This window comes from Leuciscus leuciscus, assembly GCF_965113295.1.
Source record: "Leuciscus leuciscus genome assembly, chromosome: 22".
In the NCBI taxonomy this organism is placed as follows: Eukaryota; Metazoa; Chordata; class Actinopteri; order Cypriniformes; family Leuciscidae; genus Leuciscus; species Leuciscus leuciscus.
The window spans coordinates 17,599,206-17,742,451 of record NC_138746.1 but is presented as its reverse complement, the minus strand read 5'-3'; the positions used below and the strand labels follow the sequence as shown (position 1 = coordinate 17,742,451).

Sequence of the window (143,246 nt, the reverse complement as noted above, 5' to 3'; positions counted from 1 at the left end):
AGCACCTTTGAGGAAGCCACTGGTGCCCTCTGTAGTGACTGGATGGGTGTGGGTGTTTCTAAAGCGGCCTTTTTCAGATGGTGAGTCAAATATTCGGGGATCCTGAGTTTTCCTCTTTTTTGGGACCCTATGGGCACAGGTGCTCCCTTTGGGCACGCAGCAGGCACAGGTGCTCCCTTTGGAGATGCAGCAGGCACAGGTGCTCCCTTTGGAGATGCAGCAGGCACAGGTGCTCGCTTTGGGGACACAACAGGCACAGGTGCTGAGTGCTGAGCTTTCTCCAATGTATCACCGAAGACCAGGGATGAGGTGAGGTCCTCTTTTTTAGCACTGGGAGAGTTCTGCTGCCTCCACTGCTTTGTGGTCTTCAGTTCTCCCTTCTCAGATGCTTCACTGAAGACCAGGGATGAGGTGAGGTCCTCTTTTTTAGCACTGGGAGAGTTCCGCTGCCTCCACTGCTTTGTGGTCTTCAGTTCTCCCTTCTCAGATGCTTCACTGAAGACCAGGGATGAGGTGAGGTCCTCTTTTTTAGCACTGGGAGAGTTCCGCTGCCTCCACTGCTTTGTGGTCTTCAGTTCTCCCTTCTCAGATGCTTCACTGAAGACCAGGGATGAGGTGAGGTCCTCTTTTTTAGCACTGGGAGAGTTCCGCTGCCTCCACTGCTTTGTGGTCTTCAGTTCTCCCTTCTCAGATGCTTCACTGAAGACCAGGGATGAGGTGAGGTCCTCTTTTTTAGCACTGGGAGAGTTCCGCTGCCTCCACTGCTTCGTGGTCTTCAGTTCTCCCTTCTCAGATGCTTCACTGAAGACCAGGGATGAGATGAGGTCCTCTTTTTTAGCACTGGGAGAGTTCTGCTGCCTCCACTGCTTCGTGGTCTTCAGTTTTCCCTCCTCATATTTCCGATCTGAGAAGCCTGAGTGCTGGGAATGAGCCTTCTCAGATGCATCACTGAAGACCAGGGATGTGGGGCATGATGTTTCTCCTTCCTCCACTGTTTCCCACCACTGGTCTGAGATGAGGTCCTCATAGTCAGGATACTCAGATATGGGGTCTGAAACTTCCATTATCGCCCACCACCGCCCCGCAGCAAGGGCCGTATTGAGCTCATCTGACAATTCAGTTGATGAGGACTGCTCTGCACTCTCAAAAATGATGGGCATGGTTGACATACTCGAAAATGAACTAGAAGTGAACAATACTTCTTGCAATTTATATCTGTGAAACACTATGAAAGAAAGAGAAACAGAAGAGATTATTTGAATAATCAATTTTGTATCAATTTCCCTACTAATATGCACAACTCAGATGCACATAATGTAAATGTATATAGTAATTTCACAATCGCCGACTCGCTACAAGAAGAATAAATCCGCTGCACTATTTATACTCACGATCATTATGACGTAACAGTCGACAGTTGACGTCACAGTCGGCCAATTGACGTCACAGTCGGCCACCCGAGTTGACGTCACAGTTGGCCACCCGAGTTGACGTAACAGTCGGCCACACGAGTGACGTCACAGTCGACCACACGAGTTTGTGAGGGATGGAAGACCTAGGCTGTTTCGCTGTATTAAAAGTGAACATGCAATACAAACAAAGACTGACTTAGCTTTTTTAATTCATGATTGTTCATACAAAAACTAGCACTGTTTATTATTTATTTTTAGCATTTGCAGCTGGTGCATAAACGGGAGCAAGTGAAGCTGAGATGCATTTTGTTATTAAGCAAACAGACCACTTTTTTATTTTTATTTTATTTTTTACAGATATTACAATAAAAGCACATTTCTGAAACAGAATATAATTCACAAAAAAAGTTCCTGTAGGCTATCCTTGTTTTTTTCTATGTATGACAATTATTTTAAAAAAGCAACAGATAGGACGAGAAAGAGTGCTGTCCCGAACATCAGCAGGACGTTTTTTTTTTATATATTAAGTCGTAAATATTACATGACTTACATTTTGCTCTATATATCGGCAACGAAAATAGTTCCAAATAAATCTATAAATCGTTGCTCATCTTTGAGAAACAGTTTCCCTGACTGAAAACGTTCCATACGTTTAGCGGCTTTAGATGCTCTCTGAAGCGCAGACAGAGGAGCGAAACATAACGATATCTCTTGTCAAAAAAAAAACTGCTTCTTTCAGCAGGTTATTTTCGCTATGTAATATGTATTGATTGAAAAAATGGAGAATAATAAAATTCGGATTTCAAACGCAACGCCGAGTTTATGAAACTCAAATTAAGATTATATTTACAGTGAATTTAGAGAATCAGTAGACTATGGGCTGCCGGTGGTGCTTGAGACTATATTTCAAGAGTTCAGATGCAAAAAGCCTCTAAGTGCCATCTGAAATTTTCTTCTAGAATGATCATTTTTATCAAGCTCGTATATTTAAGTTCAGTAATTTCACTTAAATGGCAATGAAAATGAATTGTCATTTAAGTGAAATTACTGAACTTAAATATACGAGATTGATAAAAATGATCATTCTAGAAGAACATTTCAGATGGCACTTAGAGGCTTTTGCATCTGAACTCTTCATTTGTCATTCTGTGTTTCTGTGAAAAAATACTAACAATAATGAAGCTAAGAATAGGATACGTATACGGGGGAAAGAGGTTGCTAATGCAATGCTAAATAAGATATTATGTAGCCTACAATAACAATTTTATAGAAAGAAATAACATTACGATGTCTAGAAATCAATTTCAATAGTAACGTTACATTGGGTTTAATTTGTCTTTTGATGAGATCTACAAATATATATTGTTAGAACCAAGAATTTCCATGGGAATATATCCATATTAGCCTAATGTGCTAATTAATGTGTGTTGTCATTGACAAATAAATAAATATACAGTTTACATATCTATATATAGAAAGAAAAATATTTCCAAAACAATACACACACACACACTGAAAAAAAGGTTTTCATTCATCCAATAAAAAAAAATGTAGGGTTCACATCTATATTTTACACTGTTAGAAATTACCAGCATTTCACAATAATTAACAGTATTATTTTACAGTAACTTGTTGTAATTAAGTTTCCCTGTAATATCCCAACGAATACCTGTCAAAACTACAGTATCCTTGGATTTTACAGCATTTAACTCTTATTTTACAGTAAAATATTGCAATCTAAAACCTGCTGTTATATCACAACAAGGTCTGTAATATCACAGCAACACAGTGAAAAAAAAAAAAAAAAAGGATTTCACAGCATTAAACAGTATTATTACAGTGAAATATTGTATTGAAATATGTATTGAAGATTTGGTTACTAAATACCATGAGTTAAAACCAACAAAATATCAAAGTATAATGGTTATAATTTAATGTTGTGTGGACTTTAGCATTATGATGTTTATTAGGCGTTGGGTTTTGGTTACCTTACCTCATGACTAAATGTTGGTGTTTGATGTCAATAAGAAATGTACTGTATACCTGTACTAACAATGTTGTTCTTTTTTTGGAGATAAATGCCGATATGCAATTTTATGCTTATTACCCTATAAAAAAAGTTATTATTTATCAGTGGAGAAGTTAGCAATTTCATTTCGTTTTTTTTTTAAAGTTGCTAAACAACGACTGATTCAATCAATAGTCGAGTCGTGCAATCCATTACTAACAAACTAAATATTGTATGCATTTACTGAATGAAGATTAGACAAATTAAACACCTGATTTCTCTACTGCAAATGTTATAAAGAATAATCTTGCATCGCCTATTCCACAGAAATAAGTTTGCGGTGTTTTATGTGCATGCGCAAATGTGTTTGTTATCGTGGGTGTAATAGCCTTTTATTACCCTATTTAATACCTACACTCCGGATTTTACGCGAGACATTTAGTTGAGGAACTGCGCTCCCGGTGTGTGTGTGTGTGTGTGTGTGTGTGTGTGTGTGTGTGTGTGTGTGTGTGTGTGTGTGTGTGTGTGTGTGTGTGTGTGTGTGTGTGTGTGTGTGTGTGTGTGTGTGTGTGTGTGTGTGTGTGTGTGTGTGTGTGTGTGTGTGTGTGTGTGTGTGTGTGTGTGTGTGTGTGTGTGTGTGTGTGTGTGTGTGTGTGTGTGTGTGTGTGAGTGTGTGTGTGTGTGTGACACCAGAAGCTGCTGTGTGCTCTTCCTAATTAAGTATTATTCCAAGTATAATTTCTACAAACTGAGCTCATAACTCATAGGACTAATTAATAACAAGTGTATTTTTTTTTAAAAACATACCTAATGTAACTTTTCGTATGCAAAAAAAAAATCTTTTTTTCGTTCATGGAGATAGCATGGACAATGTGCCATGTTTTAGTGGAAGATTGCTGCCATCTACTGGAAAGCAAACACATTTAAAATTAAAATAACATGACATTTCAAGGACAGCCACTAGATGGCTGCAGCGCATCACTCACTGGCTCGTTTGCCATTTCCATTGTTTCCATCATATTGTAGGTATTCATCTTTTCACAAGTTTTCATTTAGATTTGTGTTTAGACATTATAAAATCATTATTATAACAATAAAAAAATCTTTAGTCAAAGTATCTGAAGTATCATTGTTTTTTACAATACAGTCAAACCTGAACATGGTGTTGTGTGTGTGTAGGCCTATATGTGTGTGTTTTTGTATTCGTTCTGCATTGTGGATGTTTTATGGTGTAACCCCTTCATTTCTGTGTCTGCTCCGCATTGTAGCTGATTTATTTTTGGGACAAAATATGTAACAGAGAGCAATAGTACATCTTAAAAAATAGAGTTCATGACAAATGAAAACAACGTAAAGAAAGTATTTTAGTTGTTATAGAAAATACTACCAGAGCTTTGATGGACAAACATTATATGCATAAAACAGTGGGAATAAATAATACCTTGAAAGAAATTAGCAAATCTCAGAGAAACATCAAACAATTAAGCATGTAACAATAATAACTTAAAAAGTGCTGTCTTATAATTTACAGTGTTAAAAGGCTTGGTTTTAAATTGTATTACATATGATAAAATCTGTTAAATGTAATTTGTAGATTAATGTATTCGGTTAATTACTTAAAGCATCATGATCCAGTTAATTTTGAATTATTTGTTTAACACTTATTTTAATTTGAACCACTGCAGAAACTCTCCTCAGATCACAATTCATGAATTGCTATTCTTGTATTACAGGCCTTAAATTGAAATATGAATAGGAACTGTACTGTTAACATTATAGGCTAGAATACACTAAATTACTGGTTATAAAAAAAAATGTTGTTAATAGTTTACTTTGGATTAGAAATGCAATCCAACTGTTACTCTCAAACCCTGATAATTTTGTGAGGTATTCAGTATCCTACAAGTTCAACTGATTCAATTATCTTTTTTTATCTCATTCTATTTGTGTGAACTGAGTACTCAACGCTTACAGTCATACTGTTACATTTCTATCTATTTTCACAATTATTTATTCAGGTGTCTCTCTCTCTCTCTCTCTCTCTCTCTCACACACACACACACACACACACACACACACACACACACACACACACACACACACACACACACACACACACACACACACACACACACACACACACAGAGAGAGAGAGAGAGAGAGAGAGAGACAAAGGTTAGACATGTTATCATGGTCATGTATATTATGTTATTTTTGATGCTCATACAGTAATTATAGCCTAGAGTAAAAAAAAAACATTTAGCCTACATTTTAAGTTTAGAGATACTGAACTATTTTCATTTATCGAAGGGACATATAGGACCTCACCTACAGTACAAAAAAAAAAAAAAATCATACGTTGCTCTAGAGTCTATAAAAATAATACATAAAACACCAAACTCCATGTCAGCATATTGTAGCCTATGGCTTGCGATCTCTCAAGTGTCGTACATTAGAAGCGAAGCATCGCAGCAGCACTAATTGTGTTCCCAGCAACATATTTCTGCATCAAATGTCAGCGAGTGGTGCAAAAGCTTATTAAAGTGGGATTTGAGTGTGCCGTACGGACTCTTATTCTGGCTGTACTGAAGACGAAGCGGCTTGACCAATCAGATGAAAGGGCCGTTTCAGCTCCGCCCACATGTGCGAACGAAATATCAAAGCCATAAACCAATTTGTAAACAACAAACGAAAAATTTGAAATCGAGCCGAAATCTATTAAACTAAAACTAAACTAAACTAAGTTATTAAACTAAACGAATAAACGATCCGTCTTTTCATTTCTCGTTATTCCATTCCAAATGAAATGATCAGATGATACACGGACCATTAAGAATATATTAAAGGTCCCGTTTTATGCCCCTTTTCACAAGATGTAAAATAAGTCTCTGATGTCCCCAGAGTGTGTATGTGAAGTTTGAGCTCAAAATACCCAACAGATCATTTTTTACAGCATGTTTAAATTGACATTTTTTGGGGCTCAGAAAAACGAGCTGTTTCAGTGTGTGCCCTTTAAATGCAAATGAGCTGCTGCTGGACGACACAGGGGGCGGAGCTTCATGAGCTCGCGCTCAGTCTGTCAGGAAAAATTCATCTCACGGAATGATGATAATATCAGAAACTCTCAGTAACGGCGTTCATTTCGAGTCGGACAATAATGCCTACAGAGTCAGAGTGCTGTATAGAGATGAAACAGGTATGGTTTAGTAGTTTAATTACGGTTATTATAACGTATTTGTCATCTGCTTGTAGGCTATGTATCCATTATTTATTAATAGCCTACAAGTCTGCTGTCTGAATGATGATCAAACATGTACTGATGAGTTTAATAAAGTTTATTGTACATCACACAAAAGATAAAGCGTCAGTTTTACTTCAGAAAATCACGGTAAGAGCTGAGTAAACACAGTAGCCTAAGTTATAAGAAGTGCGCAAGTAGCCAGTAGAGTTGAGGGAGCATTCCTATGGGCGGAGGTTAGTCAAGAAACGGTTCTAGTGACATCATTAAAGAAGGAAGTAGAGGGATGTAGTCCAATCGAGCCGTTTTTTGTAGTCAACTTCTGTTAAATAAAATATCTCGCTTGGCATTGAACTTTGAGCTTTATAATTTTACAGATATTATTTATGCTCTAACAGCAACATTACACACTAACTAAAGTTTGAAACATGGGATCACGCAGAACGGGACCTTTAAACCAAAAACTTTCAAAGGATGTTAATTAAAACAACCACAGAAGGCAACAAGTTGATCAATTCTGTAGAATTTAAATTTTACTTTACCGAATTATCCATTTGTTTTCTGACAGGGAACACATGGAACGAATCACCGCTCCACATTTTGATTGACAGCCGTCACAACCTTCTAGTGACCGTGTTTACTCCTTTCTTTTCAACCATTGGATAGGATTTAGAAAACGGCTGTTGTATTTGTACTTCTGATGAAGCGCTGTTAAATGTAGGGGGAAAACTACGCCGCAAAAAGAATAAATAAAATGCTTTCTTAAAAAGGCAAAATAACGCATGCACGTTTTGTATATGATAATTAAAAACCAACAGACTGATGAAAATGCGGGACATTTTCTCAATATACGACATGCGGGACAAGGGGTGGAAATGCTGTGCGGTGCAACGCAAAGCGGGACGCGTGGTCATGCACCAGAAACGTTCAAATACGTCTAAAATATTACAATATTTTTCGGTCTTAAGCCCTGGTTCAAATGTTTACCTCATTGCCTTGCCTTGAATAAGACATTTCTCCTAAACAATATTAAGCGTAAAAAATTACGCTGATTAACTGCAGGTTTACTTACCATATGCAGTGAAAAACGATTTAACAAGGCGTAATTTACTGTAAAACTGATTCTGGTGTCTTATTTTGCATTGCATGTTGTTTAGTTAATGTTTAGTGCATGATTTCAGTGGTATGTCTTCTACTCTGATGGGTTTAGGGTTTGTGTGTGGGATTCTGTCTACTGTATGTGTTTATTAGCTCATGGAAAGATATTACTCAGTATGTCATCTTCAATATAAAGTAGAGATCTGTCTTCGGGATCTCTGGAATGTTTTATTTAAATGTTTTGTTTTATGTTTAGTTTAAGGTTTATTTAAGGTTTATTTATAAAAAGGAGCAAGGAAAGTCTTGAGCTGAGACTCAGGGTGAGGGTACAGCGTCATTGCAGGGAGTCTTCAGGATCCTCTGAACCCGCTTTGTGCTTCTTGTGTTGAAAGAGAGATAAAGTAGACAAAAACAGGAGAAATTATACACAGTAGCAGTATATAACACAGTTGTTGTATTTAATATGATTCCCCATTTAGCCTATATGATTTATGTTTTGAAACTGCTTGCCTTTTTTAAACTTGAAGAAGGAGATCTTGTACTTCTAAAAGACAATCAGAGCCCTCGTAACAAGTGGCCTATGGCTCTTGTGTCCCAAGTATTTAAAGCACTGATGGGAGAGTACGCAAGGTTCAGTTGAAAGTTACAAAAAATGGATCTGGAAAGGAAGTAAAGTATCTCAGACCAATTACAGAGGTTGTTCTTCTGTTCCCTAAGGAAAATTAAGACTTAAATGAGACATCCTTAGGATGTCTGGCGGGGAGTGTTCTGCTTCTAGTTTAAATGTCACTCAACAATGTATTGTTTTGTATAGTTGTTTTAGTTATGGCGCCCCCTGTGGGAAATATAAGTGATTCAACTATTGAATGAGCTTGACCAGCAAAGTTAATCACAATTATTCACAACATCTACTTATTTTTCAAAAAATCTAACAATATAGGCTGAATGTGTTGTGGCATTTCACTGAATGACATGCGTTTGTTACTCAGGTACACCCAAAAAGGGTCAAATTTGACAAGCTATAATAAATGATCTGGGGGTATTTTGAGCTGAAATGTCACAGACACATTCTGGGGACACCATAGATTTATATAACATCTTGTGAAAAGGGGCATAATATGTCACCTTTAAAGTAGACTTTACTTTTGTAAATTATATTTGATGCTGTAGACTTGGAATTAAGCCTTTTCCCCGTTATTATTTGATTCACGGGACTGGACACCAGTTATCTTGGCAAGAAAAATCTTTATTCTTATATGTCAGGAGAGAAACTCTGAGAAGATGTTATATTCATGCCAGGTCTATGCGTTTCCGTGTTTCTCTGCCGTAGTACAGTAAGATTGAGCTTAAATAAAAAATATTGCAAGAATTAGATGCTTTGTTTCCAGACAAGACTTAGAGAAACTTGTGCATGCTTTCATCACCAGCAGGGTGGATTATTGTAATGGACTCCTCACTGGCCTTCCCAAAAAGGCCATAAGACAGTTGCAGCTCATACAGAACGCTGCCGCTAGTATTCTGAGCAGAACCAGGAAATATGAACATATCACACCAGTCCTCAGGTCTTTACACTGGCTCCCAGTTAGATTTAGGATTGATTTTAAAGTATTATTACTGGTATATAAATCATTCAATGGCCTAGGACCTCAATATATTACTGATTTGCTCACTGAATATAAACCCAACAGATCACTCAGATCATATCAGCTAGAAATATACCAAGGGTTCACTCTAAACATGGCGAGTCTGCTTTTAGCTATTATGCCAGCCGCAGCTGGAACCAGCTTCCAGAAGAGATCAGATGTGCTCCTACAGTGGTCACATTCAAATCCAGACTCAAAACACTTCTGTTTAGCTATGCATTTACTGAATGAGCACTGTGCCGCTGTTCGTCCGACTGTTTGTTTTGCTTTCAAAAGTAAGCTCAATGATCAAACTATAGGCAAGGTGACAGAGAGGGTTTTAATTATGGTCAGCAGGGCATTTAGCCCGTAACTGTAAATGCCCACTCAGAAGGTGTAAAAGAAAGTGATAATGTGAAAGTGACGTGTATTAATGTGGGTTTGAAAGTAGAACAGTATTTAAATGATGATATTAAAGTTTTCGTCTGAGAAAGAATGTGAACGTGCGAGTAAATGAGGGAGAAAAGAAAGTTAAAGGAAAGTTGATAGATGGAAGTCGTAAGAAGATTGAAGGTTAAAAGAAGGTTGAAAGATTTAAGTCTTAAGGGAATCCTTTTGAAGGAAAGATCTATAATAATATTCTTTATTACTTCAAAGTACTGCATTTTATTTTATTTTTCTAAACTGTTTTAATTATTCTTATTTCTTTTTATTATTTTAATTTCTTCTATGTAAAGCACTTTGAGTTGCCATTGTGTATGAAATGTGCTATATAAATAAACTTGCCTTGCCTATCTTACCTTGTGAGTATCCTGGCAAGAGTATTGTCTAGAGAAAGTTCTGATTCTGTATTTGCTGTTGGTTTATCGTCTAGTTATCTGTCAAGTCTTAGTTTAGTTTAGTCACTCCTTGTCCTGTCCATGTTTTGCCCCCTTGTGGGATTTGTTTTCCCTGTTTTTTGTCCATAAATAAACTGTGTGTCAAGCATCATGTCTGCGCTTGGGTTCATCCTCAAATTCATGACAGAAACAAGGGTGTGATCATCAGATTTAAAGTTGGAGTAATTTGTGCTGTTTTCCAGTTAGTAGGAAAGATAGAAAGTCTGATACAAAAATACAAAACTACAGTTGTTTAATCATGTATAAATTTTCACAGGCGTCGCGTCGTCTCTTCCCAGGCGTCGCGTCGTCTCTTCCCAGGCGTCGCGTCTTCTCTTCCCAGGCGTCGCGTCGTCTCTTCCCAGGCGTCGCGTCGTCTCTTCCCAGGCGTCGCGTCTTCTCTTCCCAGGTGTCGCATCTTCTCTTCCCAGGCGTCGCGTCTTCTCTTCCCAGGCGTCGCGTCGTCTCTTCCCAGGCGTCGCGTCGTCTCTTCCCAGGCGTCGAGTCGTCTCTTCCCAGGTGTCGCGTCGTCTCTTCCCGGGCGTCGCGTCGTCTCTTCCCAGGCGTCGAGTCGTCTCTTCACAGGCGTCGCGTCGTCTCTTCAACTGTAGAATAAAAGGTAAGTATTATGTGAATGCTTGGCTAAAGAGATGTGTCTTTAATCTAGTTTTAAACTGGGACAGCGAGTCTGAGCCTCGAACAATATCAGGAAGGCCATTCCAGAGTTTAGGAGCTAAATGTGAAAATGGAGCTGCGTGTTTTGCCAATTCTTGTTGGATCCTTAATTAATTGATACAGTCCGAGTTTCATTACAATAGCTTTTAAAGATTTTGATGAGCTATCATTCCAGTCAAGGTTGATATCGCCCAGAATTACAAGCTCCTTTGATGTAACAGATTTAATTATGTCAGAAAGGTGAGATAGATAAGAACTTTCACTGACATTAGGGGATTTGTAGGTGACAATAATGGTAATTGCATGTTGAGGTGTAAAATGTACGATCAGTTTTAAGGTTTCAGTTTCGGTTTCAAACTTTGATATTAAAGTTTCTCCGCCGCCGGTCTTGCTAATGCGGTCTTTACGATACAATTCATAAAAGAATCTGGAATATTAGGAGTTAACCATGATTCAGAGATTGCCATTACATGTGCTTTCGACTGCGCAAGCAAGATTTTAAATTCGTCTAGTTTGGGAACAAGGCTTCGGGTGTTTAAATGGCAAATCTTAAAGCCTCTGGTGCTACCGAGTTGACTTAAATTAGTTGGACTTTTTCTTGGATGAGGTCTTCTTCTTTGTACTTTAACTGTTTTGACTAAAGGACTAGAAGAAGATACTTCAGAGGGTAAGATCGGAAAAAATGGGGGAGTAAAGATAATCGGGGTTGGAAGTCTAGAATGGGGAAAATATTTGCGAGTTATCGGTAAAAACATACGCTGTGTTGCGGTACAGCGGTAAGAAATCTGGTATAGTTTGCAAATGCATATAGTCCCCACAAATGCAATATGCCTAAAGTTGTCAAAAAAGTATTTGAGTCAGGCCCGGGATTTAGCTCAACATTTCCAATAAACAGGAGAATAGTTATTAAAAGTCTTGATGCACTTAAAACGTATTTAGACTTATTTTAATTTTCATCAGAGTCATTTGCTTTAACATCAGTTACCCACCGGTGAAAAATAATAGTTCGGATGGAGAAAGACAATGGCTGATGAGAAGCTGGTTGGCCAGAGTTTTTAAACACAAACCTCTTGTCAGAGCATTGTAGGTTGCTAACCGGCGAACTAGTCCGTGGTGCAGAAAACTCCGCTGACGGCCGGGTACGTGGTAGTCGGACACACCCGCGCAGAGCAGCCGCCTGTGAGCTGTGATTTCCTATCCAATACAAAGAAAGATGATATGAACAAGTCACTCATGAATGATTTTTTAGAGCTAGAACAGAATTGAAATCTGCTTGGTTCACTGATTCTGTTATTCTCCTGTTTACTACAGTGAAGCCGCTTTAAAACAATCTGTATAGTATCAAGCGCTATATAAATGAAGGTGACTTGACTATAACAAGAACATTACAATGAACACACATTTGAAAATCTCACTACAAATAATCCAGAATTTAAGACAAAAGATAATAATCCTTCTCTGCCTGTTACACTTCCTCACACCTGAAACTGATGGGAGTGAATCTCCTGAACTTCTCCAATCTACTGTAGACCATTACTAATCCATTGATGTTGTAACATCTGCTCTAACGTCGGGCGTTTAGATGGATCCCGCGCTAGACACTGGCTAATCAGATCCCTGCATTCTGTACAATAAGGAGAGAGCTGGTTAGTCATGACCATGTGACCTGGCATTTTTGAAAACAGCATCTAAAACATGATTAATATACTGTAAAATGTTCCTTATCGTTAGTTTAAAAGTGAAGTATGTCGTTTCTGCGACACTAGTGGCAGCGAGTGGAATAAATGACAAAATAAAGCATATTTTCAAAAATATATATATTTTTTACATATATTACATATTTTCTTGCAAAGGCCCCTTCTTCCGTGCATCGCGTCTTCCCCGACTCAAACATCACAAACGCAGCTCTTACTGGTTCATGTGAAGGCATGTTTCAGGTCCAACATATTAGTAATAATTTCAGCTGTGTTGCGCTTGTCTTTATGAAAATGTGCCTTTCCGCATCACAATGCTCTGTTCACTTTGACGTGTTCATGAGCTGTTTAATCTTTGAAAGAATAAATGCAGTGAATTTTGGCTTTCACTTCTGTCACTAAAGCGGCATTTCTTTTCCCACGGCTCTCGCGCCAAACTCTCGCTATACGTTGAGCTATATATAAAACATCTTACATACTTCACCTTTAACTGTTTCTGTACAAAGCCTTTGCTTTATGTGTGTGTTTATCTATGTTATCAATATTATTCACTCACCTTTGGATAATTCGGGGTTCTTAAATGTAACTTTGGCTCGTGTGATTTCCGTTCTATCGTGAAAAGGAGAACATCCGTTCACCATCTGGTACAGCAACACTCCTAGAGACCAGACATTTGCAGGGACGGCGTGGAAGCGAGGCTCTGTCAAGACTTCAGGTGGGCAGTAATCCGTAACTCCTGGAAGAAAGACATTTGCACATTGTTGAGCTTTTTTTTTTAAAGCATCAAATAATTAGTAAGTCACTACATTCAGGTTTCCACACTCCCAGAATGCTCACCAATGTATATTTTGCTGTTGTAGCCATCGCTACTAAACAGCTGACCGCAGCCAAAGTCTATCAGCTTGAGCTGTAGCGGGGCTGTCTTCAACAGGAAATTCTGCGCATGAATGTCATTATGGAAAACGCCACGATGGATGCAGTGTTGCACTGCCAGCACAGCCTGTCTCATGATGACCCATGCTGTTGCTTCAGACAAATGATGAAAACGAGTGATGAGGTCCAGCAAGTTCTCGTAGGGTTTGGGATACTCCATAACCAGAGTGAAACCTCTAGGATCTTCAAACCACTCGTATAGCTGTATGACGAAGGGGCTTATGGGTTCTTGCCTCATCATCATCAGCAGCGCCACTTCTGTAACGAGAGGTTTGGGATTCCCAGGCTAGAGAGAAGTAGCAGATGGAAGGTTAGCTGGGTAAAAATCTGAAGAAAACAAATTTTATCTGACCCATAGAAGCCTATGGATGAGTGAGCCAGCTCTCAGATTTCATCACAAATATCTTAATTTGTGTTCCGAAGATGAACGAAAGTCTTACGGGGTTGGAACAACATGAGGGTGAGTGATTACTGACAGAATTTTCATTTTTGGGTGAACTAACCCTTTAATATGTAGTGGAAAAAACACCCAATCTGGCAACACCAGCCACCAGTGTCTACTGACTCTCTTGTTCGATCTCGTTCATCAAAATGAACAAATCTTTTTTCGAGTCATTTCATTCATTTAATGGGCTTTAAATGTTATACTATTAACTGGCAAATTCCCAGAACACATCCACCTACGCAATCTTGATCATATTCTGAATTAAGAAATCATTATAATGCAGTCAAAAATCGTTTACAGGGAACATAAATAATTACTTTACCTTCCGAGTCTTTCGTTCATTTGTCACGTGACAAACGCAATGAATGGATCGTTCATGAACGACTCATCACTTACGTTACAAATCAAAACGAAAAGCAGCAAGGAGGCGTCGTATGATCATTTAAACAAGTTTTATGACAAGGTCGGTGAGGATGGGAAAAATCTGACGCATAGCTTCAGTGTTAAAACTGATAAAATAATTGTCTGTGGTTCTATATGGGCAGTGGCAATCATTTTGAAAAATTATATCTCGCAGCAACATGGAAAAAAAGAACTATGAACTAGTTCATTTTTGGAACTGTGAACTCAGAGTAAAATTTTGAGTATGAACTATGAACTGAACTAGTTCATTTTAAAATTGTGAACTGAACTTTGAACTAGTTCATGTAGAAAGTGAACTTTCCCAACACTGCCTACAGGTGTATTAACTACAGTAATCTGCACTTAAACAACTCAATACACATTCAGATTTTGGCCAACTTACAATATTAAGATAACGATCGTTGTCTATCTTGCGTATCCGCTTGATGGCAACCTGCAAAACAAAAACCCAGTTTCAGTAACATTAACAGTATTCAAGCGCCTGACCTTGCACTAAGTATTAAACCATCTGTACATTGTTTTAAATGTGTTTTGCAAGAGCAAAATGTTTGTACAATTAAGTAAGATTGACCTTTTTGCCATCAAATCTGCGTGTTCCCAGGAACACCTTGCCAAATCCTCCGGATCCAATCATCTCTCCCACGTTATAGAGAGACTCAAAGAACTCTGAAAAACAAACAGAAAAATATGAGACAATTATTAGCTTGCTAGATCCATTGTTTGTTTTGTTTGTTTTAAATATCAGTGCTGGTCGAGAAAATAATATTATAATGGGGGAAATAATTTTAATATTCTCTAAAAACAAGCCTTACTTTGAGTGGAAAACAAGATAATACTGTTTAAAATAATAGAAGAATAAGAAATAATGATATGAAAAGAATTGAAAAGAAAAAACAATTGAAAACAACTATTAGACACACACATGTCAAATTAAGCAATGATATAATGACATAACTTACATTTTACTGTTAAATTCTTATCTGTAATGTTACAAATCTAAAGTAATGGGATTTTTCACACTATCCCCCTGACTTCTGCTTAATGCCTGCATAAATGTCCCAACATCTTATTTCAATTCACAATATTAATAATTATAGTCATTTTATTTCACAATTATCTCGATTACGAGGGCAGAGCCTGGTGATTCCGTGTCAACGATAAAGTTATTTTTCTTATTTTATCTGATCTTTTATTAAAAAGAAAACATACATTCCCAGGCTTCATTTGACCAACTCTGGCACATGTGTCTCAGTTCTGGTAATGGCAAAGATCATATGGGCCATATCTTAAAATATATTTATATTATATTAAGCATTGACTTTTATTAAATGCATAGCAATGTCTTATTTATGACATAACCGACTCTGTAATGCTCGGCACGACAGCCATTTTGACGATTTTGCGTGTATTTGACAATTCAAGAGAAATAAGTGGTGAAATATAATTATTTTCTGGATCGTATGCTGTCTGAGAAGTGGCTTTCTGTGCGTGTGTTTCTGGTGTGTGTCAGACAGCGCAAGTGCCATCGAGTTCGTGCCTTATTGAGAGCGTTTAGCTAACATTCCCATTAAATGAAGAAAACTTTATTTCTAAATGTTCCCTAAACATTCAAAACGTCCAGTTTTTTCAACGTTTCAAAAATGTTTTTTCTTGGTTAAAGGAACATTCTATTTTATAATTTTGCAATATGGGAACGTTACTTTTGAACATGCTCGGTATGTTCTGAAAATTTTAGATGAACGTCCAATTAAAACATTTCTAAAAAAAAATAGGTTTCACTTTATTTTGATGGTCCCTTTAACACATTCTGTTGACTATAAGTGACACTGCACCTACAAGTCTACTAACTCTCATTAGAGTATTAGTAGAGTATTAGTAGACTGGTAGGGTTAGGGTGAGAATAAGTTGACATGTAGTTGTAAAGTTACTTATAGTCAGTAGAGTGTTTGTTGGAGGAGCATCACAATAAAGAGTTTGCAGATATTAAGCAGAGAGTCTACTAATGCTCTAATGAGAGTTAGTTGACATGTAGTTGCAAAGTTACTTATAGTCGACAGAATGTTCAAAAGGGACCATCAAAATAAAGTATTACCGTTACTTTAGTTGGTTTAACTTTCTATTTTCAATGACAAATCAGCCATTGAAAATAGAAATAGAAACTAAGCCATTACTTCTTTATTAAAAGCCTATTCTGACCTCTATCATCTGGGTTCTGCTTCGCCCTCGTCCCGTGAGCCAGGTGCGGATCCTGATCACGGTCACGGTCATCCACCGTCCTCTTAGAGAAAGCAGCTCTCCTGGATCTGGAGCGGTCTGAGGATGGAAAATTTCACACATTGAATAACAATAGCTTTAAAAGCATGTCAGTGGGCAGTAGCATACATTATTTGTCAAGCAGATAACAGATTCTTAAACATGAGAATGAGGATAAATGTTGAAATGAATGATCCACACTACAAAATGGAAATGCAGAATGTTTCTGCTTATTGTTGACAATACACAATCACATGTTCCAAACAGGAATGGCCTTAAATAAGAAATCTTTCAAGGATTATTTTGCATAGAAGTTACATTTCAATCAAACACAAGTGCAATCTTTTTGTGTCCAGAGGCAAATGAGCAATTTATATATTAGCATTAAAGATTGGTTTCAGCAACTCGTTTCTTTCTTGAATTAATCAATGTTTTGGCACTAATTAAATTTCAATAGTTCACTCATAAAGACAGTCATTTGTCGCCACCTACTGGCTTAATGATACAAGTTGCGCAAACACAGACAAGCGGAGTGATACAAACAGTGAAAAGGCTGATACTGGTGAAATATTCCAACACATTCGAGGACCATACAAATATATATATATATATATATATATATATATATATATTTATACATTTTAGAAATATATATTTATACTAAATATACCATCTGAAGTCTCTGTTGGCTCGACAGGAACTGGACCCGGCAGCGGAGGACACAGAAACCCTTCGAGGTTGTCGGACCTGGACAAACCCTGTTGGTTTGGGCTCTCCAATCCATAGACGCTGTTCGAGCCTCGGCTGCTCAGACTCAACGAATCTCTACATCTCCTCTCGACATGGACCTCAGAGAGGAATGAACCTGAGGATGACGAGAATGACTGGTGAAATACTCCAACACATTCGAGGACCATACAAATATATATATATATATATATTTTTTTACATTTTAGAAATATATATTTATACTAAATATACCATCTGAAGTCTCTGTTGGCTCGACAGGAACTGGACCCGGCAGCGGAGGACACAGAAACCCTTCGAGGTTGTCGGACCTGGACAAACCCTGTTGGTTTGGGCTCTCCAATCCATAGACGCTGTTCGAGCCTCGGCTGCTCAGACTCAACGAATCTCTACATCTCCTCTCGACATGGACCTCAGAGAGGAATGAACCTGAGGATGACGAGAATGACTGGTGAAATACTCCAACACATTCGAGGAGCATACAAATATATATATATATATATACATTTTAAAAATATATATTTATACTAAAGAATTTTGCTTATAGTTTCCTATATTGCTTATAGTTATTATGGTGTGGGGTTGTTTTACAGGGGTTGGGCTTGGCCCCTTAGTTCCAGTGGAAGGAACTCCTAATACTTCAGTATAAGAAAACATTTTGGACAATAAGTGTCAAACAATGAAGATAAATCTTTCTCATGCTATTTGTATATTATTATGAGATTTTTTTTTCATAATTTTTGTTATGTCACACCATAAGACACATTTACAGTACAGTTCAGTAAAAATGTAACAAAAAGAAAAACAGAAAAAATTCTCAACCATCAGACTTCACTACATAAATATATGGGTTTTTAAAATGGTGTTTAACAAAACAAACAAACAAAACATTTAAATGCATATTTGAGGAGCCAACAAGAGTAGAGAAGGAAAAATGAAGACTAACACCAGAAACATCAGGCTGAAATGGCCATGAATTATGCCTACTGTAAACATACAAATATAACTACATTTAAAAATAAACTATAGCACAGAAATACATAAAATAAAAATAAAATATCCATTTAAAGAATCTTAAAAGACTTCAGTCTTTTGATTTCTGATCTTCTGGAATTTCAAAGTTACTTTACGTGATGTCAGAGTATGAGAATTATAGCCTAGTAGAAAAGTAGAAAATAACAGATGGCAGAAATTTCATGAAACAAAGGTAATAATGACTCACTGTCATCCAGATCACAACTGGAGGCATCTGGCACAGGAGGCAGCTCAGGATCCACAGGATTTCTGTCCGGCGTTTGCTTCATCTTGGAGGGACCTGGCATAAAAGAAGATGTGTTTTTATCTCAAAATATTCTTAAAGAACAGTGGAGTATATTGCAATTATCAGATTTACCAATTGTTATAATTTCCATTTATGCTGGTCAATTATGAACAATAGGTAAAATTGAACTGCTAGCAAAAATTGAAGCGAATTTGGTGGGGCAGAGGGGCCGCTGCTGCAAATATGTGGGTGGCTCGTCCCCTAACAGATCTCACTCCAAACTCTTGATACAATTTGAGAGCTCTGTATAAACCTCTAATAAACTACTCAATAATGAGTGTGTGATGTGAACGAGTGTGAACTCTATGACTGAAATGAGCACAGCATGATCACAAATCAATCGCGCTGCCTTATGAGTCTCAGAAATCAGAGCTTTATCAATAACAGCCGATCAAATAAAATACTTGAAAATACTACATACTGCACATTTTCTACTTTTCTTTTGACAAGAGCCTAATCTCAACTATAAGCTACTGAATCACACACATTCACACTACTTGAAGAGTCTATTTAAACTTTTTAAACCACTATATGATACACAAATGAGTGTGAACTATAGGCTATGAATGAAACCAACCAGCCGCACTGCCGTCTCTCTGTGCGTCTCTCAGAAATCGCTTGTCAAGAGCCTAATCTCAACTATAAGCTACTGAATCACACACATTCACACTACTTGATGTGTCTATTTAAATGTTTTAAACCTTGTACTATACAGTATGATAGTATATGTTTGATGTCGCAGTCTCTCCCAGAGCTGGAAAACGTTACGGCCTATTCGTTATAATTTGTTTTTTTTTTATTTAACATGTATTATTGTTTTAAGTGGAAGATATTTTATATTTTGTTATAATTACAATAAAAATGTTATCATGTTATAATTAATTTTTTTTTTTACAAATTATACAAGGCATATTTGTTAAAACTATGACAGGAACCCAAACACATCCATGCCCAGGGCACAACCATGACATAATCCGTTCCTACACTACATAAACACTATATGAAAATAAGTGTCTAACAATGAAAATAAATATCTCTCATGCTATTTGTATTAGGAGTATTATTTTTCTTAGTTTTTTTTATGTCACACCATAATACACATTTACAGTACAGTTCAGTAAAAATGTAACAAAAAGAAAAACAGAAAGAATTCTCAACCATCAGACTTCACTACATAAATATATGGGTTTTTAAAATGGTGTTTAACAAAACAAACAAACAAAACATTTAAATGCATATTTGAGGAGCCAACAGGAGTAGAGCAGGAAAAATGAAGACTAACACCAGAAACATCAGGCTGAAATGGCCATGAATCAGGGTGGTAATAACTGGAGACTCACCATCTGTGCCGGCTAGCGACTCTACGCTGGATGTGTATGGATGAACCTGTGATTCCTGCTCAGCCTCAAGAGGAAACACTTCGGTTTTCAGGGTTTGGAAGGAACGTTTCGCAGCCTTACATCCTCTCCAGAGGAAGTTCTTCCCTTTTCTCTTTTTTTCTGCAAACAACAAATATTGATTAGAAACATCTGTTTTATTAGCACAGATTACAGCTCAATGATTCACTAGTTCATGTTCCAAGAACACTAGAGAAATGGGCTCGTTGCAAATGGCCACCATGTTGGATTTCTGATCTAGCGAGTTTGTGCAGATGCAAAAAATCTGCGAACTTGCCCTTAAAAATGTTGAAGTACAGCTTAATTTTGTCTATTTACTGAACATGACTTTAAAGTCCTGACTTGTATTATCGCTATTTCCATATGGACATTTCTTTGTTGTGTCACAGTCACTTCTGGCAGATTAAAGGATATTTTATGATTGTAACCTTAAAGTGGCTTTGAAACTATATGTATTGTGAAAAGTACTAGATCTATGGTATTACTATGGTAAAACTGTATCCATGTTGTTAATATTTTTGTTCAAACCATGGTTCAACTTATAGTTTTATATTGCAGTAAACCTAAAGTAAAAGTATGGTAATCATAACTTACTATAGTTTAGTATAATTTACCCATGGTTAAATTTGTAGATACGGTTTTATTACAACAATCATAGATAAACCATAATTGTTGTAGTAAAACCATGGTTCATTGTGTTAGTTTCTATGGTTTTACAGCAAATACTGTGGTAAAAAGATGGTTAACCAGCGCCGCTGGTCGTATGCTGCTGGGACAATATAACAATGATGTTTTCTAGAGCACCATCTTCTCTATTTTGTAAAAAACATTCTTCATCTCTAGCAAAGTTTCAAATATGTGACCCTGGATCACAAAACCAGTCTTAAGTAGCACGGGTATATTTGTGGCAATAGCCAACAAAACATTGTATGGGTCAAAATTATCGATTTTTCTTTTATGCCAAAAATCATCAGGATATTAAGTAAAGATCATGATCCATGAAGATATTTTGTAAATTTCCCACCTTAAATATATAAAAAATGTATTTTTGTGAGTGGATGCAGCACAATCGCCTATAGAAATGGACAACTTTAAAGGCGATTTTCTCAATATTTCGATTTTTCTGCACCCTCAGTTTCCAGATTTTCAAATAGTTGTATCTAGGCCAAATATTGTCATATCCTAACAAACCTAATATCAATGGAAATATTATGTATTCAGCTTTCAGATGATGTATAAATCTCAATTAAAAAAAAATTACACATAAGTCTGATTTTGTGGTCCAGGGTCACATATAAGCATCCTGTGCACCGAGAGCCCATTACAAGCCCAGTAATGCTGATATGCTGTGCTACATACAAGTCCTACCATTTGAGTCATTCCACGAAACCGGTATGATTTGAGTCCCTCTGACCTTTTTAAGTGTATTTTACCTATTGGGTCACCAAAATATATTCTTAAAAGCTTTTTGTATCAATTGAAATGTCTCCTTTAATAAAGTTTAAAAATAATGAAAAAAATGTAAAAGACAAATTACTAGCTTGCTGGATCCAGTGCTGGTCGAGAAAATAATATTATAATGGGGGGAAATAATATTAATATTCTCTAAAAACAAGCCTTATTTTGAGTGGAAACCAAGATAATACTGTTGAAAATAATGTTGGAGAAATAATGATTTACCATGATTTGGCTTGACGCCGGAGTGATCTGGAGCGGGTGATGATGGTTCAGGCATAAAAGGCTCCACAACAGTCACAGCACTACCGGAACAGCAGCTGAAAAGACCCTTCGCAGCCTTCCAGATCCTCAGGCAAAGACGTTCTGGAGCTTTTTCTGAAATGAAGAAAAAACTAATGAAAACAACTATTAGACCCATCTCTGACATCAAATTAAGCAATGACATAATGATATAACTTACATTGTACTATTCAAATCTTAATAGTAAAATGCTCCTCCCAACAGACATTCAGTTGTCTACAAGTAAAATTGCACCTACATGTCTACTAACTCTCATTAGAGTATTACAGGGTACCTGCACAATTTTTAAAGTAAAATTTAAGGCTTTTTAAGACCTTTTTAAGACCTGAAGAAATCAAAATGAATACCGTACATTAGGGGTGCGCAATATTGACAAAAATATGTCTCGATATTTTCAACGTTTTGTCGATAATAATTAGATGATATCTTAAAATTATTTAATGATTTACTGTATAGTTTTTTAATGTTTTAATTAAAGAATACTTTAAATATGAAACTAAAACCACCAGTAGGTGGCGGCAAGTCACTGTCTTAATAAGCGAGTTGTTGGAGTCATTTATTCAACCGATTTGTTCAAACCATAGATATTATATAGAGACTAGATGCCCTATTGGCCGCTGGGCACTGAGAAATGCGGCCGCCATCTTAAACCGGTCGTGTTCCTAGTTTCGTTGTGTGGCAGCAGTGAAGATGCTAGAGCACTGTGGAGTATTTTCCTGTTCTAATCGACGGACCATCGCAAATAGGGCCCGGGGGATTACTTTTAACATTACCGTACTATTGGTTGTATTTTGTGAATAGAATATTACCAGATAATTGAGAAGGAGCAAGGATCTTTGATATTACTGTACTGATATCGTAGCCAGCTAACGTTAGCTAGGCAATGTTTACTGCACCAGCTGGTGTTCACCTGACATGGAGAGGTGGGGTAAAGTAATAATTACAAGAGCTTCTCGGTTATTTTAGTCCCGTCCGAATGTGCCATCTCAGTAATCATTTCGGTCAATGTCAGTAAAGATTACGGCGACTTTTACCTTCTGTAAAAAGCTCCAGGAAAATTACCTCATGTAACGTTAACGTTTATAAACGTGCGAATAGACCCTCTGTAAATCAAGTAATTTCGTGTTTAAAAGTAGTTTCCTGTGGTTTTTCAAGTATTGAGACGCTTGAAAAGGCATTCAGTTGCGTGTTTTCTCCCTCCCTCAACTCAAGTGTTTTCCACATACCATTCAGATCAGAAAGAAGTTCGAAAGCACTTGTAAGGAGAGAGTCTACTGATGCTCTAATGAGAGTTAGTCGACATGTAGTTACAAAGTTACGTATAGTCGACAGAATGTTCAAAAGGGACCATCAAAATAAAGTGTTATCGTTACTTTAGTTGGTTTAGTTGACAAATCAGCCATTGAAAATAGAAATAGAAACTAAGCCATTACATCTTTATTAAAAGCCTATTCTGACCTCTGCGAGAGTGGTTAGATGAAGTGGACGGACGTCCAACATCTGGGTTCTGCTTCGCCCTCGCCCCGTGAGCCTGACCTGTGGACACAGAAACAGAAAACTCAGAAGACAGAGAAGGTAAATATCCAGGACGATCTTGGCTCTGTATCTGGATCGGGTCTGGCAGCGGCAGAGGTGGACAGTAACAAAGTACATTTATTTGAGTACTGTACTTAAGTACACTTTTTGAGTATCTGTACTTTACTTGAGTACTATTTTTTCTGGAAACATTTTACTTTAACTTCACTACATTTGAAAGACAAGTATCATACTTTTTACTCCACTAACGTTACATTTCTGTCAAGGTCCTTGAGTAGAAAGTAGTTGGATTCTGACATCAATCTGACTTTCATTTTCAATGTTGGGTTTGGTCTTTTAAATGCTCATTTTGTCATTGTTTTGGAGCACACTAGCTTATAACAGTGGCTGACATATTCATCCTAAAAGCCAAAAATCTTTAAATAGGGCACTATTTGAGGGAACAGCCCGAAACTATTGTGGACGTTATTGAGAGCACTTATTCAATCTCACATTCAATCCCACTACAGGAACTGTGTTCTAGAAATAAATTATATATTGATATGAGGGTGGGTAGGTAGGCAGGCATAGATTCAGAGGCATAAGGTACTGTAAGTATTACAAACAATAATAAAACAATGCATTGACATTTACTTTTTACTTTTGATACTTAAGTACTTTTAAAAACAAGTACTTCTGTACTTTTACTCAAGTAAAAATCAGACTTTTCAACTTTTACTTGTAACTGAGTAATATTTGACCAGAAGTATCTGTAACTTACTTTCACTCAAGTAAGGAAATTGTGTAACTTACTTTGTCCATCTCTAGGCAGCGGATCCTGATCACGGTCATCAGAATCGGGCCTCCAAACCTCCTGACCAGCCGTCTGACCGAAAGCAGCTCTCCTGGATCTGGAGTGCTCTTAGGATGGAATATTTCACATATCACATAACGTTAGTTTAATCATAATAATCAGTAATCAATGTCTGTGGTCAATTACAGATTTTTACTTCAGTTAAGTTACTCAAATTCAATTCAAGTTTATTTCACATGCAATGAATCAAATAAATGGGATCAAATGGGATCAGTCAGTCATTGTACAACACACCATAACAAATAAATACAAAATTAAAGCACTCACTTCCTCTTTCGCCCATCATGTAATTACGACGAGCCATCGCCAACCTCCTCCAAACTGCAATAAAATCGGTACAAACAAAATACAAGACAATACAATACAATACAATACAATAGAAATCTCCTCAGAAATAACGTTACTCCCCTGAAAAAAAAAATCAAACAAAAGTATTATCAGAAATTATATGAATTATATAATATAATTAAATTATATATCCTTTTTTCAAAAAGGATATATCCTCCGATGTCCTTCAAGTATATAAGTCTCCTCTCAGAAATCCAGAAAAGCTTCAAAGTATCAAGTTTCGGCCAGAAAATTCTCCGCAAAAGTCAGTCTGTTAATTCGCCTCGTCTCTCAACCAACAGACAGCGGTCGATCGTTGAGCAGAGAGATACATGCAGATCGCAGAATTCATAAAACGCGTCGCCATAGCAACTAACATTCGAATCATAACATGCACGCACGCCCAGACAGCGACCGGTTCGAGTGTAAATATATATGCAGTCAGAATTCATAACCTACATAGCAACTAAAATTCGAATCACGCATGCACGCGCACATCGACTCTGATTTATTAAATAATTGCAACCTTAATGTTGACGTTTTCTTTAATATGATTTTCATTCTTTCAGACCAGTTTTATTATTAAAACCCGTGGAAAATGCGCGCAAAAAGGCACAAGAGAGAATAAATCGGACATCATATAAATTAATAATTAAATTGGCCCTTTTCCGCATATATCAAGGCCAATCAGCTTTCAATATCACTAATACACCATCCAACCGGTTAGTAGTAGTGGTGAAGAAATCCAAATTATTTTTGAATTCTCTATTAAAATTGTTCACAATTGCTACCCAGTTGAGTTAACTATAAACGTGCTAAATTTGCTCTGCAAGTGAACGTCGTCTTTTGGTGCCATCTTATATATTTTTTTTTAATAATATTTATTATCAATGTCAGTGGTCTGGTCACTTCAAATTGTTACGTTGGTTTCACTTTGTTTTGGTCCATTTAAAAAACAGCCTAAGCGAATGTTATTTTTGTTTATTTTTCTGATTCATCACATTACAATAAAATCAACTTTAGATGGGAAAATGATTCTCATCTGTTTCATTTCATTAGCCTCCTGACTTGCTTAAAAAACAAACAAAAAAAAAACAGAACCATTAAAGCTATTTTTGTGACAGTAACGTCATATAATATATAATATTATAATATTGAAAGTTTTGATTTTAGAAATATATCTTATTACGTATGGTATACATAACATATTGTGCTTTTTATTTATTTATTTATTTAAATTACAAACATTTTAAGTAGCCTACAATGCAACAAAAAACAAAATGAATACAAGGCACTGTAAATACAATTCAAAATGTATAAACCAAAGAATAACAACAACAACTAAAGTATAAATGTACATAATAATAATAAAACAAAAAATAAATAATAAATACAGAAATTAAAGTTTATAATATCAGGGCAGTTATATGTATTTGAAAAGCTTTAAAATTTGTATTGTTTTTATAAGCTTTTTGTTTTGTGATCTCATGTTTAAAAGATATTCTAAGTATATTGTGAGATCAGTGTTATAAAAGGTAATATAGGAGGGTTTCTTTTGAGTTATTTTTGTCTTATGGATATAAAACTTCGCCAAAATAATTAAAAGATTAATGATATAATTTTGTTTTTCAGAAAAAGAATTCACAAATCTAATGACTAGGCAATTTTAAATATTAATGTTACACATATTAATTGCATTGGCTGGTCCAGCAACCAATCGCATTGCATCTCGCGTATCTGCTTTACTTTTCGAAATGGATGATCCCCATGGAAGGAGAACCTGGATTTGTAAAGTTGGGACGGTTGTTTTATTCTCAACGATATGAAAAGTGTTGCCACTCCCATTTATTGCACGACCCGTTAATATGCAGGCAAACGCGGTTGCCTACTATATCAGTCGAGCCAATAGTGCGGCAAGATACTGAAATAGGATTATTATTAACCAATCAGATGTAGCTTATTTAAAACAGATGTTACACGTATGATTCAGCGTTCGGACACGAGCAGCAGCAAATTGACCATCGCCAAGGACATTATTTCTGTGATTGTAAGTATTCATTTAATTAGAATATGATATCTATATAAAATGTTTGTTTTGTACGCTGTGTTGTTAAGCGTCTCGTTAGTGTCGTTTTAACCCTTGTATGGTGTTCGGGTCTGTAGGACCCGGTTTCATTTTTTATCAAGAGAAAAATTATACGATTAATTATTTTTTCAAACTCAGACTCATTGGCCTTGGCTCATTTTCTGTGAAGAATATATATCTGAACACATTTTCAATGACCACACCACACACACACACACACACACACACACACACACACACACACACACACACAGGCTGTCCGGCTAGACCCGGGGCTAATACAAGTGTGGAAATTGTAGGTCCTGTGTACCTTTACTCTGTCCTCCTCCTGTCAGAGCATATTGTTATTGTGTGTGTGTGTGTGTGTGTGTGTGTGTGTGTGTGTGTGTGTGTGTGTGTGTGTGTTCTTGTATATGGTTTATGAGGACACAAATGTGTATAATGACATGGGTATTACAACGTAAACATGGTTTATGAGGACATATGTGTCCTTCTAAACCAAACGGCTTAAAAAACATACTAAATCTGTGATTGGTAGGTTTAGGGGTTAGTGTAGGGGGATAGATTATACAGTTTGTACATTAGAAAAACCTTTACGCCTATGGAGAGTCCTCATAAACCACATATCTGACTGAGTGAGTTGTGTGTGTGTGTGTGTGTGTGTGTGAGATTGTAAGTGTGAGTGCAAGAGTGAGTTCTGTGTTTCTTAAAGGGATACTCCACCGAAAAATGAAAATTCTGTCATCATATACTCACCCTCATGTTGTTTCAAACCTGTATGAATTTCTTTCTTTTGCTGAACAGAAAGGAAGATATCTAGAAGAATGTGAGTAAACAGACAGTTTTAGATACCATTGACTTACATAGTAGGAAAAAATATATACTATGGAAGTCAATGGTATCTAAAACTGTCTGGTTACTGACATTCTTCTAGATATCTTCCTTTCTGTTCAGCAAAAGAAAGAAATTCATACAGGTTTGAAACAACATGAGGGTGAGTATATGATGACAGAATTTTAATTTTTCGGTGGAGTAGGCCTATCCCTTTAAAGGGTCAGTAAGAAGCCAATATTCTAACCGGAGAGCTAAGAGCTCAAGTTAGAACTGCATGTAATAGAAACAAAATTATAAGTATAACTATCAAACATAGTATTTTGGTTATTTAACTTTAAAATATATATTTTATTGGATATATTTTATTGTATTTTGGTTATTCAGGGTGGCCGCGGGTCCTTAAAAAGTCTTAAATAAAATGTTCCTAATAAAAGGCCTTAAAAAGTATTAAAATGTCTTAAATTCATATTCGATAGGTCTTAAATATTTCTGGTCACATTACCGCTAAAATTTCTCCAGTCTGACGGACCTAATGTCCGTCAAATAACCAGTGAAGTATCGAATCGCGAGAATGATTCAGATTTTATTACTTAAACAGCTATTGATAATGATAACAGGCTTTTTCTGGTAACGCTGTTGAGGCTCGCTCTGCTTGTCTCTGTGATAGATTTTATAGTAAGAAATCAAAACAAATGAGCATAACGGCACACATAAAAAAACTCACAGAAGAAACATACTGAGGTAAAAATTCTAAATGTTGATTTTTTTTTTTTTTTATAACATGTGATATAGTTAAGTAACATAACATGACGGGAGCTATTTTGCTGAATATTCTCACGATTGCAAATGTTACATTGATTTTAGTTCAATAAACAAGTAGTTAATATTAAATTATTTCAATTACTTAGGTTAAATATTACATATACGTATGCAATATAATGTGTATTTCCATCACAGGTTTGGTCTTAAATTTAATTCAAAGTGGCATTAAAAAGGTCTTAAAAAGTCTTAAATTTAACTTGTTTATATCTGTAGACACCCTGTATTAACTGGCCGGAATTTTGAAGTCGGTAGCGGAGTCCTGCCTTCAATTCAGCGTTTCTAAAGAATCACTGGTATGTGTTAATCATTTTTATAATCGACTGTATGTTATTTGTCATATATGATGTAAATTGTGCTCTTCCCAAACTGATGGCCTGATCTAATTCACCAGTGCTGCCGATTTCGCACACTTTTGGGTGCTTTTGTCAATGCTGTTGTTAACTAGCGGTGTCCTGCCTATTCAATCCAGCGTTTCTAAAGAGTCACTGGTGTGTATTAACGACACACTGACGGGAATATTGTTCTTTGTGTTGTTCACTGTATCGCTTGTTTATACAAAGGGTTTGTTACCGCCGGCGCTCTCTGGAAGACTACATTACCCATCACTGCCTAGAACTACAGCAAACTACGGCAACTCAAATAGCTCAAAATACACACCACGTTTAGTTTTTTTCTTTTTTTCCGTGGTGACTCTCCCTCTATTCCAAATGGCATAATGTTATGTATTTTATATATTGTGAATACATTTATTATAAAGTCATTCATTAATAAATGATTTAAGTAATAATTGATGTGCTATATTATACATTTTTGAAGTAGAAATCTGTCTTGAAAGTTCAAAACACTGATAATTACAATAACTAGGTTTCCTGAAATAAATATTGTTTAAATATTGCTTAGGTACAAAGACTTGGACTTGGCCTTTAGGGACTTGTGAACATGTCTGGTATTTATCATTTTTATAATCAACTGTATGTTTTGTCATATCAAATGAGATGTTTGCTCATTATGTATTTACAGTAACGTTAGTTGAGGAGTTCAGAGAGATGGCCTGCCGACTGCACCTTTTCTAAAGGATGAGGTAAACCATTTAATAGCAACTGTCAATATTAATAATTATTCTAATTATTATTTCTAAATATCTTCAAATGCATCATATTTTTGCCAGCGATGAAGATCTTTATTAGTTGAACATCTTCGTATGCTATCTGTGAATGAATGATTCCACAGGACGATATATTCGATTTCATTTCACTCAGGTAATACATTTTACAACCAAACAGATTATTACGCTACGATAGCACTACTAGAAAGTATGACATTACCCGTTTTTTGGACATATACATTAATTTATACATTAAATAAGCTACCATTGTTCACAGTTTATGAACACCCGCCATCCCGCGGTAGTTTGTGTGTATTGTTGCGCAGTGGTGTGCGAACTCGACTTGAAAACGAATGCCTTTGCCTGCCGTAGACACAGTTAACCAGTTTAAACATGCTTGCAGAAATATACATTTGATTATATTTTGGAGAACAGACAGAAGAAGATCCGTCGATGTACTTTTGTTTGTTTTTTTGTGTTCAGATGTTCAGTAGCAGTCATGAGCGCGAGCACATGTGGAGAGTTTTAACTCTTTCTTCTCTGTGTCAATTACATGCCTTTGAATGCAACACTCTGCAGATTCACTTTATTTCTACATGTCTAATAATCCAAATGTAGTTGTATAAGTTACTATTATACAAACCAAAGGACAGGCAATGATTTTCGGGCTACAGATATATGACGACGTCAGATGCAAAAGCCTCTAAGTACCATCTGAAATTTTCTACTAAAAGAGCATTTTTATCAAGCTTCTATGTTTATGTTCAGTTATTTCACTTAAATGGCAATGAAAAGTACCTATTAATTGTCATTAAAGTGAAATTACTGAACTTAAATATACAAGCTCGATAAAAATGCTTGTTTTAGAAGAAAGTTTCAGATGGCACTCAGAGGCTTTTGCATCTGAAGTCTTCATATATATATATATATATATGATTATTACTTTTACTTTTGAGTAAATATTTTCTATAAGTACTTGTACTTTTACTTGAGTACAGTTTTTGGATACCACCTCTGGTTAATTGATGCACATGATGTTGTATAACGTTAATGGTCGCCGAATAAAATGGCGTTAACTGTTATCTACATCACAAGAGAAATGGACGAAGCAGTCATATAAAAAAGTTATTCAGTAAATCGCTTTGGACAAAAGCGTCTGCTTTGGCCTGTTAAATAACATATAGATAATAGATGGACAATAACAAATGTCACCCATAACATCTATAACTAATGGTTGCCCTTTTCATTTTTCTTTCCTCATAGGTTCAAATACTAATAGCTGGACTGAAGTGGCACTACACCATGCCTAACAACAAAGGTATAATTTAGATTAAAGTCAAATATTGAAAGCAACACATTGACCGTAAGAGAGAATAAAATAATAAATTACCCTTGTGTAATACCTATACTGTCATATTATTATTTCAATGAACAGATAAGAGCAATTCATTTGTGTTTTATTGTATATCTGCATTAGGGGTGTCCCCGACTATGGATTTTCATAGTCGAATCAGAATCGTCAAGTCTTGCCTATAGTCGACTAATAGTCGAATCATGTGTGTGGGGGCGGGGCTTTAACATTTCAAAGCCGCGATGTACAGAAAATCACACAAAGATATAGAAGAAAATGTATAAAAACATTTTGGATCAATAAAACTAAGAAATAACATTAATAACTCCAGAAAGTCCACACTGCAGACAGGATTTGCATTTCACATGCAAAAAAAAAATATTTAATCGGCTAAATTACCTGTGCGAGCAGGCTCTAAGTACAGCACAACATCGATGCACCGAAAAAATAAACAATTAATTAAATATGAACAGAAAATACCTTTCTAATAAATAAAAATACAAAACGAAATAAATCAGAATCAAGTCACAAGATGAGCAAATGTGTGCAAAATGCCTAAAGTGCAGGGAAACATAATATTCAAAACACAAGCCACAGATAGTTAGATTAGATAACCCTGACAGATCAATAAATACAATTAAAATAAAGAAATTATGAAAATAACGATAGTAGCCAGAATTTTCAACTTTGTCTTTTTAACTGCAGAAACAACAATAAATGCTAAACTGGAGTCGCAGTCTTTTTAGCTAAAAATGTTCACAGCATCCAAAAATCTAATTAGATCCGGCTGAAAAGTTTTGAAATCACTTGTACCTGATCGAGAGAACAAATCCAGTCTTTCACTCTGTCTGTGTCTGTTGGAGTCGTTTGTGCGCGCGGATAAAATACATTCTAAAACACTTAACGTGAAAAACGTTTAACGACTCAATCTCCTAAAATAGTTAAATTAAGGAAAACCATGATCGCACTTCTGCCGGCCAACGTTAACAAGTTGATTTTCCACGGGACATTCTAAAATGCTTAACGTGAAAAAAGCTTTTAAAACACTTAAAAGGCACTTTAACGTGGCTTAATGTACACAGTACACACTTTATGTGCAGAGAAGCAGATGAACCCAGAATAGGTTCCTCCTATATTTTTTATTTAACTATTTTAGGAGATTGAGTCGTTAAACGTTTTTCACGTTAAGTGTTTTAGAATGTATTTTATCCGCGCGCACAAAAGACTCCAGCGGATACAGACAGAGTGAAAGACTGGTTTTCCTGATGCTAAATCCAGCCTTGGAGAATATCCTTTCCGATGGTGTACATGATCCACACTTTAGATTTTCTTATCCCAGACATTGTTAAAGATTTAAATCCTTGCCGCCAAGACGCTCCTCTGTCGGTCACGGATTGAAAGTGAAACTTAAATCTGTCACGGGGTGTTTGGATTTATTCAGGCACGTTAAAAAATATTTAGAAAGCTTCTTTCTTTGCGCATTTTTATATACAGCATTATCATAATAGGCTGAATGTTAACATATTGACAGAAAACCGGTAGTTCTATGTGAAATCAGACATTGAGCGCCCTCATATAGCCAAAGTGGCATGATCCTCGTTTCATAACACCTCTGCGAAGATTCGACCGTGAGATCGGTAGTCGAATCAGGCTCCTCCAATCGAAGCATCGAATCTTCGACTATTCGGGGTCACCCCTAATCTGCATATCATTTTTTTTCTGTTTTGTTTGGATAGAAAGAAATCAATGGGCGACACAAGTACTTGTGTGTGTTAAAATATGTGTACTGACACTGACAAAACAATGTTTTGATTGTGATTGCTGTATACTATTAACAGGTCCAGTGATTTGGATCATGGGCAGCAGTTACATTCGTCGTGGGGAAGAGAGGGCCAGAGAGACCATAGGGGCCAAGGTTCACTAGTTTGGCTGGGGTGGACTTCGATGGCACGGACTCCTTCCTTTCTTCTACCGGTCCCTTAGAGGAAGAGCAGCCCCGGATGTCCTGCTGATTCACTGCGGCGGGAACGACTTGCAGTAAAAAAAAAATTTTTACACGTTGTAAACCATTGTTACACGTTACATGTAGTTCATACAAAAAGAATTCTACAGTAAAAACTGCTTAAAATGTGGATTTCGTTGGAGTTGTGCCTCTACAATGATGGGATAATGTCCACTTTAACGCACCCTCCGAGACTGCCGTGAAAGAGCACCGCGAATTGTGCAGAAAATGCAATAGGCGGCTCTTTGTGCATTGTGTAATGTCAAGTTCAAAAATTCATTCAAAATAATTCTACAGTAAAAACTGCTTAAAATTTGGATTTCGTTAGAGTAGCAGCTCTACTATAATGGGATTCCTTTTTTTTCTTTTTCCTTTTTTCTGCACCCGATGGATAGACTCGTTTCATTTTTGCGGTAAAATTTCCAAGACAACGATTTTACACGGTCGGTTGACTGTTAAACCGCGGCACCGGCGAGTACCATCTGTAGTTAGGGGGCCCGCTAGTGGCGGCGGGGCCCTAAGCAGCCGCTTAGTTCGCTTATAGGGAGAGCCGGCTCTGAGTGTGAGCGATACACACAGAAAGTGCTGTAAACATTATTTGAACAGGAAGATGTGCACTAAAAACACCATACTATTGGGGATGGAAAAGTATTAATTTGTTCATCCTCCTTCTCACAAGAGCCCCTGATACTTTTTCAGTTTCTCGCCTTGCCAAATGATGAAGGCGTATCTTGCAGTACATGGAGGCTGCCATCTTAACCAAGGTGTGAACATGATTGTCCTCAACACTGGTCTCAAACATGTGGTCGTGCAACTCTGAAAAAATATTCTTGTCAGCAGAACCTGAACCTGAATTAAAATGGCAGCTGTCACTCCTTTTCCTTGAGGAAGCTTTCCTCCACTAGTATTCAGTAGTCTTTGAAAGCACCTTTCAGAGGCTTTACACACCTCCACAATGCTTGTTGGTGGATTCTGTAAGCCTCCCCTGTTCTTCAGGGCAATGAAAGCATGCATACTGGATCAGAACTCAGTGCAACAGAACAGGGCGTGCACAAGGATATCTCCTTCATTGGGAGCATATACAGGTTGAACAGGAGTGGCGCAAGAATTGAGCCTTGAGGGACTCCGCATGTCATGGATGTCCACTCAGACTTATGGTCTCCTATACTAACATAATAACCTCTCCCATCTAAGTATGACCTGAACCATTTTAGGAGTATCCCAGAAAGCCCCACCCAGTTTTCCAGCCTGTCAAGAAGTATGTTATGATCGACATTGTCAAATGCAGCACTGAGGTCGAGTAGTACCAGCACTGATAATTTTCCTGAATCAGTATTTAAGCGAATATCGTTTATTATCTTTATGAGCGCTGTCTCTGTGCTGTGGTGTAGGGATCGACCGATATGGATTTTTTTGTGCCGATGCCGATACCGATTTTTTTTCATCAGCCTTAGCCGATGACCGATACGGGCTGCCGATTTTCTTGGGCCGATATTTGGAGCCGATACTGCTTTTGCTCACTCAATTTACATCATAAAAATGACACAATGATGATAACAAATGTTACAAGTCTCAATTTAAAATAAGGAACATTTATTGAACTTATAAAAGGAACATTTATTGAACTTAAAAAAGGAACATTTATTGAACTTAAAAAAAAAAAAAAATATTTGAGATTTGACAAATATTAAAAACATGTGAGGTAGAACACGTAAAAAAAAAGTTCAGTGCTGAAAATACTGAAAATAAATATTTAAGCATAATTCAAATTCTGAAAATAAATTCTAAAAGATAAATTCTGAAAATAAACATTTAAGCATAAATACAATAATTACCCTATTGCACACAGTAGCATAATAAAGTGCAAACTGTAGTTGTCTGATATATGTAATTGTGATCACCATTTTAAACAAAACAAAAACGATTTTAAACCAAATAGATCCTAATTCATAATAAACTGAGAGACTGTTCACATATCGCGTCTAAAAACGTGTGGTAAGCACAGCCGCGACGCTTTCTCCTTTCTACAAGCGCTTGCACTCCCGTGGCGTCTGTCGTTGCAATGCAACTATGAACTGCACTCTACTCATGATGACGAGGAAGTAAGGATTAATTTATTTCAAGCCCTTTACGACTAACGTCACATATATTTATGGAGATGAAAAATAAAAACCTGCCCTGTCCAGCTTTGATCAGCTGTTCGGCCGAGCTTTCGATGTTGTCATGGAAAGGTCATTTGTTTTTTTGTCACATAACCTGCGTGCGCTTGCGGCATTCTGAAAAGTTTAAATGTTTTCAACTTTTCATCTCACCACGGCATATGAGCGCCGGGACAAACGAGCGCGCTGCATCGCATGCCTGTCGCAACCGCGTCGATTCTTTTACCTCAGGGAGTGTTCTGACTGAGTTCGACCACCTCGCTGAATAAAACTCCCACAAATATCACGGAATCACGAACCAACGTCGGCATTATTTAATCCTATGACCAGTGTTTGTAACAGCTGCCGTATGCATATGGATAGCCTCAAACTTAGCTATTTGCAGCTCCCTAAATACAATGACAAGCATATATTCGGCATTCGCGTTTTCCATTTGGACCCTCAAACTTGCTTAGCTATAGTTTCACACACATATAGAGCAACGTGTTTCCACTTTCAAAGTGTATGGCAATATTTCAGCTAAGTCAAACAGTTAAAAGATGCTTTGAAAGTTTAAAACTTACTGTTGTTTTGAAGAGGCTTCCAGCACTCAGCTAGTGTGGGAGGGGCAGTGCATGGGCTGCACGTGCGTCTCCACACAAAGCTCTAACACAAAGCTGCCTGCGGACCCCTGTCTGTAAATAATGCCGGGAAAAAACTATCGGCGAACGCAGCAGCCGCGTATCGGCCGATGCCGATACACGTCAAACCCGCAAATATCGGCCCGATATATCGGCTGACCGATATATCGGTCGATCACTACTGTGGTGCGGTCGGAAACCAGATTGAAAATTGTCAAAGTATCCATTCGAGCTTAAGAATTTGTTCAGCTGATTGAAGACAACTTTTTCAATGATCTTGCCTATGAAAGGTAGATTTGAGATTGGTCTATAGTTGCTTAATATGGTCTTATCCAGATTGCTCTTTTTCAGGAGGGGCTTGACAACTGCAGTTTTCAGGGAGTTTGGAAAACTCCCAGAGAGAAGTGAGGCATTTACCACTTCTAGAAGATCTGCTTCTAAACTGTTTAGCACACTTTTGAAAAAAGATGTGGGAAGTGTGTCAAGAGCGCATGTTGATGTTTTAAGGTGTTGTACGGTTTCTTCCAAAATTTTGCCATCAATTTCTTTGAAATCAGACATAGTAACTACTTTCTCAGGTGGTCTGATCTGTCTGACCCCAGCACAACTCAAGGATGTGCTGATCACCTTTCTGATATTATTGATTTTCTCAGAGAAGAAAGAAGCAAACTCACTGCACTTGTTGTCTGAGAGCATTTCACTGGGAATCTGGCTTGGGGATTTTGTCAGTCTCTCTACAGTAGCAAAAAGAGTGCGTGTGTTGTTTAAATTGCTGTTTATAATATTTGAGAAGAAAGTCTGTCTAGCTTTGCCTAGTTCCATATTGAAAGCATGCAGGCTGTCTTTGTAGATGTTATAATGGACTACAAGTTTTGTCTTCCGCCACATGCGCTCTGCTTTTCTGCATTGTCTTTTCATATTTTGCACTGCTGTTGAGTTTCTCCAAGGTGCTTTTTGTCTGCCACTCTTCTTCCTGACTTTAACAGGAGCAATATCATCAATTATATTTTTAACTTTTGAGTTAAAAGAATCAAGGAGAAAATCAACAGAGTCAGCAGATATGCTTGGTGTTAAGGATATAGCCTTCATAAATAGTACACTAGTGTTCTCATTTAAGCATCTCTTCTTGACAGACACAGGTCTAGCTTCAGTGGCAGGAGAGATCAATATATCAAAGAAAATACAGAAATGATCAGACAGTGCTACATCCTTAACAACAATCGATGAAATGTTTAGACCCTTACTGATAAGTAAATCTAGAGTGTGTCCATGATTGTGTGTGGGTCCATGTACATGCTGAGTCAGATCAAAAGTTTTTAAAACAGTTTTGATTTCTTTTGCCATATTGTTTTCTGCATTATCTATGTGAATGTTAAAATCTCCAGCAATGGCAAAACAGTCAAACTCTGAGGTAATTGTTGATAACAGTTCTGTAAAGTCCTCAGCAAAGGCTGGAGAATATTTTGGAGGCCTGTAAATAATGATGAGTAAAATGCGAGGAGCACCATTTAACACAGTACCCAGATATTCGAAAGACGGGTAATTCCCAAACGATATTTGCTTACATTGATAGATATTAGAGCAGCTAGACCCCCACCTCTCTTAACAGCTCTGCAGACACTCATAAAAGTAAAGTTAGGAGGGGCTGTTTCATTGAGGATTGTTGCACTGCAGCTGTCTTCTAGCCAGGTTTCATTTAGAAACATAAAGTCCAGGTTGTTTGTTAAAGTCCATTGCTGCATAAGCAGACCTAGGCAGAGCGGCTCGCGCGCCTATTGGTTGCTCAGCAGCAACTGCTGCAACCTATCCAGGACCTGCTCGTGACGAAGCACCAATGAGGGCGCGGGCGCCCGTGCATGTCACGTCCCGCCAGAATGGGCGTGGCTACAGGCTATAAAAGCAGGCCCGTGAGGTTGTTCTCTGGTTTTTCAATCTGAAGCGAACCAGAAGTAGCACAAGCACGGCAGGGTTACGCAACACTCGTTCCCTCATCTAGAGAGAACCGAGGTTACGTTAGTAACCGAGAGCGTTCTCTTACGAGAGTACTCTCGTGTTGCGTAAGCTAGCTTACGCTACGGGAACCCAATGTAAAACGCCGTGCGTGCTAGAGAAGGTCCACATGCACGTTCCCAAGGGCATGTGCCCGGGGACAAACGCAAGTGGTAATATCTGGGCCGATGAGGGTTGGGCCCAGGGAGAGATAACCATTCCAGGGTGTGGGAATGGGTGCTTAATACAATAGAACAGCCAGGTACATCCGTGGGCTGAACTAAGAATGATAACACTGCCTGTCAGCCACCTGAACCCGAAGGACAGGTGAAAAACGATCACAGACAGGAAGACCTGGTCTGTCGATCTGGAGCCTGTGTATAACACAAACCACACACAGTCTGTGTCGATCTGCAGCGAGAGCGAACAGAGCTAGTATGTTAGACTGACAACAGTTTAGCCTGTAGGGCAGGCACCTCCAGGTTATAAAACCTGATAAATGTAGACGGAGAGGCCCAGCCCGCCGACATACAAATATCATGGAGCGAGACTCCGCGAGACCACGCCCACGACGAGGCCATGCCTCTGGTGGAGTGCGCTCTGACGCCCAGAGGGCAATGAAGGTTCTTAGACCTATAAGCCATAGCGATAGCGTCAACTATCCATCTGGACAGGCTCTGTTTCGATGTGGCTAAGCCCTTAGTGCGGCCACCGAACGAAACGAAGAGCTGCTCTGACTGCCTGAAAGCATCAGACCGTTCGACATGTATTCTCAGCGCCCTGACGGGGCAGAGAAAATTCACATCGTCCTCACCCTCAGATCTCGGAAGAGCTGACAGTGAAATGATCTGTGATCTGAACGGAGTGGAAGCACTTTGGGGACATAACCGTGCCTCGGTTTAAGGATGACTTTAGAGTCATTAGGCCCAGACTCCAAGCACGAAGCACTCACAGAGAGCGCGTGAAGGTCGCCCACTCGCTTAACTGAAGCGAGAGCCACGAGAAAAGCGGTCTTCAGTGAAAGATACCGCAAATCCACGGACTGAAGGGGTTCAAAGGGTTCGCCCTTCATGGCTTCCAGGACCAAGGAGAGGTCCCAGGCTGGAACCAGAGGGGGCTGAGGAGGATTTAACCTCCTAGCTCCTCTTAGGAACCTAACAATGAGGTCGTCTCTACCCAGTGACCGGCCATGCAAAGGTTTTGTAAACGCCGCAATGGCCGCCACATACACTTTGAGCGTGGAGGGGGACCTGCCCTCGTCCAAAAGCTCTTGCAGAAAGGAGAGAACCTCTGCAACGCTACAGCGCTGTGGGTCTAAGTTTCGGGCCGAGCACCAGCCGGAAAACACTGACCATTTAGAGGCGTAGAGCCTTCTCGTAGAGGGTGCTCTAGCCTGAGTAATTGTGTTCAACACTGCCGCTGGGAGGTCAGCGGGTACCCGTTGATGACCCATGCATGCAGGGCCCATAAGTCGGGGCGCGGGTGCCAGATCGCGCCCCTGGCCTGGGAGAGGAGATCTTTCCTCACCGGAATCGGCCACGGGGTCGTGCTCGTCAGTTGCATCAGCTCTGAGAACCACACTTGATTCCTCCAGAGCGGCGCCACGAGGAGCACAGAGCATTTGCTCTCCCTGATGCGCTTGATTACCTGTGGTAACATCGCGATCGGGGGAAACGCATAGAGCGGACGGCTGGGCCAGTCGTGGGCCAGCGCATCTCTCTGTTTCGTGAAGAATACTGGGCAGTGCGCGTTCTCCGTCGACGCAAAGAGGTCGACATCCGCTCTGCCGAAGATGTCCCATAGCAACTGGGCTATCTGAGGGTGCAGGGACCATTCCCCGGGGGGAACGTTGTCCCTGGACAGCATGTCTGGGCCCACATTTTGGGAGCCCGGGACATGTGACGCTCTCAGTGAGCGCAGGTTGTGATGGGCCCACAAGAGGAGACGTTCCGCCAGCTTGTGAAGGCTCCGTGACCTGAGACCGTAGGCGCGAACACTGTGGAGTGGGCACATGACCTACATTTATAACACCATCGGCGTGAGCCGGATAAACAGACAGAATGCTCTTTCTGTGATTTATTTGGGTGGCCGTAAAAACGGCCTTTGGGTACAGGCGAGCGTGTTGTGTAACGGGCTCGTTGGCTGTGAAATACACATCTCCAGTCACCTCTGCTGAGGGAACTGTGAGAGCGAGGCGCGCTGATTTTGATGACGGTCCGGCCGCAGCGGGACTCGACCATCTTCGTCTTCCTAACGCGGTCAGGAAGACTTTGAGGGCTCTGCCTTCAGCACAATCTTGGACCGGGGTCCCCGAGGGGGAGGCGGTCTGTGGCGGCTGGAAGAGCGTGAGCGCTGGGAATCCCTCGGCTGACGGCGCTGTGAGGCTGACGGCGGGGGAGGCTGTGGCGCTGATTTCCGGTTGGGCGGCTGTTTAGAGCGACCGGTAGCGGAACTGGAGCGATTCGGCAAGAAATGCCGCATAGCCTGGGAGGTTTTCTGAACCTCGGAGTACCGTTCCGAAAACCCCTTGACAGCCGGGCCGAAGAGACCGGATGGCGCCACGGGCGCGTCGAGGAAAGTGGCTCTGTCAGACTCCTTCATGTCGGACAGCGTTAACCACAAGTGTCTCTCGGTGTGAGACTGCCATCCGGCGGAAGGCGGGCAGAGGTGCGTGGCTACCGGTTCCTCGACCGGAGGAATGCAGAGGTAGCCCTTGTCTTTCGCGCCGTCTACTAGAGAGAGCGTCGAAGAGACAGTAGAACGCAGCCTGGCAGAAAATGGCGCCTTCCAGCTCTTAGTGAGCTCCTCGTGGAGCTCCGGAAGAAAGGGGGCAGGCCTCGTGTGAGGCGTCGAGCGGCGGCCTGGCAGAAAGCAACCGTCCAGCCTGCTGGGTGCAGGCTCGTCAGGAAGCGGCCAATCGAGGCCGAGGTCCTCCACTGCCTTGGTAAGCAGGCGAAGAAGCTCAGCGTCGAACGTAGACCGCACACCGCTCGATTCCTGAAGAGAAGGGGCGGGGTCCGGAATGGAGCCCGACCAGCCTTCGCAGTCAGAAACCAGGATAGAGCAGCTGTCCCCTTCTGCGTCATCTCCCCCCGACTCGATATCCACAGCGGGCGGCTGGCCGGCCGTGATAGAGGTGGGGGATGCAGAGAGCGATGCACACGGGGAGAGATCCGGCATGCAAGCGCTCGCAGCAAATGCCTCCGGTGTTCTCTGTGAACGGCGCTTTTTACGGCGCGGCCCAGAAGAGAGAAGCGGAGGGGCGGGATCCACGCTGAAAGATGCCATGCGAGCCCGCAGGGTCGCCATAGACATCGCTTCACATTCCGGGCAGCCGCCCAGGGAAAGCGCGTGGTCCGCGTGTGTCTGTCCCAGGCAGGAAACGCACAGGATGTGGCGGTCCCCGTCGCTGAGATCGGCTCGGCAGGAGCCGCATTTCTTGAAAAGAGGCATTTGCAACAACGCCTCGCTCTTTTAGATGCAAGCGTGTGTAACGTAACACGCGGTAAAGAAAAGGATATTCGGCGCCGGATAGCGCAGCAGGAACGGCAGAGGAAGCGGCGAGATGGCCGGCTTGAAGCTCGTCCCGCTGAAGGCTCTTCGACGGCGCAGCTTCTCCGGAGAACAGCGAGGTGAGTGTCCACTTCGCTGAAGAGTTGAAAAATCAGAGAACAACCTCACGGGCCTGCTTTTATAGCCTGTAGCCACGCCCATTCTGGCGGGAAGTGACGCGCACGGGCGCCCGCGCCCTCATTGGTGCTTTGTCACGAGCAGGTCCTGGATAGGTTGCAGCAGTTGCTGCTGAGCAACCAATAGGCGCGCGAGCCGCTCTGCCTAGGTCTGCTTATGCAGCAATGCGTTTTAAACTTATGCAAAAATTAAGGATAATTTTTTGGCTTCAGTATTCTCGAGAAAAGGGTTTTTCCCGTAGCGTAAGCTAGCTTACGCAACACGAGAGTACTCTCGTAAGAGAACCCACCCGATTGCTAAATCCCTTCCTCCTCCCTATACCTTGTTAAAACCATGTGTTTGTACTGCTTCTTAAACTGGGTCACGCTTGGACATCGCTTAAAGGGTTAGTTCACCCAAAAATGAAAATTCTGTCAGTAATTACTCACCCTCATGTTGTTCCAATCATGTAAGACTTTCGTTCATCTTCGGATCACAAATTAAGATATTTTTTGATTAAATCTGGGAGCTATCTCACTCCTCCATAGGCTTCCAGAGGGACCGAAACTCGCCGGCCCAGAAAGTCAGTGAAGAAAATGTTGAAATAGTCCAAGTGACTACAGTGGCTCTACATTAAGTTTATCATGCGACGACAATACTTTTTGTGCGAAAAAACAACAAAAATAACGACTTTATTCAACTATTAGTGTTCTTCAATGTGGGCCTCTGACGAGAGTTCACGGGAGCGCCACGACGCATGCGCGAGAACTGAGATTACGGCGTTCTTCTTCTACTACTACTTGTTACTGGCTGCTCACTCCTTAGGAGTATTATCGCCATCTACTGTACAAGATGACGTCCCGACATTGCCGGGAGCGCAAAACGGTCTGTTTACAAGCAGCTGAAGACGCGCGCTGTATGTAAAACTGTATTCGTAAATATGTCCGCAGATTTCGATGTAGATGAAGATTAGATTTTTTTTAACCAACCATACTTATTCGAACCAGAATACACAGACATTGAACTACAAGAGATGGAAGATGCTGCAACACAACCGCAGTCTGCTTCTGAAAGACAGAGAGCATTGGACAGCTGATGGTGTAAATGTAATCAGTGCCAAGCGATGCCTACTGAGGCCATCCTTAAAAATATTTTGGTTTGCCGTATACATTTCTATACATATACGCCTTTCTATACATGTCTATGACTGCGCTCGACTGCAAAATCCGACACGTGCGCCTTGCGCTCGCGAGAGATTTTTGACATACGTCAGCATGACATCAGAGACAGGCGGTCCGCACTCGGACACATTTCTAACTGGCATGCATCTCGCGCTGATCACCGGTGATCGATTCTGCGCAGATTTTGCTCATCTCAAACAAGCCTAATTTTGGACTGGTGCTGCGTTCCAGTCCACTTTTAGACATGCACTTGCGAACTTCCCTAAGCACTTCCCCTCGGGGGAATCCCTGCCGCCATTTTGAAGTGCGTTCCACTTCGTGAAGTGGACGAGGGAAGTTTAGATGGACAGACCCTCGTTCCCTCGATTTTGACTGAGGGAGCGAGTCTACTTCATATGTACACTTCAGGCACCTATATGTCCCACAATGCAGTACGATTGTGACGTCACCACAGATCTCGTTTTATCACCACCACAACAGACAACTCTATGATATATTATATATATATATATATATATATATTTAAAACAACCCAAACACACATATAAACATTTGGATGCTGCATTAAACAAATTCTTAAAGGGAAAAAAATGTAAATAATAAATCAACTACATAGCTGATTCCAAGTGATCAAGGGCTTAGGACGTTCCAATTCAGCCCATTGCAGTTTCCGCCAGTAGTGGGCACTCGCAATGACGTACATCCGAGTGAACGAGACGGAGGGAAGTTAGCAAGTGAAGGGCATGACAACTTTGGACTGGAACGCAGCCCAGAACGCAGCACGAGACGCGCCCGCAAAGCATTCCGGGAAGGCGGCGCTTCATTTGGAAAAATGCTGCACGTCAAAAAGCTGGCCGATGCCCATCTTTATGCAAATGAGTTCCGTTGAACGCGACGCGACTCCCCATATAGAGCATATGGAGACGGGAGGAAGGCTCTCGCAGGTCCCCTGTGGCAAAATGTTGGTATTGCATTATCAGATTGTATTAGAGTCTATACTTCATGCTCATACTGCCAAAAAAAAAGCCCACAAATATAACATAATCAATGGCATTTTTATATTATATTCATATTTGAAGTAAATTTCTTTTTAAAAGGAAGACGAAAAGATATTTGGACATATTCTGGTTGTCAATTATAGTGAGACTCAGCTAGGACAGCTTGATACAAGACTTTATATATACATCCATAAAAATGAAATTATCTTGAGACTATGGTTAACAGTAATTTTAAAAATGGCCTGAAAATTTTGATTGAAGGTAAAGAATCATTCTTCAAAAGCTATTTGTTTGATATTTAGTTTTGAATCCAGTGCAATACTTGATTTTTGAGTCTTGCTTAAATGTTATAAGTTGTTTTTGGGGTCACTTTATATGTAAATATGTCCCATGTTTTAATTACATTAACACAATATACATTACAAAACTGTCAGGGTGGGTTAAGAACTGGACCAATAAGCATAATTTGTTTCTCTCATTGTTATTTGTTGTGAGTTGTGTTTCTTTGACTGGGTGCTTTGTGTATACATACATGTACATACAAAAATCGAACCTATGATCTTTTTATCTCATAGCCTACAGACACTGACAGCATTCTACATCAGACAGCCTCTGCTGAGGAGACATAAAGGCAACTGAGTGCTGATGGATAATTTCTTCAAAAGCTATTCTATCATTCACAGATATCCAGAGCTCCCCTGAGAGAGATCTAAAAGGCATTTTCCCATCCTCTCCTTTTATGAAAATGCTGATGATTTCATGAAGAAGAATGATAGAAGCACTCTGAGAGGGTCCATAAATAGCAGTGGGTAGTGAGGTTGATGGGCCTAGCTAGAAGTAGAGATGGATTTCTTAATGACCAAAATAAATGGCCACTCAATCCATCGACAAACACAGTTTGTCTTCACCTGAATCCCCTCTGACAGCCTGTCCACCCTAAACAAATGTTCACTTCTGATGTAGTGTGCCATGCTCTAGATTTATTGTGGGGTCTGATGGGAGTCAGTGTGTCATGTCATAGACATTTCATTCCTGTAGGTGGCACCATAACACAAAGACTGACTCTCCATAAAGAAAATGTAATGTAATTGATCCCATTTCATATAAATTCAGTTAATTTCTTTTCCAGGACAACTTAAATTATCCGTAATATTAACCCATTAAATAATGTTATACTATATATCATAATTATGTCATTTGATAATAATAATGAATGTATGATAATAGGTAGGCTATGTTCATCAGGATGCAATACTCTTTCTGCAGGTTACATCGTTTCGCCAGTAGGTGGCGACAAATTACGTCTTCATGAGTGAGTCATTTGAATCATTCATTCAACTGATTTATTAATGAACAAAGTAACTGGAGTGGAGGGGTGCTTCTCATTTCTTTGTGCTGTCTCATTTCCTTTTCTTGTGTCTCAGCTCCACCCCCTTAGAATGTGAAAAATAGATGCAAGGAAAGAAAATGAGGGGGGAAGAATCTGAGGGAATCTTATTTGTAAATTGGAATATTTTTGATCACTCGAGCGGCACTTCAAATCGTCATCAGCTGTGCTGAAAGGATCTGGCCTTATGTTGTTAGTTTGGTTATATAAGAAATTCATGATAGATAATAATAAAGCAAGATGCCCTGTTGAAATATGTGAGATATATGGTTTATTTAAACTGCGCTAAAATTATTGTGAGTGATTTGAAAGGGGAGAATCATTTTTTATAGAATTTTTTCGACAAGAAATACTTCTGCTTACTAGGATACATCTGTGCATCTTTGCTCATCGATCCTCTGGAAGCTTCCTTGTTCCTCGCCTTTTTGCGGTGCAATTAGAGAACTGAGGTGTCCTTCAAGATGGCTAACTTTGGCTGATCAGTTTCTGGGTCGCATGCTGGAGGGTGGAGGAGCGAGAAAACAAGGAAGCATCCATTTGAGTGTTGAGAAGCTCCTTTAGGACTGAGTGAGTCATTTAATTATTTACTCAATCGAGTCATTCGAAAAAACAGATTAATCCATGAATAAAACAAGTCTGTGAGTGAGCCATTTAATCATTCACTCAGTCGATTTATTTGAAAACTGATCAATTCAGGATGGAAACGCCAGTGTTGCTTGGAGACACGCGGCACTTGGTGTTTTAAGCCCCCAACGGCGCCTTCCAGGCAGCGAGGGGATGGGTAGGTTTAAGGTTGAGGGTAGGGTTAGCTGCCTCTAAGGAGCCATTGGGGGCCTAAAACACCATCGAGCGTTTGCTGTTTGGAACTATTTTAGTTGACGGGGAAAAAACAAAGTAACTTTCTAAAATGCAGGAGGTCATTCAGTATTAACTTATGTTTATTGAACATAATTGTAATTACAAACACATAGTCTATGTACAAGCAGTTATACATATCAGTGACATGTTCAGTCACAATAACCTCAAAATGCACACACACACACCATCCTACTCACTTCCAAAAGACTGCTTTTTATCTGCACAAGATAGACACACACACCCATTCACATCCTCTCGCAGTCCCTGAAACCTCAGGGGGGATAAGTTGTGTTTGCAGTTATATTAGGATTGCCCTCCAATTTAGGGGTAGACAGAGGGTTGTGGATGTGGGAGAAGATTTTGTTTTGGTAATCTAATCTGTGAAAACAAGTGGAATATATTTTCTAAAAGTCACTTTGCAGTATTTGAATCTGGATCCTTTGGCTGAAACCACTGAAAGTAAGTCTGATATCATTTTATACTTCTATGTGGACATTTAAAAAAGTCAGGAAAGTTAGACAACTTTTTAGAGGCCTATGACTAAGCATTTGTTTACACATGAGTTTTAATGGTGTACAATTCTGATTAATTCAATTAGAAACTAAGTTTTTATGTATAGCCTACTTTTATTTATACTATTTTTAAATTGATATAAGAACCATTAATTCAAGGAATGAATAATTCAAAATTGAATACAGCTTCTATAAAATAATTTTTAGTTGCACGTGTTGTATTTTAAAAATGTAGTTTATAGAAGAAAAAAAATGCATCATATAAAAAAAAAAAAATCTTTGTCCTTCAGTTCTGTCTGCATGGTTCGGTTGATATACGGCCCAGACAGTAAAAAGACAAAAATAATGATTAGAATTGTGTAGAGCATAAAATAATCCAATAATTAAATTATTCTTTATCTAAAAAACTTAAAACAATACTTGTTATGCATAAAAACGATATGACTTACTTCTCATAATCAGGATGGAGCAGCAGCTTCTATGTTGACTATCTGTCACTGGACCGTTACAATTATTCAAGCTATTCAACCCAACAGTCGGGTTATTTCTAGAAATTACCCAACGATTTTAAAAATGAGCTAACCCTGTATGGCATGACTTTTTGTTTATTGGGGAAAAAAATCTTTCACCCCATTTTTTGGGAGCTTGGGGGTCCCTGCTCCCTGATAATATATCCATCATAAAATGTGTCCCCCCCCCCCCCACCCCTGAACCAGATATTGGTTTGTTGCCTCAGGGCAACAATGTGCTACGAGGGTACTAAAACTCAAACGTTTTCTACATAGGTGGAATAGGGAAAACAAGCAATATGTGCAATCATGTGGAAAACAGTCTACTATTTACAATTGATATTTTGATGTATTTATGATATGATCCCAAATTGGGCATGTTTTTTAATTGTATTGCATGTCTCCATTAAACCGCTTTCACAATCCCAAAAAAAAGACCAGTTGACAGTTACTAGAATAAACTTAATAATAAAAAAAATAAAAAATAACTACAGTTGAAAAGAAGATTGTTTCCTCTTAACAGAAGCAAAGGCGAAATCCCTTCCTTGAAAATACTAATAAAGTTATTGTAAGAAATTAATAGTTAGGCCTACTATCACATTTGTTCAACATCACCATTAATTCTCTTTCGCGCTAAACCCCGCCCAATACCAACACAAGTAACATTTGATTGGCTCTCCTGTACCTCATATCTCCAAGATACACCCAATGAAATCTAACGGGAAGTTACAATCTTCCTGAGTCTAATGATTTATAATACTTTATCTCTGGCATGTTCGATGAACTATGAACGATTGAATATATTACAGTCCTTCTTGTTCTTGCTAATATATTTTGAAGCGTAAATATAAAATATGCAGAGACATTCATTACAGGAAGCTCATGTTTTTTTTTCCATGTCGTATTTACAGTTTCACAGTGTGGCGCATCGTTCCGAGGCGCTGATTGGTGGAGCGTTGAGATGGGCAGGTCGGAAACGTCATTCATTAGGGACTCAGATGAGAGAAGGGTCTTTTTTGACAGTACTCTCTTTACAGAGCTTAACAACCTGTTCGACCAGAGCTCAGTCATCGTGCTTTCTTTAGCTGCTCCCTTTAAAATCTGTCTCTGAATATCTCAAATGGCTGCATACAAGTTGGTTCTCATTCGCCATGGCGAGAGCTGCTGGAACCAGGAGAATCGCTTCTGCGGCTGGTTCGACGCCGACCTGAGCGAGACAGGGGCTCAGGAGGCAAAGAAAGGCGGTCAAGCTTTAAAAGGTTTGTAAGTTTGTTTAATATTATATTTTCCAGCATTGTGAATGATGAGCGTTGTAAATCTGCCGTCCTAAGTGTATATCAGCATTTTAGATTGTTTTTTGAAAGAACATGTCATGTACATTACTTCTACATTGAGAATAACTTTACCTGCTTTGTCTTACTAATGTTTGCATTGAGGTTTTTGCGTTTTAAATAATAAAACTCAAATCGGAAAATTCAAATGACTTTCAGAAGACTGACATCCCCGGCGCTACCCCGCCTTCGACGTGACGCGTGTAAGCTCTGAACCAATGACCTGGCAGTTTGCCTATTACTGACGGGTGTGGGGCGGGGCCTACGTGATGCGAACGTGCCGCACAGAACGTGATTTTACACACCACGTGCTGAATTTCCCAATAAAAAGTGACTTTTTTTGACTCGATTACTGTTAAGCAATGTTTATATTTTATAAATGCATTGTAATACCATTTTTTATGATAGTTTAAATAAAAATGATATGTAATATATATTTTTAAAATAAATTATGATATTCATTTGCATTATTCTAAGTCTAAATATCGTATTAAATGAATTTGTATTCAATGTATATATTGATCACAATGTATTGATTTGTGTTATTTTTAATTACATCTGCCATATTAAATAAATCTATGCTGTATCACTGTCTTTGCAGATGCAGGGTATGAGTTTGACATTTGTTATACCTCGGTGCTGAAGAGAGCCATCCGGACGTTATGGATCGTTTTGGACAGTATTGATCAGATGTGGCTGCCTGTGCACAGGACCTGGCGCCTGAATGAACGTCATTATGGTGGTCTCACTGGGTTGAACAAGGCTGAGACTGCAGCCAAGCATGGTGAAGCCCAGGTTAAGATTTGGAGGCGCTCATTTGACATCCCCCCACCAACTATGGATGCAGATCATGACTTTTACAGCATCATCAGCAAGGTGAGGTCTTCAACCTCATTCAGTCATTGTCATTTTAATCACTAAATCTGTTTAATCTGTCATCATAATTAGTTATTCCCCCTCCTCATATTCCAAAGATTTTCAAATTATATAAGAAACAGAAACTGATGAGTGAATAAATGCATATCCCCAATGACAGCATACCTATTAACATTATTATCTGCATTCCTGCATCCATTACAACAATCTCAGAATTCATAAATCATCTTAACATACAATATTCCATCTGATTTTATGAGTGTAAAAACTTGGGGTTTTCACTGTTACATGTTGCAGTTTGTTGCAACATGTTGGTATTACATTTTGAAACTGATGTGCTAGTAGTTAATAAGTGCAAAGGCTCAGAAAACAAAGGTCAAACCTTATTTGTATAGGAAACTGCATTCTATGTCCCAAAACAAACAAGTCAAGAGTTTCTATTAGCTAAATGAGCAGTACTATTGGATACTGTAACTGACATGTTTAAGGAACATTTCATTATTGCACTAATTTTGTCTTGTTGGACGTCCTTTCTTTTTTAGGACAGACGTTATGCTGATTTGACTGAGGACCAGCTGCCACCTTGCGAGAGTCTGAAGGACACTATTGCACGGGCGCTACCTTTCTGGAATGAGGAGATTGTGCCTCAAATCAAGGAAGGGAAAAGAGTGTTGATTGCTGCTCATGGAAACAGTTTGAGAGGCATTGTGAAACACTTAGAAGGTAATTGCAGGATCTTTTCAATCCCTTGTTCAGTGTTCTTCTCACCATCATTTAAATGTTCAAAATACCAGGAAAATTCATGGAAATTAAAAGCTTTAATAAGGAAAAATAAATAAATTTGTAGTTAAAATATATTTAATCTGCAAGAAATTGCTCTTTATGAGTCGCTCTCCATAAAATTATTTTCAATTCCACAAAAAAAGCAAAATTGACCGTTTACTTTGTTGAGTCTTGTGGTGTGCAAGTTAATCCACAATGCCATTCCCCCATTGAATGACATTCCTTCTCTATATATAATAAAATAAACTGGTAACACTTTAGTTTAGGGTCCAATTCTCACTATTAAAGGTATAGCGGAGGATCTTTCCAAATTTTAGATAAGACCCGCCCTCTCCACTTTTTGAAAAGTTTGATTGATTCACCAGAATGATTGACAATTAGGAGGACCAATAGTATAGGTTACCCACCAGGAAGTAAAACATCCTCCGCTATACCTTTAACTAGTTGCTTATTAGCATGCATAATACTGGGATATTGGCTGTTTATTAGTACTTAGAAAGCACATATTAATGCCTAATTCTGCATGAACATATTTTACATCCCTAAATCCTATCAATACCTAAACTTAAAAACTACCATACTAACTATTAATAAGCAGTAATTAGGAGTTTATTGAGGCAATATTCGTGGACCCTAATTGGACCCTAAACTAAAGTGTGACCAATAAACTTTCAGGTAATTGCCAAATCAGCCTTTCTCATTAACTTTATCTACTAAAATAACTAAAGATGAAATAAAAAAATTAAACCTATATTAAAAAAAAGACCAAAAAAAAGACAAAACCACAACAAAATTACTAAAACTTTAAAATTAAAACGAAAAATATCAAAATAAAAACAAATTCAAAATATTCATAAAAACAATAAACTAAATACCAAAACAACACTGACCATAGGCAGGGAAACGCCCTAGTCTAGACAGATATGCACAAAAACATCTTATTTAATAAGTTATACATTTAAAAATTAAACCTACTACTTGAGGACATTTGATTGCTGTTTTAGAAATGGTTCGTCACAAGCTCTTAGGAGGTGTCACATTTCAGTTTTTCTACAGTCTCAAAGTGTTTCCTCACAGGTATGTCTGAGGAGGCCATCATGGAGCTGAATCTGCCCACAGGCATCCCTATTCTTTACGAGTTGGACAAGAACTTGAAGCCCATCAAGCCCATGCAGTTCCTCGGAGATGAAGAAACTGTTCGCAAAGCCATGGAGGCTGTGGCAGCCCAGGGCAAAGCCAAGAAATAGAGCATTTACTTTAAACTTTTTAAATTATACATCAGCACTGAATTACTTTAAACAAGACTCCCATATTTAACATCAACGAGACAGCTCTATCGGATAAGTGTCTATGAGTTAAAATAAATATAGGACCTATTACCATAATGTAATTCTAGAATTTTGCAATGGTTGTGAGTATTTATTAGGTAAACAGTTTACAAGGACCACATATTTTTGTTTGGATTTGTCTATGTAATTCATTCCATAATTTACTTTATCTCCACTTAATTTTTTTTAAAGAATATTATGTTTGTCATGTATTCTCAATGCAGCAAGTACATTTCTTTTCACATTAAACCAGTGTTGAGACTGAAAACCTAATGACTGTTTCGTCTGTTGGCCTGCTTGATAAATTGTACAGACATAAGCCGGAACATGTAAACTTATGCCAGTCGTTGTTTATTTGATGATGGTTTTGCAGCACAGTATGAACCAACATTAAATGTGTACTTTATATTGCAGATTGAATTGGAATTAAGTAACAAATCATCAGTGTTTCACCAAACTTTGAAAGTTTCAGTTCTGTTTTACCTTTAGTTATGTATGCCAAGCACAATTTAGGCTCCCATAATCAATGCATTTGGCCTGAAAGGGATGGGTGTCCATAATAGATAGTTAATGTGCACATTAACACTTATCAATACAATTTCAATGTCACTTTTTAAATGTCAATGATACTACATGTCTCTTCAGGCCTTGTTCCACATCCTTCAAATATTTGGTTTGAAAGACTTTATTCTGCTCCACAAACTTCTCAAATAGATGAAGGCCACCGCCAACTCCAAAATAGTGAGACTTAGTTGCCAAATAAACAATCCCATCCTCAGCAAGCAGGCCACAAAACACACTATGAAGAGAAGAGTAGTAGTCTGTGTTGTATATGGTTTCTGATGTGAAGATAATGTCATATTTTGGCGATGAGGTTTTATTTCGCATAAGTGTGAGAAAAGAGTTCCAGTCGCCCGAGAAGAAACCACAACGATCTAGTAATTTCTGTGATGCATTCAGGGCTTTCCTCTTAGATGGTGGACTGCTATTTTGCTCCTCTGTCTCATCATCATCATCTTCACAATTGAGAAACACATTTGGCACTGTTAACTGCTCTATCACAGTGCTGTTATAATCCTGGAAGTCAACTTTGATGGCTCCTCTCTTCAATGCAAGAATGCCAAGTAGACCTGCTCCACAGCCCAAGTCTAACACCCTTTTTCCAGTGAAGGTCTCTCCTTCATCATCAATGTACTCAAGAAGATCATAAGTGCATTCCCATATCTTAAGTCCACCCTCATACACTCCAGTGATGAGGTCAGAGTTTTGATTCAGTGTTTTGGCCAGTATCTCCTCACTGTCCTCTAGTTCAGGAGCGGTCTTCTCGAACACTGATTCATTGAGACAGAGCAGTGGAGGCAGGGCACCTACTGTGATGGTTTCAGGCACCCAGTTCTCAATGTGGGAAAGAGGATCCAACAAAGGTTCGTGCTCAATAGCATTCTTCATCTTCGTTGGGACGGTTGCACTGGCGTCCTATAAAAAGATACATTGTGCATAATGATCTTGACAGATGCAATCACTGGTTACTTTTTGACATGTAGCGTGAGTTACGAGACCCACATATACTTGATTTATTCTTTCACATAACTGATAAGATAGAGTATAATTTGCATGCATGTGCATGTAATTCTCAAGCATAATTTAAAAAAAATATTAAAGTCAGCCGACTAGCATTATTAGCAAACATATAGCCGGAATTAACAAGCTATACATTCCCTTACCGAGCATTTAAGAGCCACATCTTTTGCGTTGTCGTCTTTGTTTTCTTTATCATTTATTTCTTCTGTTTGTAAAGGTATATCGAAGTTGAAAGTGAATGCCATGTTTTGTACTATTTCTACTCCCGTAGTGAGCACGTGTGAACAGCAGCTACTGTCGTTGCCTGAACGAATTGTTCTTTTGAGTCGGATCTTTTCAATGAATTGGTTGAACCGGTTCATAAAATTGTCCGAGTTATTTAAACAGTGCGAATTTTACAAAAAAACACGTTTGCATTGCAGCCAACAGATGTAAATTAATTTTAGTAATGTAAATGCTAATTATAACTTTGTTTTTATGGGCTGAATCATTACTGCATCAAACTGGGAAACATTAAATAACACTACATACATTCTAATAGTACTACGTAACGTAATAGAAAAACACATAATAAATAGCAAAGTGTGCCTGCATATGCCTTTATTGGGACATTATAGAGCACTACGATGGGGGTTTAGGGTCCACGCCGACGTAATTACGTTTAGACGTAAAAGAATCACTGAATTATTTCTTGAGCCGTTTCTTTGAAACAAAACGTTCGAAAGAACCGATTCGCGAAAATGACTTGGACATAATTCAAACTACAATTCCCACAGTTCTCTGCAGCAGTTTGGCGGAGATCACATAAAATTGAACATAACTACGATTTTTTTTTTCATGAAATGCCACACTATATAATTGAATTTTGATTATTAATAATATAAAAAATCATAAAAAAGTTCCCATATAATATTTCCGCTTTCCGCACTTTAAACTACATTTCCCAGAATTCCCACCGTGACAGCTCACATCCCTGCGCGTCAGACAAACAGACAGACAGACAGCAGATGAAATCAAATGGGTAGAAACTGCTGCTTCCATTTATTTGTCTCCATCTGTCCCGAAAAAATAAAATCTTTCAGCGGTATCATGAGTTGAGTCCATCGCAGTTTTAGTAGAAGATCTAGGCCAGGTAAGAGAGCCGACTGCATGCATTTCTTCCAAGCAGTGATATGTGATGTTTAGCTCTGCTGTTTGATTCTGTCAGCTCGAGGTACTAAACAACATCACTATTAACCTTTGTTTTATCACTGATGCGCAGTATATTTTGTATGTAGCCTATATTTTTACCCATAGTTTTGACGCTGTGATTTGATCAATGTAACTTACTAATTTACCAAGATGTATATTTTTGTCTTAATTATCATTTTAAAGGCACATACTCTGTGAGATTATAGTCTGTTTATGACATGGGGGATGGTGTATGAGGTTGGCCATTTCTACAATAATCTGACAGCATTGTCCACTGTTACATCTCTTTATGCTTATGTCTCTATTTGTCTCAATTCCAAAGTTACATATGGGTGGTGTTCCCTCCACATTAACTGTTGTGATCGGAATGTAGACTGTCCAGATCAGTATCTCACAAGTGAATTTTACAATGTCTAAGCATGCAATGCTTACATTTAGGTTTTTTAATTCTAACTGGGATCTAAGCCTATCTGATTCATAATTTTTATTTATTTTTTTAGAATTTAGCGTGCCTTAGGTAATGTCTTCTGCCTAACTTTTAATGAAGTAACAAAGCCTCTTTTATCATCCCAGGTCCTTTATGCATTTTAATCTCAAATTCACCTCCAGACTCTTTATGAGACGGTTTTAAAAGCCGTCTAGTAAGATTAATGGTCAGATTACAACTACAAATCCATGCAAAGACGCATTAGTAACTAGCCTAACCATGTTTTTTGTAAAAGTAAGTAAACTTAAAATGGGCTGGGCTTTTTAGATGCATTGTTATCAGTGCAATTGTGCACAGTAAACACTTGACAAAAGACATAATACATATTTTTATTATTGTATTCTGTCAGATAACCCATGTGTATCAGAAAACGAATGCATGCTTGCATTATTGGTTTGGATCAGTCCACACTAACTGCTTAGGTGGATACTTTGTTAATCTAATTGGCTTACAAGTTCAGCACGGGGGGAAGTGTCAGTGAGCAAACTACAGGACATAGTCAGAGGAACGTGCTTGTGCCGATATTCAGGAAGTTGGAACAAGTAAAGAAAAGATAACATGTTGTCTTTCCAGGGGCTGAACATGCGTCCCTGCTCTACAGTCATGCACCTGCTGCTGAGATGCATGCGCGGGTGTTGCAGGCAGAGTCGCATGCCCAGAAGACTGAGGCGGCCTCTGAGCTACATCAATCTGATCTTCAAATCTCTTTATTTTAACTCGCTCACTAACTCTGATGTGGTGTTTGACTCCATCCTTGAACCAGTGTTTTGGATGGTGGAGATTGTCACGCGCTGGTTTGGAATGGTAAATCTGTCTTTTCTCATAACTAACTATCATCATGTTATTTTCTTAAGATGTCTGTGCGTTTCTCTCACACCGTTCGCTTTTTCCTTTCTCTTTAGGTTTTTGTATTTTTAGTTGTCGCTCTTACCAGTTCTGTGATTTTCATCGCTTATTACTGCCTTCTACCGTTGGTCCTGCAAACGTACTCTCCTGGCTGGATAATGTGGCACGTTTGTTACGGACATTGGATCATAGTCATGATAGCCTTCCATTACTACAAGGCCACAAGCACTCCCCCTGGATACCCTCCAAAGGTTCAGCACCCTTAGACATGCCACAATCCAGTAGAGCTGATGTGTGTTTTCAATGTCATTCATGACCTAACAGCTATTTTATTTCTTTATGTTGTTTTTTCAGATGAAAACTGACGTCCCGTTTGTGTCGGTCTGTAAAAAGTGTATCATTCCTAAACCAGCGCGAAGTCATCACTGTGGCATCTGTAAAACGTAAGAGTAAGAACAGGCTTATAAAATATAATTGGTGACTCAATATCAGCTGCATTTTATACTGTTATTGAAAGAAAGTAACATAAACATCCCTCTATCTTTCTCTTCAGCTGTATTCTAAAAATGGATCATCATTGCCGTATCCTTTTTAAATCACCATATTGTTGGCATTTTGAAAAAATGTCTTACTATGTTTTACACAGTTCAACATTCAGTTAAAAGGGATTGTTCACCCAAAATGAACAGTTTGTCATAATTTATTCATTCACCCTCATGTTTTTACTAACCTGTATATGGACAAGTTATGTGGGCCACTTTTTATACTTTTAGAGGGCTTTTACTGTAATTTATTATAATTTTATGGAAAAGAATGACCAGAGCTGTTTTCAAAATTTCCAGAAGTAAAAATCCCTTTCATTTTTTCCATGGAAAATGATTTTTAACAAAAACTTTATAGCTTTAAAGATAGACCTGCTGTGAGCTACGAGGTTGTTAAGCGGTGCCATATGCTCTCGTTGAAGCCATTATGTCCATTATTTCAACTTATTTTAAAAAAATAATAAAATTTAAAAATGCAATTTCTGGTGAAAAAATACATTCCCCAAGATTCTACTGAGGGGTTGAAGTTCTTTCCCTTATTAAAGACGTTAAGTTCACATTCTTGTACCTTTTGTCTTTTAGTCCTATTTTCAAATACGTTTTGGCTTTGAATTATGATTCACCTAAGAGCTGGTTGCTTTGGTTCTAGCTTTTTAACGAAGACTTTTTAATAATAAATACTTTTAGGCTGCTGAAAAAGTGAGGGCAATGTTGCTCTCTATTTCCAGTTTTGCATTCCACAGAAGAATGAAGTAAAGTGACAATCTGGATTTAGATAGAATTTAAATTAAATTGTGTCAGTTATTCATTTAACAGCCCAGAAACATTAGGTTTTTCACTTCTGTGTAGTTGGTTCCTTAATTCTATATTTTCAGCTTGGCTTAACAACTGTGTTGGTCATTACAATCATCGTTACTTCTTCTCCTTTTGTCTCTTCTTGACCATGGGCTGCATGTACTGTAGCATCAGCGGTCGCAATCTCTTTATTGATGCATACAATGCCATAGATGTAAGGACTTTTTTAGTACATTTGTTGCTTTGTGTTAGTGCTTCTCTATTTACTGTAACTCATAATCTTTGTATCATAAGTTTGAATCTTTCACCCGCTCAAAGCTTGGAAAACACCTCAGTAGGCATTTTTTTCCCTCCACTTATTTGTATGAAATTTGTGTCCATTCTAAGATGGTGTTTAACTCCTCTCTTTCTGAATGGTTATGTCTCTCCTTTTCTCTGTCTGTTCTCAAAGTCTGGGGTAGTGGGCATGTCTTAACTGCCAGCTGTCTCTCTGCCATTCTTTAGCAATTCAGGCACATGGAAGCGGAGAAACAGGGTGTTCCGGTGACAGGGATTGGGTTGCTCATCGGCATTGCACCGTCAGAAGGCGTGGCTGGGAAGGTACTTCAGGTGCTTCAAGTCATTGTTCCTGCTATCAGCTTGGCTTTAGAATTGGAATTCGTCCTTTTCTGTATCACGGCTCATTATTTAACACTCTTAAAACAAACAACATGCTATAAAACACCAACAAATTATTTCTGACCTTCCTGATCCCAATTCTAACAGTAAACATTTAAATAGGTATTACTTACTGACTTTGCTTTTGTCACAATTGGATTAGGGAGGACTTATATGTGAACTTAAGACTCTTTAAGCTCTGGGTGGTAAGATCTGGTGCACTAGATTTTTCATTTGGGGCAATGAATCAAGAAAGTGTACAGTTCTCAGATTTATGCTTATTAGAAGATATTGTGCCTCCAAAAAAAATGTGGACACTTGAGACACTTAAAAATGCATGAATTTCTTTCCATCATATGACAAAATATGAAACTGAGTGGCATTTGTAAACGAATGACACTTCTTTTAATACACACACACACACACACACATCTTTTTTTGAAAATAAAGTAACACTTTAATTCAGCAATGATGCATTAAATTGATCAAGAGTAACAGCAAAGACTTTTACATTATTATTTCAAATAAATGCTCAAGAATGTTGTTTCATGTCATGATTCTTGAGCAACACTAAGGACTGCAGTAATGGCTGAAAATGTAAAATTCAGCTTTGGATCACAGGAATTAATTACATTTTAAAATATATTAAAATAGAAGTCAGTTATTTTAAATGGTAATAATATTTCTCATTATTACTGTTTTTGTATTTTTGGTTGAATAATTAAGCATAAGAATCTTCTTTCAAAAACATCAAAAAATCGTACCTACCCCAAATCTTTGAACGTCAGTGTATATATGCATAAATAATATAGTTGCCTTCATATAAATATCTATTTATATAATATTTTAAAAAGTAAAATTATTTGTATTGAGTTTTTGCATACATTTTTATTAATATAATAATGTATTATTTTGAATAATATATAATATTTTTTTCTCCTGATGCTTTACGGGGTACAGGAGGTTTCGCAACCTCCATACACCAACAAGGACAGGATGTTTCACAAGAGTATTATCTACATGTGGGTCCTCACAAGGTACGTCATTTCGAGTAGTCTATTCTTTTACAGCGGCCCGAATACTGGTTTTGTTATTTCTATAGACTCACATCTTTTGTTATGTTTGTTGGTTTTTCCATCAGCACAGTGTCAGTCGCCCTTGGAGCTCTCACACTGTGGCATGCTATACTTATCACCCGTGGAGAAACCAGCATTGAACGCCATATAAACAACAAAGAGACCAAACGTCTGGCCAAACGTGGAAAGGTGAGGGTGACTTCAGCCCATTCCGAATCAAAGTCTTTGACTATTCTATCTGTTTAAACAACAGGGTGATTGGGATTTAATTTTTCTTATTTGAGATCTCTTATAATTACATCAGATGCTTTTTTATAACTTTTAACCTTTTTTCTATTTTTAAAGGTCTATAGGAATCCCTTCAGTTATGGTAAAATAAACAACTGGAAGGTGTTCTTTGGTGTAGAAAAGAGAAGGTGAAATTACACATTTTACTTGCTTTTCGTGGTAGTCTGCAGTCTTTTAAGCTATGATTTAATGTAAATTATTATAATTTTCTCCACAGTCATTGGTTGACACGTATTTTCCTCCCCTCTGGACACACTCCATATGGTGATGGACTGACATGGGACATTTACCCTCTTAAAAAAGACATGATGCCAGTCTGAGACAATAAAGACTTGACTGTCTTATTAGTTGACAGTGACCAGCGTGCTCATCAGGGTGAGTCTCACCCGCTGTGCCAAAGCTGAATGCAGATCCAGGGCCCTGCGAACACGGGAGTCTCCAGAGCCCAGATTTAGACACTGATCTCAATGGATGACTTTTGCTCTTTCTGGCCAAATGAAAGGGCTTGTCCTCCAAAATTACAATGCATTTGGATGTTTTCTATCAATATTTTGTAATGAAATCATGGCAGTTGTCTGTGATATGTATGGAAGATAGGTGTGTTGCCATGAGGTTCTTAATGTATGATTGTGTAAAAATTGTTTTAACACGTTATTTATGTCACTTACAGTATCATTATTTAAATTCCCTTAAATTCCTCCTAAAAAAAAACGTTAAAAAAAAATTGTCTAGGATTTTATTATATGTAAAATAAATGTTTTTCACTGCATTTCTTGTTGTTTTATATATATATAATTTTTTTTTTACATTTTCATCATCTTACAGTAGCTTTTTCCTTTCTTTTTTCTTCTTTTTTTATATTTTTAGACGCATCATTATGCATTCTAAATTACTGCCTTTAGGTGGCAGTGTACTATCATTTACTATTTCAGAATCTTTTACTAACTGCTATGTTTTGGAAAACATGTAAAATATTGCAATATTTAACTTAATATTGAAAATTACATTTATATCTAATAGTTTAAAAAATATTAAATATTTATTAAACCGTTAATTTATAAATAGAGACATTTGGCATTTTTTGAAGATATTTACTTCATGAAATATGACTAAATGGTTTCATATGATGGCAAATCAACATTTATTTGCACTTAATACCTGATAAGTTTTTTACAGTACAGATTCTGACATGGCTATTTTTATCGAACAGCTTGAGTGGTTAAGACTAAGTTTTGCATATTATCAGCACAAAAGAAACACTAAATGTCCAAAATGTTTTGTTAATTTAGTACTATAGAGGCAGATAAAAACAAAATGTTGGAAATAAAGGAGAATTTGGTGAGCATTAGAGAAACATTAAGCAGTTTGACAGAAAATAAACAAAAAATTATGAATTAAAGGGAAACGAGAATTAAGAAAATAGAGGCTTGCAACCACAGAATTAGGAAGTAAATCTCAATCTTCTTATCCTGTTTTTGTGTGAGTGATATATATATACAGGGTGCGATTTGTGAAAAAAACAGAGGGGGGGATGTTTTGAAACATTTTTATTCATAAAAATAAATCATGAGAACAAGAACTTCATTCACTGCATTTGCTGCTCTGGACCCTTTTCATTGTTCCCAGCTAGCTAACAAGAGTTTTCGTGCTGAAAAATTACATACTATTACAAATATTTGTACTTGGTGACATTCTGAAAAGCCGTACATGGATCAAAGCTAATGGACAGGATCAGATAAATCAGAGTTTAGATTCTCTGCCCGAGCCCGAATTTGACCCGACCCGACCCGGGCCCTTGATCCAGCACTTGTGTTACAAAATGCAACACGTCACGTGTCATGCTCCTCCACTCGCACGCATCACACCGGCCCGGGATAATAATCTTTAAAAATATTTATTTTGTTTAAAAAATATTCTATATTCTAAAACCTTGTTGAATTAAATTAGAGTTGTAGCCTACTAGGGCTACTCCTCCTAGGCCATCCAAAGTTCATCCAAAGTTCATTTTCTGTGCAATGTTGTTTTCGTCAACGATGACGATAACGAAATGATTTCGTTGACGCACCTTTTTTTTATGACGATAACGCGACGATGACTAGCTAAAAATGGCTCTAAGGTGACTAAAACATGACGAGACGTTTTCGAGTTTTCGTTGACGAGACGAGACGGAACGAAAATGATTATAAGTCTGACGTTCACAATGCATGTCATTTCTGCCTAATTTGCGTGAAATCTGTCTGTTTTGAGCTAAAAAAAAAAAAAGTATCAGCAATGCTGCAGCTTCCTATCCTTGTTTTGGGTACGCCCACCACCCGGCTGCCTATGCCGCGCACCAGATTCCACACAACAACAACACACCTGCGGCTGCGGCTATAGTCACGAGTCGCCACACATCTTCGATATGAGGCGCCGGACTGGACAAAAGCGAAACGAACTGCGCGAGCGAGCGACAGTGCGCGAGAGAGACCGAAAGTGCGCGTGAGAGACCGAGTGTGTCTGCGCGCGAGAGAGACCGAGTGTACGCGAGAGAGACCGAGTGTGTCCGAGCATTAGTTTAGTGGGCTAATTGGTACAAAGTAATATATAATTATTATATAACTTAGATAGCATAAATGATTATTTAACTAATTATATAATAAAGCCACAATTGCCAAAGTAAGAATGTTTTTATTCCTGGCTTTTTTTTAGTAAAACAGTGATTCCACTGTTACCACTTTATCTGTGTGTAATGTTGTAGTAGCTCAAAGTTTTTTGCTGTTTAAACTGTAAACCATTCCTTTATTACTGTGATTACTGGTGAAAATAGCCAATGTGCTGAAATTTTAGAAGAGCATCAATTCATGGAAAAAATATAACTTGAAATATGGGGATAAAAGGTTTCTGCCCGATGCGACAATGAAGTACAGCTTGGCAGCACTGCATCTCCATCAATGAGAAAGTCTAGTTTATTATGCAAATGTTTTAAGGTTAACTGTTGTTTTATGAATTGCAACACTTGCTACAGTACAACCTGTCAAACCTAAGCCCATTTCCAATACTTTTTAACCTAAATTAATTTGTTAAAGACTACTTTTTTTTTTTTTACAAAAATTGACTAAAACTTGACTAAAACCTTTTTGCGTTTTCGTCGACTAAAACTTGACTAAAACTATCAAGTTTATAAGTGACTAAAATGTGACTAAAACTAAAAAGCATTTTCGTCCAAAAGACTAAGACTAAGACTAAAACTAAAAGGGCTGCCAAAAACAACACTGTTTCTGTGTTCATCATTTTTCACGTTTTATTTTTATTTTATTTTATTTATTTTTTACGTTTCTTCTTTCAGATCCATTTGCGATCCATTTCATTCTGAATAAACAAACAAGGCAGTTTACATGATTTGTCCTTGTTGCATTATTCATTATGATAATAATTAATAAATGCACGCACAATATCCGTGAACTTGATAAATGTTGCAGATATGTTTTACTATGCACAAACAAATGCCTTTCAACTTATGTGTGCAAAATTCAGAAGCAGTAAATGAATGTGCAGCAATTTGTACAAATAGAGTGTCTGTATAGGCCTACTATATGTGTTGTAGCCATTAAATAAGCTCATTTAGTTTCATATTTGTAAAAATATTATTGTTATTTTTTTCCATCTATGTTGATTTATGAAAAGTGAACAGCAGCACGAGTAAGATAGGATGTGCAGTATATATCGGGAGACTTGGAGTGGGTTAGACATGATTTTGACTATTTCATTAAGTTTTGTTTTGTAGAAAGCCTTTCTTTAAAGTGAATTTCGTTCTGTATAAATTGTATCTTAATTTTAATACATTTTTCATCAACGAATTGCGTGTATTTAATAAATAAGAAGCAAATATAGCAGACAAAGGCTATAATCAGAGGCGCCGCCGCGGTTACTTGCACTGCATGATAACTTGAGCGGATCTCATCATAAATTAACCGAAACTAAGTGTATGCCTCAAAGAGAATATTAAGAAATATATCTAAAGAACGCTTGAAATGTCTTTAAACGAAACAATTCAAAACGAAAAGAAATAGGCAACACTCTGATGTAATCCATGCATTTCTCCATATATGCGCATTCACTACGGAAATGGCGATCGTCAACTTCATCTTTGCTTCATCTCAACTTCCCTGGCGCCACCCCTGGGTTTAAATTGGGCTCGGGCTCATAACATACAGTTAATGTGTCGGGCCGGGCCGACAAAGTCAATTCGCCTCATTCGGGCTTCGCGTCTACCGCGCCGCGCGACACGCATCGCGCCGCAGGACCTCTAGACGCGCGTAAACGCGTCTTTACATTGACTTAACATTGAAATCACTCACGCCAGACACTCAAGAGTGAGTGAGTAATCAAAAAACCTTTGCTTAGCCTCAGTTGAGTAAAACACCGTATGTGCAAGTTCAGCACTAACTCTGCTTGTCATCATAGAAACAGATAATCAGATTGTGATGTTTATTCCCGCTTCAGTAATATGCTGCATATGCAGCGTAAAAAAAGACCTGCAACCGTCTCGCAAGTGTTGATAGGCTATTACTCGTGAGGTGTAACCAATCATATAGCGCCGTGGGCGGGACATTGAGCAAGTCTGCAGAGTGGTGGTTACAGAGAGGCTGCGGAGCCAGTCAAAGTAGCGCATTTTAAAATAAAAAGGATTTTAATCAAACCACGGATCCGTGATAAGTTTTGTGATCCGCCTCGCCACTAGTGTAGTAGCACTGATCACTTTGAGGGGGGGATAAATTTATCCCCACCGGGGATAAAAATAATTAAGCAGAGGCAGGGATACATTGACCAGAAAGGGGGAAATCCCACGCATCCCCCCCGGCAAATCGCACCCTGTATATATATATATATATATCCACCATCACTCACACAAAAACAGGATGTGCACATTATATATATATATATAGGTCTATCCACTTTAATCTTTGTTCAATAAATCTGCGGTTTCTCCGTAGCACTTCAAAAGAGTCAGCCGCGCTCGCGATAGTAAATTTGTGAAAATTTGTGCACATGCACGAACGCCCTCTAGTCACAAATTTACTACGTCACCAGTTTCATCCTTTAGAGCTCTAAAATGATTTATTCTTCTTCAGGAGCCAACAGGAATGTGGAATACTTAGGGGAGGATGTATGCGTTTAACTCAGAGGACAAGTAAATATCAAGTTTAGAATATTAGTTACTCCATTGATTGCGTTAGTTATGTGATACATTTGTCTTCCTGGTGGAAGGTTTACTGATCAGATCAGAATCAGATTAAGTCTTAGACACATGTCGACTCAGCGGAATACGGGCTTGTGTCTATCCTCGGATAACAATGCATCTGACAACAGTACATTACAGTAAACTAGACATACATTTTCTTGTGCAACAACAAGATATAATTTACTGACGTCATCAACTAGGGCTATTTACATTTTGGATCCGAAATGCATTTACTGCATCCATGCATTCAAGACTTGGTCCTTATGTGAGTTTGAGTGATGGGAAGTTGTTTTGGAGTGATACGTCAAAGGTCTCGCCTGTCCTCCAGGAATGCATCCAGATACAGCACCAAACGAGGAGGTAATTGATCTGCTGAGGAATTCTGCTTGCAAATAGTGTAAATGCATCTGATGTTCCTTGAATGAGAAAACTTATTTGTCCTACTCTATCAACACTGTCTTTGTCAGCTTATTCTGATATTTTAGAGAATGTATCAATGTAAAAAGACAGTATATGGGAACCTTAGGTAATGGGGTTTAAATCTTTTTAGATGCCACAGACATTTAGCATGTAAGAGACCCCCCATCCTTAAATTTAAAAGGGATTTAGAGCCTAGTTTCTTGAACATAGACCTAATTATACAGTAAAGAAATTATATATTTAAAATATTATCTGAAAAATATGACGTTTCTGTTAAGTTACCTTATTATAGTATTGTACTGTTAGATTATTAATTCACATATATTTATTTACTTATTTTATTACATATTTTATTTATTTTATGTGAATCAAAGTTGTATTCATTTATTTTAATCTTATTTTTAATTTATTTTTAATTTTTTACACTGTTTATCTCTAAACTTTTCCAGAGACCCCTTAGCACTCCTCTGCGGTCCTCTGGGGGTCCCCAGACCCTATTTTGAAAACCCCTACCCCTGTCTTGGCACCGTTTTTAAAAAGGGCAGTTAATTTTCTTTCTTTCACAAGGGCAGAACTTACACAACCTATTAGTTCCTGTTGGAACTCTAACAACTGTCACTGGTTGCTCAAATAACCACAACATAAGGGAAAGATTCGTCATGTGAAACATATATTGAAGTTCCGTTTTCTTGACTAATTGTCGATTCACGGTGCTTAGAAGATTGACATATTAGATATTCAGTGGTGAGTGAATTGTGGATTTCTTCTCTGCTTATATTATAAAATGAATGTTCTTTCTTTACCTAGAAATCCAATCCAATTAAGATTGGGACATCTTAGATAAGATGTATATTTGTGGAATTGCTTGGGTTCACCTGCTCTGGACAATCCCGGGATTTACCGTTTATTTTTGACTCTCTGTCCTGGTCTAAAATAGAGCCAACTGGATTAAGTTTGTTGTGAAAAGTCACTCATACTCCTAAACCCAAGCCAGAGATTGTAAAAGCAAGGCTAGAAGTTATCTTGGTGACCCGCTCTGATTTATATTTGTACAGTCGGTGTTATTTTTAGTTTCAGAAAACAGGTGATGGGCGTGTACAGTGTGCAAGAAACTGGATTTACAAGCTGGGTGTCAAGAGTTTTGCTGTGAGTGAGGTCTTTAAGCACCGTGCATGTGGAGTTGATTATCCTTCAAACCCCTGCATGAAGTCATAGGAGCGACTGTCCAGTCAATTTTCACTGATTAAAGGAATAAGTGAGCGGTCAGACCATGGGAGTTGCAAACTCGAGAGACTATCGACCAACGATAACAGTTGTGCTCAAAAGTAAGTAGCTTACAGCACACAATTTATCTGTTTGTAAGATAAGATGTGATAAGATTGTTTAATGATACTTGGAACTATTTGAACTGTTGAAGGTTGTTGACTTAATGTGTACATTAGCCTACTTGTTGTGTAGTTCAAGACCCTAAATTTAAAGACAATTTTAGCAGGTTTTTTTGGTAATATTATCTTGTTTGAAACTGTAGCTCTGTCACCTGTTACCTGGCCTGAGTCATCCTGCCATTGTTAACGGAAGCCAAATTAAATGAACAATTTAATCTCCTGTATTTAGTAATCGAAAAGGATTTATAAGTCTGCAAGATCCTAGATAGACAGTGTTTAGTTTGCTGACTTAGAGTCAGTCTGATTTGTATGAGTGTGGCACTCCAGCAATACCTTTAATGTTATTAATGTGTTAATACAGTACATATTTTACAGTACATCATGGACTTGTACTGTATAAGCCAAGTTAGCCAACATACATTTTGGTCTTTTTTTATCATAAGAATTCATACTGACTAGGTAAGTTTAGTACTTATGTCTATATGGTTCTAAATGGCAAAAAAACATATATTTATTTTGCCACCCAGTGTTAAAATGAAAATGGTGATTGTTGCAGTGTGTTTGTTTTGTGGCGTTCTAAACTCTCGTCTGGCTAGGAGTGATGCATGATGGGACAGATGCCACTAAGTCCTGTTTTGCATCACCCGATTAAGGCTTTAATCTCAGACACTATAAATAATTTGTTTTCCTCCAGTGTATCCACTGCTTTGACTCGAGAGCAGGTTTTTATCACGTTGTATGAAGATTCAAAGTTTCTTTGGAAATCTTTACTGTGATTCTGTCACATTTTGTTTGTATACAAATAATTAAGCCACTTGTCTGCAATAGCTTTCTTCCTAAAGGGATTTCCCTTTGGCCCACGTGAGCTCATGTTCTTTAGTTGACATCCAGCTGGGCTGGCTTGACTGTTGGGATTTAGGTTGTGTTTTAGATGGAGATTTTTACCGCATTATTACATTTGATCTGTAATAATGGGTTCATAGTTCACTTAAGGGACAAGTAGTTGTTAAACCGGCGTTTATTGTGACAAACAAGAGTCCTGAGCTTAGATAAAATTGAATTATCTTTGCTAGACGTCAAAGAGAAGCTTTGAAATCTGTTTAGCCCCCCTGAATCTCATTTGTGCAAAAGCTGTGATGTTACATGTGTGACATGTATTTGTTGTCCTAGTTCTTTAACCAGAGGTCAGGACCCTTTTTGCGAAACGGGATTTTTACAAATGGCATCCGGATATATCGGACTGACCACTTAATGCATCTTTAAATGATCCGGATATGGCTTAGGTAACATTTCCATCTTTGTGTCTTTTTCTTCTGTAGGACGCAATGAGCCCCTGAAGAAAGACAAGCCCAAGTGGAAAAGTGACTATCCTATGACGGAGGGCCAGCTGCGCAGTAAAAGAGATGAATTTTGGGACACGGCTCCAGCTTTTGACGGCCGTAAAGAGATCTGGGACGCGCTGAAAGCTGCAGCCATAGCGACTGACTGTAACGACCACGAACTAGCGCAGGCTATTGTAGATGGAGCCAGCATCACACTGCCTCATGGTAAACTTTTAAACGGCATTTTTAATTGATATTTTGATTCTATTTTGTATTTTTTTAATTTAGTGCAACTTTTTGTTTACAAAAATATCTCATTATTAGATTTTAAAAAAAGAAATTATTGCTTTTATCCAGGAAAGACACATTAAACTAATCAAATGCATCACACACAACCATTTTCAAAATTGATAATAATCAGAATCAGAATATTAAAATGATTTCTAAATGATCATGTGACACTGAAGACTGCTGAAAATTCATCTTTGCCATCACAGGAATTAATTACATTTTAAAATATATTAAAACGGACAACGTTTATATAAAATTTTAATTTTTCACAATATTACTGTTTTTTGATCTTATAAATAAGATAAGACACTTCAAAAACACTTTCTTGCCCACCCCAAACTTTTAAAAACACTGTTGTGTACATATATCTACACATGCTAAATATACACATGAGCTGAATTATAGCTTTTGATTTGCTCTTTCAGGGTCCCTTATGGAATGCTATGATGAACTGGGCAACCGCTATCAGCTCCCTGCGTACTGCTTGGCTCCTCCAGTCAACCTGGTCTCTGAGTGCAACGATCATAATGTGTCTGAAAACGCTGAGCCACAGGAGAAGAAAGAGAAGGAGTTCCAGCTGAAGGTGCGTCTCTCCACCGGAAAAGATCTTCGCATCAGCGCCACAATGGCCGATTCCATCCGTCAGCTGAAGAAACAGCTTCAAATTCAGGAAGACATTAATACCACCAATCAGCGCTGGTTTTTCTCTGGAAAGCTCCTCACGGATAAAACACGTTTACAGGACACCAAGATCCAGAAGAACTTTGTAATACAGGTCATTGTTAATCAGCCCATTGTTCCCAACTAGAACAGGCTCATAAAACTGTGAAGCAGGACTCAATAAACTCACAGCTTTACGGATGCTTACAGTATTATGTTTCCATTATAGCCCACTGATCAGGTCGGAGTTTCTTTTTCCAAATGTGAAGCACAAACATTTCTTATAGAAACTTTGTAAAATTGCAGCATACGAAAGTGTGTTATACTAAATTACCGTAGATACCTTGCCTTCTTGGTTTTAATATCCATATGTTGTGTGGATATTCATTTCCATATTCTACATGGTATCATTTGCCTTGATCTTTGATACAGTCTGCTGTCTTTTGCTGAGCAGGCATAGACTATTTTCAAGAGGGTGAATTAACAGTGCAAGGATTTTTCAATCTTATTAAGATCTTATATATGTTCAATCTACATGTAAATGGTTATTTCATCATGATGCCATTTTGATTTTGTTCAATCATTGACTGTTCGGAGGCTTATGAATCTTTCTGTTACATCTGTGTTCTCCAAAAAAAAGAGATACTTGGTACTGTGTCTGATTTTGCTTTGCCAGTCATAAAATTTGTGTTTATATTCCGAAGCAATTTGTATACATTTGTTTGTAGCTATGCTTTTATAGAGGTTTGTCATTTATTTTAGCACAGACAGGTTTATTTTATTATTTCTAATGTAAATGAATTTTTAATTAATAAAAATTATATGTTTTGTTTATTGTTGCTGAAACAAAGCAGACTTTAAAAACTCTAAATTGTACAATTATTTCATAATGTAATATTATATTGTTTCATTAAGAAGCAGATTTGTAGCTACTTGTTTATCTGGAGAAAAAACAATCTCACTATATTTTACAAGTTTTTACTAAATTAGATTTTTATACTGTGGCAAAACTGTAATTTTTGAGTTTTCTATTGAATTTTCTATTGAAAAAAGTTGACTGGCTTCATTTACAAATTGGATTTTGTGGCAAGATGTCAATCACCACTGAGGATTTATTGTTTCATTTTTTCTCGAATATGAGTGGAAATAAATAGCAATTTCAAAACACGTCAGTCTGTGTGTATCAGTGCATGGTTTATTTTTAAGTTAACACCATGTATGGATAAACAAGAATTCCTTTTTCCTTTCCTTTAAAGGAATAGTTCACTTAAAAATGAAAATTCTGCCATCATTTACTCACCCCCAAGTTGTTTCAACCCTGTATGAATTTCTTTCTTCTGCTGAACACAAAGGAAGATATTCTGAAGAATGTTAAGAACCAGACAGTCGATGTACCCCACTGACTTCCATAGTAGGAAAAAATGTATACTATGGAAGTCAATGGGGTACATCAACTGTTTGGTGAAAAGAGTAAAGAGATTGTAAAAATTGGACATTTCAGGCTGTCATGAATTTAATATACAGTTCATCTTAAATAGTGGTCCACGAGCAGGAATGATAATTTAAAAAAAGTCATGAAATTCAATAGGAACAGTGGTCTTAAAGGATTTAGAGATATACAATAAACTTAAAAAAAGAGCCGGAGAGAAGAAGTGATGACGAGGTTAAGGTTGGGACATTGTACTCTAAATAAAACACTTAAGATGATTGGAAAACACCAGACAGGATTGTGTATAGACAGAGCATATAATCTTGAACTGTAGATATGAAGCAGAGAGAGATGATGAGGAATAAGCAGTGAGTGGGGTGCAGGAGTTCAAGGGTTACTGAGAGTGCACGGTACTGTGTGTGTATGTGTGTTTGTGTCCTGGTAAACCCTACATTATTATGGGGACAAAATGTCCCCACAAAGATGGCAATATCCGAAATCCTTGTCCAGCTTATAAATCATAGTCTACAAAGGGATGTTTTCTGAAAATGTGAAAATGCAGAAAGTTTTCTTTGATGGGTAGGGTTAGTGTAAAGGGAAAGAATATTTATAGTATAGTTTGTGCAGTATAAAAATAATTATGTCTATGGAAAGTCCCCATAAAACATGAAAACAACATTTATGTATGTGTGTTTGTGTTTAGTTGGTAAAGAGAGGTACACTCCGGAGCAGAAGGAAGCGGTAATCCACCAATAAATTGAATGTCATCCGCAGTAAAACAAGAAAGAAGAAGAAGAAAACGCATGATGATGACGCGTGTCAAGCGCGACACGCAGACTGGAGAGACAAACGTGCTTGTAGCACTGTAAGGATTTCCACCTGCAAAAATGGTGAAGTCTGGAAAACTTAGATCAGGAGCAGCCCAGAAAGTAAGGCGGTGGAAGAAAGGTCACAGTAGTGATAGCAATCCGGTGTCATGTCGCTATCGAGAAGCCGCGAAGAGCCGATATTTTAGCCGTCCCTCAGGTGAGACTCTGGCCTGCGTGACAACACGTGGGTAGCTGATCGAACTTTGTAAACAAGTTAAAAATCATGCCTGTCTACTTTTAGAGAGAGACGACTAATTTATTTTCGCGTTTATTTTAAGTCACTTTAAAGCATAAGATATTTTACAATTTGTGACAGTTATTAGGACTGCACATTATTTTTTATTGTATTAATGGCTAGGGTATCATATTGTTTAGATTGTATGATTGATGTAAATGTGAGATTCATCGAACCTCTTTCTGTTTAAACAGATAAAAGTGATCTGACAGTAGATGCTTTGAAACTCCACAATGAGCTTCAGGCAGGATCATTGCAGAGAACTGGTGATGTGGCAGAAGATGCCATGGAAGATCAAGCTCTCACAGAGAAGACCTCTGGGACTTTTCTTAGTGGACTGTCCGACTGCTCCAACATCACTTTTAGAGTTGTACAGCGCTACTGGGAGTCGAGCTCTGCAGCACACAAAGAGGTTTGTTGTCAGTTTATGGTCAGAGAGCTGTATTTGTTGTCATAATTGCTAGATTATCGTTATATGTGTTTAATTCACATTTTATTCTTCAGATCTGTGCTGTATTGGCGGCCGTAACTGAAGTGATTCGCTCTCAAGGAGGAAAGGAGACAGAGACGGAGTACTTTGCAGCCTTGGTAAATTAAAGTCACCATTAAATCAATTAGTTTCATGATGACACATTTTGCTGTCAAAATGCTCAAAAGTGTGTATGCTTTCTGTGGATCAACCTATGAATGTCTTTCCATTTTCAATCGGCAGATGACAACATTCGAGGCTGTAGATAGCAATGAAGCACGGGCAGCTGTTGCCTACCTCCTTAACCTAGTCATGAAAAGGTGATCGGCGTGGATTTATACTGTAGTAGTGATTTAAATTGCCTTGGCCTGTTGATCTTGATAAGTTTATGTTCTGCTTATCTTCTCAAGGATGCCAGTTGCAGTGCTTAAGAAAAAGTTCTCGGACACAGCCAAAGCCTTCATGCATGTGATGTCAAACCAAGCCGATTCCGACTCTTTGTCCTGCCTGCGATGGGTTTGTACACCACCTTTTTTTTTTCATAAATGTAACCCTATGGCATTCTTTAACATCACACTTGTGATCCTCAGCAGTCTAAACAGACCCTACACAATGAGTGTTTTTTTTAATTTTTATTAAAAGAAAGGGACTAAATTTTGTTTCAATAATATTTATTATATTTAAGGAGTTTCATGGTATTAGCCAATATTCAACTCTAAATTATGCACCGTTTCTATATAAAATAATACAAACATTTTAAATGAATACAATGTTTAAGTTAAAAACAGAGCAAAGGATTTTAAAATCCAATGGAAGTCAGACTAGACATTGTCAAAGACTACTAAATCGTGGCTGATTTGTTGTTTGTACCCCCACAAATTACTCTGTTTTTCATATTTCCCATTTAATTTCTTGTGATCTTTGCGGTCATTTGACGGCCACAAGTGTGACTTTAAGACCATTTAGCCTTTTGTAATCAAGTCCACGATATTTTTGTGTTCATGTAGCAAGTGCCGTTAAAGTCGGCAAGTTTCTTACCATTCCAATGAAGTAAAAATTTTTAAAATCTAAATGTAATATTTTGATCTAAAATGACCAAAGACCACCAGAGGTGTAACCAATGTAATGACATTGTGATGAGAGGAAGAAATCTGCTTTGTGTATCCCCTATTATTTTACACTAAAGTTGCTTGTTTCTATATTCCTCGCAGATCTTATCCTGTCTGGCGACTTTGCTGCGTAAACAGGATCTGTCAGTGTGGAGTTACCCATCAACTCTACAGGTGTACCACGGCCTGCTGAGCTTCATAGTGCACCCTAAACCAAAGGTCTGTTTGTTTGATTCCCATCCAGTCAGAGCTAGAATGTTACTGTTGTTATAAGATTCCTTTTACGCCATGTAAGATTTTAGTCATACACCGCTAGTTGTTATACACAATAGATACACTGTTTCTGTACTGCCACAGAGTGACAGACTATAACTGTTTGAGGTTTCTGAACAATGATTATGTCCTTGTGATGCAGTTGCGAAAGGCAGCGCAGCAAGGCATTTGCTCCGTCCTTCGCTTCAGCGACTTCATGTTCTCAGAAAATGCCCCGAGCCACCACCCAGCAGCCGTCACCACAGCCAAATTCTGCTGCAAAGAGTTGGAGCAGTCAGGAGGTCAGTTGAACTGAAAACCTACTCAATCAGAGGCTATCACTAAATATTAATAAAAATAAGATATTAATAAAATGAGGAAAATTACAAACAGTGCATTTCTTTGAAAGACCCAAGTACAGTAAACATGGAGTTCCTCTATTTTTTACAATGGCACTCTACTCTAACACCTCACTGCATATGTCCTTTGTTTTTGGGTGAACTAATCTTTTAAGTGTACATTTAATTTCCTATAGTTTTTCAAGGTTGTTAGCAATTCAAAATTTAGAATCAAACTACATAAGGTTAGTGTGTAGGCTCAGAAATAACCTTATAGCACCACCTAGCATCCAACCAGCGAATAACACTGGTAATAACCAGTTTGAACGTGGATACTGTCTTGATGTGAATGATTGTCACCAAGTTTCTTACCATTCCAATGTAGTAAATGTTAAAAGTTCAAAACATCTAAAATGAGCAAAGACCACCAGAGGGGTAACAAATACCAGTATGACTGGTTTAAATGTTGATATGAAAAATTTAAAAATTGTGAATGAAAAGATTGTCCCATAAAAGGGATCTTGCCACAAGTCACCAAGTGTCGTACCATTCCAATGGAGTTTAAAATGTCAATATATAATTTATTTTTATTATAATGATGAATATATTGTCTTTGTATTCGACTCAAGGCAACAAAGAAGACACAACCACTCTCCATGTGCTGGGTCTGCTGAAGGAACTGCTGTCTGCATTCCCCCTGAACTCGGTCAAGTCTTGCTGTGAGACCCTTCTCCGTGTCATGACCCTGAGCCATGTGGTGGGAGAGCAGTTTAACTCATACATTTCTGTCATTTTGATTTGATTTCCATTCTTAACACCGTCCTCTGATTCTTTGAAGCTGGTGACTGCAAATGCAATGCAGGCTTTCCACAGGCTTTTCAGCAGCAAACCCAGTCCTTCCACTATGTCTGCAGAGCTCAATGCCCAGATCATCACAGTGAGTGTCATAATTGATAAACTGTGAACACAAAAGATATTGTGCTGGATTCCATGATCTGATTTTTGCCCTTTAATTTGATCATCTTCAAATGTGTGGATTGACATATCTATCAACACCTTCCTTCCAGGCTTTATATGACTATGTTCCTAGTGAGAATGATCTGCAGCCTTTACTAGCATGGATTGCTGTAATGGAAAAAGCCCATGTTCATCTCTCCAGGTAGGTCTTTTCCAGCACTGAGTGTTTTGTTTGCTAGCTTGGTGAGGAATCTTTCTCATTCCATTATTTTTGGGCTCTAGTTTACAGAGCTCTCTGAGTCTCGGTCATCTTCCTCGCCTCTTCTCGGTCACCATGTCGTGTCTTCTATCCTCGCACACGCAAGTCGTCTCTGCTGCAACACAGACTCTGAAGGTTTGCCACATGTTGTCTATAAGCAGCGTAATCGGTTATTTCTCAGAAGTGAATTTGTCTTAGTGTTTTTCTATTTTTTTTTTCTCCCTCCAGACTCTGATAAATGAGTGTATAGCTGCGCGAATGGAAGAGATTGAACTTGTTCTAAAAAACACATCAACTGGAAATGGAGCTTGCATCCTAAAGATGTTTCAGTGAGCCTACCTGTTACCCCCATCTATCCTAAAGTCATGTCCTTTTCTAGAGCCTGGTCTTTCTAAAAATCTGACCTCTTGTCTTTTTCAGTATTGTGGAGGAAGGGTTGTCCTATCGTTATCATGCCTCTTGGCCGTTTGTGCTGCAGATCCTGGGCTGCTTCTACCGAGCTGCAGGAAAACAGGGTCATCCTTTCATGATAAAGGTATGTTTAAAAAAAATTAAATTATATATATATATATATATATATATATATATATATATATATATATATATATATATATATATATATAATAGTGCTGTCAAAGTTAGCGCGTTAACGCGAAATCATATTAACGGCACAGATTTTTTTAACGCGCGATTATTGCAGCGCGTATTTTCTGTTTGACCCGTGGCCTAACCCCTAGTTGGAGAAATGGAGATACAGTGTTGCCAACTTAGCGACATTGCAGACCCCTTTAGCGAATTTTTTATTAATTTTTTTCTTCAAAAGAGCGCCCAAACCTTATTTAGTTTCTGAGAATCTACCGGTACCGCCGGTACTGCTCTCCCAGCACGCACGCGCGCATCTCTCTCTCTCGCCTCTCTCTCTCTCTCTCTCTCTCTCTCGCTCTCTCTCTCTCTCTCTCTCTCTCTCTCTCTCTCTCTCTCTCTCTCTCTCTCTCTCTCTCTCTCTCTCTCTCTCTCTCTCTCTCTCTCTCTCTCTCTCTCTCTCTCTCTCTCTCTCTCTCTCTCTCTCTCTCTCTCTCTCTCTCTCTCTCTCTCTCTCTGCGTCTCGCGCTGCAGAGAGGAGCAGCGCTTTTTAAACACAGATATTATGTTGCTTCTCTAATTTTACATGCAAGTATAGCCGAAATCACAGCAAAGATATTGTCTTTATCTTATGTGTATTTCAGTTCATCAGACGACGGCTTGATTATCAGGATTTTTGTGCAGATTAACATCTTGGAAGGGAGAGCTGGTTATGTCTTAATGGGTCACGTTTCAGTCACTATTTCATATTCATTACGTTGTTTGACAACAGAAACAGTAAAATATACCAATGAAAACAGTTTTGAGAATTTAGCTTCATCAAAATGGGCACAGAGAGAGACAAACTAATGTAATAATGAATAATAAATGTACATTTAGCATTTTCAGAAGAGCTGCCCTGTCATGCAAAAATCTAAACATGTTTGTGTTAGTAAATTGCTCAGTGCAAAGAAAGAGAAGTAATGGGAACCTGGTATTTCTTTGTTCTTTCTTCATGTGTCTAATAGACATGAACAAGTTCTTTGAAAAACATCTTTGACCTTTGAAACATGTCTCGTATTCATGCTCTATGTTGACTGGTTTCAATAATAAACACACATTTGCATAAAGCATCCATATTTATCCATGCCCATGTTGATTAGAGTATTACAAACTTAAAAAAGTATTAATTTTGAAATAAAAACACACACACACACACACACACACACACACACACACACACACACACACACACACACACACACACACACACACACACACACACACGGAGAGCTCGCCGCTGCTGGGCCATTAACGACAGAGCGAGCCGACACACACACACACACGCGCGCGCGGAGCACAGAGCGCGCCGACCGACCGACACACACACTCTCTCACTCACGCGCGCGTGCGCGCGGAGCACAGAGCGCGACGCACATACCGAGCGGAAAAGACCCGCTCATGAAAGCTGCCCGAGAATGAAACCTGACCGCCGAACATGGAGGGGCGGGACGGCATATTTCGGCCTTTTTAATAGCAGACGCAACAGGAAATCATTAAAACGAGGCAAAAAAAAAAAGTGCTGCGTCAATTGCGTTATTTTTTTTTAACGCGTTAAACATTTCAAATTAATCGCAAAGATTAACGCGTTAATTCCCCCAGCCCTAATATATATATATATATATATACAGTACCAGTCAAAAGATTGGAAACATTACTATTGTTAATGTTTTTGAAAAGTCTCTTATGCTCATCAAGCCTGCAGTTAAAAAAAAATAAAAATAAAAAAAACCCAGTAATATTATGAAATATTATTACAATTTAAAGTAATGGTTCTCTTTTTTAATATACTTTAAAATGTAATTTATTTTTGTGATGCAAAGCTGAATTTTCATCAGCAAGTACTCCAGTATTTGGTGTCTTATGATCCTTCAGAAATCATTCTAATATGATGATTTATGATCAATGTTGGAAACAGGTGTGCTGCTTAATATTTTTTTTATAACCTGAGATACTTTTTTTCAGGATTATTTGATGAATAAAAAGTTAAAAAGAACTGTATTTATTTAGAATAGAAATCTTTTGTAACAATATACACTACCGTTCAAAAGTTTGGGAACAATAACTTAAAAAAAAAAAAGAAATTAGTACTTTAATTCAACAAGGATGCGTTAAATTGATAAAAGGTGATGGTAACGATTTATATTGTTAGAAATGTTTTTATTTTGAATAAATGCTGTTTTTATGAATAAATGCTGTTAACGTTTTACTCATCAATGAATCCTGAAAAAAGTATTCCAAAAAAATATATTAAACAGCACAACTGTTTCCATCATTGATAATAACTGAGTATCAAATCATCATATTAGAATGATTTCTGAAGGATCATAAGACACCAAAGACTGGAGTACTTGCTGATGAAAATTCAGCTTTGCATCACAAAAATAAATTACATTTTAAAATATATTAAAAAAGAGAACCATTATTTTAAATTGTAAGAATATTTCATAATATTACTTTTATTTTATTTATTTTTTTTAACTGCAGGCTTGATGAGCATAAGAGACTTCTTTCAAAAACATTAAAAATAATAATGTTTCCAAACTTTTGACTGGTACTGTATATATATATATATATATATATATATATAATGCACGCACGTGCACACACACACAATTTTATGTAGTTTTCTTCTCCCCCCTGCTGTACCGAACCATATATATATCAAATTTACTTGCATGTAATTACAGCTGTGATTAATTTATATAATTACACTTAATTTTTGACCCTTCAAACCACCAAACCTGTCCCTAACCTTGTCTCTAACCCACCTCAATAGCAGCAAAAGTGTTTTGCAATACAACATAAGTACATTGTACCTTATAATTATTGTGCAATAATTTTTTTTATGCAAGTACATAGTTAAAAACACCTATAATTAAGTGTGATTTTTTTTTTTTTTTTTTCTCTTTAGTTTGTGTGTTTGTTTCCTTGATAGTTTATTATCTGTGTGTGATCTTCAGAGTCTGCAGTCTCTCAGTGACCTGCGGGCCACCCCTCAGTTCCCCTTCTCTGGGGAGCTGGATCTGGCTGTGGGCAGTGCGGTGGAGAGCATGGGTCCAGAGGTGGTCCTGAACGCTGTGCCCCTCCTCATCACTGGAACCGAGTGAGTTACTTTGCTGATGCTTCTCAGTCTAAAAAAAATTCTTCTCAGTGCTTTGAATGAAAAATTAAGTTATTAATGTGATGAAATGTGTTGTATATTTGTTTGTTTACAGTGATGACCTTGAGTTCCCTCGCAGCTGGCTGATCCCGGTCATAAGAGATCACGTGAAGAACACTCAGCTGGCTTACTTCACATCACACTTTTTCCCTCTGGCAACCAAACTCAAACAGACAGGTTTGTAATGGACACATACACACTGTGGTTTACATTGTAATTCAAATGTTGCTTAGTGTCTGTATTAAATGCACATGCTTATCAATTAACATTTATTTTCTCATTCTCTGGTTTATATCAGCTGATGAACTGGAGCAGTCGGGACAGAAACTGATGGCAAAAGTGTATCAGACTTTACAGATGCAGGTATTTTGACAGTTATGGTCAGAGTAATCTGCCATTCACAATGTATATCTGAAAAGGCAGTTAAAGGAGTAGTTGACCCAAACAGATTAGTCATTTTTGGGTTAACTATTAAATTAATAATCTTACTTGTATATCTTAATCAGAATGAAAAGCCCTTATTTAAACAGGTTTTTATATGAAAAAAAATCACATGCGATTCACAAGAGCTGGTGCAGATCTGTTCAATAAAAGAACAACTTCCATGTTGGGCTGGTCCATATAATGATACAAACTTTCACAATAAATTGTGAAAAGAGAACTGATTGACTGCAGACAAGCGACATATACTTTGTGAAGTATAAAATGGTCTAATAAACACTAAAATGTGACCCTGGATCACAAAACCAGTCACAAGTCGCACGGGTATATTTGTGGCAGTAGCCACATTGTATGGATCAAAATTATAGATTTTTCTTTTATGATGCCAACATTACCTTGTTTTCTCCAGCTAATACGTACACAGAAACATTCGGAATGCTGAAAATATGTATATACAAAAAAACTGGATGAATGGTTTTATCTATTTGAATTATTTTTCCAGTTTTATAATTTAAATGTATTTGTGTTTCCAGATTTGGACTATGTTACCTGGATTCTGCACTAAACCCACCGATTTGTTGGCATCATTTAAGGGCATTGCTCGGTCTCTGGGAATGGCCCTCAATGATCGCCCTGACCTCCGCCTGTGCATTTGTCAGGCCTTGCGGACTCTCATCAACAAGAGCTGTGAGAAAGGTCAGCTGATAGTCTCAATAGTCAGCTGTGACTATTAAAATAAGTCTCAAAATCTGAACAGCTCTTTGTTGTTTTCTGTTCATTGCTTTGGTTTCATTTTCACTGATGACTGCTCATTGATATTTATGATTGTGTATTTAAATCTGCAGAGGAAGAGAAGGCTGAATTAATTCGCTTTTCCAAGAACTTCCTTCCCATCCTGTTTAATGTCTATAGTCAGCAGCCTAAACCAGGAGAGATGGCATCTGCTAGGATGGCTGTCCTTGAGACAATCAGAGTTTACCTCAACATCACAGACCAGACGGTAAATTCATCTACCATATTTACAAATAAATGTCATAGGGGTGGGTGATCTGACGATATTTTATCGTGATCAATCTTCAAGACATCCACGAAATACTTTTCAAGCAAATCGTAGAGATCGTGATCTTATATGTCCTCGTAATATTGGGACTTTTATTTTGACGGCTCTGAGAACGACTGCACAGTGGTCACATTCTCCGTCTTCATTAGTTGTGGTCTCTGTTTAACAGTTTTGTCGAAATACATTACTGGATAGAACTGTTAAACAATGTGAACTGTATACAAATAGTATCATAGCGTTTGCTTTTATTATATTAGTAACATAAAGGCAAACACTATTAATACTTTCTCATTTACCTTCAGCATATGCACATTTATATCATTTAAACATATCTTTGAATATCTAATAAAAATGTAATTTCACAAACCTTGCAGGCTTAGATTAATTCAGCTGTCAGATATTCTGAAGTGCGCATTTGTAGCCTGCATGTGTTACTGTGCGTTACTGTCCGATCGACAAACTTTAAACCCTTGATTTGAAACTATGCTGCGCTATATTCAGTTGCCCACTATGTCATATGCACGCTCTATGAAAAATTTGTGTTACCTTGTCTTTTTTTTGAAAAAATATGATTCCCAGTGCGCACAAATTGACCAGATTACTAAGTGCTCGGTTGATTAAATTGTTTACTTCCTTTTTATTCATATTTTTCTCCAAACAATTTCTTTATTTGTTAAAAATACTGTGTAATATGATTACAGAATCAAGAAGTTACAATCTAAAACAAGTCGGTTTAGTTTAAAGATTTATTTAATTTACTTTAATATTATTTTGGCCAGTCTGCTCTTAAGATATCGGCATCGCCCTTCAAAAAACCAATATCGGTCGACCACTAGTTTAATGACTATTTTGATAACTGATTGTTTAATGCAATACTGTGTTTTAAATTGTGCAAATAGATCAGTCCATAGGCTTGTTCCAGTCTGGATATTTTCAATTGTACATCTTAAAATTGGGAAGATCGTGGATCATGATTGTTTGTTTTAAGATCGTGATATAAAATTTTGGGAAGATCGCCCACCCCTAAAACGTCATCATTGCAAGAATGACATTCTGGCCTTCCTGTAGCTTAAACAGTAGAGCATGCCATCAGCAACGCCAATATCATGGGTTCGATTCCCGGGGAAAGCAAGAACTGATAAAATGTGTACCTTGAATGCAATGAATAAGTGTCTGCCAAATGCATAAATGTGAAATTACATCATTGCAAGTTTGCTCTTGTTGTCAGTTGTAAATATTTTTTTCCTTTTGATTTAGATGGCGTGCACATTCCTCCAAAAAGCCTCGGAGAGACTCAACAGTGAGGACAGCTTCACACGGTAATTCGGCTCCACACATTTGCCGTCTTTCTTTGAGACGCATATAAAAAGGCAGAGACCTAGATGGAAACCTGAATAATGCATCATTTGAAACCACATGTTTGAGTATCAGCCTAAAAAGCATGTTGAGTTTCATTGGAATAGGTTTACATTTTGCATTGTAAAATAAGTGGCTCATATTTTGTAGGCTTGCAGTTATCGACCTGATTGTTGCAATGGCTCCATTTGTGGATGAACCATCTATGACCCAGACATTTGAACTGATTAAACCTTTGGTGGAGGTGAGAATCTTCCTATTACCATTTCAAACCATATTTTCACTCTTTGCATTGAGTGTACTTCATGTCTCTGTACATGTGTGTTTATAGAGCAAGGATGCTGGCATCCAGAAAAAAGCCTACAGAGTGCTGGAGGAGATGTGTGGAGGAGAGAAAACATCTAGTAAGGCTTTTGTTCTGGCGAATCTCGAGCAGCTGAAGGCAATGTTGCTGGGCAGCCTGAAGTCTGCGGTCTCATCTGCCAAACGGGTGAGAGCCATGAATAAACACCACTAAGTAATTACATGTACACTGAGAATGTGTAATGGAATAATATGTGGTGTTTCTTTTTTATTAAATTTTTCAGCCTAGACTCAAGTGTCTGATTCACATAGTGAAGCAGATCAATGAAGAGCACCGTGATTTTATTACTGCTCTGCTTCCTGAGGTACGTCTGGCATTGAGCTCAGTCGGTAACACTTTATTTTAGTGTCCTTGTTACATGTGCTTACCATAACTGTAAATTAACCATAATTACATGCATCTAACCCAAAACTAAACCCTATTCCTTAATCCTATAGTAAGTACATGCTGTTAATTCATTTTACTCAGCATTTAAATGCGCATTAACCGCAAAGTCTTAAATCCGAGTGTTATTCTTTATAAAAGCTATGATATTGGGATTTTTGTGTTTTTAGGTAATTCTTTGCACAAAGGAAATGTCTATCGGTGCCCGCAAAAACGCCTACACTCTTCTGGTTGAGATTGGCCATGCATTTTTGCGGTTTTGTGGGGACCCAAAAGGTGAAGATAAAATCGAATATATTTTTATTTTCATTACTGAAATATATCTCGCTAAAAGTAAGAAATTCACTCACACTAGAAATTCCTTTCTATATACTAGTGCTATAGCCTGGAATAATAAACTTTGCTGTATAAAGCAGATACAAGTTAAGTGTTTTTAGAAAGGAAGTAAAAAAATTGCTTTTTTATCTTTAATTTAAAAGTGATGTAGAGTGAGATGCTGAACTTGATGGCGATTTCTCTCCATATATTATCTGTTCTTACATTTTGTAAACATAGAGGACCACACTGGAAATAAGCCTTTGGCTTTTTTGTGTATTTTATCCTCGTCAGTTTTGTTTGAAATGATGTATGATCCCTCTTTGTACAAATTTTCTGTTTCAATATTGTCTAAAGAAAAAAGAGCTGAAATAATTATCTATCATAATGTGTTGTCAGATGCCATAAAGGAGTATTTAGACCATGTGTACATTGGACTTACTGGCTCTGTAACGATGATCACCTGCACAGTTCTTGCCTTAACCAGGCTGGTGTTCCATTACAAAGGTGAGAGTGACCACTACTTAATCTCATTCTGTTGTTTTGTTGGGAATCACTACTCACATTTTCTGCAGAAAAAGTGAAACTGTAGTGATATTAATGATTGTAAAGAATCATTAAATGTTTTTAATCGTTGTTTGACTGTAAAGCAAAAATAAATGTGGAAATATTGTCTGGTCTTTATCTGCAGATTCCATAGACGTGCCCTCATTGGAGCTGCTGCTACAAAATGTCTGTCTTCTGCTTGCCAGCAGGACACGAGACATTGTCAAGGCCTTGCTTGGCTTCCTAAAAGTTCTCCTGTTTTCTCTAGATGTCAAGATTTTAGCCAGCCATGTTAATGTTATTGTAAGTGAGGAAGAGAGAGTGTGTTCAAGTTCATATTTGAAAGTGTCTAATAAATTGACCATGTTATTGATTCTTTTCCCTTTTGTCTCTATCATTTTGCAGATGGAAGGCATCAACAATATGAATGATATGCGAAGACACTTTAGGGGGAAACTTAAGAGCATTTACACCAGACTGATTAGGAAATTTGGGTAAGCTTTGCGGCTAACCACCAAGCATAACCACTCAGTCCTTTCTTTCTTTATATGCTTTTTCTTTTATTCTATAAACTTTGTATGATTGTAATGTAATATGTGTTCAGATTTGAGCTGGTCAAGAGCATGTTGCCGGCCGAGCAACACAAGGTCCTAGTGAATATCCGTAAAACGGAGGCCAGAAATAAGAGACGCAAACTCGTGATCAAGACGGAAGGGGACGGCTCAGACACTGAGGACGAATCACCTAAAGTGAAAGGAGAGAGGTACGGATACAACTGAAATGATTTTGAGTAATGTGGCTGTTTTATGTGGTGTCCATCCGGAAATATTTTAGGGCTTAGCTGACAGGATGTTCTTGATAGTGTTTATTTATTTATTATTATTTGGCCTTGTCCACACGAATACGTTTTCATTTAAAAACGCATCTTTTTCTCTCCATTTTGACCTTCTTTTCTACACTGTTGTAGTGTGGACCGTGAAAACAGGTTTTCAAAAACAATGATGCATGTTGAGTCATGTGATGCATTTTGTACCCATGATATCTATGGTTATACCGGCATTGTTGTGCCTGCTGTTTACTTTCAGTGTTGCTAAAGATGAATGTTCTTTTGTAGAATCTTCATATTGCATTCTTGCAAAGATGACACAAAATGTACTCTCAATTGCTGTCCTGTGGCAAAACATAAGATTTTGAGTGCGACCTGTGCTCAACAGTGATTGGTGGAATATTTTACTGATATAGTGATTGTGCCAGAAAATTAGTGTGAGAACTTTGACTGCTCGCTCTGTGTCATCTCATGAGCTTTTAAGTTTTCATATGTGCAAATAAGGTGATTTAAGTGTGTTTACGATTCAGTGTGGATGAGCAACTTTTGGAAAACGCTAGTGTGGACGCGGTGCGTTTTGAAACTAAAACGCCTTTTTCACATGTTTCCGGATTAATGTCCGTTGTCTCCTTGCAGTATTGAGGACATTCTGGCTGAGACTGATTCTGCTGACTCGGATGAAGACGAGAAGCCCAAGAAGGGGCTGAAGAAGCCAATGAAAAAGAAGGGCCAGGCCTGGTTAAAGGAAGGTGTGTCCGACGAACCACTCAACTTCCTCGATCCAAAAGCAGCGCAGAGAGTTCTGGGTAAGAGATCTTTCCAAATGTTCAGTTAGATTCAGTCATGATCAAATTAAATTCATCATGTACATTAATATATCTTGTGTATATCGCTCATTTTTATTGATTTAGCCACCAACCCTAACCGAAAGAAGGCTAACAGAGCTGAGCATGGATTCAAGATGACATCCGATGGTCGATTGATCATCAAAGAAGAGAAGGATGATGATTATGATGATAACAAAGCTAAAGGTGGGACATGATCATTTTTTCTGAAGTTTATTGACTCACCTTTATTATTGCAATAAACCACTCTATGTTAATATGCATATATCCCTCCAGACGCTGAAATGGATGATGTCCTGGAAGAGGCGGGAATCAAAACTGTGAGTGTTTTATGCTTTTGAGAAATGTACAAAAAAGTTTTGTAGTGTGTGTGATGTTCATTTTTCTTTGTTGAACAGAGGAAGAATCCAAAGAGGCAAATGCATGACGATCTAGATGAGGACATGGATGTTAAACCTGCGATGAAATATTTAGGTAGGACAACATAATTCATAATCATTTTCTCATTTTTAAAAAAAGGACTGTGCTATAGTGTAAAAGTTCTTTCACACAAAGAACGATAACTATATATTAGTGTCCACTCTAATGTATGATAACTAGGGCTGTCATGATTCTTCGATTAAATTGGAGTACTTGATTTAAAAAAAAAAAAATCCTTGGATGCAATTTACCCGTGAACGAGTAACCGGCAAAATACCGGAAGTGGCGCATTCCACGTATAAGAATCCATGAACCGCATTATTCGACTTTTTTTTTAAGGCTGCACAATATATTAAAACCATATAAAATCATAACTTAGCATAGTGCTATTGTGAATTTATAATAAGCAGTGCTGTAGTTTTGTTGTCTGCCACTTTAAATGCTCTAGCTTTTTAAATCAGGATGGATTCTGTTTGGCTGTCAATGTTCAGCTGGAAAAAAATTTGTGTGAAAGTGATTCCAATGATATCGTTTCTGCGTCGTTACTGTGTGTGTGTGAACTGCTATTCTTTTTAGAACGATTATCTTTATCATTATTATAATACTTTTCCTTGGTGTGAACAGGCCTTAGAGGATGTGCAAAATTACATACACTGACATGTTTCAGATTTACCGAACCCCTGATTATACATATTTTTGGGACTTTTAAATTTGTTACTTATGTCATTCAACTGAATATTTACTGTATTCATACTATTGCAATCCAAGGTACTTCAAAGAATATAGTGGAATTACCATGGTACTTGTTAAATAAACAAGTAAATAAATTACTGTGGTACCATGTCTAAGAAATCATAATACCATGGTACATTGATTATTTTGCGTTAATTACTGCCAAAACACAAGTAAACCGTAAAATTATATTATAATGTAATGATAAATATTGTTACAACAAATTAATTATATAATGTTTCTGAACATGTTAACATTTCTATGTATTGTTGAACTTCTCAGCTGGTGGCAGTGGAATCCACAGGCCTCTGGGTGCAAGACCAGAGTTTGGGACTGAGTATAAATCTAAGGTGAGAAGCCTTAGATATATAATAGAAAACATATAAAATGAACATCTGAAGGATCTCTGCTTAACCTCTCTGTTCATTGCAGAAGGGAAAGGGGGATATTAAGAAGGAAGGCAAGTGTGACCCGTATGCCTACGTTCCTCTGAAGAAGTCCCAGCTCAATCGCAGGTAAGGGGCTGATTCTGTCCTTGCACGCTTTCTCTTTAAATATACCAGTGATGCAGCTGATCAAACCTGACTGAACTTTAAACAGGAAAAAGGCCAAACTCCAAGGCCAGTTCAAAGGCATGGTCAGAGGGGCCAAGAAAGGAGCACTCTCTGGAACAAAAAACCTGAAGAAGAGGAAAGCCTAAAATGTGTTCCTGTTGTGGTCTTCCTAGATCTGGCCTCATTTTAAATGGCATGATCAAATTAAAAGCTAGAGACGTGGGCAAATGCTTTGTGAACTTCCTGTGGAAGTCTCTTAATGATGATTTCAAGAGGTCCTAGTTGATGTTTGCTGTAGTTGGAATATGAGAAAATAGCAGTGTGATAATAGCGTTTGCCTTATGTATTTATGTACTTGCTATGATGGACAGAAAATAAAATGTTCAGAAAATAGTATGGAGTAAATCTTTTTCTTTACAAATGGTGTTTTTTCTGCTTTTCCATTAATTTTCTGCTTTGTACTTTTTTACATTTGAGATGTTCTAATCAATACACATCATGAGATCATGCAGTTTTTTTAAAACAATCCCATACTGCCTTATGCTTTCTGCCTTTACATTATTAATATCATGTTTCCATTGTAAAACAATGGTGTTTTCTTAAATTTATAAATCATTCAAGATGCGCTTTAATAAAGTAATTCCCACGTGCCCTTCAAAGTCTTAAATCTCACAAATGTTACAGTGATGGATATTGTGTACCACAGTTTTTCTGCAGAGGATATTGGTGGTGTTAACGTTGATCCCAGCTGTGAGAGAGAGTGAAAGAGGGCTGCTGGAGGTCAGACGTGTCCTCTTACTCCAATAAGCTCGACTGGATTTTCCCTTATGGTCCCAGTGAGAGTAGAGTGATACAGGCTCATGTTTATGGTGGCGTCTGCTGGCTTTAGCCACTACAGCTGGTTTTGAGAGCCATCTTTCATTGACAATGCATGACAAAAGCCTATTAAGGTTTTTTTTTAATGCATTGTGAATGTACACCAACATAGACCATAACTATGGAAGCCCATTCTGCAACATACAAAAACCCAACAACATTGATGATATGACATAAAAAGAGGACATTGACAAATGTAATCATAATTATGGCAAAAAGTAAAAATTTGACATACTGAGTTACAATTATGACAGTCAAAATAAAAATTTTGACCTGGTATCTCATAATTTTGACTTGATAAAATGATAATCATAAAGCTGACATTAACAAATTATAATTTACCAAATAATTATTTTTATTATTATTTGTATTTATTTACTTTTTGACAGAAATGGGCTTTCATAGTTTTGCTTCTATATTGACATTCACAATGCATGGCATATAGATGCCTATCTCTTACGATTTAGTCAATCATTTTGACTTTGTTTTAGTTCACAGGCTAATTAACCGTAATGACTTTTTATCTCAAAATGATGGGTCTAATTATGACAGTATATCAATTTGGACCTTTTCCCTCATTATTATGACATAGTATGTCAACTTCGACTTTTGAATCTAAATAATTGTATTAAAATTATGATATTGGTCATTTTGACTTTCATGACTTTTTATCTCAATAATTATAACTTTTTTTATCTCATAATTATGATTCACTATGATTCATTGGCTGAAATCTGCTTCTGTGTTCTGTAAAACATGTATAGCCACCTTAGTTCAGACTCCATAAGACATTCTAAACCAGTTAAGTGCAGTTCATTAAAGGAATAGTTCACTTTTAAAATGAAAATTCTGTCATCATATACTCACCCTCATGTTGTTTCAAACCTGTATGAATTTCTTTCTTCTGCTGAACAGAAAGGAAGATATTTAGAAAAATGTCAGTAACCAGGCAGTTTCTGGGTCCAATTGACTTCCATAGTAGGAAAAAAATATACTATGGAAGTCAATGGTTACTGACATTCTTCTAAATATCTTCCTTTCTGTTCAGCAGAAGAAAGAAATTAATACAGGTTTGAAACAACATGAGGGTGAGTATATGATGACAGAATTTTCTTTTTAAAGTTAACACTGGCGTTTTGCATGTAGGCTAGCTTTATCTGAATCAGTTTAGCAGTTATTCTGTGTCTTAAGGTAGAAACACCAACATTTAGCATTTTAATGCAAATCGTTATTTAGAGAGGCTTTTACGAAAGGTTTGACGTGACAAGACAAGTTTTCTTTTCAATAACGAACTGATAGTGAGTGGGGTGACTTCTTTTCACTAACTTTTAGTCATAAAATTACCATGTTAGGGGATTTTTTTCACTTTCAGTCAAATATAATATGTACAATGAAACTTTGACGTCTCATTGAAGATAGTTATGGTCTTCGTATTATCATCACGACGAATTAATGCCAGGTTGTAATAATATTAAAATGTAGAATCCTGATGTACTGCAGTGATTTTGGCCAAGAGAGGGCACTGTTTCACTTAACAAGAAGGTGAGACGTCAAGGACGTGAAATGCATTCTTGGAGCTAAAGGAGTACGTTTGTGTAAATGCATTGATTCAGATGCATACTAAAATAATTTCCATTCATACTTTTTAAGATTGAATCTGATATGGGGAATAAAGACTGTATTTTACAGGTGCAGGTTTAAGTGTGGTCACTGAATGAGTCTCCTTTGGTACAAAACGCTGTCACAGCACAGCACAGCACAGCAGGCAGAGGGATATTAGTCACAATGTGTGGCTGTCAGTGCCTGTAATGGGAACATCCTCAGTGCTGCCACAGGGCTCCACGTTTTGTGGCCACTGTCAACACATTGATGTTTCTCATGAGTGTTCGGTGCACCCAGCCAAAGGAGCTGCAGTCATCAGACCATATGAATCATGTCATGTTACATGATGTGAATCAAGCTCCCGCTGAGTATTAATTCCTTACAGAGCGGAATGAGGTGAACTGTAAGTTATGTGTGGAAATAAAGGGAGTCAGAAAAATAAAGCTAAACCATGCAGTTCCTAGTTTCTCATTCTAACTCATTATCTATAGAATCTGGCTAAGCATTAGTATGGATATTCACATCATACAAGGATTTTTGTTACTTTTATACTCCCACATTTATCTGATTGAAAAAATGATACACAACAAAGACGGTATGCTGACCAATCCTTCATGCAAAATGTTTAAAGATGAAGAAATCTTGGAAATTGACCAATCTTTGAGGATGACTTCACTAAAATTTTTTATAATAATCATGTTTTGGTTTACGCATATGCTGGCTGTGTTGCTTGCTCGGCTGTATTTGTAAGATTTGCACAAATTTTAATAATCTGTAGAATTAAAGGTGTTCAAAGAAGAGCAAACAGGCTTGAATAAACAATAAACCTTAGGCTTTTGCACATTTCACTGCCAGTGAACAACTGTGATTGACTATAAAGCTTGTTCAACACAAGTTCAAACAATTTTAGAACCGAATATTTATTCCTATTTTTTTTAAAATAAATTTACATAAAATGGGGATAATATTGTTCTTATTCTCATATCATAGGAGAAAAACAAATTTATATAAAAAAATGAATAATGGGAACAGAAAAAAAAGAAAAAAAATCCAACCCATGTCCATATTATTTATAACATTAACATTTTCTTGCTGTATAGGACTACTATTAATGACCATGATCCACAAAGCAAAACACAAAATATATTATATGAAATATCATGCTAAGTGTCCAGTACCAGTGGTGGACACCCTGTCATTTTATATTCAAGTGCCTACCAGGAACTCAAGGCTAAATAAATTAGAGGTTTGTACTGCCCCGCAGTCACAGCAAGTCAATTTTTCTTTTTAAAGATGTGACCAGTTAATATTATACAAATTAAAACAGGGCATAATGTATACCATATTGTATACCATCACTCCACTATCCTTAAACATGTATTCATGCTGACACACTAACGTCATGCAAAATCTGAAATACAAATACCCCAAGTCAACATTCTTAAGTGCATTAATTTTGCATGTGTAATAATCTCATGCATTGATGCAGTCCCTCTTTCAGTGCCTCTGTTTATAGTAAGAACACACACTCTTAAAAGTAAAGGTTCCAAAAAAGGGTTTTCGCAGTGATGCTAGAAAATAAAAATTTTGGGTTCCCCCGAGAACCTTTCAGTGAACAGTTCTTAATTTTTTTAGTTTTTTCTAAATGTGAAGAACATTTAAAAATATATATCTAAAGAACCTTTTTAAATTATAAAGGCCCTAGAATGGAAAGGTTGTGGATGATAAAGGTTCTTCATGGAACTAATATATCCCAATAAAGCACCTTTATTTTAAGAGTGTTCCACAGACACATACTCCACATTTCATTCACTCCAAATCAACATCAAACTCATGTATCTGAAACTGTGGCAAACCAGTGGCTTTAGTAAATATCACAAATTTGAATGAGAGATTTTAGGGTAGCTGTGAAGGCCCTCCATTGTTCTCAATGCCTGTTCCCAGGGCAGGGTGGAGGTCGTGAAGGAGGGGGTCCGTGGGGGCCTGGGGGGGCCTGGGCTGGTGGAGGTCTTGGGGGTGAGCGGTTGATGGAGGGTCCCCGGGATGGTGGTCTTTTGGGCGGGGGCTGCATAAGTGGCTGATGGTCTGAAGGGGGCGGCGGAGGTGGAAGGTGGCTGCGTGGCGGTGACCTTGGCTCCTCTGCTTTCACCCGGGTAAAGTTGATGCATCGCCCCTATGGACACAAGACAGATGGTGGGATCACTGTCAGTTCAAAGCTGAAATTTCATTGCTATCAGAAGCTATAACTTCTGGGGATAAAACGAAACCCAAACTCTTTACATATTTTGTATGGATACATTGTATTTTTAACCCCTGAGGTGACAAGTTCAACGCGAAACGCGTGGGATTCAAAAACAAAAGCTCAAGCGCTGGTGCAGCTGATCCTAAGCTGAGTTCTCTTGCTTGCTTTCGCTCAAAAATGCCCAGGAGATGAACCTACAGCACTTCAGACATTCAGAAACTCAGCTGTCAACTGCAATTCTGTCCCTAAAATCATGGGGGTGGGGTTGAAGAGTTGCAGCGCTGCGCTTAAGGAATAATAGCTATTTGTGAAAACGATGTTGGAACAAGACACTGGTCTCTGAGAAAACTTACATTCTTAAAGATGAAGTGATTCATTGTTGTGGAATTCACAACATTCAGAGAGGGTTCAAACTTTGGGACTGACTGACCAAAGCCATTCAAAACCCACTTTACGCTTCATTAAGTGCATAAAATGAAACTCTGGATGACTCAGGATTCACTACAACACCCACTTTTGTCGGGCCTAAATAAAAGTGACGTATTCATATGCAAGTGCATGAATGGAGGCAAAGCTTTAAATCTCTTTCCTCTCAAACACAGTATACGTGGCTACACGTAATAAAACATTTTGAAATCGAAGCGATAAATAAACACAATTGCTTGAACTTTTAAAAGGTATATTTCTGAAAGAAGTATCTTATGCTCACCATGGATGCATTTATTTGATCAAAAATAGGCCTACTGTCAAAACAGCAATATTGAGAAATATTACTATTTAAACTATTTTCTATTTAATATATTTTAAAATGTAATTTATTCCTGTGATGAATTTTCATCATCATTACTCCAGTCTTCGGTGTCACATGATCCTTCAGAAATCATTCTAATGTGGTGGTTTGGTGCTCAAGAAACATTTATTATTATTATCAATGCTGAAAACAGCTACTTAATATTTTTGAGGAAACCATGATGTATTTTTTTCAGGATTGTTTAATGAATAGAATGTTCAAAAGAACAGCATTCACCTGAAACAAGAACATCTTTTGTAACATTATAAATGTCATTACTGTCATCAATTTAATGCTTACTTGCTGAAAAGGAACTTGTGAATGGTTGTATATTGTAGATAGTATTAATACTGAGTATGATAATAATATACTTTAAGAAATAAATCACAATATTCAATATGCTTATTAAAAGAATGAATGGTAAACAATCAAATATTAGCTAGAAAGGCATGCCAGCCATGGCTAATCAATCACAAACACCACAGCAATTGATACTATCACCTTCAATAAAAAAAAGCACAGTGTGAACTAATATGTGTCCTACTCTGATCTTGCTGAACTCGAATTACTTTCACTCGAGTGGAAAGGAGAGCGGTTAGGGGGGAGTCAGTCTCTGCCATGCTGTTTGAGCTCAGACAAACAGATGGACAGTTTAAAGGCCACTAGCTAAATTGTCACAGGAAAGATTCCCTCTCTTTTGTTCAAGGGTCTTAGAGGACTGAGTCAGGATACGCCTTTTTATTGTGTTATAGTAAAAAGGGTGGTCTCAAATCACTGACTATGGAGGAGTGAAACAGTAACAGTAAATATGAAACAGACGGACAGAGAGGGACTCCATGTAAGGGGGTGTCTGTTTTCTATAATCGTTGTCTGAAAGTGTTGGGATGGTTTAAATACACGTGAGATTGGCAAGCAAAGTCATATAGAGAGCACTTTCTGCAATGATTGGTTTTGGTTTGATTCTATTAAGGATTGTTATGTTGGGTTTCCATGTTTTATGGGACTTGACTTTCCATAGACCATTGTTTTACACTGTACAAAGTGTGTATTCTATCCCCTAACCCTAAACCTCCCCATCATTTAACTTCCGGCATTTTTACATTTTCAAAAAACATAATAATTCTGTATAATTTATAAGCTGTTTTCCTCATGGGAACCAAAAAATAAAATGTCCCCACAAGATCACAAATTACTACAGTATATTTGGTGTTATTATCTTAATGTAAATACTAAAGAAATACCTGATATAAATGTATTACATTTAAATCTTTTAAATGATTTATAAAAAAAAAAAAAAAAGGCTGTAAAACACCTGTATTAGTTGTTTTATAACTTTTAGCTGTATATAACTGTTCAACTGGCCCCTGATGGAAAGCAGCACCTTGCTAGTGTCCCCCAGGTAATTTGAGTTTGAGACCCCTGATCTAAAGCCAGTAGAATCTTGTAGCCTGCTGGGGGTCATCCACAGTAGTTAAAACACCATATGGACAGATTTCTCTTCCCCACTCCCTCCACCCACATCTGCACAATATTCATGAGTCTCCATTCTCATTGGGCCCATATGCTCACCCTTGTGCAGGCCTGTTGCTGTGCTGCTCGCCAAATTGTCCTTTTCGCAGCACAAGACCGGCAAAGTGATGGCTTTACCCCCCAGCCAGACAGACGTGAATCAATCACCACCACCCCCCACCAACCTGACAATAGCCTATCACAATAATACTCAGCTCCCCCTTTGCCAAATGGGCCTCATGTCATGTTATAGGGCTCTCTGTTTAATAAGCTGTTAAATCAGACCACCAAGCATTGGCTACGTGAGGGTTAGACCCGCACATGAGAGGAGAATCCTCGAGAACAGTCGGAGGAGCATGTCATTCACATTGACTCGTAAATGATGTATTTCCTTCTGTTAACCAGAGTCTTTCTTGAAACAACTTTTATATTCCTGTGTGTCATTAGGAAAAACACAACAAAAACACTCCCTATTCCACAGAGTTTCTTTGTCTCAATTGTAGATGGCACTCAGACGTGATGGGGCAGATACTGAGCATGTGAGGTGAAGCTTGTAAACTGGCCAGACAAAGACTTTCAACAACAAGAGCTTCTTTCTTTACACAACAACTATAAGTGAGTAATAAAGCAAAGCTGTCACCTTTGCATCACAATGAGTGCACTGAAGCCAATGGGTAAAAAGTTTGACCTAGGACTCACATTATCTCAGGTTATACATGTTAATTTATAAAGGGACAGTTCACCCAAAAATGAAATTGTCATAATTTACAAACAGTATGAGTTTCTTTCTTCTGCCAAACACAAAAGAAGATATTTTGAAGAATATGGGTAACCAGACAGTTGACGGCACCCATTGACTTCCATAGTTTTTTTTTTTTTTTTTTTTTCTACTATGGAAGTCAACAGAGCCTGTTTGGTTACCGACATTCTTCAAAATATCTTCTTTTGTGTTCCGAAGAAGTAAAATCACTATTTTTTATCGACAATAGTGGCTAATCCAAATTACCCCAGTTTTACTGTAGTAACAGTAACTGTAGTAACTGTGGTATTTTATAGGTAACTGTGGATGAGTTGACCAATCGAAAAAGAACAATTCCGTATGCAATAGGTGTAAGAAACATGACCAATCACAATGCAGAATGCAAATAAATGCCATGACATCATTGCTGTTACACTTTGAATGCACAAGCATCCTATCAGTGTAAATAAATGGGAGATTTTCAAAAAGTAATCTTGTAAAATTTAAATATATATATTTAATTATATATAAATATATATATATTTAAATATAAAGTATAAATGTAAAAAATATACAAATATAAAACTTGACAGGCTAAAAATATCCTCATAATAAATGTTTAAAAGAATTTAAATTTTAAATGCTGAATTAACTGCAAATGTTTAATACTTATGCTTGGGATTTTGAAGTATGTGTTATAAACGGAGAGAAATGTGAACTAATTTAGAGCAAATCCCTAACCAACGTGTTTGACAAAATTAATCAATACAGTGCTGCTTTACAAGCAGTATAATGATAGTCTGTTTAGTTGCAATCCATCTTTGAACTCCTCAAGACTAGAGCTATGCACATAAGAGGCCCTTTGCTAGGAATAGAAAACAGAAGAAAAGACAAAGAGGAGACAGAGACAGAAAGAGACAGACAGAGGATCAGTCACAGCTAGGGAATGCACAGAGTTATAAAGAGAAAGACGTGGACTAATATAGAGATTAGGCCGTCTGTAGCTGAGCAGAGGTCTTGTTTGGGCACAGCGAGTTGTTTGTGTCTGCTGTCTAGTGGGCTGCAGGTGGGCATGAAACACACAACTACGCCCCAAATCTCCCTGAATGGCACAGCTGTTTCCATCCAAACCTCGCCCTTTACAGAGTCTGCTGCCTTTACCAGCCCCATCTAAAGCTCATGCAAAGTACATTGAGCAGCTGGACATTGCCGGTCCCTCAGACAAGTGGCCCATTATGGAGCAGTGAAGAATAAACCTAAAGTAAATCAGATCGGTCCATCTACAGTGTGGGAACGGACCTATAGTCTGCCCATGTCAATGGGATCATACTGTACGGCCTGTGGCACTGCGGTCCACATGAAAGATGCCTTTCACAGAAGCACAGATGTGTTGCCATGACACAGCTTGTGCTGATGGAATAATGCGGGGTGCAAAGAGCAGGCCTCAGACACTGAGGGACGTCTCTTACAAAAGGCACAAGAGAATGAGAGATTGTGCTCGGCCACACGACTGCTCCATGTGAGGAGGAATTAAGAGCAATGTAATTACACTGCTATTTCCTGTCCCGGCTACTGAGCATGCTCAGTTTCACAACAGCTCTGTTCCAAACACAAGATAACTACCTCACTTCCTTCTATAGCAGCATCCCAGCATACACAGAACACACAAATTGTGGATCACATATACATTTTTTAATCATAATCTATTTATATTGATACATTTCACTATGGAATCAATTATTATTATTTTAAATGAGTCTCTGATGCTAACCAAGCCAGCATTTACTGTTTGTAAAAACAGCAATATTTCAAAATATGAATACTATTACTATTTTCTATTTTAAAATATTTAAAATTGTAATGTATTCCTGTGATGGAAAAGTGTATTTTTATATTTCAGTAGCTATTACTCCAGTCTTCAGTGTCACATGATACTTTAGAAATCTATGCTGACTTGGTACTCAAGAAAAATTCTTCTTCTTATTGTTGTTATTAATGTTGAAAACAGTTGTGCTGCTTAATATTTTTGTGGAAACCATGATACATTTTTAGCATTATTTGATGAAAAGAAAGTTCAAAAGAACATAAATTATTTGAAGTAGGAATATTTTGTGACATTGTAAATGTCTTTACTGACATTTTTGATTGTTTTAATGCGTCCATAAGCGTTAGTGAATTGATAATCTATGTTTAAAGCTTGTTGCAATGCATTTTGGATTGGCGTCTCTGAAAAGCATACAAATGATGCATTACAATTGGGCCAAAATTCGATATCTTGAGAGCCGGCATAATCAAGTTGCCTGGCATTTGGAGCAGTCATCACAATCATGTCTGCGTTCCAGTCCAAAATTGTCATGCCCTTCACTCGCTAACTTCCCTGCGTCTCGTTCACTCGGATGTACGTCATTGCCTACGATGCACGAGTGTCCACTACTGGGGGAAACTGCAATTGGCTGAATTGGAACATCCTAAGCCCTTTGATCACTTGGAATCAGCTATAGAGTTGATTTATTATTAAAAAAAAATTACAATTTGTTTAATGCAGCATCCAAATGTATATAGGTGTGTGTGGGTTGTTTTAAATTAAAAAAATATGTAATTAATATATCATAGAGTTGTTTGTTGTGGTGGTGATTAGACGAGATTTGTGGTGACGTCACAATCGTACTGCATTGTGGGACATATAGGTGCCTGAAGTGTACATATGAAGTAGACTCGCTCCCTCGGTCAAAATCGAGGGAACGAGGGTCTGTCCATATAAACTTCCCTCGTCCACTTCACGAAGTGGAACGCACTTCAAAATGGTGGCGGGGATTCCCCCGAGGGGAAGTGCTTAGGGAAGTTCGCAAGTGTGTGTCTAAAAGTGGACTGGAACGCAGCAAATGTATATGATAAAATGCAGCCTATGGAGGATGTTAGCCTCTGAGATAAAAAACAACAACAACCCTGCAATATTTTTAGCATTTTTTAAAACATAAATACTTTAAGCATTTTAAAACAAACCACATTTTACACCAACATTTTTTTTTCCTTTGCAGATGACACTGAAGGTGGATTCAGTCATTCAAAAGAGCCGCTTATTCTTAGAGTAAATAAGATAAACAAAGCAGTATGAAGCTCAGTAGATCCTGCTTATGAGGAATACTGTATTATGAAATATTCATGCCAAATTGTCAGGCCACTATTCTGAGAAGGAATTGGGTCTGTGAATTGAATGGGTTCATGGTTGTACCTGATCTCCGGGCTGGGGTCTCATGAGTGACACCTGGTCGTATCCTCGGCGGAAAAGGGCACACAAAGCATCCAGTTTCCCCTATTACACATAGAATTGTTCTATTAAAACCTTTTGACCTTAAAACATTTCAAAAATTAGACGGATGATTTCATATTACATTTTATGGAAAAAACTCCTGTACCTGAATAGGACTGTACCACTTTCTGTGATGGGCAGGTCTGTGCCCATAAGGCTTTCTGAGTTTGGGTTCATAGGGCTCAAATTCCTCTTCAGGCATTTTCACCACAGCGTTCTTTGGCTTCTCGAGTTTAGCTCCTTCCTCCGTGGAGCCCTTATCCCCCCAGCGCACCTAAAGACCAATGGAACACAGTCCACTTATAACCACACAAACTATGGAAAAATGGCTGTTTCCACATGAAAACAATATTAAGAAGCCGTATTTGCAGCAGTGGAAAGGCTTGCATGTTTCAATGATCCTAAGAGCAAAAGACATTTCACGCAAGCTTGCATTAACACTACTGTGTTTAAGAAGTGCACTTAGGTACTATAGCTGTAAAAAATAAGTAGTGTATTTTACAAAGAACAATAATGAATATGTCCAATATTGCTACCTTTGCAAATTACAGGAGTAAATCTACAGGCATCAGCATGTCTTATTATGTCACATGACGTAGTTTTGGCACGAGGCAGACAGAGAGCATTTAAGGTCACAGTGATGTGTTCTAGTGCCTTGAGGGTTCATAACATCACTCGTCACGTGTGGTCTTCATCCCCCTGTAGCCTGTGTTAACCTATGATCAAATGACACCCTATATAAAGCCATATCGTGTACAAAAATATGCATCACCTCCATTCTTTTGATTCCCCCAACTCCTCTTCCTCCATAGTAGGATGCATCTACTGTAGGCCATTTCTTTTTGGCCATGCCATCTTCATCATCGGACTCCTGTTGAGCACACAAATCTTATGTAAAACTAATATCAAACTCGTAAAACATTTGCAAAAAGACTGATTCAAAGTCATATAAACATTCCTTTTCTGTTTGTTTTGTTGGAACTGTCTTTTAAAGGGATAGTTCACACAAAAATGAAAATTCGGTCATCATTTACTCACCCTCAAGTTGAATTTCATTCTTCTATGGAACACAAAAGAATACATTTTGAAGAATAATGGTAACCAAACAGCTGCAGGGCCCAACTGACTTACAAGGGAACACTAGGGAAAAATACTAGGGAAGTTAATGGGGTCAATCAACTGTTTGGTTACCGACATTCTTCAAAATATATTCTTTTGTGTTCAGCAGCAGAGAGAAATTCATACTGGTTTAGAACAACTTGAGGGTGAGTAAATGATGACAGAATTTTCATTTTTGGGTGAACTGTCCCTTTAAAGGGATAGTTCACTTTGAAATAAAATTTTGGTATGTTTTAGCTTACCTCAAGGGCATCCAAGATGTAGGTGTCTTTTTTTCCGCAGTAGTTTCAATTTTGATATTTTTAGGTCAAACCGTTCTTGTCTGTCAGTCATAATGCAGGTCGATGGTCACCACCTCAAAGAGCAAGCACAGAGTCCAAATTAAAACAATTCCCCATCGTCCAAATTAAACAATTCCCCATCGTAAGTACACATTGATGGCCTAAGACACGAAACGAGCGGTTTGTGTGAGAAAACTAGTATTTATATCGTTGTTATCTCTTGAACACAGCCGCGTCCAAATGATCTGAGGGCGCGGGCGGGTATAGATATATACACTAGATATCGCCTTGGCTATTGCAGTTCATTGGAACGAAACCGTAGCCAAGGCGATATCTAGTGTATATATATTCTCACACAAACCGCTCGTTTCGTGTCTTAGGCCATCAATGTGTACTTACGATGGGGAATTGTTTAATTTGGACAATGTGGAATTGTTTTAATTTGGACTCTGTGCATGCTCTTTGAGGTGGTGACCATAGACCTGCATTATTTGACTGACAGTCAAGAACGGTTTGACCTAAAAATATCAAAATTGAAACTACTGCGGAAAAAAAGACACCTACATCTTGGATGCCCTTGAGGTAAGCTAAAACATACCAAAATTTTATTTCAAAGTGAACTATCCCTTTAAATTCGCCGTTAGCAAACTCAACACATTAGCCTACACAGAAAGAATAAACACAAAGACACTGTCAAATAATGTTAGTTAAAAAAGTAGCAACCACATTGTGTCTCCAAATCAAAGAGAAGCCTTAGAGACAGAGCTCCTTGTTTGCACTTTCAGTGGTAAGAAGCACAGATGCACACACTAAAGCCATTTCCACAAAGCTCTTTTATTTCCTATCAGCCTCAGTGACTGCTTGCCTTTGACCTCTGGAAACAAAGCAAACACAAGAGGATCATTATGAGCCCTTTTCCCTGAATTTTGCCATTCAGTCATCCTGCGGTTGAGCCTGTGATTCGCACTGTGTCCACTTACACTGCTCACTTGTCTTTATTTACACGGCTGTGCCATAGAAAATGCCCTTAAATGGTGACGGACAGCTTTTCAAAACAGTTGCACTCATATTTAGTAGCTGATATTGGCAGTGTTAGGGAATGTGGTTTACAAGAAATGATGGCATTTCTGGAATGCACTGGATTCAGCTTATGAGAGTAAGTCATTCTATCATGTACAATTATTTTTTTTTAAATTGTCCTGACTCCTGATTCATATCGGCTCTAAATTTCCGTGGTACATTTGAGTGTATGCTGTGCCTAAATACACACATACACAAACATGAGCACAAAATGAGGTTAGAGGGAGTTAGACTCACGGGCACAGGGGGAGGGGGTGGAGGCACTTCCTTGATGACCTGAAAGAAAAATAATTCTCAGCGAAAGAATGTAATCTATGCAAAGAGCAGTACAGTACAAACAGAAACACTATAAATAGTATATTATAAAGAATAAAAGCATTACATTGCATGAAGCATAATCAGAGTTAATGTCACTGGGGGAATGTTACAACATTGTTAAATCATTGTTTTAAGTTTTAATAACACATAAAGCATAATAATAATAATAATAATAATTAATATACCAATATTGTCAAATCACTGTTTAAATGTGTGAATAACACAAATTAATGCATGATCTATATAATATCTAGAGCTGCTGTAAAGCCAAAACAATCTGTTACTTTAATTTCCTATTATCACTGCAAAGCTGCTTTGAAACAGCGCTATATAAATGAAGTCGACTTGACTTGACTTGAATAACAATAATATATACTGACAATGTTAAATGCATGTTTAAGTGTGTGAATAACAAATAAACACCTGATTATCATTAATAACAAGGAAGAATTTATTCACCCTCAAGTAGTTCCAAACCTGTATTAGTTTCTTTCTTCTGGTGAACACAAAGGAAGATATTCTGAAGAATGTTGGTAACCAGACGGTTGACCGTAGCTATTGACTTCCATAGTAGGAAAAAAATACTGGTTACTAAAATTCTTCAAAATATCTTCTTTTGTGTTCACCAGAAGAAAAAAACTTGTTCAGGTTTGGACCAACTTGAGGGAGAGTAAATGCTGAATTTTTTTAAATTTTGTGTTAATAACAAATAAATGCATGATTTATAAATAACAATAATAAAAATTAAACTGAACTGCTTGCATAAATTTTTTGCTATGGCTGAAAAGTGTGATTGTGAGTCTTTAACAAATGTGATGTTTTGTGTTATCTTATGCAATGACATTCATACATTTAAATTGTGTTTTAATTGTCAAAACACTTTTTTTTTTACCACTGTAAATGTTAATTATGTACAGCTTCGACCTGTGAGACGTACAGACGTACCACTGTACAGCACAGAGGCCAGAACCACCACATCAGAACCAGACCCAACAACAGGAAAACAGCCAGTAATGAGATGAGCAGGATAGTCCCATCAAACTGCACTCAGAGAGATACAAACATACATCTTCATGAGTATTTACTGGCATAACACAAATAGTAAGAAGAATGAAGAACAGGGCAAATGGCTGCTCCAAGAGATGGAATTTGTTTTTTGTTTTTTTACTGCTGCTAATTTTAACTTACGTGACAAAACCAGACTCCTCTGATGAAAGAAAGCAGAGGAGACCTCATAAGAGAAAAAGAAAGGGTAAGAGAGAAGGGAAAAGGAACCAAACAAGATGTAGACAGCAAACAACAATGTCAAATAGTCTTTGAGAAGACATTCAGGGAGGTTGAATCATTGGCGTGAGCCAATCTGCCATTCATGTTCTTACAGGCAGAAGTGGTTTTGTCAAAGGAAGACAGATGTACTTACACATTCAGCAGTAGTGATGTGCACTGAACTTGTGATGTAGGACAATCCCTCATTCATGCTAACCTGCAGATATATCACCCTGAAACACAACAAAAACACCTCAATCACACCTGCTGAAAAAGGCACATTCATTGCATTCCTATGATGGACATGTGTGAGCTTGTTATGTGGTTATTATTAAAGCCGTTAAGATCAGCATTTTCTTGTTTAAATGTGTAATCTGGAGCCAGGATTTAAAAAAAAGAGTGGTTAATGTATGTTTCACACAGCTGCCTAAATGACTTCCAATGCATTCCTCTTGGATGGATACTAACTAAACACTCAAAGACCAGCAGGCTGAAATCATGTAGGAACAGGAACTTGACTGATAAGTGCTATCTAAAGTAGATCAACAATGCATTTTTATATCCCGGAATACAAACAACAAGCCAAAGGGACTGGTCAATGGGAATCAAATTGAGACTTTTGCTTGAATCTTCTGCTTCTCAGGATTTTCTTCCTGGCTGATTGACAGAGGTATCGTCACCCACCCCATTTCAGATTTTTCAGCGCCATTTCTAGACAGCACAGACACCTGCATGGACAATGTATTTTTACCTTCGACCCTGTCTAGCCTTCATCTGCCTCCTGCTCAGCCAGTTCTCCAGCCCTCTGCTGGAGGTCGTCAGCCCTTCATCTCCTGCAATGCCAAGCACTCACGTCTAGCCTCAGGTCCTACAACCACCATCAGTGCCTGAGCGGATAAATCCAGTGGCTACGCCTTAGATTGTCTCGGCCTGTCGGCTCCATCTTGGCTCCTCCCACCTTCGGCTCCACCAGACACCCTCGGCCTTACTTCTTCACCAGGTTCCCTCATCCCACCAGCTCCCCCTTGGTCAGTCGTCATTCCGCCCTGGTCTTGCGGACATTCCGCAATGCTCCATTCCGCAATGCTCCATTCCTCCACCCTACGGCTGCAGTAGGCTCCTCTTTTCCTTCGGGTATGCCTCAGCCCTCCATCACACCGGTATTACCTCAGTCCTCAGGCATCTCCCAGGCCTCCTGTGTAAGCGATGTCACTCTTCTCCATCTGCGCCCTGGGATCCATCGGCTCCGCCTCCGTCGGTCGCCCCCCCAGTTGGCTCCTCCCTCGACTCAACCTTGGGCTGTTGTCTCTGGGCGTCTTTCGTCTCTTTATTCCTAATGGCAAAGCTGTATTTTCAGCAGCATTACTCCAGTCTTCAGTATCACATGAATCTTCAGAAATCACTCATATGCTGATTTTGTGCTCAAACCTTATTATGAATGTTGAAAACAGTTGTGCTGTTTAATTTCGAGGAAACCATGATTCATTTTCAAGTTTATTTGATGTATAGAAAATGTAAAATAAATAATTGTAATATCATAAATGGTGTCCTTGTGAAATAAAATGTTTTTTTTGTTTTTTTTTAAAGACCACAAACTTTTTTAATGGAAGAGTAAATGTTTTACATATTGTTAATGATATATAGTGATTATATGTGATAAGTCTTTTTAAGATCTTCAGTAAAACATGTTTTATAATCCTGTGATAAGAAAGAGATGAAAAAGAAGTGTTTGTCATGTGACTGACTTACGAAGACTTGTCTATGGACATCAAAACTGACAATGCCACGTCCAGTTCCCCCTGACAACTTTCTCAAAAATGGAATTTCTCCCAATATCAGAGATGTTTGGCTCTACCATGGGCATTCACAGTGCTGGTACAGTGGAAAAAGTCTCAGCTTTCTTGATTTAGGCGACCCCTCTTCGTCTGTATTGGTGGGGGAGAAGACGGAGCAGAATATAAGTTACTACAGGGGTATTGCCCCAACTCCTCTCTGTCGGTCCTGCACACCCCTTCTAGTGCCACTCTTTTGGCAGGATGGGGGATGGGCTCAAAGGGGGCACAACAGGATAAGGAAGGGGGGGGGGTTGTGTGGAGGGAGGTCCAGTGACAGATCCATCTCATTTTCCATCAATCAGGAAGCGGCTGGCTCTTTTTGAGCACGTCTTCAGGAGGCCACTCAGTCACCACGCGTTTAGGTGACAGCACTGACAGCTTCGTCTCAAAAGACGTGGATGCAGAGGAGTAGGAGAGGGCAGACTTTGCCCTAAAATTGCCTTTTTCTTACCCCTCAAAAACTCAAATGGCCTTTTACAATGGAATCACTTTATACAGACATTATTTGACTCAATGGTTGGTCTTATTACTGTGTTATTACTCCCAACATCAAAGTTTGCATAACAGGATGGAAATATGTTTAATTTCAAGAGACTCTCCATTGGCTCTAATTAGCCTAAATAATCCCACCCTTCCTTGTAAATGGATTATAATGGAATGTTTCATCTCTGTTTTCCCTTATAAGAATACATACCACATCTGGCTGACTTTTGAGAGACCCAGACTCTACGAGATCTCTGAAACCAAATAATGGCATGCAGACATGTCATTATATCGCGAAATAAATATCATCTTAACAATATTAATAATACAATATAAATATTAGATGAAAAACTAAAAAAAATATATATAAGTTTAGTTTGGAGAACTGTAATTAGAAAAATAAAACTGAAATGAATATGTTAAAGCTGAAAAATATAAAAATTATAGAAATATAAAATAGCTAGAAATCTAATTCTAGATGATAATAGAAAGCTAATTCAAAATACCGTTTTGTATGAAAAGAGAGAGTGAGTCTTTCGTGTGAAACGAAAGAAATACAAATAGTGCTGGTTTCAGTATCCGGATGAGTGGAGTGATAAACAGTACACTGTTGCCATGGATGATCGTGAAAATTAAGAAATATTTGACGGATGTTGGATGGTGCAATTGACCAATCAGAAATCAGTATTCTAGAGAATTGTAATAAATAAATAAAAAACGATGCATTCCATAATCTTGGGCAATGTTGTTCTTAATCCACAAACGTGCATTAGGATAAAGTTTACAACAAATACGGCCAAGAACCCATCAATCAGTCACAATAGTTTTGAATGAATGTAAAACGCTGCATATCGATATGTCAACATCAGCTGCCATATAGTGTGTGTAGTGATGTATTAGGCTGACCAAGATTTAAAAAAATATCCCTGTTTTGCTTAAGGTGGCATGAGACGCTCCTTCATTGGCATCTCAAGGAATTTTCCTGACAAGAACAAGACAGATGAAATCCTCAAGGTGTCTAGAGCCGCCAGTACACATAATTATTTGGAGGGCTCGCAGGGAAATGAGCCGCCAGCAGCAGCTCATTTGTCGTAGAAGGCCTGAAAAGTAACCTGTAGTCAGTCTCCGGGGCTCGGCTCCGGCTGATGTGGATACGGTCGGCTCTGTGTTTTAACTGTCTGTTCTTTTCTTTCTCAGCTCAGAAAACCACCGGAGCTTTGGGCTAACATGCACACTCACTAGAAACTTCTCATGCAGGTCAAGCCCATGGTGACTAATCTCTCAGAGAGGCTAATTATACGCTCATTTTATGTATTATACCACATGCCTGTTGTCTCGATGTGTTAGGGTGCGTGGAGACTGACTGATAAGAATAATTCCAAATGACATTGACCCAAATTTTTCAAGGGTACCAATGCATTAAAAAATAAAGTGAGAGGATGAAGAGCACCTACTTTCCAGCCTCATTTATGATTGGCGCGGGACAAAGAAGGAGCGTATCTTCAACACTGACAGGTCTTTCATCTGAAAGATAATTGCAAGAAAAAGGTTTATTTTGATGACACTTTTTTATTGCTATAAAAGAAACAGTCATAGAGTGCATATAGTGTTGCATACATTATTTTTGTGTTTTGTTAAGTCTTAAAAAATGTGTCATTGGAAAATTTAAGGAAAAAGTACTGTTTGTAATGTAATATTACTTACTCAGTGTAACTGTGTCATTGACTCTGAAGCTGCACAGAACCTGATCGATGTTTCTGGCATGCAAAAATCCATTTCCCCTCACAACCACTTGGAAAGAATCTTAAAAAAAACACAAATAATAATAATAAACATTTAGCAAGTCCCTTTACTACATAGTGAAATTCCTCTGCTTCTTTTCCAGAAAAAGGTAACCAAAAAGTAGACTAAATATTGTTTTTATGTACTATTTATACTGAAATATAGTATGACAAAAATTCCTACACAAGGCGGTGCCTGTTTTTTAGATCTTTGTCTCATGTAGACCTTTAAAAAAAATGCCATACTGTGAAATTATAAAGTGTGCTCAGCCAGAGGGCAGGTTTTCTTATTTTTTTTCCACCCTTAACCTTTCAGGAACACTCAACTCAACTGGGCAAATGCATATGCTCCAGTGGTGCTAATAATAAAAGTGAAGAGGTTCGCAAATCTCTTGGAGTGGTGTAGCTGGGGGTGCTGCGTTGGTGGCCGACAAAGCTGGCTAGCTGACCTTTGAGACCCCCCGGGCGATGCTGTAGACCCTCTGACGGCTGCTAAGCAGCATATGTTAGAGAGAAAAACACCCTCACTTAGAACCTGTCTCAGCGGGCGTCAAAGGATGCAGAGCGGATGTGACCTTACTCGTGGCACTGAGGGAGATTTGAGTGGATTTGTACTGATTCATCTCTGAATAATGCTACACTTTTAGAAAATGTTCTGGTTGTAAACCTTTAACATTTAAGTGTGTAAAGTTCACAGGATGAAAAACATTCTGTGCAGTGTGCCATAAGGAAAGATAGCGGTAAGGAAAGGTCAGGAGGAGAATATTACTGCTGTGAGAAATAACATTATACTGTAAGTCTCAGTTCTCTTCTGACAGTTTTTACACCAGCATTTAAAGTATATCAAACCCTAAATATAGTAGATTTTTTTAAACCTCCAATAGACACCTAAAAAAGCTTTTAAAAAAGCCTTGAAGTCAATTTAACTAGCCATTCACAACTCACTGCACTTTCGTAAAATGAGGATATTCAACAAATATGTTAAGAAATACGACTTTATTAATCAGGAATCGATTGGATTGTGTAAAGTGGCCATTACATATCAAGATGGAACCAACTCTGAATGAGAGTTTGCTAAAATAATGCCTAAATAAGCTACTGGTTACCATTATTCAATAGCCCACATTGCCTAAGTGACATTCGCAGAAAAGGAAAGCTATTTCAGAGAAAGAGTTATTGAATTTTAATTAAAGTTGCGATGTAACAGAAGTAGCGATAGATCTTTTTCCGTATTGTGGCGTACATTTGAATGAAACGGATTAACAAAAAAAATATTTTTTTTGTCTTTTGTCCATCAGTAGTTGATTCGATTGAGACAGGACAGGCTGAATGTGATTTTGAAATTGATTGTATAGTGTGTTTTAAGCAGACTAAATGATACATCATCAGGGAGAAGTCTGTCGTTTCACCAAAAGATCGAAAATTACGAGGTAAATTAAACAAAACAAATTAAGCATGCACAGATGAAACGTTCACAATAAGATCATGCATTTAGAAAATAGATTGGATGAATTTTCATTTCGATTTAGGATTATAAAGACAATTTTATTCTTCGGAATATCATGCATCTGAGAATAGATCACAAGACCAGGAGTGTGCATTTACAATGTAAACTGAATTAATTTAAATATCATGTTGACTGTAAAGGTCCTTCATCCAGTATATCTACATGAGACCTGGCGATTAACGAAAAGGCTGGTCACGGGAAAATTTGAGTGAAAAGAATTCTCAGCATGTCTCTTGTCTCATCATGGATCTACCAAAACAAATTCCACTCCCATCCGTTCCAATTAACCTGTCATTTCCTCCCTAATTATACTAATCCCGTCTGCCATGCAGAAGCCCCTCTCCACCCCACCTCTGCGTCTAAATTTGCCCAGCTCCCTTGCTCATGCCTGCTTAATGTGACGTCCATACAACTGAAATGGCTAATTCCATTTAATTTTAGAGGCCGGGCATCAACATCCATGTCCTTTTCTTCCCGCGTTACTGTCAGACATGGTGTGTCGGGTTCTGACAGGACAGCGCAGGGGTAAAAAGGTCAACACTGGCTTGGCAGCGGGCAGCGCTGGCAGCGAGATGGTGGGCAGGGGCTGGTACGCTGTCGGCTCACGCCCGTTGTGCTGCACGGGAGAGCTGACGCTTCCCATCCACACCTGAGAGCTTGATGGCTCGGGCTGTTTAGAGCAGAGGTGCCACGTCCGAGCACGGACACTTCAATCACCGCCCGAATGGGGGATGGGGTGCAGCAGAATCACAAGGGTTAATCAAAGCAACGATTGCTGTCACGTTTGATGGCTGGGCCTCCTCTCAAAACAGCGAGTGATGGCCTGTTTGCAGGCTGCACGGGCTGGTCACTTCTCATCAGTTTGATCGCTGAGTCTGTCAGACACTGGAACTGCCTCCACAGAACACTAAACAAAAACAAACCACTAACCACGATCAAATGAGTCCCGTGCATCTAATGAATCTTCGGCTAAACTGTAATATTTCGAGGAATATAGCACACTTATGGCTAATAGCAATTTTCACAGTGCATTACTTCAAGGATTGATTTAATTACACCACAATATGTTTCATTAATTATGACATTCATTGTAATATAATGTTTCCATTAAGGATTATGTTCATTAATCTATGTGTTAGTCTATCTATGTGGTTTGTTGTCATCAACAAAATAAAAAACAAAAGATATTTGATATAGGGATAATTCACCCAAAAATGTAATTATTTACTCACTGTCATGTTGTTCTAAACCTGAATGTATAAAAAAAATTCTGTAGAACTCAAAAGAAGATCAAGGTGAAACAATAAAAAAAAACAATCTCTCAGTATTTTCTGTCCATATAATGGAAGTCAATGGGGTCCAATGTTGTTTTGTCTTTACTGACTTTCATTGTGTAGACACATTTTTCAAAATATTTTTTTTTATGGTCTGCAGAAAAAGAAATTCATACAGCTTTGTAACAACATTTGAACATTTTTGAGAGAACTATCCCTTTAAATCTAATCTAATACAAATAATGGGTAACACTTTACAATAAGGTCTCATATTTGTTAATATTAATGTATTAACTAACATGAACTAATCATGAGCAATACATTTGTAACTGTATTTGTTAATCTTTGTCAATGTTAGTTAATAAAAATCCAGCTGTTCATTGATTGTTCATGTTAGTTCACAGTTCATTAACTAATGTATTTAACATTATTTAGTCTAACATTAAGATCAATAAATGCTGCAGAAGTATTGTTCATTCTTAGTTCAATAATGTTAATGTTAACTAATGAAACCTTATTGTAAAGTGTTACCAAATAATGATTGAAAGAGATTATTTTTATTTAAATTAACTAAATTAAAATCTTATGCAAAGGTAACACTTTACAATAAGGTCTCATTTGTTAACATCAACTAACTATGAGCTAACTAGTGCAAAACATTTTTACAGCATTTATTAACCTTTATAATGTTAGTTAAATACAATTGTTCATAGAGTGTTCATGTTAGTTCACAGTGCAGTACCTAATGTTAACAGATCCAAATTTCTATTTTAAAAATGTATTAGTAGATGTAGAAATTAACATTAACTAAGATTAATAAATGCTGTACACATATGTTTCATTGTTAGTTTATTTTACAAATGAAAGTTTATTGTAAAGTGTTACCGACGAAACAGTGTGAGTGTGTGGTCAAACTGCAGGGGTATTGTTGTTTTAACCATCATCGTTTGCCAGTGGTCACTGCATGCCCTCTCTCTCTCTCTCCCTCTGTGTGTTTCAAGGTTTGATGTCCCACAACGTGACAGAGAACTTATTGTTAGGAATGCTCAAGTGAAATAAGAGAGCTGTGTTTTTTGCCTGGCTGGTTCTTCCTGGCCTAGTTTGCCACATCGGATCTGTTGTCTAGCCGAAGTGCTGCCGAATAACTGCGGTGCAGTTCCGCTCCGCCTTAACCAGTGAAATGCCCATTTGTTTAATTGGCTGCTGCTCAGCAGACAGGCCTGCCACATTGAGCACTGGTGTGTAGGCCAGAGAGGATGGATGTGGCTTGACATGACCTTATTAGCATGCACTTACTGCGCGAGAGTGCACTTACAGCGCCGTCTCCTTGGTGATGCGAACAGGCGGATTAGCTCTGCCCAGACATGATCAATTTTCATTTTCTGGTGAGTGCAAGAGACCGCAACTCGTGAGCCATCATTACAACGCTTAGGGCTTTCACAAAATTAGCACAGCTTTTTGTGTATTAATGTTTGCGCACTGTCCTCTCATATTATTTTATTAACATCCTGATTTAAATCAAGATGTAAATTACATTTATTTTTAATTATTACAACAACAAAAAAAGACCATGGCAAGTGCTGAGTTGACTCTTACCACCAGCGCATACACTGGACGGCTCAGCTGCTAAAATTTCAATGCAGGATTTCTTGATGATCTAAAAGAAGAAAGAAAAAAAACAGTGCTTGGGTAATTAATAGTCAATACAGACAGACCTTAGCCAAACTGAACTTTTAACTGGTAATGCTGTAACATCACTCTCTGTGAACGTCAGTAGCAAAATTGTGACCCTGGATCACAAATCCAGTCACAAGTCGCACGGGTATATTTGTGGCAATAGCCAACAATACATTGTTATGGGTCAAAATTATCGATTTTTCTTTTATGCCAAAAATCATTAAGATATTAAGTAAAGATCATGTTCCATGAAGATATTTTGTACATTTCCTACCGTAAATATATCAAACATTTATTTTTGGGAGTGAATGCAGCACAATCGCGAACATAAATGGACAACTTTAAAATAATTTTTCTCAATGTTTCAATTTTTTTGCACCTTCAGATTCCAGATTTTCAAATAGTTGTATCTCGGCCAAATATTCTCCTATCCTAACAAACCATACATCAATGGAAAGCTTATTTATTTATACAATAAATAAATGTGCCCATGTGACCCATGTGACTTGGGATATCTCCAAATTGCAACATTATATCTTGCAATGTGACTTTATATCTTGCAATGTTACTAAATTCTTGTGATGTGACTTCATAGGCACCTGACTTTATTTCGGTAGTCCACTTTATACATTGTACTAACTATAAGTAACTTTGCATTTGCAGTGATACACCGATCGGCCTGCACAGCGCCGCTTCAAGTCGAACACACCTATTGTCTCACAACGTGACTTTATCTAGCAACTTGACTGTTTAACTCACAATATTTACTATATTTAACAGTGTGACTTTACATTACACGATGCAACTTTATTTCATATTTTACATTTTTCACTTTACTTTACTTCTTTAATTCCACACTGAGGTGGCTTCCGTCCTGGTCCCTTATATTTCTTTTGACAAAAATATTTGACTCCAACTGAGTTAAACGGTTGGCATGGCATCCATGTTTGTTGATAACAGCCACGAAATGCCAACTCTTGCAATTTTAAAAGTGACTTCTGTATTCTGTACACACGCAAAGGGATAATTTAGGTGATTCACTCCCTCATGGACAGAGACAGAGAAATAGAGACACTTACAGAGTCTATCATTCCTTCAAGGGCCTGGAATCCTCCAATAACTGGGAACACATGCTCTATGGTGTCTGCAATTGTGGCCAGCTAAACAAGCAATACAATATAGTCAATACAGGTTAACTGAGACTACCCCAGAACGGAAAAGTTATTATGGTTCAAATCTGAGGCACAAAGCAACTCATTGTACAATGTTGTTGTGTTACCTGTGTCTGATTAAAGTCTTTTACACCCACACAGTATACAATGGCTCCCAAAGACCGAGCTCTCTGCGCCTGCACATAGACGGGAAAACACAGTCAGCTCTATTACTAAGCAAATGCCACTGTCAATTACACATCTGCCAGAGAACACGCCACATCCGTTACGACATCACTGGCTTGTGTACTTGCCTCTTGCTGTGCTGTGACAAGCTGATGGTCGTTTAACTCCCCGTCCGTCAGTGCTATGATCACACTGGCTGTCCCTGTGAAATAAACATCATCTCATTGAGGCTTGATTTTCCCATAGTAAAAGTGTGAATGAATTGCATGGTAATTCAAGGTGACGCTTACCATAATTTCCATGATATATCTGCTGATTTGCCTGCAATTTGATGTTTACAGCATTAATGCAGGAATTTTAACCATAGTAGAGGATTTAAATTGATTCAGTTGTTTCAAAAAGAAAAATATACCTCATTCAATCCAAGATTCATATATGTATCACCTCCTGGTATTTGTCTCCTCAACATATTTAAGCCTCTGGTAATATCATCTCTGAATTACAAATGTTGGAGGAATGTTATTACAATGCAGAAAAAAAATGTGTATTTGTTTGCAACATTAATGGTGTTTTGGACAAGTGTCCATAGAGGACCGGGATGCGTGTTTGGTCATACCTATTCTCTGTGAGTCTCAGAATCGTGTTTCCACGAGTTGAAAAGACAATGAAGGACATTCGTAACATTGGGCTGTAAATAAAGATTCACATATTATTCCTTAAAGGGATTACAGGACAATTGTGCATCAAAACTTAAGAACTTTACCTTATAAATTTCTCCGCAAGATGCTCCACAAAGGAGTAAATTTCAATCCAGTGGTTTTGGACACTTCCTGATCTATGGCAAAATCAAACATGTGTGTTGAAAAACAACATGCTTCAAAGAGTCAGAGGCTAATATCTCTTCAGTGCATTATAATGGCTGCCTTAAACACAATTACATATCAATTACCACCTTTTCTTATACTATCTGAGAGTAGCAGGTCCTTAAGTACTCTATAAAATGCACACATGCCACTAATTAATTAAAGGCCCCAAAGCGCTCCCAACAAGAGCTAATTGCCTTTGTGCCAGATGAATCTGCCTCCTGCTAGCAGAGAGCAACACCCCTTCCTCCTGGAGCCAGCCATTTGAATGGGAACAGATGGCAATGGTTGAGTGTAACAGGTTGAGGACCTAAAACAGAGCTGGCATCTACATCAGCATCCAAAAAGGCTCACAGCTCCATCTCTGACAGGGGGTCAGGAAACATAAAACTGGACATGTGGAGCAATCAATGCTAATCTGACGTCAGTTCTAAACACACCCTCAATTTCATCTAACGTGCCTCCAAAATTAACACTTGGGCCACACTTATAATGTATGAATGGTACTGCATTAGATTAGAAAATATTAAGGAAACACAAAACAAGCACCAAAAGAACGTTTCTCAAAAAGATGTTTGTCAGCTTTTAAATGATAAAACAACAAAGCTTTGGGACACTTTCTGGCTGTCAAATGTTAGTGGAAAATGTCCATAGTTAATGGGATGAACTACACCTGCTGGTTACTCTGCTAGGACACCTGTGTGAACTGAATTAACTCCATATACTGCTACTGCATTCACTAAAAATCTGTTAAAAAGTGACATATATTTGATATTTTGTTATCTAATGCAAAGGCATTCAGACCTTTTTTAAGTGTGTACAAATACAGTTTAGGGCCACTGAAATAAATAATTGCATTGAATACACAGTGGTGGTATGCAGCAGTCTAGAAAGACTGTGCTGGTTTCCTTTGATGCAGTTTAATCTTGGTTTGATCTCTTTTCCTGTGAACTAAGGTCAATCTTCAGCAAACCACTGACTCTGAATGTTGTTATATTAGAAACATCAGCTCTGTTCGCAAAGTCTGTTTTTATTATTATTATTAAAAAGGAGCCCTAAATTAAAAGGAGTCCTATATAGCGACATAAAACTAATTCTCGTTCCACTGATAATCAAAGGTATTGTCTCTCTGAAAAGCACTGGGGCTGTTTTCTTTCCAAAAACTCTCTGAACCGATGGCCTGATATTTACAATTAGTGTAGGGTCACTGAGTGGCATTTAAGGCCCCAAAACTTCAGCCAAAACCATTCAGCTGATTAAAAGTGTGGAAATGTGGCAAAAGCTTCATGATGCATGCAATCCCATAGGCCTCTAAAGGCATTCAGAAAACTTTACAAACAGAAGCGCTAACTGTGAAGTGTAACTAATATGCATGTGCACTACAAACAGTGCAACAAAGGATTATAGTTGGAAGAACTGACTATGTTTTTATATTGATCTAAATTCTTGTTACCTGAACTCAAACTGGAATTCCTTCAGATTTCACACAGATGTCATGTCACTATATGAACAAAATGATTGTCTACAGACAATGCAGTGTTGCTCTTGAGCCTTTAGTTCAGATTTGACTCAAATCTGATGGCCACAAAACGGTTCGTTTTATAACCGACATACAGAATGCTCCAGCATGTTTAAGCTTGTTTGAGTATTCACTCCAAGGTGCTATAGTATGAGAAGGTTGCCACATACTCCTCGCTTACGATAAAGTTTTAATTTATCTTGACATGATATGATACCTTTTTACAACTGGGTATTTGTATTAGATTTGTATAGTGCATGATCTTATATCATGATGAGGTATATTTCTTTGCCTTTTATGAGTGAGACGCCCCTGAGATAATGATGCACAAATGCGCATGTGAACAGCACCAGGTGAGAGAAAATCATGCTTGTTAAAGCGTCGCCTGAGGCAAAGAGTCCTGTCCTCCTGCTGCGTCTAAAGCCATTTGACAATAGCATTTTTTTTAGGAATCCACAATTAGGAAAACCATAAGCAACATTGCACGTTAATTTTGCACAGACAGTGAATGGTTCAGTGTTTTTATGGTTTGTAATTTTGTTCAAACTTCATGTCATTGTTCTCTTATCCTGCCATGGTCTCCTTTGGGAATAGCTCCAAATCTCACCGGACGTTTCCTGCTAGTAGCTGTATATTCCTACAAATTACTATAATTGTAAAAATACCAACAACTTGTTTGGACATCAAAGCATTTGGATCAATTCAGCAGTTATTCGGCTGTCTAAACAAATGACTTTTGTTATAATAGCGGTCCACGCGCGTCTGAGGGCGTCGAGAGGCGTCGCGCAGCAGTGCGCGGTGAGAAGAGAATAAGATGCCATAAATATAAAGGCCACTTACTTGTCGAGGACAAAATACAAGTCGAAAGCACCTTGACAAGACCTCTTCTCCTCCTCAAAATAAGGCTCAGCTTTTCCAGTATGAAGACTAGGCATCAAAATCACTAAAATACCCACAAGAATCAGAGAACGTGCCATTTCATCACTTGAATCTATCCAAAAGCACTGGGATAGAACTGCTTTTCATATTAATCCTGCAAAAAAAAAATGAAAACTACTCTTTTCCATGAAATTTATTGAATATCTTGTCACTGTGTTATTTTCGGCAATCATCTGAGTCCGCTTTCAAAACATAGAAAGCTCCTCCTCAAGGAGAAATGTTTGGAGGAGCGACCACAGACCGGACAGCGAGCAGGCAACAGCAAATAAAACTTCCTCTTTCCGGGAGAGGGAGACTTCAGGCTTCAACGAAATTATTTTGCCATTTATGTTTAGTGCTATATTTTGTTTAGTGATTATATATATATATATATATATATATATATATATATATATATATATATATATATATATATATATATATATATATATATATATATATATATATATATAATCACTAAACAAAAATGTGTATATATCACTAAACATAGCACTAAACATAACATAAAATAGTATTTAAGAAATTTCGTTGAAGCCAGACTTCTCCCACTCACATACATACACACAGTTACATATAGGCCTATATAATATATAAATCTAAAAATATATTTACTCACACATATTATGTAAACAAACTTTTATGTTAGATGTAATCGCGATTAATCGATTTGACAGCACTAATTCGGCTGTTATTCGAACCACTCAAGCATTATAATGCGCAAAGTAAAAAAAAAGAAAAAAAAAAGTAAATTAATCTTTGAAAGTAGCCTACTAGCCTATATATTTTTTCAGATATAAAATATTCAGATAAGAAACCATTTATATTTTATATATAATCAATTTAATAAGCACTGTTAAAAATTATGGACCACAAGAAGAGACAGAAACGTTTCCATAATTGGAGAATCATCACAAAATCTAACAGTTGGATTTTGATAACTCAGAGACCCGTTTTAAATGTGAATACAAAGGCTACTGAGCATACAGTCTTTTATGGTAGGTACTTCAATCTAACGGTCTCTGACTTCTGTCATTGATTACCCTCGCTTCTAATTAACACGCCTTCAAAGCTGGTGGAGCACCAATCAAAACGCCACCTGGGGGGTTTGGGGAGAAATGAGGCGCATCAGCTCCGCGTCCTCAGCGTGGATAAGTGCGTGACCGCACAGCGCGAGAGACAGTCCAGAGACTGTCAGGATCAGGAGACAGTCGTGATCGCGAGCTCTCGGTGGATCATTTCAAATCGCGTCTCCTTGGATTGTGCACCTGTTCATGAACATCCTCAACCTGAACGTGATTTAGGTAAGTTGCGATTTTACTGCATGATTTTAAGATCTTACATTTTATACAAAAAAGCCGGCTGATTATTTAAACGTCAAAAGGCTATACAGTCTAAAGACAAAAAACAAAAAAAATCAAACAAAATAAAAAAGAACAGAAAAACTGTAAAGTTCTGATTCAACAATCAGTTTCGCACAATATACACAGACCGATTAATTCATTATTAGTCACAGAACTGAATGAATCACTACCCATGTCAATATATTTAATAAGAATAAAAAATATATGGCTGTAAGATTGTTCCATTAATTAAATTTAAGCATGAAAACATTATTTACATGTCTTCCTATTTTTAACTTCTCATTATTTTTATTCAGATTTTCAGGAATAAAACATGGAGCAGAGTTTTATGCCTCGCGCCTTGTGGACTAATGACAGCAAATTTCTCCATCACCACGTCCCGGATTTCTTCACTAGTGTACAAGTTACACAGGATGTACCAGCCGGAACATCATTCGGACCATGTGTTCTCCATAATAACTTTTATGACACTATAGCATTCATTGCACTGAAATCCTTTGACAAACGGAATAAATCATATGTATTTAGGGTAAGTAATTTAGCAATCACTCACACTTACATTATCAAAAGGTTTTATTTTAGACTGCACTTTACAATAATTGCTCTTTTGTACTTTTCCAGATATTTAATTTGTATTACACTACGCTGTGCAAAAGGTCAAATGGTGACTTTTGTTGTAAAGAAAAAAAAGTTTTCAGTTTTAGATTTCCTCTAATGGCAAATATGTCACTCTATCAACAGGTAGACCCTGAGGCGATGAAAGGCTCTCCATTTGTAGTTCCTTGGCTACGGTTAGTACAGGCTGCAGTGAGCGCAGAAGAACAGAATACTGAGGCCTACTTGAAAGGAGGACAGCTGCACTTTCGGACTATTCGAGATGTGAAACAAGGGGAGGAACTGCTTGTTTGGTACGACAAGGAGTTGTCTCATCTTTTGGGGTTTGGAGAAATAAAGACAAAAGCCCTGACAGATGGTGAGTAGCAGCTTTAAAAAAAAAAAAAAAATCTTTCATTATTAATGGCATAAATGCATTAAAGAATGCTCAAATCATGTTAAACCAGTTAATGTACCTTCAAAATGTCATGGAATGTTCAAAGGTCAATGGTTGTATTTTTGACTGAAGAAATTAAGGAAAAAATACAAACACAAATATATTCTACACAAAAATAACTTGTACACCTCTTTCAACTTCTTTTTTTTTATGGCTTTAAGCAAAAAAATGTATGTAAAAAGAAAAAAGTCATTAAAATGCAGACATTCTTGAAAAAAAAAGCACATTTGGCATAACATTCCATTATTTCTTTAAGTATTAGATGTGAAATATTATTATTATTAAGGGGGAAAAAAATGTGTCCACCAAAGCAATGGTCCTATAACCAAAATGCAGGAAGCCATTTTGTTTTCATGTGACAAGAAATACACTCTTTATGAATGTTTGACAAGGTCAAGCACGTTTTGTTCAGCTCAAATGGTTTAACTAAGGAAACTTATTATTCATAATTAAAAATAGATAGATAGATAGATAGATAGATAGATAGATAGATAGATAGATAGATAGATAGATAGATAGATAGATAGATAGATAGATAGATATCGATTAAGGTTTTCAGAAATGCGTGAAAACAATATGGATACAAATATCACATTTAAATTGCCAACTGTGTTTACGTAAAATTTTATTTTATTGTTATAATCATGCTCTGACAGCGTTTGTTTCTCTTCATATGCAGACTACACATGTACGAAATGCGGCCAGGCCTTCAAGAACGAAAACCCTTTCCTTGCCCACTGTCGTTTTTTATGTGCGCAGGAAAAAGTAGATATTATCCGACCAACCAACGAACAGAAACAAGAAGTCAAGCGACAACGCAAAGTCATAGATTTTCACAACATTGCAAGAGATCTGGAGCACAAAAGGAACGATTCTTCCGAAGACATGGCCATACCTCGAAAAAGAAAACAAGAGGCTTCCTTAAGCCCCAGGAACAGAAAAACAGTTTTATTGGAGAGAACCAACATCACTAATCACGCCAACGCCAACAAAGACTATCCGCCTTTTCAGGATTCGTCAGAATCTACTGACAACCTTTCGACAAGTGAGTCAAAAAGAAATAAAAACAGCGCGTTTACCGAGGTTAGAAAACCATCAGAGCAGTCAAACCCTGAACAGTCATCACGAGGTGTATTGGGACCTGACGTAGGCCTACAATCCGACTGCAGCGCGTTCTCGTTCGTTGTACCCAAGAGCGCGCACTCAGAACAGAAGAGCGCGTTCTGTGAACCCAGCAAACGCACCATCACGGAATTTCAGAACACTTCACCACCCGATTCGGATACTATCTCAGACTCTTTCAAATCAAAACCTTCTCTAGGATACAGAAATGTACTGGCTTCGCACCTGTTTCACGCTGACTTGCCGGGCACTCATGCAGGTGGAGTGATGTCCGCTCCTCTGGCTACAGGAGGATCCTTCTATTACGCACCCGAGCATTGGACCAGAGCTATAGGTGGCCAGCTGCAGTCTACATCTTCGTTGACACTTCTTCCCCCTACTTTCACTCCAATGGGTGTTTCAGTGCAGAACTGGTGCGCCAAATGCAACCTCTCATTCAGAATGACCTCTGACTTGGTGTTTCACATGAGGTCCCATCATAAGAAAGAGTTCGCCGCAGAGGCTCAGGTGAGGCGGAGGAGAGAGGAGAAACTCACCTGCCCCATCTGTCACGAGTACTTTCGAGAGCGTCACCACCTCTCACGTCACATGACATCACATAATTAAGAAGAAAAACTCTGGCGCACTTTAATATGTTATTATGCATTGACCATAAATTGTGCATACTCTATGATGGACCATAAATTGTGCATACTCTATGATGGACATTTATAGTTAGGCTGCTATTGGACAGAGGAGGTATATTGCTGTAGCAAATAGCAATACGTTACAGACGTGGTAAAAACTTGAACCTTTCAACCATTTATCAACAGTAAAGCGTCGTCATTTTCTCCATCTGTCATTGTCATTTCAGCCATGTAGTGTGAGCTTTGGTCGTGCAGTTCAAGGTAGACCTACATCGCCACTAGGTGGCTAGATACTGCATAACTTTCTCTTTAAATAGCTGTGCCATTTAGTTGACTAATACTGTTGAATTGCCTGATCATTTTCAACCTAATAGTGCCTTACAAATGTCAGGATTAGTAGGCTACATGTAAATGCTATTGAGAAACGGAGTGAAATGCTCCAGTATTTTTAGGTTTGCTAACAGCTGACTAAAGTATTATAAGTTTAGAGTAACATTGTTTTGTAAAGATATTTTATATTTGAAAAATCCATCCCTTCAGAATGCCAAATCTTTATGTTACAATTTTCTTTTCAGATGTCTACTTTTTTTTAAACATTTTTTATCAGCACAACGACAAGGAGGATGTATTTATTTAAATATTGTCTTGTTCTTTTTTTCATTTTCATTTTATTTTTAGATGAGTACAGTCATTGTATTTCATTAAAGATTTTGAACATATTCCCTGTGTGTTCGCCTCTGATTTTAGCCATCTAGAAATATGGAACGTATATAAAGTACCATTTTCTTTGTGTGCACACACAGTACATTGATATTTATTATGTCATTTTAAATTTATTTCAAGAAGCAAGTATTTAGGACTAGGCAAGTAACTAGTCAGTTTATATTTGTGTTAATAGCTAAATATCTAATATGTGGTAAATGTCCTTGCATTTAGCAGTCAATAATATCTCACACATGTGTTATGTTGTTCTAGATTTGTGAATATGGTGGAACTGCATAAAGTAAACTCTTTTTTCCTTATAATGTCATAAACATGCTCATTTATTTTAAAATAAAGTTAACACTAATTGAAGCGCTCGTTTGACACACATGCACTAACACTGAGTGACCAGTAGAGTGCCCTGTCTAACAATTATTAAGTCCTTGAAGGTCTCAACATCACTCACAAAATTAGCTGTTATGTGGAAAATGTGAGTATGGCGTTGTGTTCAGGTTAATCTTCGCCATATGTAAAAAATTCCGAAAAAGTTAGTTTTAGTGCCCTGCAAGTCTCCCTTTAATTAGGCTATAGGCAGGGGATACACTCAACAATCTGAGAAAGTTCACCAAAAAGTCAACGTTTTGACCTCACTGCGAAGTTCAAAGGGACACCCGTCTGCATTTAGCTAGAAAATCAAACATTCTGCTCATTCAAGAAAGTAAATACAGAACTTCTGAAGACATATTGAATGAAAAGATGTGTATACACTGGCCTGGAATTGGTGCAATTAGAAGCCCAGCGGTCGCTCCTTCATACACAGAAAATCCTCTGTTCGCTCTAAAGAGCATCTTTCATCGCTGCCATTAATCGATCAGGCCTCATTTGGAAAACTAAATATTGACTTTGGTTTTCAGTAACTGTTGAGTATTTAGTCCTGTTAGAAAGATGCAGGGCAGGCCCATCACTTCTGCGCGTTGAAACTGTCACAGGCATGCTGTTTGTCACAAGTTGTGCTATTGTGGAAACGTGTGAAAAAGTTGACACGTGCCACATTGCTTTCATTTCCAAATACATCTGCTGATAGCCATCTACCTAAAAGCGATTAAGTTTTTACACATACACACAATGATTTTCATACCTGACCACATCCCATTTTAAACTCCCTGTAGTAGCATAGTGAAATGAAAGGCGTGGATCATCTTATTGCACATTCAATGACTGTAAACAATATAGTGGTTCAGACTTCTAAGTGCAGATATCGATTCATTTTAATAAAGTATCGATTCTTTTTAGGAAAAGTAGCAATTAATTTTAAGGAAAAGTATTGATGCTATTTAGGGAAATTAGCAATTTAATTTAAGGAAATGTAGCGATTCATTTTAGGAAAGGTATCGATTCATTTTAAGGAAAAGTATAGATTAATTCACAAAAAGTAGCGATTCATTTTGAAAAGGTAGCGATTCATATTAAGAAAAATATTGATTCTTTTTGAAAAAGTATCGATTCATTTCAAGAAAAATATAGATTCTTTTTAGGAAAAGTATCAATTAATTTTAGGGAAAGTATCGATTAATTTTGAAAAAGTATCGATTCACTTTAAGGAAAAGTAGAGATTCATTTTGAAAAATTAGCGATTCATTTTAAGAAAAGTAGCGGTTCATTGTAAGAAATGAATGATTCTTTTTGAAAAAGTATCGATTCACTTTAAGGAAAAGTATTGATTCACTTTAAGGAAAAGTAGCGATTCATTTGAAGAAAAGTAGCAAATCATTTTAAGAAATGAATCAATTCTTTTTGAAAAAGTTGTGATTCATTTTAATAAAAGTATCGATTCACTTTAAGGAAAGGTATTGATTCACTTTAAGGAAAAGTATCGATTCATTTTTAGAAAAGTATCGATTCACTTTGAAAAAGTATCGATTCATTTTAAGAAAATTAGCGATTCATTTTAAGAAAATTAGCGATTCATTTTAAGAAAATTAGCGATTCATTTTAAGAAAATTAGCGATTCATTTTAAGAAATGAAGAAATTCTTTTGGAAAAAGTATCGATTCATTTTAAGAAAAGTAGCGATTCACTTTATGAAAAGTAGCGATTCATTTAAAAAAATTAATTGATTCACTTTAAGAAAAATTATCGATTCACTTTGAGGAAAAGTAGTGATTCATTTAGAAAAAGTATCGATTCATTTTGAAAAGTATCGATTCACTTTAATGAAAAGTATCGATTTATCGTTTTACTTAAAATAGATAATTTTAAGTAATAAATTAGCGATTAATTTTAGGAAAAGTATCGATTCATTTTAAGAAAAGTATCAATTCATTTTAAGAAAGTATCGATTCTTAAATTAAAAAGAAGCGATTTATTTTAGGAAAAGTATCGATTCACTTTAAGGAAAAGTATCGATTCTTCTTAAGAAAAGTAGTGATTCATTTAGAAAAGTGTCGATTAATTTGAGCAAAAGTAGCGATTCATTTTAGGAAAAGTATTGATTCACTTTAAGGAAAAGTATTGATTCTTCTTAAGAAAAGTAGCGATTCATTTAGAAAAAGTAGCGATTCATTTGAAGAAAAGTATTGATTCTTTTTAGGAAAAGTAGCGATTCATTTTAGAAAAAGTAGCGATTCATTTTAGGAAAAGTATTGATTAATTTAGAAAAAGTAGCGATTCATTTTGAAAAAGTAGCGATTCATTTTAAGAAAAGTAAAAAGAAGTTGCAAATGCCTAATTGAGGCTGTACTGCGAATGTGTGAATGGCATTTTAACATTTGTGACTACTTGTCTGCAGCTTCAATTTCAGAATACAGGTTTGTGACTATTATCTGTACAAATCTCAACATTCAACAGGTTTTCACATTGGAGCTGTGAGTGTACATTTTTAGCATACAGTTACAAATATTTATTGTACAAGTTCGCAAATTCACATCTAAATGCATTCTTAATATTATTGATCTGCCTGCATTGACACCATTATGAGAGAACTGAACTGAGCTGGACGATGACATAACTGTTATCTCCAGAGCTGCTCAATAGTTGAATGTACTCTTTTTATAATTGATATACTTTATACAGTTATTGAACAGAACTGAATCAACACTGAATTCAGCTGAACAATGACACTATTTTCTTTTTAGAGCAGCTTTACAGCCAAATTGAACTTGTTTGTATCATTGATCAGTTTATCCCTGTAAAGCTGCTATATATTTAAAGGTGACTTGACATTTGCAAAAGGGAATTATTTATTATTAAAGAGAGTGAAAGAGAGTTTATTTGTGTGAAAGAGAATGATGTTTTTCTTTTAATAGAGTAAACTTAATTTACTTGTTATTTTGCGATTTAAAAAGTGTGTTGTTAATAAATGTTATTATCATAGTGTATTTGTTCCTTTTTTAATAGATGTTTAAATTAAAGTGTATTTGTTAATTTTAGAATTAAAACCCTTAATCTTTGTAAATGGTTGAATTTGTGTTTCAATGCCAGTTTCCACATTTGGCCCGGGGTACCAGCCGACTCTCAGCCAGATCTGTCTTACAGTGCCTGGGCCAGACCTGGGCCATATCAATAAATTAGAGTCATTTTACAGGGTGTGAGCCACATCTGGGCCAGAGGAAATTGTTAGTGTCTGTTTTCAGTGTGTGGGCCAGTTTTGGGCCAAAGACCCAGCCAGAACTGGGCCAGAACTGAAGCAAGGATGAGGCTCAGAGGTGGGCCACACAAATTTTGCTATCTGGGTTCTGCATTTTGCTGATCTGGTGTCCTTTATACAACTGATTTAAATATTAAAGTGATCCCCATTTCTAAAGGGGATTCATCGGATAGTACATTCTCACATTCTTCTCTGTGGGAGACAATAACAAGTTGACACTGTCAAAACTAGCCTGAGAGGTGAAAACAACTTTTGATTACATTGGAGACCATACATTTATCATCTCATTAGTTTGTTGCTGCCGAATATATATGCTAATAAATTAGTCAAAGGTTCTTTAGCCACATGGTTTTAGAAGGGTTTGTAAGCTGGTAAGACTGGGAGACTAGTTTAAATTAGTTTTTATTTTCAGCAAAATATTTGTATTAATTATAATAATTTTTTATATATAATTACATTTTTCAACACACAAAATATTCATTTGTGACTGTTTTTGTATTCATATTTTTAGTGCTAAACAGCAGTAAAAGCAGCAAACACATTCACATCTCTTTACAACTGACATCTTCAAGTGTCGTCTCTTTTCACACACTGACTGCACAGAGAAGACATTCAACGCACCTTGTTATGCAAAGGAAAGACAGTAATTGGGTTCTGTTCTCTGAGAACACACTTCTCATTTTCATTCATGGGCTAGTGGGATTAAAAGGGTTAACATCGAATTAGTTTGAGCAGGGTGACATCATCTGTTGAAGTAAGAGCTAGAACTTCCTACACTTTGTGACCTGATGCTCTTGAAGTGGGTTGAAGGTGGGAACTGTGGGTTAGAGATGTCTTTGATGTCCAGGTCAAGAAATAATGTACCAAGCAGGTTTCTGATGTCAAATCTAGTTGACATTCTTATTCTTTTATTCATTTTCTTAGTTTAGTAAAGAATAGGAACACATTTAATGCAGAAAAAATGCATTTATGCAGCAGAAAATACACATTGGTGGTTTAACATATATTTTATTCTACTTATAAGGCTAGTTGTCATAATTTAAAACACACATTTACAAAAATACATTCTCTAAAATATAATATATTGAATCCAAATGAACAATTGTTTATACACACTGACACATTTGGCCCAAATACTCCTTACATATGGCACCACACCAAGATCGTCAAACATGTCTGAATAAGGAAAGAGGAACATTGTGTAACTTCTCTTAAAATAAAACAAATGCACAGGAAAAACTAGTCAACACTAGCTATCAATGACCTTAGTGATTAGCAACATCACCATTTGGGAATACCGATTAAGTATTCCCAAATACCCCCCCCCCCCCCCCCCCCCCCCATAAAAATGTGATTGTTAAAATTTTGTTTCTTAGTTTTCTAACAGACCAGACTTTTGAATATATAAAAATAAGTTCAGATTACTTACTATGAGCATGTTACTTACATGCTAACTGTTTGATGTAAATGCTTGATGAAAAAGATTAAATAGTTCACATTTTCACATGTAGGCTACTTCATCATGTATGGTTTTAAATGTCCCAAATATCAAGTTACACTTACATTTTTAATATACACAAAGACGTTAACTTAACCTGCCACTACATCCAACATTCATCTCAATAACAAAATAATTATTTATTCTAATTTACTTTCCAATGTATTTCAACAGCTCTGCCAAAAGAAAGTGTTTATGTTATATTCAGTATGCCTTATTGTATATCCAGTAATCTACAAGTATTATTCCAACAGCCATTTATGTCATGGAGCTGAAAAGCCGACAATTTAAGCAATAAGTTTAAGAGTAAGTGCTCATGTTACTCAATGAAAAAGGTTTACGACAGATCCCTCATGAATAAACAGAGGAAATGAAAATAACGTAGATAAGCATTCATAAAATATGAAATGCAGTCCTTAAAAATGTATGCACTCTCTAAGAAGTGCAAAGTAAAGACAATATGCCTCTTCAAGGTAAATTCGGTTTCAAAACCACAACAATGCCCATTTGTCTTTTTTTCCCTCTGAGCAGCAAGTCTATCTACAAGCGCACGTCTCCACGGACATGTTGGGGTAGATCTTCAATACGATGTTTTTGCTCTCATCCATAAACAGTACACTGAGTGGTTTCATCTTCTCTGGGACACAGCAGGGCTCTGGGATACCTGGAATTATCCCAACGGCCTTGACTATGCTCTGGATGGTTGCATGGTTGGAGGGGCGGACCACCTGAAAAGGGCAGAAAAGAGAGGATAATGAGGTATGGTAGCGTTTAGATATGCAACTTTTGTTTTGCTTTCTTTAATGGAGCAAAGGAAATTATGTCTTACAACACCCTTCTATTATTCAGAACAGAGGAACTTTAAAACTGGCTCATTTCAAAAGAGAATGTGTCCAAAATGTGCTTAAAACCCCCATTAAGTGTACAACTATTTGACTGTAATTGCACATAAAGATGGTGTGCTTTAGTTGTGCTGGAACCGAAACATTTTCTGAAGGGATTCTTTGTTTAAAAATCTCTGGCTAGAGAGGCTGTATTAACCATAGTCATTTTTAAATATTTCAACATGTCTAAATTATTCACATTCGCATACGCTGATTCTCGCCGTGAGGTTCTCTGACCTTTGGAATGGGGAATTCACACGTTCCTGCGCAGTAGAAGGCATCGAAAGACTTGGGAGACAAGATCCATTCGTTCCAGCCGATGTCTGCAAAGTCCACCTTCAGGTACCTCCTGGAACAGCTGCGAGGTTCTTTCCACTGTCTCCTCCGGGCCTTCTTCATGGTTTTCTCATCAAACCGGAGAACCTGAGACTTGTCGAATCCATCAACGTGCTCCTGGCCTTTCCTCCGATGTTCTTTTTTGAAGGGCTTTGGCTTGAGCGCAAAGTAAGCACTTTCCCACAAATCGTGCTGTTTGAAGCTGTTGTACTCCACCTCCGGGAGCTCGTTGTTCTCAATGGGATCAGAGAAGTCCGATTCCAGTTCCCGTTTCACACGTATGTCAAGTGAGGAGTCTGGAGATTGAGTTGGCTGCTGGTCTGCAATGAAAGGGTCATATCTCTGTAGGCTCACAGCCACACTGTTGGGCTCTGAAATGGCCAAGTCATTAGCATAAACCAGCAAGTATGGAAGACTGGAAGGTGATTGCTGATCATGATACCTTTGATACTGCTCTCCATAGTCAAACTCCACAGTGATCAAAAGGTGATTCTTATCTTGGGCCTCCTTTATAATGACAGACACATCCTTGCTCTGCCAGGTCCCACGTCTGTGAGGAACTACGGTGATGTTTCCGAGCAGCGATCCTGGGTCTGAGCTGAAGGAGGGAGACCGGAAAAGAAGACGGACAGAGGGGAGCAGTTGGAAGTTCGGGATGCGACAAGAGGGGTTCTTGAAGCGCTTGCAGAACCAGGACCTCTGGCGTGGCCGTTTGTCAAAAAAGAAGTGAAACGTAGATGTGAGAATCACCTCGGACCCCTGAAGGGAAGTAAGATTCAGCCAGTATGAGGCCCTCTGCTCCACATTCTCTGCAAAGATACGAGAGAAACTGCTGAGTTACATATTAATTATGAATATGGGCTCAAACAACAGGCTTTTTGTTCTGTGTATGGGGTTGAAGAAAGCACAAGGAAGTGAGGAGACATGTTACTCCTAGAGCAGACATATGGAAATGTTTATTTAGGTTCCCTTAAGAGTTAGAACCTGCAACAATGTCAGTCTTTTAATCGGCACTGATTAAATGCTTTAGCAGACTGCAGAAAAAAGACTGTATTGTTTCGTGAGAGTGTGACAAATGTTATTTTAATGTTCCGGTTTAAACAGCTGTTTTCAAACAACGTTTCATTAACAAGAAGAGTTCACAAAACGTGGCGGATCGTCTGAGGTGGTTCCTCAACACTTCTGATATCGCACGGTACATCTACAAATCATATCCTGTCATTATTTATCACTTGACTACATTTAGGTAGTACAAATATACAAATGTGCTAGGGGTGTAACAAGACATTTGCATTGCACGAGACAAACCTCAACACAGCGAAAACTAGCCTACTGACAGAAATGATTGTCATTAGAAAGTCATTAAGTAGCGTAATTCTTGTCATTTTTATGCAAACATAAATAAAGCCATTTAGAAGATATACAATTAAGGGAATCGTAATAATTGCTGATTTAAAAAAATATATAAATAGGCCTACCATGTTTGCTTTTACACGTCATATAGTGGCAGAATGGTGTTTGCATCATACATTTCGTTTTTTTCCATAGGCTACTTACCAGGTTTTGCTTTAAAACTTCTTACTGTATTTCCCTCTTTGAGTCGGTTAGGTTCAATGTTGCACTTCTCATACAGTTTAAACATATGCTGCGAGAGCGCGTCTGTGGCATCGAGCGCGTCCGTCGTGCTGTCGCGCGCGCTTCTCCAAACACCTTCAGATGCGCCAGGTTCGGATCCAACCCAAAGCAGTAACAGGTGCGTCAAAAAGACACATTTAAAAGTCATGTTGCAAAGAAAGAAAAAAGTTTCCAGACGATTGAATTCCGTGTAGATGAAGGGGGGAAAACGCGCTAGCACATATTAAAACATAGGCTACTAAAGGATTCCAGTATGACAGAATGACGTTTTCCAATGATGCGGTTTGGATAGAAGCTTTTCTCGCCTTTTAATGCAGTGCAGAGAGGAAGTGGTTTCAGAAGTTCTATCAGTCTCGTGGATAACCTGTGATACATCACTTATTTCTTCTGACCGCCACAATCCACGGGAGCAGGCATAAGCGGAGTGAGGTGCTGACGTATCCGCCCACCAGCCAACGGGAGCTGCTGCTACATTACACCCGATCCAGCGGGAGGCCAACAAGAGGACAATCCAGAAAACATGCACATTCACAGGTTTTTTTTTTTGTTTTGTTTATGGAAATGCTTTTTTCTTTTCACAACATTCCCTCAAATAAGCTTTTTTTATTTATTCAAAATTAGTTTTAAAGTTTATTCTTTTTTATTTTATAAAACCAGACTGCTGCTGTCATGCATTTTGTAAAAGCTTGATGAAAAATAATCAAGGCATTTTTCATCAAGGCATTTTTATGTATTTATTTTGCGTTGAATGACCCAAATATAAAGTTACTTTGATGTTACACACCAAAAGGGTCATTCCACCAAGCATTCATCATAACAATAAAACATCTTTGTTCTTATTTACTTTCTAAAGTAATTTAATAGTTCAGTGTTGCATTCAATATACCATAAAACCTTTGTTGTTTACATACAGTAATCTGCAACCATAAAATATGAGTCCAACAGCCATTTATGTCTTGGTGATGACAACAAAGTTGACATGTTATGAGAATGCAAGCATAAGAGCTCATGTTACTCATCTAGTACCATAAAAATAAAAAAATCTATATATATATATTTTTTTTTTTTTACAAAAGATTCCGCATGGAAATGAGGGAAAGGAAAACTGATTGTTGAATTATGCAGTCTAAAAAACAGATAAGATAATTTTTCCTTCTTGATCGAATAAGCATTCATTTTCTAAGTAAATAAAACGTGCAAATGCATTCATTTGAAAGTCTACTTAGAAAGGGTTTTGAAAATTTGTGAGTGCCTTTGCTTGATTTCATTATAGTGATTTCATTCAGTACATGAAGCACACTGGGGGAACAGCCCTGTCACCTCTGTGTTTTGTGTGGAGTGTCTGCAGTGCCGTGCCAACAATGCTGGTTCTGTGAAAGCCCGGAGCTCCAGTGGAGAGACCATAACAAGCCCGGCCGTTTGGGTCATTGCGTGCCATTAAACACCTCCTGTGGCCCCTGGGGACCCTACTGGAGACCCCCTTTTCTACTTCACACTTGAATGTGTCTTAAATCTGCATTAAAAATCTGACGTTCCTGCCCACTAGGACACTGTTACTGAGTGAATCACGGAATAAATCGAGTAGGAGGAGATACCTCTGCTCTGCTTTGTTTCCACCCCTCTTTTTATTGTCCGACTGTGGGAAGGCGAAGCCATTAAGCTTCAGAATCCTATACCGCTTTTAAAAATGAATAAAAAACAGAACAAGGGAGGAAGAATTCAAATTAACTCTGGTTCACAGAGACCTTTGATTCTTCAATATGACTGCATCACTTGCTCTCTATAGCACCTGGGAGAAACTATTCTGTCTCAGATCCTGCTGGGTCTGGATACTGAGAATGATTTTTTAATTAACAAGCTAACTACGGAATGATGCTAATAAAGCACAAGGTCTTGTGTAAAGGCTTGTCTCTCCAGGACAAATTCCCTTAATATGTTTGTCCCTTATTTCAAAACAGCTAGTAGTCCTGTGGTCTTGTAAAGCACGTATTATTTTTCTCGCCTCCTCCCTTCCCTCCCATTCATGAGCTTTATATGGGGCTGGTTGCAAACGAAACACATCATTCATTGGTTGGAAGGGGTAAAAAAAAAAAAAAAGAATTATGTGAATGAGAGTGATAAAACTTTGATGCTGAAGGTTTTACTGGAAATTCTTATTATTTCATTGCTTAAATCCCAATTAGATTTTAATGCAGGACTTTAAAAGTAATTTACAGGCATGGTTCAATAAGCAATGGTTAATTGGTAGGAAACGCCTGTACAATAGAGGACGCAAAAAATGTCTGTAATGAATTATAATTCTCTTTATTGATTAATCTAACCATTTTTATCAATATCTCTCCTGCTGTTCTCCTATGATCAAATTCATCCATAACTAACTTTACTTTACGTTTCATTATTTATTTTTATTGACGAAATTGTTCCTCTTGCATCCTTCTTTTCTGATATTTGGAAAGAAAGCGCAACTAAAAGGTACGTTCGCGTTGCAACCTTCTATTGTACCATGATACATACCATTTTTAATCGCTTGTCATAAAAATTGATTGTGGGGAACCCCTCATAACTCAATGTATTTGCTATTTAATATGGGTGGCAAAAACAAATAGTGTTGCCAAACTCAATTGCCTGTACTTAAACTGTTTATGTGGTTTGCTTCATAAATGGCAGATGGGTCTTTGATTTCCTGAGGCAATACAGCCTAAACTGTCAAAAATAGCATTAATTATAATTTTATTCTAGTGACAAATCATGAAATTAGCATTTTTAATGGAATGGAAATGGAAATTTTGATAGTTGAATCTTTCACTCCCCTAAAGGATCAAGTACTGTTAGTCTGTGTTTCTGATAGTAATAAATTGATGCTAAATCAAATTTAAATAAAGATTATATACTGTAAAATGAAAGTAGTACAATGAACATTTTCTCAACAATGCTTATTTATTATTATTTATTATTATTTGACATAAAAGCTCTTCATTTGGTCACTTATAAAATGAATGGAGGGAGTAATTTCTTTTTGTCTATTTTTAGTCCTTCAGTAAAAGGAAATGGCTGCTGATATTAGAAGGATCAGGTCTTTTGGCACCAAGACAAATACATTTGAAGTAGCCATCTGTCAGCATCAGGATTTCTGAAAGGGGCAGAAAGAAAGTAGTTCCCCGCTCTCTGTTGTTTTTATTCCCCCGTTTGTGTTGGCTATGTGTGGCTCACAACTCCAGTGAAATGACAATTATCCCTGCAGTGCCTCGAGTGATCAATCACTTCTCAAAAATCTGGTGCTCTTGGATCTGCACAATATCATTGTGCCAATCTCGCCAAATGGACCTAATGGCAGAGTGCATTCTCTCCTGGCTTCAGTTGCTTTCAGCATACTAACAGAATAACGGAGTTGAAATGTTCTAAAAGCACTGTTTGTTAGACTGAGTCTGTCTCTTGAAGGGCAAAGCACTTACAAAGAGACATGGAAAAGATTATTGGCAACTATAACCTTTTTTGGTTAATAAATCTCTGCATTTATGAGATTGATAATGTAATAATGTGTTAAAATTGCTATTATTGCAATAAACAAATATTGTATAATCTAATTGTATATCTATCTATCTATCTATCTATCTATCTATCTATCTATCTATCTATCTATCTATCTATCTATCTATCTATCTATCTATCTATCTATCTATCTATCTATCTACCTATCTATCTATCTATCTATCCATCCATCCATCCATCCATCCATCCATCCATCCATCCATCTATCTTTTTTGTTAAACCAAACAGAGCACCGTTTTGTAAAAAAAAAAAAAAAAGGAATATGATCTTTTCCCCCCCAAAAAATAGGAATATGGTGAATAGAACAGAACAAACTGATCTGAATCTGTCCATGGTCCTGGTACGCATCCCATGCACATGGCAGATTCCCTCCTGTCTGTCCAGTTCTGGATGGTGGCCCTGCATAAGGCATGAGATCACTTGGCTTTGGGAAGAGATGCAATGCTTCCATTGTTCTGGTCCAGAAGCAATAAAACTCCCTCATGCTGTCCCGTTTGCAAAAGCCCACTGCTGTTGCTTTACAGCTAACATGATTTCACCCCTGACTGCTGTGAATCAGTAGGTCTCCTGGACCATTCTGGCTTTGATCTTTAACTCTCTGTCAATCAAAATTAGTTATCCTTCAATACCGACTCCTCCTCACTCCATACAGTCCTGTCTAAGAACAAGCACAGCTTTGTCTATGCTCTATGTCTTCATGAAAACAGCCACATGCTGGGTTTGAGTTGCTTCACACGAGTGCCACATGTCACCTCTGAGCCCACTGTTCCTTTGCTGCTGTACGAGCTGCATTTCTATCAAATAATTAAGCTGTGATCTGAAGACAAGCAGTTATCTAGCCTTTATATTAGGTGTAAAATGGACATGACAATAAAGGCCATCCACATGATTTTTCTAGACCTCCATCACAACTGACAACATAAATCGCGTTGTCAGTTCATTCAACGGCCAGATTCGTAACTCCCGTTGCCAGCTATTTCCAGTATTTCAACTATATTTCCTATGAAAGCAATAATAATATCCGACAACATTATTTGTTGTTTAGCTCAAATCAAACTCTCTCTTTCTCTCTCTCTCACACACACACCCACACATGCACACACACACGCATACACACACACACACACATTCTTGTACATCTATCTTTATGAGGACATTCATTGACACAATGCAATCGCTTACCCTAACCTTACCCATCACAACTAAGTGCCTAACCCGAACCCTTACCCTAAATCTACCCTTAACCTAATTATAACCTTATCCCTAAAACCAAGTATTGACCCTCAAACAGGCCTTTAAAGGGGTCTCAGAAAGTGAGGACCGGCCAAAATGTCCTCACTTTACTCTCTTTGTCCTCACTCCAATGGTCTAAAACTCAAACTGGTCCTCACAAAGATAGTTGTACAAGTACACATGCCATTTTGAGTCTCCTTAGTAAGGAAATTGCCTTTTTTAATTTTGAAGCAAGACTATAGACACTATATTCAGTGTTACGCTTTTTTCCACCATTCATATGAGTGGCTCGTCTCTGACTTTTACAATCTCTTAACAACTACCATAAGCATATTTATACTTCAAAGCTTCATATCTCTGAAACATTTTCTCAATTACTCTTAAATATACCCTTTTGAAAAATATTATTGTGCATTACAGTAATAAAGTTAAAAATATTTAGTGAAATATCTATCCTTCAGATTTGTTTGAAAAGAACATACTATAAACATTTATCTTCAGCTCATTGCAGCATATTAAGATATTACTTAATTATTACTGGTTTTTCTTCTTCTTTTTTTTTTTTTTTGGCTTACCTTAATCTGCATCCAAACAAAACAGTGAATTGAAAGTTTTAGAATTACTTGATTTCTTGGAGTGACTGTTTCCAAAAGTGCCTTGCCAACTGCCAACGACTGTCATAGTTCTGCTGTTCTACTCACCTATTCATCTTTCTGTCAACATCAAGTTTTTTTCATTGCTTTTATCATTCTTTCTTAACGGTGAGTGTATGAAATCTAAGCATTGTATGTGTATGTAAGACGCAAGAGAGTGAGTCACAAACAGATCGCTAAAATCTTTCAGTCAAAAAGACATTTGATACAGCCTTTTAAGAGAAAGCTCATATATTTCACAGTGTTTCTTGTTGGAGAGCAAGTGCAACCAGAGGTTTACTTTACAAGCCAATCAGAGCATAAAAATATGGCATAAATCATAGCTGACATACATATTTTAAAAGCTCCAAGGAAAGAAAAAAAAAGCTTTAATACTGAATTTGAGCCTCCTAAAATGCCATTGTAGACTTAACTTAATGGTTAGTCTTAAACGTTATTACACTGCTTTTTATTTTATTCATTCATTGATTTATTTTGGTGGGTTGAGAAGGGGATATCTTCATTGTGCTTGTTGAAAGAAACATCACACGCACACATTTTTTCTATGTCAAGATGATGTATTGGATATTGTGAAGCCATTATTTATACTTAATCCCTTTTCAGGCATGTCTTATTGTTTAACCAGAAGATATAACTCAATTTGGCATAATGAACAAAGTTTCACATGACATCATGCTGCATTCTCCATATGCAATCATGTTCAGAAGCTCCACAGAACTGTCTACATCACGGCTTAATACTGTATATGGCAATATACCAATCCCAAATCCACCGACCATTGAAATACTCAATTTCGAAACAATCCAAAACATTCAGACACAACAAAAGATATCTGCTTGTACTCGCCGCACGAAGCATCTTAACTTACTAAACAGCCTGACCTCGAGTGTCTAGACACATTCAGTACGTTTCTTTACCTGTGTGCATTTCTGTGGGGCCTTTTGAAACACTTGCCAATAAAAATATATAGACTAGCAGGGTTACAGAGCCAGGGGAGAGAGGGTAATGCTACCTCAGGGTATTCAGATTCATTGAGTTTGTAAAATATAGTCTGTAGCAGGAAGAGTGAGCCAGAGCAGCAGATAAATCTAATTAATACTGTCTTGGGGATAAATGCAAGACTTTGGATCATTTTACCAGCCCTGCTGTTTATTATTTATGCCTGCATAAAAAACCAATGCCAATTCCTTTTTTATATTTTATTGTATATATGATTCTGAGTCCCAGGATCAGCAAGACCTCATTTTTAATGCTTTAAAATGCTTTTGATGGCTCTGAGAGAGAACATGATGTGGCCGTTTAAAGCCTCCTCGAATGTAGGGGACTTAATGTTATATGAATGATATCACTCAGATCCTTTAATGCTCTGATGGCCTCTACGCAGAAAAAAATAACCAGGTAAATGCAGATTCGTTTGTTTGCAATAAGGATGCTGGCAGCCATCATTCTGAGGAACTGAGGGCAGAGGTGAGCCAGAGGCCACAATTCACTCATACAGTTGCACACCGATCAAACACTTGACGGTAATCCAAGGAATTTCTACAGAACACCATTGAGCATGAACTATGGGGTTAGTTAAATTGCAAAAACGTAATGGTGAAAATTGGACTTATATTACACCTGATATTCCCACATGGGATGGGAATTTAGTGATTTTTGGAATGAATAAAAAAATTAATTAATTAAATAATAAAAATAAAAAATAAAAGCAGATGCTGATCAGTACAACAAATTCTGTTGAAACAATGCCATTGAGAATTTGGATCTTGAGAGTTTGGAATTTGAATGGAGTGTAAATGTTGGATGAAAACTTCCATTAACGTTTTGCTTGGAACTACCTCCGCACTTTTCCACTTGAAAGCTGACAAAAGAGGCAAATATTATTCCAAAATATTCTATTATTGAAAAAATACTCCTCAGCAATTCCCGGCATTATGGATTTTCCTTGTCAGTGCAAGTTACAAAAATAAAAAAATGAAGGTTTATGTGAACTGAAATTACAAAATTATTTGTCCTTTGAAAGAATCTTGAAGAATCTCTAAAACCAAATAATATTGTTGGTCGGTAAAAATATTATTCCATGAAAGCCATCCATGACCGACAGCGTGAAGCCAAAGAACTGTATTTACAAACCATTAAAGTTACAAATACAAAAAGTTTATTCTTCTCATTACTTTCTATGTATTTTATAATCCTTGTCAAGCCATTGTTAAATCACAACAGTTAAGGATTTCTTTTGATTGTGATTTCTTCCTGGCAGCCACCCACGGGGTTTAAGACTTTGCCGTGAAGGTGAAGGTCATGGGCCTCTGGGACTTGTTCAGGAAATGACAGCACACCGCTTAGACTTTAATGAATATAACTCCGTCTTTGTAAATACAACACCAAGTCTGTAACTTTGGAAGGTTTTTCTTCCAGGAAACCAATTTCAGAGCATAGATTTGAGGGAAACTGCTCTGCAGTGATCCATTTTCACATGGCAGAAAGTGGCTCATGAAAAGATGAGGCTCTGTTCGAAATATGAAGAGAATTTGATGAGAAGTCCTTTCCGTTCTCATTGTTGGGAAATGTAAGACTTGGAGACACTGAGAGATGACTTAAATGCTATCCAGAAAAAAAAAATAGCCATCACAATGATTCATGGAAATCAATGACAGCGACAGCTACATAAAGTGTCTATTGTGAGATGAAAAGAGAAGGCAAGTGCCTGTGGCTCAGGAAAGTGAATAGACATAAATTGAGCAGGAATACTCCATCAATTGTTTTGCTGAACAGCCTCTTGTGCCAAGTGGATTACTTTAGCACACTTCAGAATGACTCTTTCATTAAGAAATGATTGTGGGAACCATCTTAAAGCAGTCTCTAAGGACTAGTGCACAGACAGAGCAATTCATATTTCATAGCCTCTTTGGACTTCACTGACAGAGGTGAAACATAATTAAAGTGAAGCATTGCAGTGTCGTAACCTAATTAAAAACCAAATAACAACAAGGAGATCTGCTGAATATTTTTCCACCCCATCAGGCAATTTGGGCAAATCAGGTCGTTGTGAGAGCAATTGAACTTGGTTTAGTCTTTCCCTATACTTTAACACAAGAGGCCACTTATCTCTCTCTCTCTCTCCACAAACACACAAAGAAATTCCCTTGACCATCTGCATGAACTATGGCACCAGTGCAGATCATGATGAATTTGTCGAGGAAAAAGAGTGAAAAATCATGCAAAAAAGTATTTATTGAGACTAATTCTGTGGTGGAAGAAAAATATTTGATTAGCTTTGCAGCGAGCAGTCAGTAGTGTTGGTCTAGTCCACGATGATACGGAGAGAAACAGCAGGCCTTTGTCTGCAGACAGAATGGCGCTCTCTATGGGGTCACTGCAGGATTCCAAACATCACAGACGGGGCAAAACTATACACTGGAATTCCTCTCCCTCTATGAATGTTTTATTAGCCATGTGAACAGGTCAGAAAGTCACCCCCCGCCATACAATCATCGGCCGTGGCGCAGGGGCACGTCCGATCCCAGCTTACTGGCTGCTGCCTGGATCAACTTGAATGCGGTTAGCATGATCAAGACAGTATCAGCTTTACAGCTAAAACAACACCAAGCTGGAGTTCTGGAAAAGTAATGGAACGCACATGTTAGAGTAAAAATATCCTAGCAATAAGGCAATGTCGCAAATTGTGAATTGGAAGAGATCTTTTTTGTTTGGACTTTGGCTGTTTGAAAAGTTTCACTCTGGTTGCATTAGATTTTGAAAAACACCAAATGTTGCTGTGAATCTTTATGTTGGTTATATGAAGTTTATGCATTAACCAGCATTCAATTATGCATAGATCTTCAGTGATATTTCAGTTTACCACTCTTATTCAAAAGGTCTTACCATGGACCACCATGCAAGATTTCCCAGGCCCAGAATTAATGTTGGCTGGATATTTTATTGAGGTGTTACATTGGGAGCATTTCCAGAATACATGTTCAACACCTACCTCAGTAAACACATACACACACATCCACTGTATTCTAATACTACACCACCCATTCAAACATTATCCACAACAGCATACAGCACAGAACACTGAGCGGATCTGAGAATGTCACATGTTACGCAATTTAACATATTTAATCATTTAAAGGGATAGTTCACTTTGAAATAAAATTCTCGAAATCGTTGTTACCTCTTGAACACAGCCGCGTCCAAATGATCTGAGGGCGCGGGCGGGTATAGATATATACACTAGATATCGCCTTGGCTACGGTTTCGTTCCAATGAACTGCAGTAGCCAAGGCGACATCTAGTGTATATATCTATACCCGCCCGCGCCCTCAGATCATTTGGACGCGGCTGTGTTCAAGAGATAACAACGATATAAATACTGTTCGTTTTCTCACACAAACCGCTCGTTTCGTGTCTTAGGCCATCAATGTGTACTTACGATGGGGAATTGTTTAATTTGGACGATGTGGAATTGTTTTAATTTGGACTCTGTGCATGCTCTTTGAGGTGGTGACCATAGACCTGCATTATTTGACTGACAGACAAGAACGGTTTGACCTAAAAATATCAAAATTGAAACTACTGCGGAAAAAAAGACACCTACATCTTGGATGCCCTTGAGGTAAGCTAAAACATACCAAAATTTTATTTCAAAGTGAACTATCCCTTTAACTTTCTGTAGTTACACCAGTAAGTGGTGACAATTTACTGTCTCTAATCGAGGGGGTCTTTGAATCATTCAGAGAATCGTTCAATAACACTTAATTCATTCAGAAAAGAAACTGTTGATTACGAGTGAGTCATTGAATTATTTACTCAACCGATTCAATAAAAAACACAGCTACAGTTTGTTGCTTTGAGATGCGAAATATTTGATTCTGTTTGGATTCATTAGAACTAATTTCAACAGCATAGCAAAAATAAAGAAAGTCATTTTTCTTATGCTGTTGTCTTGAGTAACTGGAAACAAGAGATAACCAGTTTAAATGGAAAGGATCACAAATTGACTAAGACAACTGAAGATGCTGTTAATGTGGGAACCTTTAGGTTAATAATTCACACAGCCCATTCTTGAAAATCAAATCCAGTATAGCACTACAACAACCTAATGAATGAAATGAAATGACAATTGCTAAAGCTATCTAAAACCCGCCCTAAAATATAAACAATTACATGCTTACCGTAGTGATTCGGGTTAAGAAAAAACACAGGTTAAAAGATGGATTTATCATACTTGCTCAACATTTACATTTTTTTTTATATATATTTTTTTAAATATAAATAGCCTTTGATCTGAATTTAGGTCTGAATATTCAGAACAATAACAGTCTTCTCGTAGACAAGACAAGACAAGACAGGCTACAATGCTTGTAATCCTGTGGGCTTTTTCTCTCATGCGAACAAGGGTTGTAAATAATCAGAGACAGCTACACTAGTCCTCCCTCAGAGGTGACTGAGTGAATATTATGATTGATAATGCCTTACATAATCTAAAGCTAACTAGGTGAAAGGCCAATGTAATTTAGTACTCACACTTAAAGGTGAATGAGGCCATCAAGCTCCATGTACACTGCTTTGACCCGCAAAGCCCTGCCTCCTAAAATCTGTTAAGCTGTCTGCGTTTACAGCATTACTGATGGTGTAAACAATCTCACGTGTCAAATGGGTTTTCTTAAATCAACTGGAACATGAGGAGTGGGAATGTAGTGTGGAACGACACATTGAAACTATGATTTTGTCATGTTTCTTATGGGTTGCGCATGTAAATGTTTGATGGGATAAGAAATAGCCTAGTTTTAGTGTAGTTTTTCATTTAATAAAGATTAATTGTTTTGTTTTTTAGAAAAAATATATGTGTTATACAGAGATATATGTGTAAAACACACACACACACACACACACACACACACACACACACACACACACACACACACACACACACACACACACACACACACAATTCAATGAACAAACCTTATTTCATCTTTTGGTGAATAGATTTGTGACTGAGATTAATCAAAATATTTAAAGTGTAATGTTAATGCTAAAATTAAATATATAGGTATAAATGTAGCGAAATAGCAGGCAAAAAGTAAAAAATATATAATATGATACATTATATAAACATCATATAATATATTTCTTTATTTCCTGTTTTGAATTCATTGACGAATGTCTATATAATGTTTCAAAGACAATACTTGTCATGTTTTTCATCTTAATTTAATTTAGCATGACTCTGGCACAAATGGTTAGTGAAAATAAGCTTTATCCTGAGCTGAGTTGGCTTTTTGTTCTTGTGGATGTGTACAGTTGATTGGCTTCATTATAACACCCCCAGCCCTTCTGTCTTCCAGTTCTTCTTAGTCATAATACCTTTTTAGTTCTCTTCATGATCCAACTTTTTTTTTTTTCACAAAACATTGCGGGGTGTCATGTGTGTTGTTGCTGCAGGTCAGTGGGCTGGAGCAGATAGAGTCATTATTTGGTTAGTGCTCACACCAGCTGGCATTCTCCGCTTGTGAATGAAGAGGCCTTTGTGGACAGTCAAGAACCCGCTGGGCATGCTGAAAACACATCCACGACATGAGAAGCAGAGAGAGGGAAGGCCTCTGCAAAAACAGAGACGACCAAGGTCTCTGCCAGTACAATCATGGCAGTCCTCATGTTCTGTCAGAGTCTTACCCAAGAGACGGCCCTTGGGACATCGCAAGGACTCCTTCACACTCGTTGTGGGCTCCTCCACTTGAGAACGAGAGCCAAACGTCTGAAAAGGTATCCTTGCAGCAGGTTTTGAAAGACTTGATGTAAAAAAAGGCCTCATTTCCAAGCAAAGCAAAGTGAGAGTGTAAATGTAGAACTAAAAAGAGTTTCATATATTATTGAAAGATAAAAGAGTGCTTGTCAGCGGAGCCTGCGAACCAGAGACTTGTCTGTCAGCACAGAGCTTCTTGGGATGTAAGAACAACACTTAACAGCGCAGCAGTGTCTCTGAGACAAGTGGCAGCACAAGATTGATGAGTCTTGTCATCCTTGCTGGGATTTGTGCATCAAGTTAATAGCGTGGTGCCATTAACTGAGGAATAATTGCTATCAGATGTGGGAATGACAGCAGGCTTTGCGGCAGGTGTGATGTTGCCTGCAGGTCTAATGCTATTTACCTGTGAGATCAAAGCTGGTTCATCGCTTACCTCACAAGCAAGGTCTCCTGTAACCCATGACCTCATCCTGCTGTGTCCAGTGATACAGTCATGGGATATCCTCGTGTCTTTGTGATGCTTTGCAAACAATTGGCAGAGATGCTTCAAATGTTTCTAAGATATTTAATCTTTACGTACTAATCCCTAAAAAGAAAATCATCTGTCTAAATGAAGAATTATAGTCCTATTCTCACATTCAGGTTTGGTTTTTCATGTTTGTGGATGGTATTTGTTTTCTTTCAGTGTGATCTTTTTACCAAGTTGGCAAAGTCATACACAATATCGTTCAGAAAGTTGGGGTCAGTAGTATGATTTTTTGGTTACACTTTATTTTAAGGTGTCCGTGTTACAGTGTAATTATACATTTAAGTACTGAGTAATAATAATTACATGTACTTATAAAGGTTATGGTAAGGATTAGGGTGTGGTTTAGGTTAGTTGCATGTAATTAAGTACAATTCAGTTATTATAGTAACAACATGTAACGTTTGTAACAAAGAAACTAAAGTAGTGTTACTTTTTGAACTTTTTTGCTTTTTTCTTTACTTTTGTTCAGCAAGGATGCATTAAATTGATTAAAATTGTCAGTAAAAGACATTTAAAATGATAAAAAATGTACAATTTCAAATAAATGTGGTGTCTCAAATAAAAATAAAAAAGTGTCTTGAAAAACAAGTGTTCAAAAAAAAATTATAATTCAAGAAGCAAAACAACATTCAACATTGATAATAAATGTTTCTTGAGCAGCAAATCAGCATATTAGAATGATTTCTAAAGGATCATGTGACACTGAACACTTGAGCAATGATGCTGAAAATTTAGCTTTGCTGACACATTAATAAAATTACATTATAAACCCAGAAAAGAGTTATAAAGAATAATCATATTTCACAATATTTTACTGTATTTTTGATCAAGTAAATGCAGCCTTGGTGAGCATACAAGACTTCTTTCAAAAACATTTAAAAAGCCTTACCAACCCCACAGTTTTGAAACGTAGTGTATGTGTGCTCAGTTTCGTACACAATTGCACATTTTCTGAACTTTTGAATCCTGATTTTCACGGCACTCATGTGTTACTGAATAAACACTGAAGATCACATACTTTCACAGTTTAAATCCAGTTTGTTCCTGTTTAATTTCCCAGAGGAGCTCTTTGTTAGTCTATACCAGATAAACAACATTTCAAGGTATTTTTAAATTGCTGGAAAAACCATTTAACGCCACAGGGAGTCTGGTACTGTAAAGACATTAAAAATAAATTCATAAACCTGAAATTGGAGATAAAGTCATCAAGCACAGTAAAAAAAAAAAAAAAAGTGCCAAAGAAATCCACGAGTGGGATTTAAGGTTTATTCAGTCACTGCTCTGCTCTGGTGTTGCGTTTTAACCACTAAAAGCACAGCTCCTAAAAAAACAGGACTTACATGTAAATCCTGAACTGTGTGCTTTCTATTCATTGCAGCAACACACTGACACAATGGGTGAGGTAACACGTGCTGAGAGGGCCAAAAAGCAAATAAATAGAATGAAAGTTGTTATTTTTTTGCACCATTTTCTTTGTGATCATATATATTTAGTATTCAAAAGTCTATTAGTATCTGGTTTGTTTAATATGCTTCCAACTCCATCAGAATTTGAATTCCCTTGTGTTATTTTACTGTTTAAGTCATAGCATTTATCATTTAAAAAAAAAATATATACATTTATCTTGTTCTTCCAGGGCTACTTCTGTCGGAGGTTCTTTAAATGGCTCTGAAAGTGCATCTGAAAGCTTTCAGATGTGAAAACAGATTTCCCAAATTCCCAATTGAGCATGAGTAATTTACTACATGCACTTAAAAGTTGTCACCCATACTTGTACAAACAAGGGTAGCCCATTGCACACTTTCTGCAAGTGAGGCATATGGAAAAACCCAGTATTTCCCAGAGACTATAGTGTGCCCAGTACACTTCAAACAGGGGCGGAAGTTTTGCACCATGGCTCAAATCAATGGGGCTTTTCTCCAGGTAAGTGCAAGCCCTCTGGCTTTGGCCAGGGTAAATGTCAGGCTTCGGGACAGTGAGTTTATCTTGGACCAGTCTGGTATTTTTACACCTTTCATAAAAACTCATGTCTGACCACTCTGCCATTAGGCTTCCATCACTGGACAGGTGGAGTTTTTTCTTTTCTTTTTCTTTTTTTCCCTCAAAGATGGTGGTCAGTCTTTTGTTTGATTTTATACTGTACATGTGCCTTATAAAATGTATACTATGGTTGCTTAAACACAATTTAGAGTGTTAGGGGCAAACACAGCTTGTATGGGAATCGTAAGAAATTTACCAATTTCTTTTCCAATTTCTCTTAACAATTTTGGTTCCTTAATGGTCCCATATCATTTTGATGAAGACATATTTGGAAAGAAAAATGAAGTAAAGTGACAATTTAAAAAAGAAAATAACATATTTAAAACTACTCTTGCAAAAGCGTTTACACATACATTTTACTTATTTATTTTTACAGAATACTGCTGACAAAACGACACTAATAACACAAAGTCAAATACACAACCAGTCAGTAGCTACTGATTTTTTTATGTGTTGAATTCGGTATGAAAATGCAAAAAGTTCTGTATACTCTAAAACACTTTTAGGTTCGAAACGGAGATAAAAATAGAACAAACGTTTCGGCTGTTTGCTTTTGTCAGTGTCAAATTCAGTAAAAATAACCTGTTCTTATATAAGCCATTCTTCCAGGAACTTACATTACATTAAACTGACTTAAAAAAAAATTAAAATTGTTGAATCTTGTACAACTTTGAAAACTTATTTTGATGAGTTAAAGCAATGTAAAAACATATGTTCTCACAACTTAATTATATACATTTTTACAGTGGTCGCACTATAAAATCTGTATCTTTTTGAAACGGTACAAAGAACATGCTCTTTAATAATCAGCTGTCTACTTTGGTCGCGCTGTATGGTTTTGATTCAATAAAAGAACCGAGAGTCATTCGTTCAAAAATCTGGCTACACTAATTGCGCTATATGTTTTTAATTCACAAAAATAGTGAATTGTTTTATGTTTCTTCACTTTATTTGTCATGTTGTAGACATAGTAGAGGTGGAATAACATTGCAGGGTATATTGTCATAGTCTTTTAATACAGGTTTCCATCACTGAAAATGTGGAGTTCCTTTCTCAGAGATGTTGGTGAGTCTTTGTTTGGCTCTGTAGAGCAAGATCATGATATAGACTAATAAAATATTTTTTATTCTACATTTTCCCCCATGTATCAGATTCTCCTTTTTTTAATGTTTTGTATAAAATTGCTAAACCAAAAGAGCTTCTTACCCTATTAATACTTCTTGTCTCCCCAAGCGATGTTTTTGAAAACAAAGCAGAACAAGTGCGGCTTCACGTAATGGCAGTTGTTGCTTGTTTTGCTAACCCACTAAGATGGTTAAGGTCTCTGAAATGGCAGACTTTGCTTTAGGGTTGAATAAGACGTAGCAAGGCTGATGTGGTCGGTTACAATGCCTGTCGTTTCTCCCCGCTGTGCCACCCATGAGCTAAAATTGCTAATGGCCCTGCCATGTATAAATACCATTCTCTAGCTAATTAGTCACAGTCACCCGCTGAGGGCTGCGGTTGCAGCTCAGACTGTAGGTGAGGCCAAAGGCCCACGTTTTAAATTCTCTCCTGCAAACAATACATGTCAGAAAGCTTTATCATGATCATTCTTCTGCGGTGTTAGAGAAGCTGGTTGGAGCTGAAAATAGGGAAGCATAAGTTGGAGAATTCATGAAATTGGAAAGTGTACAACTCAAGCTATTACAAGGCGAGAAATTAGGCCTCATTTGAAGAATAAATGCGGAGGAAGGACATTTTCTTTCTCGAAATGTGTAAAGCATAAGTAAACAAAGTGCATTGAATTATCAGTTGTCACATTTTGGTTTGTGGGTCAAGGCAATCACGAGTTCTGTAGTTTGCTGCAATATCCTGCAACATTCATATTTTACAGATTGCGATCTCATTGCATATATTCATGAACCTGTAAGAGAAGCAAATGCATAATTCTTTGTTTTTTTCTTTCTTTAA

The 143,246-nt window shown here is 37.6% G+C and overlaps 9 protein-coding genes and 2 long non-coding RNA genes across 20 annotated transcripts; 6 read left to right on the top strand and 5 right to left on the bottom strand.

Moving 5' to 3' along the window:
- Window positions 1-10,784: 10,784 nt before the first annotated feature.
- LOC309486407 lies at window positions 10,785-12,886 on the bottom strand. The gene is made up of 3 exons (XR_014201529.1): window positions 12,413-12,886; window positions 11,999-12,125; window positions 10,785-10,861 (listed from the first exon to the last, which is right to left on the bottom strand). It is a non-coding gene; the product is annotated as an uncharacterized lncRNA (long non-coding RNA).
- A 547-nt stretch (window positions 12,887-13,433) lies between these two features.
- Window positions 13,434-24,607, bottom strand: LOC309486902 (uncharacterized protein; the record flags this gene model as incomplete). The annotated part of the gene is made up of 12 exons (XM_082154370.1): window positions 24,559-24,607; window positions 24,231-24,338; window positions 23,361-23,438; window positions 21,825-21,977; window positions 20,088-20,246; window positions 18,649-18,741; window positions 17,661-17,855; window positions 17,350-17,544; window positions 16,623-16,739; window positions 14,998-15,092; window positions 14,809-14,859; window positions 13,434-13,844 (listed from the first exon to the last, which is right to left on the bottom strand). The coding sequence occupies exons 1-12, from the start codon at window positions 24,593-24,595 to the stop codon at window positions 13,434-13,436; spliced, it is 1,692 nt and encodes a 563-aa protein (XP_082010496.1). The 5' UTR covers window positions 24,596-24,607.
- A 23,070-nt stretch (window positions 24,608-47,677) lies between these two features.
- Window positions 47,678-51,291, top strand: pgam1a (phosphoglycerate mutase 1a). The gene is made up of 4 exons (XM_082153699.1): window positions 47,678-47,959; window positions 48,633-48,907; window positions 49,450-49,630; window positions 50,768-51,291. The coding sequence occupies exons 1-4, from the start codon at window positions 47,821-47,823 to the stop codon at window positions 50,935-50,937; spliced, it is 765 nt and encodes a 254-aa protein (XP_082009825.1). The 5' UTR covers window positions 47,678-47,820; the 3' UTR covers window positions 50,938-51,291.
- Window positions 51,292-51,350: 59 nt separating this feature from the next.
- mettl18 (methyltransferase 18, RPL3 N3-histidine) lies at window positions 51,351-52,923 on the bottom strand. The gene is made up of 2 exons (XM_082153698.1): window positions 52,743-52,923; window positions 51,351-52,494 (listed from the first exon to the last, which is right to left on the bottom strand). Exons 1-2 carry the CDS (start codon window positions 52,842-52,844, stop codon window positions 51,625-51,627), a joined length of 972 nt encoding a protein of 323 aa, XP_082009824.1. The 5' UTR covers window positions 52,845-52,923; the 3' UTR covers window positions 51,351-51,624.
- A 647-nt stretch (window positions 52,924-53,570) lies between these two features.
- On the top strand, window positions 53,571-59,250 carry zdhhc16a (zDHHC palmitoyltransferase 16a). 4 transcript variants are annotated; one of them, XM_082153587.1, is made up of 10 exons: window positions 53,571-53,731; window positions 54,851-55,081; window positions 55,180-55,374; window positions 55,478-55,566; window positions 55,677-55,705; window positions 56,541-56,674; window positions 58,078-58,154; window positions 58,259-58,382; window positions 58,539-58,609; window positions 58,699-59,250. In XM_082153587.1, the coding sequence occupies exons 2-10, from the start codon at window positions 54,860-54,862 to the stop codon at window positions 58,799-58,801; spliced, it is 1,044 nt and encodes a 347-aa protein (XP_082009713.1). In that variant the 5' UTR covers window positions 53,571-53,731; window positions 54,851-54,859; the 3' UTR covers window positions 58,802-59,250. The 4 variants fall into 4 exon arrangements, with proteins under 4 accessions (XP_082009713.1, XP_082009712.1, XP_082009710.1 ...); XM_082153586.1 differs by lacking the exon at window positions 53,571-53,731 and adding an exon at window positions 56,965-57,060 and having other exon boundaries at window positions 54,828-55,081; XM_082153584.1 differs by lacking the exon at window positions 53,571-53,731 and adding an exon at window positions 56,965-57,060 and having other exon boundaries at window positions 54,828-55,081; window positions 58,060-58,154.
- A 4,309-nt stretch (window positions 59,251-63,559) lies between these two features.
- Window positions 63,560-68,947, top strand: ubtd1a (ubiquitin domain containing 1a). 6 transcript variants are annotated; one of them, XM_082153215.1, is made up of 4 exons: window positions 63,563-64,062; window positions 65,194-65,447; window positions 66,827-67,054; window positions 67,546-68,947. In XM_082153215.1, exons 2-4 carry the CDS (start codon window positions 65,393-65,395, stop codon window positions 67,926-67,928), a joined length of 666 nt encoding a protein of 221 aa, XP_082009341.1. In that variant the 5' UTR covers window positions 63,563-64,062; window positions 65,194-65,392; the 3' UTR covers window positions 67,929-68,947. The 6 variants fall into 6 exon arrangements, with proteins under 6 accessions (XP_082009338.1, XP_082009341.1, XP_082009340.1 ...); XM_082153214.1 differs by lacking the exon at window positions 63,563-64,062 and adding an exon at window positions 64,594-64,866; XM_082153216.1 differs by lacking the exon at window positions 63,563-64,062 and adding an exon at window positions 64,594-64,866 and having other exon boundaries at window positions 65,178-65,447.
- Window positions 68,948-70,021: 1,074 nt separating this feature from the next.
- On the top strand, window positions 70,022-85,717 carry rrp12 (ribosomal RNA processing 12 homolog). Its single transcript, XM_082154942.1, has 34 exons — window positions 70,022-70,235; window positions 70,508-70,725; window positions 70,818-70,901; window positions 71,026-71,102; window positions 71,193-71,298; window positions 71,994-72,110; window positions 72,307-72,445; window positions 73,111-73,238; window positions 73,320-73,418; window positions 73,549-73,640; window positions 73,721-73,832; window positions 73,926-74,026; window positions 74,118-74,232; window positions 77,282-77,424; window positions 77,537-77,658; window positions 77,780-77,844; window positions 78,456-78,618; window positions 78,768-78,922; window positions 80,240-80,301; window positions 80,489-80,582; window positions 80,670-80,828; window positions 80,926-81,006; window positions 81,257-81,362; window positions 81,801-81,908; window positions 82,093-82,250; window positions 82,353-82,441; window positions 82,552-82,710; window positions 83,410-83,579; window positions 83,685-83,804; window positions 83,895-83,938; window positions 84,017-84,092; window positions 85,053-85,120; window positions 85,203-85,285; window positions 85,371-85,717. The coding sequence occupies exons 1-34, from the start codon at window positions 70,097-70,099 to the stop codon at window positions 85,468-85,470; spliced, it is 3,852 nt and encodes a 1,283-aa protein (XP_082011068.1). The 5' UTR covers window positions 70,022-70,096; the 3' UTR covers window positions 85,471-85,717.
- Window positions 85,718-88,703: 2,986 nt separating this feature from the next.
- On the bottom strand, window positions 88,704-117,570 carry antxr1d (ANTXR cell adhesion molecule 1d). 2 transcript variants are annotated; one of them, XM_082154909.1, is made up of 18 exons: window positions 117,431-117,570; window positions 111,114-111,185; window positions 110,967-111,038; window positions 110,763-110,844; window positions 110,641-110,671; window positions 110,479-110,552; window positions 110,293-110,361; window positions 110,093-110,173; window positions 108,933-108,993; window positions 104,479-104,577; window positions 104,229-104,298; window positions 100,611-100,689; window positions 100,136-100,231; window positions 99,110-99,148; window positions 97,165-97,263; window positions 96,499-96,666; window positions 96,315-96,395; window positions 88,704-89,975 (listed from the first exon to the last, which is right to left on the bottom strand). In XM_082154909.1, the coding sequence occupies exons 3-18, from the start codon at window positions 111,032-111,034 to the stop codon at window positions 89,730-89,732; spliced, it is 1,443 nt and encodes a 480-aa protein (XP_082011035.1). In that variant the 5' UTR covers window positions 111,035-111,038; window positions 111,114-111,185; window positions 117,431-117,570; the 3' UTR covers window positions 88,704-89,729. The 2 variants fall into 2 exon arrangements, with proteins under 2 accessions (XP_082011035.1, XP_082011034.1); XM_082154908.1 differs by lacking the exon at window positions 117,431-117,570 and adding an exon at window positions 113,573-113,932.
- On the top strand, window positions 114,575-118,537 carry znf488 (zinc finger protein 488). Its single transcript, XM_082154910.1, has 4 exons — window positions 114,575-114,972; window positions 115,329-115,561; window positions 115,774-116,005; window positions 116,763-118,537. The coding sequence occupies exons 2-4, from the start codon at window positions 115,346-115,348 to the stop codon at window positions 117,809-117,811; spliced, it is 1,497 nt and encodes a 498-aa protein (XP_082011036.1). The 5' UTR covers window positions 114,575-114,972; window positions 115,329-115,345; the 3' UTR covers window positions 117,812-118,537.
- A 4,976-nt stretch (window positions 118,538-123,513) lies between these two features.
- Window positions 123,514-126,926, bottom strand: gdf10a (growth differentiation factor 10a). Its single transcript, XM_082154208.1, has 3 exons — window positions 126,455-126,926; window positions 124,799-125,706; window positions 123,514-124,405 (listed from the first exon to the last, which is right to left on the bottom strand). Exons 1-3 carry the CDS (start codon window positions 126,678-126,680, stop codon window positions 124,214-124,216), a joined length of 1,326 nt encoding a protein of 441 aa, XP_082010334.1. The 5' UTR covers window positions 126,681-126,926; the 3' UTR covers window positions 123,514-124,213.
- Window positions 126,927-126,939: 13 nt separating this feature from the next.
- Window positions 126,940-128,632, top strand: LOC309486768. The gene is made up of 2 exons (XR_014201673.1): window positions 126,940-127,066; window positions 127,806-128,632. It is a non-coding gene; the product is annotated as an uncharacterized lncRNA (long non-coding RNA).
- Window positions 128,633-143,246: the final 14,614 nt, after the last annotated feature.

What these genes read in the sequence shown, in the direction of transcription:
- antxr1d (XM_082154908.1), bottom strand. Translation starts at nt 113,709, where the DNA reads ATGGCACGTTCTCTGATTCTTGTGGGTATTTTAGTGATTTTGATGCCT. An exon ending in CACCCCCTCCCCCTGTGCCC is followed by an intron (nt 97,264 to 99,109) that starts GTGAGTCTAACT and finishes TGTGCTCAACAG; the next exon opens with GAGTCCGATGATGAAGATGG. An exon ending in GACCCCAGCCCGGAGATCAG is followed by an intron (nt 89,976 to 96,314) that starts GTACAACCATGA and finishes TTGTGTCCATAG; the next exon opens with GGGCGATGCATCAACTTTAC.
- znf488 (XM_082154910.1), top strand. Translation starts at nt 115,346, where the DNA reads ATGGAGCAGAGTTTTATGCCTCGCGCCTTGTGGACTAATGACAGCAAA. An exon ending in ATAAATCATATGTATTTAGG is followed by an intron (nt 115,562 to 115,773) that starts GTAAGTAATTTA and finishes CTCTATCAACAG; the next exon opens with GTAGACCCTGAGGCGATGAA. An exon ending in GACAAAAGCCCTGACAGATG is followed by an intron (nt 116,006 to 116,762) that starts GTGAGTAGCAGC and finishes CTTCATATGCAG; the next exon opens with ACTACACATGTACGAAATGC.
- ubtd1a (XM_082153212.1), top strand. Translation starts at nt 63,981, where the DNA reads ATGGGAAGTTGTTTTGGAGTGATACGTCAAAGGTCTCGCCTGTCCTCC. An exon ending in ATACAGCACCAAACGAGGAG is followed by an intron (nt 64,063 to 66,826) that starts GTAATTGATCTG and finishes TTTCTTCTGTAG; the next exon opens with GACGCAATGAGCCCCTGAAG. An exon ending in CAGCATCACACTGCCTCATG is followed by an intron (nt 67,055 to 67,545) that starts GTAAACTTTTAA and finishes TTGCTCTTTCAG; the next exon opens with GGTCCCTTATGGAATGCTAT.
- pgam1a (XM_082153699.1), top strand. Translation starts at nt 47,821, where the DNA reads ATGGCTGCATACAAGTTGGTTCTCATTCGCCATGGCGAGAGCTGCTGG. An exon ending in AGGCGGTCAAGCTTTAAAAG is followed by an intron (nt 47,960 to 48,632) that starts GTTTGTAAGTTT and finishes CTGTCTTTGCAG; the next exon opens with ATGCAGGGTATGAGTTTGAC. An exon ending in TTTACAGCATCATCAGCAAG is followed by an intron (nt 48,908 to 49,449) that starts GTGAGGTCTTCA and finishes TTTCTTTTTTAG; the next exon opens with GACAGACGTTATGCTGATTT.
- zdhhc16a (XM_082153584.1), top strand. Translation starts at nt 54,836, where the DNA reads ATGTTGTCTTTCCAGGGGCTGAACATGCGTCCCTGCTCTACAGTCATG. An exon ending in AAAAATGGATCATCATTGCC is followed by an intron (nt 55,706 to 56,540) that starts GTATCCTTTTTA and finishes CTATATTTTCAG; the next exon opens with CTTGGCTTAACAACTGTGTT. An exon ending in CAGAAGGCGTGGCTGGGAAG is followed by an intron (nt 57,061 to 58,059) that starts GTACTTCAGGTG and finishes TTTTTTCTCCTG; the next exon opens with ATGCTTTACGGGGTACAGGA.
- gdf10a (XM_082154208.1), bottom strand. Translation starts at nt 126,680, where the DNA reads ATGACTTTTAAATGTGTCTTTTTGACGCACCTGTTACTGCTTTGGGTT. An exon ending in AAGTTTTAAAGCAAAACCTG is followed by an intron (nt 125,707 to 126,454) that starts GTAAGTAGCCTA and finishes GTATCTTTGCAG; the next exon opens with AGAATGTGGAGCAGAGGGCC. An exon ending in GTGAATTCCCCATTCCAAAG is followed by an intron (nt 124,406 to 124,798) that starts GTCAGAGAACCT and finishes TGCCCTTTTCAG; the next exon opens with GTGGTCCGCCCCTCCAACCA.
- mettl18 (XM_082153698.1), bottom strand. Translation starts at nt 52,844, where the DNA reads ATGGCATTCACTTTCAACTTCGATATACCTTTACAAACAGAAGAAATA. An exon ending in ATGTGGCTCTTAAATGCTCG is followed by an intron (nt 52,495 to 52,742) that starts GTAAGGGAATGT and finishes ATCTTTTTATAG; the next exon opens with GACGCCAGTGCAACCGTCCC.
- rrp12 (XM_082154942.1), top strand. Translation starts at nt 70,097, where the DNA reads ATGGTGAAGTCTGGAAAACTTAGATCAGGAGCAGCCCAGAAAGTAAGG. An exon ending in GCCCATGTTCATCTCTCCAG is followed by an intron (nt 73,641 to 73,720) that starts GTAGGTCTTTTC and finishes TTTGGGCTCTAG; the next exon opens with TTTACAGAGCTCTCTGAGTC. An exon ending in TCAACATCACAGACCAGACG is followed by an intron (nt 78,923 to 80,239) that starts GTAAATTCATCT and finishes CTTTTGATTTAG; the next exon opens with ATGGCGTGCACATTCCTCCA.